Source organism: Crassostrea angulata, chromosome 7 (assembly GCF_025612915.1).
Source record: "Crassostrea angulata isolate pt1a10 chromosome 7, ASM2561291v2, whole genome shotgun sequence".
NCBI lineage: Eukaryota > Metazoa > Mollusca > Bivalvia > Ostreida > Ostreidae > Magallana > Magallana angulata.
In genome coordinates, this window is record NC_069117.1 from 12433117 (window position 1) to 12577295 (window position 144179).

General features: G+C 33.3%; 8 protein-coding genes and 1 non-coding gene across 18 annotated transcripts; 2 read left to right on the forward strand and 7 right to left on the reverse strand.

Annotated features, from left to right (window-relative positions):
* Window positions 1-3660: 3660 nt before the first annotated feature.
* On the reverse strand, window positions 3661-14555 carry LOC128192434 (glycine receptor subunit alpha-2-like). 4 transcript variants are annotated; one of them, XM_052865089.1, is made up of 9 exons: window positions 14159-14555; window positions 12087-12172; window positions 10450-10514; window positions 8845-8912; window positions 7333-7559; window positions 6678-6760; window positions 6092-6235; window positions 5604-5971; window positions 3661-5364 (listed from the first exon to the last, which is right to left on the reverse strand). In XM_052865089.1, exons 1-9 carry the CDS (start codon window positions 14165-14167, stop codon window positions 5197-5199), a joined length of 1218 nt encoding a protein of 405 aa, XP_052721049.1. In that variant the 5' UTR covers window positions 14168-14555; the 3' UTR covers window positions 3661-5196. The 4 variants fall into 4 exon arrangements, with proteins under 4 accessions (XP_052721049.1, XP_052721050.1, XP_052721051.1 ...); XM_052865090.1 differs by having other exon boundaries at window positions 12087-12177; window positions 14159-14553; XM_052865091.1 differs by having other exon boundaries at window positions 6104-6235; window positions 14159-14548.
* A 17487-nt stretch (window positions 14556-32042) lies between these two features.
* Window positions 32043-44173, reverse strand: LOC128192433 (glycine receptor subunit alpha-2-like). Of its 2 annotated transcripts, XM_052865087.1 has the most exons (11): window positions 43618-44173; window positions 42869-42956; window positions 41126-41194; window positions 37512-37593; window positions 37316-37386; window positions 36776-36843; window positions 36474-36697; window positions 36304-36386; window positions 35868-35999; window positions 35260-35633; window positions 32043-32359 (listed from the first exon to the last, which is right to left on the reverse strand). In XM_052865087.1, exons 3-11 carry the CDS (start codon window positions 41169-41171, stop codon window positions 32201-32203), a joined length of 1239 nt encoding a protein of 412 aa, XP_052721047.1. In that variant the 5' UTR covers window positions 41172-41194; window positions 42869-42956; window positions 43618-44173; the 3' UTR covers window positions 32043-32200. The 2 variants fall into 2 exon arrangements, with proteins under 2 accessions (XP_052721047.1, XP_052721048.1); XM_052865088.1 differs by lacking the exon at window positions 43618-44173 and having other exon boundaries at window positions 42869-43561.
* A 2977-nt stretch (window positions 44174-47150) lies between these two features.
* Window positions 47151-57548, reverse strand: LOC128192436 (glycine receptor subunit alpha-2-like). Of its 4 annotated transcripts, none has more exons than XM_052865094.1 (9): window positions 56899-57548; window positions 51726-51798; window positions 51566-51636; window positions 50438-50505; window positions 49955-50178; window positions 49295-49377; window positions 48926-49060; window positions 48205-48578; window positions 47151-47866 (listed from the first exon to the last, which is right to left on the reverse strand). In XM_052865094.1, the coding sequence occupies exons 2-9, from the start codon at window positions 51782-51784 to the stop codon at window positions 47702-47704; spliced, it is 1179 nt and encodes a 392-aa protein (XP_052721054.1). In that variant the 5' UTR covers window positions 51785-51798; window positions 56899-57548; the 3' UTR covers window positions 47151-47701. The 4 variants fall into 4 exon arrangements, with proteins under 4 accessions (XP_052721054.1, XP_052721053.1, XP_052721055.1 ...); XM_052865093.1 differs by lacking the exon at window positions 56899-57548 and adding an exon at window positions 52601-53982; XM_052865095.1 differs by lacking the exons at window positions 48926-49060; window positions 56899-57548 and adding an exon at window positions 52601-54001.
* Window positions 57549-68716: 11168 nt separating this feature from the next.
* LOC128155617 (chromosome-associated kinesin KIF4-like) lies at window positions 68717-84849 on the reverse strand. 2 transcript variants are annotated; one of them, XM_052817419.1, is made up of 26 exons: window positions 84787-84849; window positions 84332-84609; window positions 83994-84187; window positions 83533-83622; window positions 83133-83299; window positions 82794-83008; window positions 82323-82498; window positions 82079-82128; window positions 81906-81981; window positions 81350-81486; window positions 76828-76936; window positions 76616-76657; window positions 76306-76494; window positions 75945-76048; window positions 75535-75679; window positions 74280-74474; window positions 73921-74037; window positions 73505-73811; window positions 73143-73393; window positions 72879-72962; window positions 72526-72603; window positions 72342-72443; window positions 71837-72067; window positions 70993-71145; window positions 69884-70402; window positions 68717-68966 (listed from the first exon to the last, which is right to left on the reverse strand). In XM_052817419.1, the coding sequence occupies exons 2-25, from the start codon at window positions 84561-84563 to the stop codon at window positions 70121-70123; spliced, it is 3726 nt and encodes a 1241-aa protein (XP_052673379.1). In that variant the 5' UTR covers window positions 84564-84609; window positions 84787-84849; the 3' UTR covers window positions 68717-68966; window positions 69884-70120. The 2 variants fall into 2 exon arrangements, with proteins under 2 accessions (XP_052673379.1, XP_052673378.1); XM_052817418.1 differs by having other exon boundaries at window positions 70993-71148.
* Window positions 84850-86459: 1610 nt separating this feature from the next.
* Window positions 86460-91257, reverse strand: LOC128155541 (ubiquitin-associated domain-containing protein 1-like). 2 transcript variants are annotated; one of them, XM_052817305.1, is made up of 10 exons: window positions 90938-91257; window positions 90473-90540; window positions 90071-90181; window positions 89800-89902; window positions 89409-89523; window positions 88552-88642; window positions 87951-88070; window positions 87654-87740; window positions 87225-87363; window positions 86460-86820 (listed from the first exon to the last, which is right to left on the reverse strand). In XM_052817305.1, the coding sequence occupies exons 1-10, from the start codon at window positions 91191-91193 to the stop codon at window positions 86699-86701; spliced, it is 1212 nt and encodes a 403-aa protein (XP_052673265.1). In that variant the 5' UTR covers window positions 91194-91257; the 3' UTR covers window positions 86460-86698. The 2 variants fall into 2 exon arrangements, with proteins under 2 accessions (XP_052673265.1, XP_052673264.1); XM_052817304.1 differs by having other exon boundaries at window positions 90071-90184; window positions 90938-91256.
* Window positions 91254-101811, forward strand: LOC128155540 (uncharacterized). The gene is made up of 8 exons (XM_052817303.1): window positions 91254-91346; window positions 91982-92452; window positions 94585-95152; window positions 99226-99446; window positions 99974-100062; window positions 100201-100318; window positions 100651-100776; window positions 101461-101811. Exons 3-8 carry the CDS (start codon window positions 94587-94589, stop codon window positions 101586-101588), a joined length of 1248 nt encoding a protein of 415 aa, XP_052673263.1. The 5' UTR covers window positions 91254-91346; window positions 91982-92452; window positions 94585-94586; the 3' UTR covers window positions 101589-101811.
* A 703-nt stretch (window positions 101812-102514) lies between these two features.
* LOC128155531 (probable alpha-ketoglutarate-dependent hypophosphite dioxygenase) lies at window positions 102515-106952 on the forward strand. Its single transcript, XM_052817295.1, has 9 exons — window positions 102515-102721; window positions 103110-103227; window positions 103677-103777; window positions 103874-104015; window positions 104136-104230; window positions 104467-104572; window positions 104662-104746; window positions 104848-105043; window positions 106458-106952. Exons 1-9 carry the CDS (start codon window positions 102557-102559, stop codon window positions 106560-106562), a joined length of 1113 nt encoding a protein of 370 aa, XP_052673255.1. The 5' UTR covers window positions 102515-102556; the 3' UTR covers window positions 106563-106952.
* Window positions 106953-107835: 883 nt separating this feature from the next.
* Window positions 107836-107908, reverse strand: Trnar-ucg (transfer RNA arginine (anticodon UCG)). The gene has a single exon. It is a non-coding gene; the product is annotated as a tRNA-Arg (tRNA).
* Window positions 107909-109555: 1647 nt separating this feature from the next.
* Window positions 109556-117147, reverse strand: LOC128156858 (IgGFc-binding protein-like). Its single transcript, XM_052819176.1, has 5 exons — window positions 116929-117147; window positions 114462-114654; window positions 113830-114041; window positions 113480-113645; window positions 109556-110862 (listed from the first exon to the last, which is right to left on the reverse strand). Exons 1-5 carry the CDS (start codon window positions 117016-117018, stop codon window positions 109556-109558), a joined length of 1968 nt encoding a protein of 655 aa, XP_052675136.1. The 5' UTR covers window positions 117019-117147.
* Between the last annotated feature and the right edge of the window lie 27032 nt (window positions 117148-144179).

Here is a 144179-nt window from a genome sequence, read left to right on the forward strand (position 1 = left end):
TACTTGTTAGAATTTTTACAATTTTTAGTTTTTTGTAATTTACACCAGTAAAATTCAATTTTCTTTGTAAAATAAGCGGACATCGACCTAATTCACAATAAATCATATAATTACATACATTACGTCTAACACCAAGAACATTCTTACAAAGTTATAGGCACAAACCGCTCAATTTCTGATGATTGATGTATACCCCTGATTTCACTTCCATATAAAATTACACTTTAAACATATATATCGCAAAGTTGACACCGGTTTTGTGCGTTAAATTGAAATTTCTAAAGATTTCAGTTTAATCCGCACAGTACCTTTCTATATTGGTCTGCTAGTCTCTTGCCTTGTACAGTGTATTAATTTGCCGTTATAGTTTAAACACAATCCTTATGAATTAAAGGTCAACGTTTTCCAAAATTTCATTGTTGTCCAGGAATGGTCAATGAGTCCTCCTTTTCTTAATATTAAAGTTTTGGTTTTATAGGTGTTAACAGTTAAGTTCCATTGAGAAATATATTCGTAAAAGCAATTAGAGTAGTTTGGAGCTCATCTGGTGAATTTGCGAATATAACGACGTCGTCTGCACACTCTTAGTTCGGAGGGCTAGCAATTATTACTAATGAAATGATTTTTTAGATCGTTTATAAACATGTTAAAGAGAATTGAAGACACGACTTCATTCTGCAGTATTCCAGTGTTGACTGTAAATTCCTTGGATATTTTACCGGCACTTCTGACGGAGGCTCCCACGTCAACATAAAGTGATCTGAGGAGTGATGCCGGACTTTACTAATTTGTGCCATGATTTTTCTCTCTTATTCGTAGTAAAAGATTTTCGTAATCAATAAAACATCAATAAAGTCTTTGATACTTATTTAACTTTCTTTAAACTATGTAATTCAAATATTACGTCTGTAGTTGAGCGATTATAACGATTCCCTGACCCCTGTCTTCACTAATTACGCTGTTCTTCTAGCCATCAAATCGTACATGTAGCAGCTTAAAGATAATCAATATGTTTCCCAATAAAAGACGTGTACTTTAAAAGCATTAAATTTTGTATTATTAGAAGACGAGAGTAAATGTCTCAATGCAACTTGAAATAGTTTCTTAGATCCGCAGAAAATTACTTGATTATGATAGACAGACGATGCATAAAAAGAATACATTTCTAAGTAAATAAGGCGTAGAAATTCAGTTTTGGTTAAAAATAATTATGATTTTCAAACCTTTTATCAGTGAATATGAACAAAAGCCCCTGATGGGTTCGAACTCGTGATCTACAGTCTAATAGCGATACTTGTTAAAGGGTGTGCAATGATATTAAACCATGTTTCTAGGTCTAGATTTAACACCAAAGCAGAATTAAAGAAAATTCTTTGTCCTGAGCTTACTTTCTCTTCTCTTGGTCGAATCCGAATCATGCTTCACCAACATGGTGCATTTGATCAAAGAGTATGCCTTGAATGACCTTGAATGATGTTTGAAAGTCAAGGGTGAAGGTCATAGGAACACGCAAAATCCTTATATTCAGTGCACTTAGCCCTATTTCACATTATCAGAGCTTTTGGTAAAAAATGTTCAGTGACAATGAACCAAGTTTTAAGGTCAAATGTGAAGGTCCTAGCAGATCTCTTTTATAAACTAGTTTTAGACAAATTAGGTCAAAGCCAAATTCTCTGAAAGGCATTTCATCCTGTTATCTATTACTTGAGCGAGGCTCTTTGGGGTTGTCACTATCTCATTGATGTCTAGTTCATGCTTATTGCCTTTTGCTTCATAATATTGTGACATTTATAATTGAATTTCAAACACTTGTTTTATTTGTTACATGTATGATGTTAAATTGTTTCTCATTCTGGGACCTATTTTATTCAATGACACTTCTACATGTACATGTATGTAGGCAGAGACCTTGTCTTTGCTGTTTTCTCATATAATTATGAGATATCCCTTGCTACCTGCATAACTGTGCAAATTATGGACAAACATTCAAATACCAGAATGGTAAAATTCAATGTCTGTTTACGTAATTTCTTTTTTCTACAACTGGCAAGATATAAATATCGATGACTTGTAATGATTATATTGTTCAAAGATTGATCAATGTGAAGATGCATTGAGACATAGAAGTACCTACCTTGGGCGAGGAAGTCCTAATTTAATATTCTAATGAGATAAGGGTACAAAAATCTACATGGATGTAGTATCTACAAATTCAAAATTGTGTAGTGATCAGTCTGGTATGGTCTTGGATCTTTAATGTATGAGAGGCTCTAGTGTCAACCATTATATTTGGACATATAATAATTGATATTTCAATTCAATTGTTGTTAGATAAATATACGGAAGATTAAAATAAGATTTTACTTATCAACATTTTTTTATTTTATCAAAATCAAAAGTGATTGCATAACATTATTCCAAAATGAATTTTTTAAATAATATTACATTGGCTTTGTTATTAGTATTTAGACATTGTTTTAAATTGGTCAGCCAGTATACTAGTACATTATTTTAAAATGTTTTGAATAGAAATGAAATAGTCAACAACAGGTTTAAGCTATGCCCAATCCGTTATCGAAAAAAGCGACATTAATTCTGAACACATTTTTTAAGTGGATACTGAAAATTATTACTACATGTACAATTGAAATATTTGTTTTGTTTAACATAGCATTAAATGATTTATTTTTGACGACGTCGTGTCAATAACTGCCGTCAGGTGAGCAGACAAATTGAATACGCGCGTTTTGATAATTTGTCTGCTCAACTGACGGCAGTTATTGACACGACGACGTCAAAAATAAATCATTAAATGCTTATATTTACATTCCCTTAGTGATAAAATCAATTATTTACTTTGATAAATCGATACAAATTGCAGATCACGGAGGGAGTAAAACAGCAAGGACAGCTATTTTATAAAAACCGGTTTAATCTGGTTATCACATAGACTGTTCAGTTGAGATCGAAGAGCATGAAAATATAATCCATGAAAAATAACTCTTGAAATTTTAACAATAAAATCAACTTTTTTATTGAATAATTGTAAACATGGTGCTTTGACAACATGTATAAAATATATTTTTTTAACCGGTAATATAGAAATCACTGTTTGAAAACTACTTAGATAAATTACATGTTAATTCATACGCAGTGATAAGTTGTTGCATTTTGAGGCATTTAAACATCACAAAATTTAATGGAAAAACACATTAGAATGTAAATATTTAAAAGTGTCCACACTAATGACTAAGAAAATAGAAACGTTTTGAAAACAATTATTCAATTACAGTTTTCTTAGAAATTGCAAGACGAATCAACTACTTCTTGGTTAGTGTGCACATCATTTAAACACACAGATGTCTTGCTATCTCAAAGCAAAGCAGACCTTTATTTGTTTTTTACAAAGAAAGGACCATGCAAAATTCAGTGATCAGCTATGATGATCGCCTCATAAGTCGCCTGATACAGCACATGACCTTCGTATCTTTGACAGGCTAAATTGGCCATCCTGGCCTATTCAAGATTCATATAGTGTCTTTAAATATATCATGATCTCATGAATTGTTATCCACATCCAGGCAAGTTATAATTGCATTTAACGCCAATATTGATTACTTTTAAATGTAGTCATGCAATTAACTTTTTCTTAAACATGCACATTACAAATGCATAACACAAGTTAATAGCAAAGATGAAAAATTAAATTACATCATTTTATACCACAATGTAAAGGTAAAGGTTTAGGATAACGAGTTCTCACAATTCGTGTTTTCCTACACATGCTACACACAAAGGAAGTTGGGTGGATAGGCGTGTAAATTACTTACACAAGGACGGATAAGATACTGAAAATTTAAAATGTCAACAAGAATGATATTTTTTAATCATTCAGAACAATGTATATTCAACATAACTATAAATACATGTATGTTTAATACTTGGAATTTGTTGATATAAACTGACGTATGCTTTCATTCATTTGTTTAAAACTTAAATGCATTTTCTTTTTTTAAAGTCGGTCTGTGCTCCATATTTTTGTGCAGTCTAAATAAAGTAAACGTTTTAGAAAAATATTATCTGTCCGTAAAGTAGTGGCAAAAGTCGCATATAGCAATTAAAGAACGCACTTTGTTGTGACTGAATCAGTCATTAAAGAATCAGACATTGGGTAACCCTATAATACTAGTCTTTTTAAGGTTGTGGGTTTGATACCACCAGGGTTTCAGGCATTTGCTTTTCTTTTCGTTTGTTAAAATATTCAAAACTTATTAAAGCTAAAAAATTTTTGCAAAGTTGTTTAAAAACATTATCGAATATATTTAATTGGAAAATTTTAAATTTAAAAGTGTATTTTACGACTAAACCAAATGAGCATTAACGCTTTCTAATTCCTCATCTCCTTTGGTCATGAATACCTTAGTTGTTTAAAGAAGAAGCTGAAAAACTTCAAACGTTAACAGACGACAAAGGTCAGGCAAAAGTAGGTCACTAGAATCAGACCTAAGATAATAAAAAGAGAGCTATGGTAATTTAGAACAACAATGTTTCTTAGTCTTTACTCTGACGTCGGAGACGAGAAATCGGAGTCAGAAATCAAGAATATGTAAGTTGTTTTTTCTTAAATCTTTGAATTGGATGTAACTAAAAAATAGTGTTTGATGCTGCATATAAGGTTACTTGGTATTGTTTGGCAATGTGCAGGGTTACCGTTATGATAGCCCGCCTTCCGTTAATGGGCATGCATACGGAATCTTTAATTATTTTATGTATATTAAATGCATATTTATCATGCAACTTTCCAGTAGATGTTGTATTTATTATTGTTTATCTTCTTATTACTGTCAGTTTGGAAAAATGGAGAAATTTGCATTTTTGTGTTAGTTTTTTAATTAAAAGAAATACCGTACGCGGACCAGTCAAACAAGTACTAAAATATTTTGTGTAAGATATCGTCAAAAATTCTTTGGAAATGAGGAATGACATAATTATAATAATTCCAAGTTTTAACGAAAAACTAATATACAAATGTCTGTATTTATTTTTTAATATTAATCACTTATTAACACTCATTTAACGAATATACAGGATATATCTCAAGCTCGAAAAATCTAAATAAACAAAGAAAGAACAGTGCTAAAAAATATGGAAGGTGATAAAAACTTAACAGAATGTAAATAGAAGTTATGTCTATTATCAATTATGCAACTGGTTCTCTGGAATCCAGAGGACATAAACAGTCCAGTATATGATGTTAAAACCAAAGAAAGCAGTGGGGAAAAGTATTCGAGAAATTTTGTCAACTCTTCTTGCATTGTCTCGACTTTTCTTTGTTATTTCAGGATTTTCTACGTTAGCCTCTTCCTGAAAACAAACGACGTTTACATATTTAATACCACAGAATGAATTCTAACACCTTCTTTTCTTATCAGTGATTCTAATGAGAGAGTGTTGTCAAATTAATAAAATTGTAGAATTTGGTATTCAATCTACCAGAGTAAAAATTTTAAAAAATTAATAAAACTTTTATTCGTTTAGAGGTTAAATATTACAAATCTTTTTCTCTGATCTATGTACAAAATGCTAAAGAGTTAATAACATACCTTATTGTGTATAAGTAGTGGTAGTTTATTCAAAGATAATCTGCGTTGTTGAACCCTCGCTTTGACATTAACAATAGAAAATTCGATCAAAGCAATGAACACAAATAGAAGACATGTTGCCATCCAGACGTCTATAGCTTTTATGTAGGACACACGAGGAAGAGTGGCACGTGCCCCTGAACTCTGGGTAGTCATGGTGAGAACAGTCAACAATCCTAAGGAAATTCGAGCTGGAACAGCGTCTATGTTTAACCAGAATGAAACCCAAGACAGGCAGACAATAAGAAAACTTGGAACATACACTTGGATTATGTAGTATCCATAGCTACGGCTCATTTCAATGTCGATACCCAAACATGTGAATGTGACTGCAAATATAAAAAACGCATGTTGGAGAACCTTGTTTATTAAGTTTAAAATTGTGTGAACCAATATTGTAAATGAAAGAAAGAATTGATAGTAAGTAGAAAGATGTGAGTTATATTTACCAGTGGAATTACCATTTGAGTATGTGATATCACAAGTGTGATTGGTAACGTGCCCTATGCTGAATTGCGGCAAGGTAAGGTTTGGTTTAGTTAACAACGGAACATCGTTCCATTGAAATGTTAGCGTGTCGGTACTATAACCAACTAGAAAGAGACATTAAAAATTATAATACAGTATCTTGTCAAAAGAGCTTAAAGGTAACATTTCGTAATCTGCCAGCCGCAGATCATCAGATCAAACGTTTTGTTTCCCATGATAACTGGAGTCTTGATTGCTTGCAACGTAACGAATTTAGTTCTTCGCATCTAGTTGCTGATTTGCTGACATTAATATACATGTAATTTACCAGTAAGATAAAGACAACTTAAGGAAAAAATTGTACAATGTCTACTTACTGAAGGAAAATACCTTAAAGAACTTTACACGCTCGTAAATTCAAACGTTGTTTACTCCTTTCAGTTTTAGGGAAGATGTTATACATGACAATAAATGAAAATAAGCAAATGATAACACAAATTCAAATAACACTTATTTTATCATATGAAAGAAATCTATATTAGATATTTATGAATTGCATTTACTTACAACTTTCCATCTGCATAGAACATGTCTGTTGATCTAATGGGTACTTTTGTAGATACATTTGACAAGAAAAAGTTCCTGTTACCCTGCAAAAAAGCATATTAAGGCTCACCTAGAAATTTTAAAACGGAAAAAACTAAAATTTATGAGAAATGTAACAATCTCTTTAAAATGAAATATTTCATCATTCAAAACATTGATCACATTTTACTATAGCTACACCAATTTAAACTTTAAGAGAAACTATAAAATTTGGCCGCTGCTTATTATATATTATAATCATTTATACAAATGACGCCAACATTTGTATCGCCGTATTTTACAAATATATTCATTTTATATAAACGATCTAATGAATATGACCGTAAGCAAACTAGTACATTGTAGTTTCCTCTAGCAACAAATCATTCTGTAAATAAAAGCATACGCATTTTAAATTTCCATTCAAACACTGGCATGACTAAGACACGTAAATGTACAATCCCCTTAGAGCACGTTCCGGTGCTTTTTACAAGACATTTGACAAGAAAATCTTTCATCTCGCTTGCAATGCTAAATTCCCGTAAACTTGTGCAAAACAATTATGTGAAAATAACGGGTTCCACTTAAAAACGTACGACAAAAAAATTCGTTTGATGTATTTAAAAAGTACTAGTACCTCATACTATATACGACCAGACCATCAGGGTACAGATGCATAAGTTTATTGGGTACCGTCACTGCATGAACCTCGGACTTTTTCTCGTTCTTGATGTACAGGTCTGGGATCCACACCTTGGACATTACTCTGTTATCTAACTCAACCTTAGAGAAGTTAAACCGTTCTGCATATGCCAGTCTGTCGTCATACCATCTTTGTCGGAGGAAGAAACTCATCTTAAAATCCTGTGTTGAAATGAATTATTGTGTGTCATAATTGAAATTGTCAAAATTTTAGGACAACCAGTCCCTTCCTCAGAACACAAAAAATAAATAACATGGGATAAAAACAAAGGAAACAAAACCTAGCACTAAAACTTACACTACTGAAGAAGCTATAAAATGAACATCTTCATTTTAAACAGTTTTGATTAACAGTGTGAAAGAGAGTGATAGCAATGTGACCGATCGCTCTGGAGTTATCAATCGGCTGCCAACTTTACACTCAATTTGGTTAATAAGCTAATTATATTGACTAAGGACTAAGGAAACTGTAAATGAAACAACAACTACATTTTATCTAGTTTTGAATATCAAACTTGTTTTTTTTTTTCATTTTCACATTTTATCGTTCTATTTCAGGCCACTATTATTGCATGTCCACAAAGTATTCTGTATGACTAAATGAGGCCTACTTCTAGTATCCAATATCTTTGTGGAATGGTATTTCAGTAATAGTTGACTGATTCCCAATCAATAGATTAACAAAGTTTATTTGAGAAAAAAGTCGTGACCATGTAGACAAATTAACCGATATACATGTATGACATTTTCCGTTAGGTGTAAAAATAACAGTCCATTTTATATTTAGATCTTTCTCAAATTATTTTTTTTTCTGGCTAAAAAACTAAAACTAGCGCAAGTTTTGTGCTCCGCGCGTAAATTGCAGTTTAAAAAAATATATTGTTGGCTCTGTAGCTCCAAGTTCGTCCATCTGAATTTTTCAGACCGGGAGGTACAGACCTTCAGCTGGTGCAGACCGAGAGTCGCCATTTGTACATGTAAACAAACTATACTCTTTTACGTTAAGTGGGCTGGTAATGGCGTTTTAAAGAACAGTGTCGATACCAATGGTAAAATGTCCGATGAATTTTTGGAATCGAAAAGAATTTGTACAGCAAGATAAATCTGCTCACAAAAGCGCAAGTTTTTGTGTGCCGTAAAATGGCATTAAACTCTTATTACCTTGGGATATAACTGCTATGCTTTCATTGTTACAGACCAGAGTATTGACTTGTGTCTGCCAATGGTTGGATCTTTTCAATTATTTGATCACACTTAACTTACATGTATTTGTTTTATTATTGACTTACCAACATCAAAAATGTTAAATACATGTACATATGCATTCACACTCTTCAAGCATTCCGCTTAAAATAACTTTTCAAAAATCTATTCTATTGAACAAATTAAGCATGAACTAGTTTTTCGTGTTTTTCGTGTTTTCAAACGCTCTGTAGTTCAGAATTACCATTGTACTGTCGCTGATTGAGTCAATTCCAAGTATGTACAATTGTATGGTGTTCAAAACTGGGTTTCCTACAGATAAAAGAACAAGAAATCACTTCTCTGAAATAAAAACAGAAATATTTTTCTCGTCACTCAAATCAATTCTCTTAAAAATTGCTTTGCATTGAGCATTTATTACTTCATTTAAAATTAGAATAATTATTTTAGAAAAGAGGTTGTGTTTTGTTTTATGAATGTTAAGCGTTTGTAATATTATTTCATCAATCTAATAAATTCAAATTAATGCAACTATCGGCACTATTTATGACTAGGTCCAAGGGGTGGAAGGGGGAGGTTGCAAAATCAAAAGTCCAAAGAAAATACAAAACGGGAGCAGAGCAACCACAGACCTCTTTAATAAAAAATAGAATTAGGATCAGGTGCCTTGGAGGAGTGAGCATCATCTGCCGACCGGTCACACCCACCCTGTGTTCTTTGTAGTAATCGGGGGAGACGGAAAAAATCCGTAGACAATTAGGTTATTAATTACGGTCTAATGATAAATATAAAAAACGTCAGTCAGCAATTGTAGGTTGTATTTGCTGACAAGGTCGTTGTATCGACCATATAACTAACGAAAATATGACTTCAATCGCGACTGTTGATAGTCCTGTTTTATCAACTTGTTTGTCGGTAGCTTGCCTTGTCTGAGAAAACGTTTATACGTAGAGCATGCCCTTGCGTTTCTAATTAACTGAGAAATAAAAACTACATATGCAGGTGGGGAAGGAATATTGCTACTTTAGTTAGGAAAGTTGACTTAAAATTAAAAGTCATCACGTTTATCATAAAGTAATGAAATAAGTTTACTGGATTAAGAATAGTCTTATATAAGTCAGTTGTAGGAAACAATATTTTTCAATGTTTATCTTCATATTTCATAAATTGTTACCGTCTTTTTAAAAAAACATTTAATAATGATTTGCAGTACTGACTTTACTTGAAAAATAAATGCATACGAACATAGTTTTTGTAATAATTATCATTTGGGGTTGTGTACATACATAAAACAAACTTATAGCCATACTTAATTGTACAAAATCTACTGTAAGTAGCAGTAATGCGTTGTGCGCCCATACACTTAAACAGGTTCGGTCTTATTACCTGTATTTGTTATCATCGTTTGTCACCTTCCGTCTATTCAATACCTTTTTTCTACAAGCTCAGGTTTCAAATATTTATAAGCAATTAATAAGGAAATTGCTTTCAGTAAAGCACATTGACTATGTTTTTACCCAAACAGCAATTTGTGCCATTACAAATTGTTCAACGTTTCAGTTTATCTGAAAGAAACCTATTGAATTAAAACTGTCTCCCTTTTAGACATTGAAAGCTATCGGTAATCATAAGGCCTTTGGGACACAAACCAACTACAACATAAAACAAATTCGGATGCTTTTAGCTCTACGAGTTAGTTTGATTAACTCAAATCAAATTTCTCAGTATCTTTTACATCAATTTGCTAAAGCATGTAAAATTACCATTCATATATTGGAAAGAAGGGGTCGGGTACACGCTCTGTTGTATACATGCAGTGTATCTTTTTTTTTCAAGTAACTTATATTACCGTCGTGCATTGGAGGGATTCTAGGATCGTAGTCTTCATTTAGGATGACGTCAAAAAACTCGTGTCTGAAAAATTAGCATTAGATGCATTACAGTTTAACCGTGTCTTTTCCTTAAAAATTGTATATCTAATCGTTTCCGTGCACACGTTTTTCGTTACTCAAGTACTTCGGGGCACTTAGTTATTGTATATTACCCGTCCGCCAATGTTAGGTACAATGTTTAAAGCATCAATTAAGTGAAGTTATATTTAATATAAATTAATTTCGGGTTATAATTCCCATGACCTTGGAATCCCATTCATTTGGTACAAAACAAATTATTTAGAATTTCTGATCAAAGAGAAATCTTTGTTTTTATTAAAACTGAGGAAAAATTTTGATGTTGATATTTGACATTTACATCTAAAAAAAAATTATACGCGAGTTGAAGTCTCATATTTAATAGATTTAATGTTTATAAGCAGTTATTTACTTTACGCACGGTTTATCGTATTCTTATCTGACCAATAAAGATACATGTATTTCTTTGGTATTTTTTGTAAATATTGTCCGAATTATTGGTATCATTAAGATGGTAAAGAAATAGTTTAATCAACAACATTTTTTTGACTGTTGTTCGATCCATATTCATTCACATATTTCTGTGTATCTTTCTAAATAAAATGCTTCTTAAACTAAGAACCTTTTAAAAAACCGTCTGAAAAATACGGCTGTCTTAGTTTTTTCCACTCGCTAAGAAAGAAAAGTTCCAAGATCTTTGGAGCGGATTATAAAACCTTTTGTGCGGAAATGTTGGCGTGGAAAGAGACGTACTAATTTATACACCAAATTGTTTTGCAATAGGTTACTGCTTTGAAGAAAACAATTCGTCTCGTCTTCAGAATAACAATGCAAGTTCTTAGCCAAGGTAAAGAAAACATGATATATTTTGCCATCACGTTGTTGTTCATCAACGAATCGTTTTACACGATTGTGAGTAACAATAAGTTAATGATGGTGAGAGCCTTTGAATGAAAATAATATACGCATAAGTCTTGTGTTTCATATTCATATCTTACAAACCAATATAAAATTGATGATCGATATGAGTTTACAAAGAGTCTTTGGGGTGGCTCATTTCAGTTTCATGAAACACAAAGAAAATCCTTAAACGGTAATTACAGATCGCTATATACTTCACTGTACATAGCTTCCATCTGGGTTCCGTCCAGTTAAACATTTTATTTTCAATCGGTGATAATAAAAGGGTATTGAAAAATGTGTATAAAAAGTTTCTTGATTCTTCAGTTAAGCAGTGCAATAGGATATTATCTCGTTAGATTAAAGATAGTTTAAATCGCTGGTCTCCTAAATTTTATGTACCTATACATGCGACGTTTGAGTAGAATGACATTATTTTTTGGAGGACATGATCAGAATATTAGTAAACACTTTTATATTTTATAATGTCATTTTTTCTGTTTGCTAAACAAACAGAAAAAAGTACATTGAATCCTTGAATCATATCCAAGTTCCTTCCGTTGTAAAATTCTTTTGTAAATTCAAACTTAAATAAATTTAATTTATTTAATTCATTTTAAGATTACATAGAACACAATTTAAGTCGCAGTTTATTTTCTGCACTGTTTATACTCACCGCTTGCTGAAATTTGAAGCTTTTGACTCTAGAAGAATACAAAAGAGCACCAGAATGAAACAAGTCATTTGCATGATGGCAGCCATCTATACTAAAAGAAAATTGATATGATAAGAAAACGGTGTAAATCGGCACTTGAATAAAGATGATGTTTCTTTTACATATGGATCAGTTCAGTCCACGATCACCGCATTGTGGTAGTTGCTGTTTATTGGGACCTTGTTTTAAACATCATTGCTTCCATTCTAAGCTATATCGATCGTTTCACATGGGAGCAATAAATACAATAAATGATTAATTTGTTAAATCTTCCAATAAATATTGGTATATATTCCCCAATTCGGAATTCTGGTATCTGCTCATAATGCAGAATTTGTACGGGATGATTGATAAGGTTATTGGAAAAATAAATGGCTGTCACAAGAATTTCGCTTTAGAATAAATTTGGCTTTAGAATAAATTAGCTACACTCGCGGCAACTAATTGGGTCGTTTTGCGATACAGGAAAATCGACCCTTTTTCATATTTATTTCAAAAGTATGAATCTATTTACAAATATGAATACCCAATCTGTCTTCTGCTTTATGTGAATCAAAGGTAAAACAATAAGTATATTGTTTTGCTAAGAAACTAATTTTACACAGCAAAGTTTTTAATTTAACCCTTTTCATGCTTTTGAGTAATTAAAAAATTCTATTAGGTAATGAATTCGAATTTCCTCTCTGGTTTAGGTTCAAACAAACGTATTTGTCGATAGAAAATCCATTCCAATGTTTACAGGGCAAAGAAAACATTGGCTGTTTTTCCTACTACTATAGTGCATTCAAAAATATTCATTGTTTATTATTTAGGGAAACAGATAACAACTTTGTAAAAGAATATTAATGGATTGGGTTGTAAAGTAAAAGTATACAGTCTGTCTGCTATATTGAGAGCTACATATTTCTCACAACGGTCAGTACTTCTAATACGCTCACTATAAGAAGGTTGGCGCCTGAAATAATAGTAATGTCAATCATCCAAAACCACTAAGATATAAAAACGGGGACCTTGAATGTTAATTCATTTTATTTGCGACCCATGTCACATGCCTTTTTGGAAATATAGAGCCCCAAACAGATATTATAATTTTCCTGAAATGGTTGCTAAAATTTGACATGGAAATTGTTTATTTGAAAAAATACAAAAAATATTTATAGTTTGAACTTTTATTTAGTTATGATTTTAATGCAGTATGAAGTTGAACACCTGTAGTGACTATAAAAGTAAAATCTAAGTCAAACTTAAAAAGTCTTGCTTTACCGGTTGCTTTAAAGGCCAGTACATAATGAACACCACAACAGATGTAACAAAATTTTTGAGTTATCAAATTATAACGCAATTAAAAAAAAAATTATAGTAATGTCATCTTTCCAAAACTTTGCATACAAACAGACATACATTTAATGTCTCATTTAAAAGTAAAACAAGTAGGGGTCATATCTAAAAAAATATAGTCTGAAATAAGCTTTTTTAGAATTAATATGTGATGCAGAATTTTCAGACTAGAAGTGACCAAAAATGACTACCCAAAACCTAAGGAGCGAAACTCTTTAATGCATGCATGTCGGATAACTGTTACACGTCGACGTCTTTTAGAAAATAATCACTTATATTTAGAAGCAACACAGTCCCCTGAACAGTGTAATTTTTTTATATACATATGAGATTGATCATATCAATAACATAACAATATAGTCATTTTCAGCTCTGTTGCATGTCTCTGAATAAGTTTTAATGCTCACAGCTGTTTCAGCAATTTATAGGAAATGAGGAAATATCGTAGCTATATTGATGATTTTTTTTTGTTCACCAAATAAATTCTTTTAGTTTGCACCCGACAGAGTTATAGATAAATGATACGACTGCTCTGATATTTACAAGAAGAATTTACGTAATCTTTTTACCATCTGTCAAACAGCTATGTTTTGATTAAATCGTAAAACGATTTTTTCGAACCAAAAATCAACAGCAGTATTCCTTAACTTAATGTAATTTTCTCTTTTGGATATCGAAAGGTAACAAGTACTTACCTGCGTCATAAAACCCTTGCAGAGTAATCTGTGATGATCGAAAGTACAACTGCAAGCTGAATTAACCTCGTCAAAACCTCTCCACAATGTTATTGATCGAGTGCAAGGTGCGAGGCTGATCTTTAGAACAAACAGTACACAAATTCATGAACCGTGGTGGGATAATTATTTCCTCTTGCGTGCCACCTGAGAACCGGATGAGTATCTGAATATCTTCGATAAAAACATCTCTTCGGACTTCATTTACAAGAATATAGCTCTTCTTTCCCTCCGAAAGGGACAGAATCGTCACCTCTAGCTTTCCAAAGCTTTTTCAGCACATTAATGATACAATACTTTCAGCGCCTTCTCGTGGCTCGTATTCCGCATTTCAACAAAATGTGGCAATAATCAGATTTGGGATTAATTATCGTACGGCCATGGTGTCAGCCATGCAAACCTACAATATGTTTTCTGAACTGAGGCTTGACCTCGGATAAACCTTTCTTGGCGTGTAACTGTTCGGCCATTTTTATAGAGCCTATTTCTCACATTGTCTATGATCCACCGTACCGTTATATTACACAATTGAACAACAGTTTAGTTTTTGGTATGTACAGTTCTTATAAAGAAACATGCACAGCATTTCTTTCTACGATAATCAATGGTCACCAGATTCTCTCTTGGGGAGGGCTTTAAATTAATACATGTACAGTAAAAAGCAACAGGCGATGTAAGTACACATTTTTCTTGATGAAACTGAGGCAAGGAAAGCCGCGCATCCCTAGAGGGCAGAGAGGCAGTTAAGTGATGTATCTTCACTAACCGCCAAAGTTTCGTGAATCATTATTCGTGCAAGTCTACGATAATATACAATGAATGCATGCCACAATGACGTGTAAATACAATCAATTGTACAATTGTATTATATGGTTGGAACTTAAATATGTCAGATGTGCGATATACCATATACATATAGCTATATAAAACATGCAATGTAGGAATGTGAAATTTTAAGTAATAGCAATGCGATTAATATACAGATATCTACATAAGTGCAGACCGATTATGTAGTTCAATCAGACTAAAGCAATAGTTATATCATAGTAAGTAACATTTTAATGATTGGGAGCGCAGCGACAGACCCCTTCTTTATCGTTAAAATTTTACATAATATGATCTAACAAAACCTATATTAACATCGGCTGACCCAATGTTCTGCGCCAAACAAATATGTTTTCTTTTGTTTATGGCTTAGAGAATGACATGTAATCTGTCTATTGAAAGTTTGACGTCGCTGGAAACTTGAGAAATTCTGAACGATTGAGAGCATTACTTTAAATATTTAGCGACTGCTGCTTGAATAAAAAATTGATATGTTCTAATGTTATTTTTACACATTCTTGAAACAAACAAAAATAAAAAACAACAAATGCTGTTCATTACTATGCGATGATCAGATCTCACCATTTGCAAACATTCAACAGTGCGTTTGTAGAAAAAAATGGACGGTGCAAGATTTATAGTACATGTGAAAGCCAGAATTATTTTTATAAGCACGAAATGTAGTTGCCGCTTATATGTAGCTCTTAGAACCATTTTAACAAGACCTTGGACTCTCAGTAGGACGTAGCTATCTAATTCTTGCGTCAAAACAAGTTAAAAATGACGCGGTTTCAAGCGAAATTTGTACCGATTGCGTAGTCTTATCTCAAAAGCCAGACAAATCTTGTCGATTTCATAGAGCCATGGCTGAGTGACTGACAATGAAATAGACAGGCCTACGTCACATTGCTGTTTAACACCACCGCCCAAAGTCCAAGCTCTTGATAAAATGGTTCTAAGAGAAATCGTTGATATGCCGCATGTCATCCTTAATTTTTCTCGTAGAGCTACGTATACATATAGATGGTAGATCTACAATTATTTATGCCTTTTTGGTGCAAAAACACCATCTATTGTTTGATTTTCTATATAATCTCTTATTGCAACCGTAATTTTTAAAGTGGTTAATTCTACAGGAATTCTTTGAAGTTTTAAATATCACTCCATATCATGCCATTTTCGCATTTATTTGAAGTAAAATTAATATCGGTCATCATTTTTTAAAGTCCCGGTAGATTTTTGACATCCAAGTTTTTAATCATTTATATCACCAGAATGGATGTTAACTTTTTCATTGTCTTTGATAAATCATTTGTTTGAACGTAGAGAAAAATTACTTACGACACAACGGAACACAATTTAATCAAGTATGTATTTTGAATAAACTTTTGCTTTTTAAACAACTACATGTAGTGCTCTTTGATTTTTATAGATAGAGGAATTCGCGACAATTTTAAACAGCAAAATCTCTTTGATTTCTATAGATAAAAGAATTCGCGACTTCGCGTTTATTGCAACCCGTAACTCGCCCTTAGAAAAATCTTAAAACTTGATTCTTCAGAAGAATTATTTATTCATATTATGAATTTCAAATCAATTGTACATTTGTAAATATTTTTTTTTGTACCTCATGTACCATTGATATGGTTTGAGAAATATAAACATTTTAATCATTTTATTGGAATGCAGATTTGCATTCAGAAAGACAGTTGATATCAATATAGTTAATTGTCCGTGAAAACAATGAAGATGTGAAATATGTGGCCCGGTCGCTGATCAGCCTTTAATTAAGAACATATGTTGAGGTATGGTAAGAGAGAGAGGATGGGTCCCGTTGTGTTGTTTTACATGATCGGAATGCTTAGCTAATAGAGCAGCCTCTCTCTCTCTCTCTCTGACTCTTGTCAGGGGTATGCATTCTCTCTCTCTTGTCAGGGGTATGCATTTATCGTTCTAGAAGGCATGTTCCTTAGCCGCTATAAGAAAAAAATGATTTTAAATATTTGTTGATTTTCATATTTAAGACAGATAAAGTTTCTGAGAAATTTATCATGTTTTTAAATAATATTGATTTCATTATTTTATCATATTTCTAAGCTGTAGCAAAAAAAAAAGAAGATGAAAAATGGTACATTTTTTAAGAGTTTTGTGAAGTAGAAAATATGTCCGCAGCCGTCGCCCACAGCGAAATTGATGTTTTGATACAAGACACATTGATATTAATACACGATAAAGTTATATGGATTTCGTTGTGGGGGACAGCTTTGGCCATTTCTAATGTTACATTTCTAATAGCTTCATTTTCTAATAAAAAATCTACTACAGATTTATATCCTCTTTTCAATTATCAAAGAAATACGGGAAAATGCACTGATTATGATGTCACAATTACCAGTGTGAAAGTCTAAACAGGTAACTATTTGTTGATCCTTCTTGTTCAAACTAGACAACATTGAAAAGGTGACCATCTTAAAGTGCCCCGCTTAAATAGTGGACAATACGATGAAAAGCTTTACTATGACTTTCAGGGAAAAAAATACATATCTTAGAATTAGAGCTTTCTTCCTCTCTTTTTACAAATCTTTAATAGTGTTTTTCAGAAGAATTATTTACTCTTATATCTATTATGAATTTTAAACTCGTATAACGCTTGTTCCTGACCCCTTAGTTCCTGAACAAATTTAAATTTACACAAAGCATTTTTGTGTAATGTTAATTAAGATTTTAATTTACAATACTTTATGATACAAAACAGTTTGGACAATAATGATATGAATATATATGTAATATTACATATAATAAGAGTAATAGTAATTATAATACTTGTAGTAGTAACAGTTTAAGTATATCTGATATATAAAACAAATATTACAAAAAATATTTCATACTTTTTTGTGAAAAACTTTGGGGGGCAAAATTCACCAGTGTTAAAAATGATTGGAAAATCCTGTTACTGTTATTATTACATAGTGTTCTAAATGCCTACAAAGTTGAAATTTCGTGCGGCGGTAAACGAGGAGCTGCGCTTACAAAAAAACCCAGTTAAACGACTGATCGAAATCTAAAATACGGATACGGTACGGATAACAAACAATTTTAATTATAAGATCTAAACAACTTTTTTTTAAAAACCAGGACCTTCTTAATATAAGTTGAAGCGAAAATGAGGATTTTTCAAATCTTCAAGTCTTACTTTTTACGTAATATCAAAGTTGGGAACAAGATCTTTAAATGCAAATGCAAACAATAAACAATGATAATCCGTGCAAGTGAACCAGTCTATTTCTTTGGACTAGGAATTTACATCATGATGTTGCAAGCAACATATATTTAAAAAATTCCCTAATTTTCAATGTTCAAGAGTGGAGCGGATTTAGATTATCTTTATAGTATACATGTATGTGTAGTGGGCGTGGTCATCAAATAGCCAAAATATTTAATGAACATAGCGTGCGCTCTCCTAGAAGCTCTAAACAGTTTTATGGCGTTCCCCGTGGTATCGTATTGTAGAGGTATCTCCACCTGACTTATTGTGGAAAAAGAATAACTTATGGTGGGACGACATAACATGTTATATTCATATCCTGCATCATCAAAGGTATGACCAAAATGTCTATGCTGGTCTATGCGTCGCCTTCTTTGCGATGCTTCCTCATGTGTCGCCGGCAAGGTCGATATCAAAGAAGCGAGAAGCTTTAAAAGACTTAAATCACTTTTGCAGAATGGAAAAATTACCAAAATTTACTGGTGAGGCTTATGAAATTACCGTATAGGCCTGAAAGATTTAACCAAAGAGTAAAGTTAATTTTTGCGCAACCGGGTCCAGAAGGTTCTCGAATTTGAGTTTGCAGGCCATTGTTTCGCAGTCATTTTAAAGTTTCAATAGGTCCTTAGGACTTAAAGAGAATATACAATTTACAAGTTAATCAATTATTTACCATCTTCGTCGATACAAAATAAACTACCATTTATATATAATCTAATTAGCTAGTTCACCAGCGATTGACTGTACTATCGAAACTATTTCCAGAAATCAAACTAAATAGATGTTTGGTTTTCAGTGCGATGGTTCTTTATCGTGGCATCAACGACAGGAAGCGTGCGCAAGATTTAGGTGTCCAGGTAGCGTAGTGGACAATGCACTCGCTTTTCACCGCTGCGACCCGAGTTCGATCCCCGTGATCGACAGAGGTCGTATGTGATAGGGTATGGCGGTCGCCCGCTTGGACACGTGGGTTCTCTCTGGGTACTCCGGCTTCTTCCCACACCAATGACCCCCTCGCGCTAACATCCGTGCCAACGAGAGATATTAATATAAGTTGTAGAACTTGTTTATCAATCGTTGTAAAATAAATAAAGTTCAGTTCAAGATTTATAAAAAAAAAAAAAAAAGTATCTCCATGAATAAAAAGGGATTTGTTTTTAACTTAAATAATGTGCGATTGAACACGTTTCGTTGATTTTTTTCTTAGTTGAGATTTTAAAGCGTTGTATGTTTTATAATTGTCAAACAATAAATGAGTTATCTCAAAATATCAAACAAATGTGTTGACATTTCTTGATATGGCTTTCCTTTACTTACATAGCCAGTCGCAACTTCTCGGGCCTTTCCGGCAAGCTCGGAAAACACCTCAAATGTATTAACATCACCGGATAATGGAATTTTATACAAAAAGGAGTCGCTTCCCATTAACATAAGTATCGCATTCAGTTGTATGTTGTTTCTGTGTTCTATTTTAGGGTATATCGTTGACTTTAATGAAGTATAGCACACATTTCAACGGATCGTAAAATGTTTTGTATTTCTATCAAGTTTTATAAGAAGGGGGTAGGTAATACACTCGAGGTATGGCACGCCAAATTCACAAAAATGAGCTAAACATAGTTTCACAGTCGATAAACTAGGTTTATCAGCTGTTAACTATAGTTTACGGATCCTAAACTATAGTTAACGATTCGTTTACTATAGTTTTTATCTGTGAAACTATATTTCACTAATGTAAACTATAGTTTACGAATGATAATCATAGTTTATCTCTCTGTAAAAACGTTAACAAAAGATTTTGCTGATAAATATAGATTCACATTTGTTAATTATAATTCACAATCGTAAACTATAGTTATGAGTTGTTAATTATAGTTTCACAAATCGTGAAACTACATTTATCAGACAAATTCACAAAAATGAGCTAAACATAGTTTCACAGTCGATAAACTAGGTTTATCGACTGTTAACTATAGTATACGGATCGAAAACTATAGTTAACGACGTTAATCTATATTTCACGTCTGTAAACTATAGTTAACGCGATAATCTATGTTTCACATGTGTTAACTATAGTTAACACTAGAAACAATCATTTGCGATTGGTAAACATAGTTTATCTGATAAATATAGTTTCACCATTGTGAAACTATGATTAACAACTATAAACTATAGTTCACGAATGCGAATTGTATCTAGTCTCTAACTCTAACTCTAAACTATAGTTTATTAATGTAAACTTTTGTTTACAGATGTGAATCTATATTTATCAGCAAAATCTTTTGTTATCGTCTATTTCCAGACAGAAAAACATAGATTTGCATTCGTAAACTGAAGTTTACAGATGTGAAATATAGATTAACGTCGGTAACTATAGTTTAGGATCCGTAAACTATAGTTAACAGCCGATAAACCTAGTTTATCGACAATGAAACTATGTTTTGCTAATTTATGTGAATTTGGCGTGCTTTAGATTTGTAAACCGTAGTTTACTGAATATAAAACCCTATTTATCAGATAAACTATGTTTAACAGCCGCAAATGATTGTTTCCAGTGTTAACTTTAGTTTACAGATGTGAAACATAGATTATCACGTTAACTATAGTTTACAGACGTGAAATATAGATTAACGTCGGTAACCATAGTGCCGCGATTGCCTTCATAGCATGATAAATGACAAAGAATACAATACATGCAATTAAACTTCAATAAAACAGTGAAGTGAGATATCAATAGTTAATCAACGAAGTTGATCGATGAATTTTGATAAATGTTCAATATGGGTAAATGATATTCAATGTCAGTCAATGAATTTTGCAGAATGGTCTACGTCGACTTTTTCAATAGTATGTGACGGAAGCCCATAATATTGGCCAGAGACATTGGAAAGAAACAGATTCTGCGGCGGACTTGATGCAAAATTCCATATAGTCCAAAGGCATCAGGTCAACTTACTAATGGTCGAGGACATCCGCCAAAGCGGGAAAATTGCATCGCGATTATTAGAAAAACGAAATATATGATTAAGATTCATAAAGTCCTCTACCTAAATTGAGAAATTCATGGGCCCTGGGCCAGGGTTCTGACCATATGGTTAAGCTTTTATGACCATATAGAGAAAAAGTATTAAATCTTCCAAATTTTAGCTAACCCTTATATATTTGATATTATATATTATAGATAAAAGCTGTTCAGATTCAACCGGCTAGCTTCCTCTTCAATTTTGAATTAACCGCTTACAATAATAACCACATAAAAACTTCAAAGCTAGACAGTCCTCTGAAAACGATGTCTTAGTGCATGCCAACAGACAACTTGAGACCATGCATCCTTTTAAGTTCAGATTTTAGCCTAAAGCTTGTAAGAGGTGATCTTAATCACATATACACGGGTTCGTTAGTTTAGGTACCTTTAGAATGTTCATCTTAATTGCTTTGTTTACACTTTCAGCATTTACAGGTTTTAATTTGTGTAAGAAGGTGATGGGAACATAATTCTTGTCAGCCAGATCAGCATTGTGCATACCAGAAAGTGGTCGGAAGATACACAAGAATGATCTGGGAACAAGGTCATACTGATGCGGTGCTAATGGTCAATGTCAATGTTTCGTTCCATGAATAAAAATATTTTATTTTAAAAACGTTTTGCATTAAAACTTTTCCTTAAACCTTATTTCAGCGGGGTCCTTTTAGATAGTCACAATTTCAGTGATGTTAAGTTTTTTTTAATCGGCTTAACTAATTTAATGCAAACTACCAATCTAATGCATAATTTTTACTTTTTGTAATAAAATGGAGTCAATACTAATGTAAAAGGTGAAATTTAGGGGTGGAGTGGGTTTTTCCGAAAAATGTTGACCCGGGTAAGATTTGTACAATTTGCGGTACTAATGCGCACAATAACTTGGTCAATGTTATTGTTAAAAATCATTTCTGTCGAATTATTTAACTCCTTGTGGGGTGTTTCTTAGTTATGATACATTATCGGCGATGTTCTTTGTTTTGGTGCAATATAATATTTTAATGCATGAATAGTTTTTACAATCTCTTAGCCAAGCATCCCTTCTTGAAAAGCATCACATGTGTTTGATGTTAAAACAATGAAATTCTCATAAATTAATTGAAAATTTAATCCCTTTAAATTTCCCCTTGCACCGTGTGTGCGATACAATAACAGCTGCTAGCCATCGTAATGATTAAGAGTCGAATTAATTGAAGAGGCGTTAGCAGTAAAAAAAAACTTTATAGGTGGTTCATGTGAAATTTCCAGCTCGTTACTTTCGATTTATATTTGATTATATTGAAAACAGAATCTTTAACAAGACCAAAAAACTTTATTTCATTGAAATATTCCTACTAGAAGTAAAGATACAAGATTTTCAAGTTGTTGTAACCGTTGGTTTATCATCCAATAAACAAAACACAACTGTTGAGGTTTAAATTTGTTACTAATGCTATAATTTAAGCACCCTGCAAAGTACATACAACAACATCAATATTTAATAACAATATGACACGTTTTATCACATTTGCAAATAATAAATACGGAAATATTGATCATCATGCATAAAATATAAAATGTTACACTAGCAGTCAATTTCAACGAATTTACTCTTCAAAGGGAAGTAACTCTTATTATCCGAGAATTCTTGTTATGACTGATAGAATGTCACTAACCTCTAAACTAGTTCTTATCTAAAACTCTTCCTAATGAATATTATAAATGAATTACATGCATAATGTTTATTTTAATTATTTCTAACTATTTACAAGATATGAAAATATTTTATTTCTTAATTTTATTTACAGTTTGTAACCAGTAAAGGAATACATCATCACAATGATTTATATCATACTATAGACAGATAATTGCATTTTTGATATTCAAATTTCAAAATGAAATATAAAACTTGTTTAAAGTCTTTGCAACCTATTTTGAAATTTGTCATGTTTCAAGCTGTATTTTGGTTGCGTCATAATTTGCATATTTTCAAATGGCCGGTAAAATAGTCCCCATAATGGCGGAAATTTGCATATTTCCAAATATAGTCACAAGTAGGTTATACACAAATTATCAAAATTCATCAAAATACAATTTCCTCAAGTACTTCAAATTTCCAATGAAATATGTGTTAGAACCATTTTAACAAGACCTTGGAGTTTCAGTAGGACGTAGCTATCTAATTCTTGCGTCAAAACAAGTTAAAAATGACGCGGTTTTAAGCGAAATATGCACCGATTGCGTAGTCTTAACTCAAAAGCCAGACAAATCTTGTCGATTTCATAGAGCAATTTCCGTTTCACCTTCATACAAGCATTCATACTTTGTCATCCATCCATTCAATCTTTTTACACACAAAACCTCCCTTTTGTACCAACAAACTTCTTTTGAAGTTTGATCTTTCATTTTTAACAATTTTTTTTTCGAACTACTTTGGAGGGAGTCTCAATAAAACTCGAAAGAAGAAAAGATTGTTATTTTATTGTTTTCGATTCATTCAATTTTTGTTCAATCTGACTTAAAAGATGGTAAGAGAGTTTAGATTTTTCAGACACCTCTTCCAAATATTCATTAATTTGCATAACTTCTACCCGATTATATTCAAGATCGTCAATTAAATACATAACATCTTTACTGCTTTGTTGGAAAATTGGTTTTGTTAAACTTTTGCTAGAAAGTACAGTACATTTTTTTCTAACTAACGCACCTTTTAGCAGCTGGTCTTTTTTTGGATTCTTGAGACACCTTTAATTTGACAGACTGAATGTCATATTTTTTCTGGTATAAATTAATCATATCTGTCAATTTATTTGTTAGCTTTACCTTTGGTTGTACATTTTATTTAAGTGCATGACTCTTTTTTCTTGTTTAGCTCTTAAAGGGGCATGGTCACGGTTTTGGTCAAATTTTATTTTTCTGTTTTTATTATTTACAATGCTTTAGCAATGTATTTCTAATGATCAAATGAAATTTGGGTGCCAATCGATGCGTTTTAAGCAAGATACGGGGCTCACAATTCTTCGTCATGTAAACAAGGCTCGTGCCCAGTTTTTGTTTACATAGGTTCAATTTACCAGTAAAAAAATCTTTTTCAAGCTGATTTGTCTATCTTTTTGTTTATTTTAAGCATAAAAACAGTTCCTAACGATTAACTCCTACATTTTAGGTCTAAAACTGGAATTTTTACTTCAACACTCAAAATGTAAACAAAAGCTTTGTTTACATAGCGAAGAATTGTAAGCTCTTTAACTCGCTTATAACTCAACAAATGACATTAAAATTTTAGTTGCTTATTAAAAATGCCTTACTAAAGCATTGTAAACATTAAAATCGAAAAAAGAATTTTTGACCAAATCGTGACCATGCCCCTTTAAAATTTCAATCAAAGACCTTTGTCTTTCTTTTATTAACTCCATTTTTAGATGCAGATTTTCTTACATCATTAATAATGGAAAGTTTCTTACTATTTGACTATTTGAAAGAGTATCTAACCAAGTAGATGTTTTTATTTAGTCCACATGATAACAAACTTATATGCAGTTGTAGAAGCTGATGGTTCAAGTCTCATTAAAACATCTAGTTGGACAAAATCTCTTTCAGAACATGTGTTTTGTTGTTGTACTGCAAATGCTCTCAATTGATGAGATTCAGATAATTAAAAAAAAATATTCCACCGGGAAATTAATATTTTGCTTGCCTCTCAAGTATCAACAACATAACACCTATAGCCAATTCTGGTGCCTTTTGAGTGTATGTTTTAGATATAGCATCATTTGTGTTCTCAAAAAGAGAATTATAAACCTCATCTTTAAATCCAAATCAGTGTTTTGATTAACTGTCAAGAATTGTTTTAATATCTGCTAGATGTTGATATGTAGCCCCGGCTGCATAAAAAAGTAGTTAAAACTTTGTCCTCTAAAGATAGTAAGTTTAATTTTTACACCTTTTTCTTGAGGTGGCCGGAGAAGTGAGACCCCACTCCTGACTCTTAAGAGTCATGCCTTTCTAACTGTTATAATCAGTCTCGAGGCACCACTTTCCTTCCAATCAAAGCTGAAAGGATTCTTCACTAAACAAACATTGTTTTCTAAAATACTTAAAAACTTGTCAACTCGACTTGCCATGTTTACAAATACATGTAGTTTGCAAAAAAGTTATGTCACCCTCTCCATATCTTTTATGGAATTTCATCTCCCTAAATGTCTATTTTATGCACCCTGGTCTGACATTGTTGAAATTATCGTAGCTACAAGCTGAGAAAAAGATTTTTAAGCAGTTTGATTGTTCAGAAATATTTGTATGAAAAGCATTCAACAGACTATCAGCATCTGCATTGCCAACTTTAGTCATTCCAAGAAAGACCTTTGTTCAAGTGTAGTTATTTGGAATGATTGAAACTGTTTATGAAACATTGAAGTTCCATCCTGATGCAGTCAGATGCCTTTCAAATCACTTTTTCACATGCATTAACCATGCTATCTACAACCTGACACTGGGCAATACGTTTTGCTTTAGTAAGCAACCTAATACCAGCACGCACTTGGGAATGTTGACAATGTTTTGACTGTAATATTTTTAAAGAAAGTTTGAATTACAATCGATTTCAAACAGGTGGTAAAATTTCTCTTCTGGATGAAAAGTTTTAGTCCTGTCATTAAACAATAGCATTGCAAAAGGTAACGCCCACCGATCCCGAAGAAAGCGATTGACTGTGTTTACCCACTGGAACGTATAAGGGACTGATGACGTCTTCTAGTCCACAAAATTGAGAGGAAGCCAGAGTACACAGAGAAAACCCACGTGTCCGAGCGGGCGAACACTATACCCTCTCACGTGCAACCACTACTAATCAAGGGGATCGTACTCGGATCGCAGCGGTGAAATGCGAATGCGCTTACCACAGCGCTACCTGGACAGCGCTATCTTTTCCCATATGTCATTTCTAAATTAATGTGTAATTGCGCTTTCTTAATTTGTTGCTGATAATTGGACATGTCTCATTCAATTTTATGAAATTAAGAAAAAAGTGAATCCCCTTAAAAATAATGAAAAATGTTGGCAAAAGTAAAATTCAAAGTCGTACATTTTATTTTTAGGCATTGCATTTTGGGCAAAGCAAATATTTTACATTTGAGTAAATTAGGTGATTTACGTAAAACTTGCAATTTTAAATGCAATCTTTTGTAGCCATTACGAGAGAGAGAGAGAGAGAGAGAGAGAGAGAGAGAGAATTATGAAATGAAATATAACTCGAATCAACGAATACTTCTTTTAATCCCATTTTACATGTATTAGTTAACATTTTAAAGGAATACTGAATAAAACAAAATTCGTATAGTATATAAGTAACTACCTGTTAGTTTATTGAAATTAAATATCTAGACTAAGTGTCTTACATGATACACACACATCTTTTTTCTTTCTTTTTTTAAATCAACCAGAAAAGTAATAACGAAGAATATCGAAGTCTTAAAGTTGTCTTTTCTTCAGGGGGAGATCATCTCGATCGTTCACGTGGCTGACGGGATTTTGGGTGCAATTACGACATTCAGACGTAAATCGAATTCCAGAATCTAGTGGTACAAGTAGTTTTTCGCTTTTACGGGTATCCTTTGGAAAAGATGGAAAGCTAACACCTTTTTTCTCCATGAAACTTCTTACAGGGTCTTTGAAATTTTTAAGATCAATTTCTCTTTGATTATCTTTGATAATATTTTGAAAACGCACACACTCCACTTCTAGATTTCGGGGTACTTTTCCGCGGAAATATTTTTCTAAAATTGCTATGTCTGGCTGAACAGCCGTCACATTTAAGGCCCGTAGGCCAAAGGATCCCAAAGGATAATATTTGTCGATATTGGTATTGACAAGGTGGGGAATAACTTGACTACAAAAAGACTGACAGGTTTCTCTGTGTATTTCTTTTTTTGATACAAGACTTTGTTTTAACTTTTCTAAGTCTCTGTTAAGTGTTTTGACATTTTGCGACGCGTCTAACAATTGCTTTTTCTCAATATCATGTTTATCTATGTCACCACATATGTGTGGTCCTTCACATACTCCGTAATCACAATTTCTCTTGGTGTGTCCAAGGCGCAAATGGCACTGCCCACATTGACCCTTTGTTTTATCGGGCTTTAAACCAGGATTTGAGTATTTTAGTTCTAATTGAGCAAGATGTTCGTGTGCACTCTCTAATTCTACCTTTTTAATATTGACAGAATCTTCCAGCTCATCAATTAGAATCTGCATGGGGGTCTTATATAGGGGGCATGCACTGCTTCCTGTCGCTGATTTATTTGCAGTGTTTCTAACCAATTCTTTCTGTGTCTCCTCTTTTTTAGTTTCGACAGGTGGCTGGTTTTCTACGTATGTCTGTATTTTTAACCTCCTAAAATTGGTTGCAGCGATTAGTCTGGCACACCTGAATGCCTCCTCCACGCACATGTCACTGTACATTATAATCCACGTGTCCTCGTCGTCAAGGTATTTAACCCCAAAGTCAATGTTTCTTAGAATAGGAATCCGGCACTGTATGTCACAAATGAATTCGTGATATGTGCATGGTACATCGGGTATTTTGAATTTTTGTACCCGTCCAGGACCGTATTCAAATTGTACTTGTACTTCTTTATCCATGTTCTGCGTTTTGTGTTTTGCCAATAAATTCACGGGTTTCTTTTCAAAATTGGGATAGTTCATGAACAAAAGTCAAAATAGGACAAACCATTAACCAAAAATAGGGGGTTGCTACATGTATATTGTTATTTAAATTTAGGTTTCTTTGTAATTCACGATAACTACATGTACCAGAAGAATCTGAGATTTACTCAGAATTTGGACAACATTGGATAATAATTTTACAGTTGGTACCAACTGGTTCCTATATCATTTTTTTTTTATTTCTTTGGTGAACATTTTAAATATCACACTATGTGCACGAAAAGGAACATGTATGGAAGAGAGTACCAGCAAGGCATTGGACTAAGTACTGACTTTAGATCTTTGCTAATTCAGGATTTAATTGACCGTGGATGTGACAGTGCAAGTGGTAAGGTACCCTGGGGAGCACTAAGTGCCACTGCAAAAAATTTAAAGTTTCGGTGAAAACGGTAAATAAAATCTGGCGACGTTTTGTTGAGGACGGAACATGCACCGAAAAAATGCGAAACAAAAGCGGACCACGTAAACTTACGGAACCAGACCAATGATTTATTGAATGTTAAAAGCGAGAAACTCCGTCCATGTCATGCAAAGAAATTCAAGAAAAACTAAGAAGATATTCCCCCGTGTCTGGAGAGGTATCTCTACCAACTATAAACCGTTGTATATTGAAAAACCTAAAATTTACATACAAAAGGCTAAAGTACTCTCGCATTGAAAGGTTTACAAATGATAATATGATTTACAGTCAAGCTTACATCGACATTTGCCAAACAAAAAAAACACACAACAAATTAAATTTATGGACGAAAGTGGTTTCAAATTTACAATCGCAAATCGCACATACGGTCACTCTCGAAGGGGGGAACCGTGTGTTGAAATAGGCAGGTTTGTAAAAGACAGAAACTTAACATTAAATTTATTAATAGGGAAAGACTGCGTGCTTTATTACAATTTTGTCGATGGCTCTTCAAATATGTATACATATTTAAATTTTTGGGAAGAAGCGGCTCAGAATCAAGACGAGTATGGCAGAGCAGTTCTCATTCCAGGAGATTTTGTTGTCGTCGATAATTGCCCGATACACAGAAACAATTCAGAAAGAGTTCTTCGTCATTATTTCGGAATGCAGGGTGTGCAGTACGGATTTCTACCTGTATATTCGCCTGATTTTAACCCAGTTTCATCGAATGATATCCGGCAGTTTTACCGACAACCAGGATATCTCAATGTATGACAATGCAATTTGAATGTGTAATTCGTGTACATGTACAGGTATATCGGTATATCCATATTTTTCATAAAAGCAAATGAAACCTAAGAATTGTTTATTTGTACTTGTTATTATCAATTTATTCATTAACTTCGAAAACGTGCACTTGTTCATGTTTTTGAGAATGGTCTTAAACACACACACACACAAACTTTTCATCCAGAGGAGAAATTTTACCACCTGTTTGAAATCGATTGTACTTGATTTAGTAAACCTTTTTGCAACTAACGCCGCACTCGGTCGTTAGTGTCATCATTGTTTCGCGATTGTCATTTTTGTACTTTCCATCACAGAAGGGAGTTATGATAGGCTCATTTAATAGAAAATTGTTAATTTCTTCAAGCTCTATTATCATGATATTGATTTCCTGTCTAAGATTCGTGATTTGTTCAACATTTTCAGAGATAAAGTTATCAAATTCATTTCAGTTTTGACAACATTGTAAGACCTAGAGGACGAAATAAAGCCATTTTCTCAGACATTTATGGAGAACATCTAAATGATTGTTAGCAAAAAACACTCGAAAAATAAACCATGCCCCTTAAAGGGACTTGGACACGATTTGACTTAAAATTTTCACATTTTATTTTTCCAATTTCAATGTTTGTAATGGTAAATATAGAGGATTATAATGCTATGTCAAAATTTGAAAGTCAAATATCAAGGTATAAGCAAGATACAGAGTTCATAATTTCTGTTGTGTAAACACAGCTCGAATATTGTCATTTTTTACATATGTGTTGTATTGGTGTAAGTTTCAATCAAATGTAACTTTCTTTTGTGGTTATAGTATTTATGAAGATATTGAATTAGTTTATATTGTTTTTTACATGTCATTTTGTCTAAGAAATGATAATTTTCTACATTACATTTTTTGTAAACAACTATAAGACTCGAGCTTTGTTTACATAACAATCAATTCTTACCTCTGTATCTCGCTTGTAGCTTGATTTTAACATTCAATATTTAAAATGCACCAGTAAACCATTTCATACAACAAAAAAAAAAATGTTTGATCTCAAATCGTGTCCAAGTCCCTTTAAAGGGGCATGGTCACGATTTTGGTTAAATTCTATTTTTCTGTTTTTATTATTTACAATGCTATAAGAATACATTTCTGATGATCAAATGAAATTTGGGTGCCCGTCGATGAGTTTTAAGCAAGATACAGGACTCACAATTTTTCGTCATGCAAACAAGGCTCGTGCCCTGTTTTTGTTTACATAGGTTCAATATACCAGTAAAATATCTCTTCAAGCTGATTCGTCTGTATTCATATTCATTTTAAGCATAAATAAACAGTTCCTCAACGATTAACACATTCATTTTAGGACGACTTAAACTAGAAATTCAAAATGTAAACAAAAGCTTTTTTTACATAGCAGGAATTGTAAGCTCTGTAACTCGCTTATAACTCAACAAATGACACTCAAATTTTGGTTGCGTATTAAAAATGCCTTACGGAAGCATTGTATACATTAAAATCGAAAAAATAATTTCTGATCAAAATCGTGACCATGCCCCTTTAAAAATCAATCCAAAGATATGGCCAAAAGAATAACTACGCCAATTAGAAAGAGGACAAATTAAAAATGAAACTTTTAGATGACTTCATCAAAATATAGAAATCAACGGTGGGTCTTGAATCCGAATTCATCGATTATTCGGAGATGGAGTGCAAAGAAGAATCGAATAGTTACCGACAAAGTCAGGAACTCTGAAACCGAATAAAGGTGGTCCACAAAAAACCCTGAAGGCACAGCTTAAACGTAGTCATTCCTGTGAGAAAAAAATGTACGGTTTTGTGTTATCTAACTTGATTTACTTCATTCATTAATTTTTTGAATTCTACTTCTCGTGAGTTAAATAAAAAATAAGCTGACACAAAGTTATCAAGCCGTAGCCCGATGCCATACAATTCCATACACTGACATTTTAAACATACTTTAAGGATGTATGGCACACCTATGATGTACTTTTTATCAGAATGAATAATAAAATCAAGTGTATTTTTATAAAATGTTTCTTTTCCATAACTAGCAATTAACAGCGTAGCGCATTGGGTTAGAGTGTTAGAGTGTTCACTACGAATCCGTAAGTCATGAATTCTAACCCAACTGGGAATTTTAAAATTTTTACCTTTTAATGCAAAACTTTTTTAAACTTTATTTTTTGTAAAACATTGTAAAGTTTTAAAATTCTAAACCGGTGTAAGTACATGTATTTTATATAATGTATTTGTATCCACACTAATTTCGACAAATGCCCCATACCACCTTAAATATTCAACCGTCCCAGACGCTGAACGTGTTCGCTGGATGGGAAACGAACAAGAAACGATACAAATTGAAAAAGAACTATTTATGAAAATTGCAACCTGATCACAATATTGTGTGTATACATCAGAGTCGAGATTGTTTTAATTTTTTAGTTTAAATTTTCGAGGAAACATGAAGCAATAGGAATAGCAATAGTTTTTGTAAAGAAAAACTTAATTATATGTGCTCGGAGTGTGTATTATTCAAAATCATTTGTTTAGAATCATTATTATTCAGTGTATATTAAAGTTGAGTGGTGTGTAAAACTTGAATGTTACAAATCAAAATGCTAACACAAAATATTTATTGAAATACTGAACTTATTTTTTCAAAACGGACTATTGAAAATATTCCAAATTTATAAACATAATTGCTAGCCCTATCGTACAGGTGTTATTTACGACAAAAGCTTTGCTCATTTACTAAAATAACACTAGGAATAGTTCCAAAAAGCCAGAAACAGTTTAAATAAATGCAACGAAAGAGAGCTCAAACATATCTTTTTAAACCATTTTAATGTTCTTTATATCTAGTATTTCATGCATAGAAAATAAAGTTAGATAAAATAGTATTGTTCAAAATTACAGAAATTTATACAAGATAAATAATATGTACAAGTTACAACAGTTTTACATCTTAAAGATAGTCAGCACAGACGTTAAAAGGTATTGTCCTTGTTTATAACAAGATAGAACACCCAAAAACCCATATTAAACAGAAAAAATGTCAAAGGAAACATAACTCGGGCAAATTTGTCAACATGGCGGGCTCGTTTAATGAAGTCAATATGGTTTGACGCCGCAAGTGTCGGATTTATCTACAAAATAAATGAAGAAAATCATGAAATGTTGATTAAATTGGGTTAACAATATACATGCATTCATTTTTTAGTTTTGGTTTGACGTTGTCAAAATCAATACTTGTTGCATTTTAAAAAGTTGTTTTCAACAAGTAATAGCTTTCCAAAAAGCTTGCCTGACTAAACAAAATTATTCAATGGAAGCATGCATGTTACAATTAGGCTATATTATCAGAAATGAATTTTAATTTTCGATGCTGATCATATATTTATAAATGGAACATGCAAATTTAAGACGAAATGTTAGTCTTTTCTTCGATCTAGAACATGCACATATATATCACTTGAAATTCATTTATTTTAAAATTATTAATTCAGTTTTTTAGGAATGCACACATATCATATAAGTACATGTAAGTTTGAAAGCTGGAGAGTAAATAGTCGTTTTTTCAAATTGTATTTATTGCAAATTGAACTGAAAAGCATTTTTTAAAACTTCCAACCTAATGAAATATGAGAGGGTAAACAAACAAGTATTGTTTTTGAATGTGTGTGAGCAGCTTCATTAAAATCAATGACAAGCAATCACGCTTGCAAAAAGGGTGAATTCTCAAATTCATAAAAAAAAATCCCTAACTGTAACTTCAATTCAATTAGAATTCCTTATTTGCAGTTTTATTATTGAATGCTCCTAAAAAAGTGGGGGGGGGGGGGGGGCTAATCCATGATATTTCCATTTATCCTATAAAGTTAAGAAAAGTGCCAGCTGTCAGAAAAAGGGGAGGGGGAAGCAGCCTCCCTCACCCCAACCCCCGATGCTACGTGCCTGTGATGTAAACACATGGTGTGCTCTGGGGTATTTGCATGATCCCAACAGACTCGGTAACTAATCGACGCGCAAAAACTATGAGTGAGACATTTTGGCGCGAAATCCTGCTTTACCGTTCACGCAACGAATGAACTCATCCAGAGATCCGGGGGGGGGGGGGGGGTAGATTTGTTTTGTAACGTTTATTATACTTTGGATCGGTTGTTTTGGAAGAAATCTATCGAATTAAGAAACACGCTTTATTAGTAATTGTTAAATGTAGTAATGTACATTTAGTAAGACACGCGAGTTATGTTCCCTATTCAAGATTAATGAAATCGCCCAACTAAACGAAAATCGGGTCACACTCCGCTTTGGCGATTTAGTTCCTCCAGTAAACATTCCAGCTGTATAAGTATATATTAGTTTTAATCCAAACTGTTGACTCTCTTGTAATAATGATAATCCAACACCAATTATTTCTTACATTGTTCCGTAATAGATAATATGTTACAACTTGTTGCGATCGCGATGACCCCCTCCCCCTTTTTCACCGTTCAAATATGGTGGAATACTGATCTATTTTTAAATCAGGATTACACACGTGCTCTGCATGGCGACCGTCCTTTTTACTTGAAAACTCTTGCTCGCTGTTGTTATTACATGCCATATAACATTTCCATCAATTATAAACGTAAATGCTGACATCTTAAACATGCAAAGGTTAATCTTTTTTGTGAAATATCATGATATTGCTTGTCCCATTGTCTGCACTGTTTCGGAGATTGCAACTTTTAAACCTTATATATGCCTGACGTCATGACGTCAGGCAAATAGGCATTTTCCGGGCTAGACTATACTGAAAATTGAAAGGAAGGTATACAATTCTATATCGAATGTCTGACTAAAAAGGGTGAAACTCAAGATAAAAACAGTGATGGCATAAACTGAATGTCTTCTAATTAAAGTCATTGATGATGGGCACTAATAGAAACAACTTAATAAAGCATTTTCAAATTTAAAATCGGAATGATGATCTCAAATACCGTAATTTCCCATGACTTCAAAAGAAACCAAAACCGTAAAACAAGAATTACAACTAGACACGATCTCATTGCGAGCAACGAATATGTATTCCATCCGATTTCTCTTAGATGCAATGAGATGAGATTTTGACTGAATGTTGACTCTATCTGATGTCATTTTTAACTCGATTTATATGAGGTTAAAATTTCTAGAAATCCTATTATTTGTCCAATAATTTCAAAAAAGATGTCACTTGGCGCAGAAATGCAAACGCATTACAGATATCATATTTTGAAATCGGTCTGAGTTCATTTTAACACGATTGAAATAAGTTTTGAATTTATAAGAAATTTAAAATTTATCCAGTCAATTTAAATAAGATGTCATCAGACGCAGAATTGATAGCACAACTTAGATATCATGTTTTTAAATTAGTCTGAGGTCATTTTAATGCAATTTAAATGGCCATTTTAATGCAATTTAAATGAGTTTTAAATTTTGAAAGTTTTAAATTTCATCCAATCAAATCGAGAAAGTTGTCAGTAGACGCAAAATTGCAAACGCAACTGTGATGTTACGTGATGGTCTGAGGTCATTTAAACACAATTTAAATGATTTTTAAAATTTAGCTTCTGTACTTGGAATTTACGGACAATGATTTTTCGTGAATCTAGACTAGCATATCTTCTATCATTCCTGAAAATTCCAGTATTCTATGTCAGCTCGTTTTTAAGTAGATGCGTGAACAAAAGAAAATTTCTTGCAAATGTATGACCTATATTTTGATCCCAGCTAGCTTCCGTTCTCGGAATAACCTGACAGTGTTTTTCTTGGAGAGGTTAGACTAGCGTGTTTTTTAATTATTCCTGAAAATTTCGGCTTTCTATATTTACTTGTTTCTAAGAAGGTGCGTGGACAAGGAGTCAAGTAAAATTGACTAAATGGCGGGAAAGTCCAAACGGGAAGTGATTTTTACAAAATTGAAAAAGTTGTACATTAAATTTCAGCTGATAATAGATCGATGCTGACAATTTGACGAAAATCAGATGACCCATCTCACAAAATTAAAAAAAAAAATACTTACTCCTTTACGTAATGCGTTATCACATTGTGACGCAGTGCGAATAGGTTTGGAATTTCTCCGTGAAACAACATTGATGTAGGCAAACTCCAAAAGAGCCAAAAAAACAAAGGTGAGACAAACTGCCATCCAAACATCTATGGCTTTAATGTAAGACACCCTCGGTAAAGCGCTTCGTGCACCGGAACTTTGCGTTGTCATGGTGAGAACTGTGAGGACACCTAGCGAGACACGTGCAGGTGTAGCGTCAATATCAACCCAAAACGAAACCCACGATAACATCACTATTAGTATGCTTGGAATGAAAATCTGTGAAATGTAATAACCGGTGTTTCGCTCAAATTTAAGTTCCACTAACAGGCAAGCGAAGTCTCCAACTACAAAAAAATATAGTAAATGAAATTGTTCACAATCTATTCTTCATGATAATTGATGTCAAGGAAGAATCGCATTTGTTTTAAAACTTTTGACCTTTACTTGTTTCTATCAGATGTAGATAAATGTAAATTGTTGGTAATGTATATTTTATCTTGTAGAGAAAATTGTGTTCTGTTTTAAGGAAGAGGTCAGCATAGTATTATATAAGACTTTAGTATGAGAGAGCTCTAAACCTTCATATTGAGTTTGGCAGGTTGTAGTCACTACGGTTTCAGGCATTTTAAATTGGGGGAGTGACAACTTTGGGACTTTTACTGGAGAGTTGTCTGTCCATCGAAAGTCTACGTTTTCCTTTGAATAACTATCTACAAAAATGCAAAAGAAATTAACACATCTCTCAGAGGTCTCCTGAAAATATTGAAACAACATCTTCTATTGCAAACTTGTGCAAATTGCAGGTTTCCAAATGAATGTATTATTTTTATGAAATTCAATGCATCAAATATTTTGCTATGTAAACATTTTCCCTTTTAACACAAGTCTGTTTTAAGGACCTGTAAACAGTTGCTGGTTGTTTTGGGTTTTGTTTTTATTTCTTTTTTTTATTTTTTTGTTATTTCAAAACAATTCAATTGTAAAAGAAAATAAAATGAAAAACACTCTACTCACAACTTTCAATTTTCATAGGACACAACTGTCTGTCTAAGGGATAATTTTGTAATTTCATTTCACAAGAGAGAGTCATCTCCACCCTATAAATAAAAATGTCAAATCTATTCCAATCTAGTTTCTTTGGTCTATGATGACTTAGCAATTTTATAATATGTATCATCATTTACCTCATACTATACACGACAGTTCCATTTTTATAAATATGAAGCAGACGATTTGGAACAGTGACGTCGTGAATTTTGGCTCGTTTTTCCTGAGGGAAAAAAGAATCCGGGACCCAGATTTTTTCAATCATCTTGTGGTCCAGCTCTAAAGAGGTGGCTTTAAAATGTTCGAACTTTAAACGCCTGTCCTCCCATTTTTGTCTGAAGATGATATCCATTGAATAGTCCTAAATTTAAAATATGGAAGTTTGTAGGTGAAGTGCTTGGATGATATGTTGTTATTCAGTTTCAACCAATAAACTCACCATGTTAATTTCATCAAGACTGTGTATGTTTTTTATCACTATTTGAATGGAAACATTCGTAGGAAAATCTGAAAAGTAGAAATAAAAGTGAAAAAATACTTTTTTTCCCTTTGAATCTGTATCACATTATTAGATTGTAAAATTTGAACTTTATGTACGTTTAAACGTAAACTTTACGTGTATAATTTGTTACCTTTACTTCTGAGTGGCGTTATATTTTTGTCTTAAAAACATATTTTTTATTTAAACGTTTTTTATTCACAGTTATGTTATACCATTTTTTGTTCTGCTAGCACTGTACTGTACTCTGTATCATTTGTACCTTCTTGTCTTGTCGTGTAGCATTGGTTCTTTGGTATAACGTACGTAAGAGTATGATTGATTTGTTCTCTGTCCTACAAGACCTTTGTTGTATTTTATGTGTTTTCTGTTCGTGTCTTTTGTTTCATTATCAATAATTGATAAATACACTGTACTTGTATCAGTTGTAATTTCGTATAATATAATTGATGTTTTATATTTTAGAAGTTTTTTTATTACCGTCATCATAGTTTGGGGCGATTAAAGGATCATAGATGGACGAATTCAGTATCCTGTTTAAAATCTCATGCCTACAAAAGTTAATCAGATTATTTGTTATAACTTAATTATTTAACTTAGTTGTGTTATATTCACAATATAATGTCGAAACAAACCATTCAATATCGTATGAAATATATGATTAGTTTTAGATTACCTTGATAACTCGAAACTAAAGCAAGATTTCAGCAGGATGTTTATTATTGAAAGAAGACACATGCATGTGCTAAACACGGTCCCTGAAATATAACACAACCATAAATATCATTTGTCACAACGTTGAAAAAGACATAAATGGTACACAATAAACTACCATGGGAGTAAGAAATGTTGTCAATTCATGAATAATAAATTTTCATATTTCTTTAAAAGAATTCGAACTAGGTATCAGAATAATAATAATAACTAGACACGATCTCGTTGCAAGCAACGAGGAGGTCTTCCGTCCGATTTTTAGAAGAGGAAATGACCTTGCCTTTTATCTTCATCAACGAAACATATCAAGAAATGCATATGTGATCTAAAGGAGCGATGGATGAAGGATTATACACCCCGTTGGATTCCTAATTTGAGGGACCAGCCCCATTTTATATCATATTAAATAAGAGATCTTTTGACCTAATAATAGGTCTAATGACCTGTAATAAAAAGAAACCAAAGAAAAAAAAAGAGGGTCTTCCTTTGTAAACGGAAGACCCTAATAACAATAAGAATAGAAGGGTGTTCCGCTGAAGACGGAAAACCCTAATAATAAAAAAACTGTTTTTGTCTAAATCTTAATTGAAGAGTGTTTTTCAACTTGTACTACAGTCCAACAACCCTTTTATTTATGTTGAATATTTTAGTTAGAAAAAGAAATAAAAAGGAGAGAAAGTAATAGACAGAAAGAGCAAATCTTGGCTCCGGCGAGATTAGAACACACAACCTTTGCAGGTGTCTCAAAACATGGCTGACGCGAAATAATTCCCGAATTTGTCTTTGAATTTGGGGCGTTTTCGCCCGGAAGAGGAGCTGAGTTTTTGTATGAGATGAAAAACAACGTGTAAGATGTCTGACTATTCAGGTTTGGTAACAGTGCGAGGTCATTTGAAATATTGATGCGTGTTTGTGTCTGGAGGGGGTTGAAAAGATCCGAGCTTAATTTTCGTCTTAAATAAATCGAAAATAGAATTTTGAGGTGTGGATCTCGGATTCGGTTAACAACAATTAGGGGATGTCCTAAAACAATGACTGATGCATTTTACCCATGTAATTCAGTGTTGAGATTTTTTTTCGTGTCGTTTACTATTATGTTTGACTGTTCTATTTCAGCAGGATTGATAAAATCTTTATAAATGTAGAAATAACGAAATCAGTAACACGTAAATTTATTCGGTAAAAATTTGATGACAGTAATTTCCACAGTTCTAACATTATATAAATAGTGCCTGTTTGGGAGGGTAACAGTTGAAATTGACACCCCGAGAAAACCATTGTCAACCGACGCGAAGCGGAGGTTGACAATGGTTTTCGAGGGGTGTCAATTTCAACTGTTATCCTCCCAAACAGGCACTATTTATTTTGTTATACTGAATGTCTTTTTTAAGAAAATTTTACTGCTTTTATATAGGAATAACGTGAATTCTACAGCGAACCGTACGCGCATAATTTTCGCGCATGTAACATTTTTTAATGTTACCCGTTGCCAAGTGCGTTGCTAACGCTGAGGGTAATAGTAAATATTATTAACTGCGTCTTAACCAATCAGATTTCAGTATTTAACATGAAAGTATAACAATCATAAGTAGTTCACACGCTATCGTAGAAACAGACAAAATGGAAAACAAGAAATATACATGTAACAGAAATATAACGCGGCTGCTTACATCCCTTGTACTGTGTAAATTTTAAGTCTCCGTACAGGCTATACTCGCCGTTTGATCTCAGGAATTTCTTCTTAATTGTTCAATCCGCTGCATATTTGGCAGACAATAAGAATGGGGTCCAATGTTTTTTTCTACAGTCATGTCAAGCACGCCAATCGAAACTCAAATGCCCAAAAATTTATAACTCTCTTAAAAATGAACGAATATGTCTGGTCATTAGTACAGTAATATAGAATTGAATAAGGTTGAAAATAAAGGTTCAAGATGAAAGACAGACAGGCAACAGATTTGTATCAGTATATAGACATGCACAAAAAAGGAAAAAGTACACCATCTTTAATAAAAATGACTTTTTAGCGTTGACTTCCAATCAGTAAAAAGACAATCATTAAACAATGAATTTCAAATTATTTGAATCCATAGACATTATCCCGTAACTTGAAATAAACACATGTATAATTTTTGGACGCCAATGTACATGTACATTTAGCCTCTATCCAATTTACTGCATGTTACCTGTACTTAGTTCTTATGTATTTGAGAGAGAGAGAGAGAGAGAGAGAGAGAGAGAGATTTTCTAGTTTTTTGTAGTGTTTAGGGAATCAGTATATCAGCAACGTATGTCAATAAACGCATGCATACATGCAAGCGTATATCTATATATGTGAACAAATACTAATCAGTCCTCCTTTTAAAGCCATGTAGAATAACGTTGGTGCATTGCTAAATGTTGTGTGCATACAGTCATTGAGATGGCGGCATTTCTTTGATGCCGGCAAAGCGACCCAGTGAACTCTAATGCGGTCGTACTGCAGGGGTGCTTCGGCGGCATGTCTTTGATGGCGGCGATGCGAACTGCTGACAGAAAAGAGCTCTATATTTGTACTGAAAAAAGCCGCTATTTATTTTTATTTATGATAAAAATAAAACGGAAAACAATAAAAACCATCATTTTAAAGGTAAAATCGTTAAACAAAACAAAATTAGGGAAGAAAAAATAATCGGCACTCGGGGACGGAACCCGGGTCGCCTGGGCACAAGTCCAACACTCTAACGACTGAGCTACCCGGACTCTCGCTTCAGAACTTTTGAACTCAAAATGTCTGGAATGCCTGGATCGATTTTAAAACGAATTTCATATTCTAAAGTGTTTTAAGCGTCTCTATCGAATAAAAACATAAATAAAATTCAAATCTAAAAATTTGAAAAATTAAGGTTTTTCATTTCCTTCCGGTGACGACCGGAAGTAACGGCGGACGTTCGGATATGCGAAGGGCACTGCGGCCGTTCACTCTTTACCTTCTCTGAAAATTTGAAGGTTCTATCGTAAATACTTTATGAGAAAAATCGTGAACAAGCAAAAACGTAAAATCTTTAATATCTCGGTACCGGAAGTGACGACCAAAAAAAGCCCGTGTACTTTTCTTACAAATTTAGTCATGAATAAGATCTGAAAATTTCATGAAAATTGGCTGAAGCATTTTTGAGAAAACGTGACAGAAAAAAAAAACAATAAAAATAGTAGTGAAAAAGAAACAAAGCAATAACAAGAAGGTCTTCCGTTGGAAACGGAAGACCTTAATAAAATGCATATTAGTATCCTCTGGTGTAACTCTCAAGAGATAAATTGTTCATTGATTGATGGAATTGCGCGGCCCTATGAAGTTTTTCATGCAATATATCACCAGCTTCGATAACTGATCACTAAAAGCCATTTTAAATTTCTGTGGATTTTTTATTATAGTTTTATTTCCGTTGGGATAAATTTTCATGCAATGACTTCTAAATTCGTTCTGTATATGTATGTTTATTTCTCAATCCAATGGGTATCCACGAAACTGATCTCAGTTCTTATATCATTAAAAAACATACATAAGATTAAGTAAATCAACTATTGTTTTGTTACCTTGCAGTCTGTATGGATGAACTGTAAAAACATTGCCTAGCTCCATGTCGTTCCTCTCGTCAGTAATTGCTAAGTTTAAAAAAAAAATTGGTAGAAATTTGCATTGTTGTTTTTACAAATTACTGTACATGTAGATACGCAGCGAAAGGAAATAGTGCAGCAAATTCAGTTATAAAAATAACTGACTGAAACTCTTAACAAAAAAGTACTTTTGAAAAGTAAAATGTCAGAGTGCATTCAAAAAGAACGAAAATTGGATAGTTTTTTTTAACCTCTCACAGCTGTTCAAATTGTATCATTTAGTTTGTCCAGAATGTACTGTCTCTAATTTGAGTCTAAGTGTCACATTTGAATTCGAGCACTTGTTGTAGTTAAGATCATATCTAAATTCTTATTTATCATATTCAGAAGCCACTACCTTTAGACATTGTGTAGTTCAAGGCAAATGCACTAAAAGACACCACAGAATTCAATTCGATCAAAAAGTTGAGATAACTCAAAATTTTACTGGATGAAAATACAAGACTAAGTTTGGGGATTGGATACAGAGTTTATGAGGTAAAGAAATGGTACCTCCAGAAAGTTGAAGTTCAATTTTGTGTTTTTACATTTTTAACAACTGTTTTATTAACACACATATCCCTATATCTCAGTGGAAAATACTTTTTAGAATTTCTTTTTAATCTTTAAAAAATTGCACATATAATCGCTTTAAATTAAAACCGATCAAAGTTATTGCTGCTTCTTTACTCTCTATATCAGATTACGTCATCTATTTGATCGGTCGGAGTAATTTGAACTTTGTAAAAAATATTACTTTTTTTCTTTATTATAAGAAAACATTAGGCCATAAAGGAAATGAAACGATCGTCGAGATTTAGTTATTACTTCATAACTGTACCAAGTTATTTTCATCATTTTCACTGTCACATTTATATTTTTTTTTAATTGTCAGTAGGCGACATCATAATGTTAACCATTAACTAAACACTTCCAATAACACAGGAATTTATCTCAGTGACCTGTATATATCAATTGTTAAACGATAATAATAGTGCAATTTAAGTGAAGTTGGGTGAAATTATTATTTTGGTCAAATGTTTAAGAAAAAACAATAATTATGGGGGGGGGGGGGGGGGGGTTACCCTATGGCCTCCATACAATTGCTTTTGTAATTGTTTAAAGACGAAACTATAGAATGTTTCAGAAACCAATGATTATGAATATTCATTATTGTATTGGATTTTTCTCACTGTCAACCTTAACTAAAAATGCGCGTGTTATGCACGAACTATGTGTAACATAGGATAACGACTATAACCAAACAACTTGTAAATAGTCCCGATCAATAGCTCATGAAAATGAAGTCATCTAATGGTCTAAACATTCCTGACATATAAGGAATTGCCGGTATACGAATACTGGTACTTTGTGGTAAATAACACTGGAATAAAATGAGTCGTGCGCGGTCATGAATATTATGAACTGATATAGCCAAATGGTTGGGGTATGGTGTCGGCGTCAAGAGTCAACAGTTATCATGACGACTGAAGAAGAGCACCATCATTCTCTTCAAATGTTTACCCTCTCTGCTTCCGGTAAAATGTTCATTAACACCCCTCACCTTTATCTGAAATAATGATCTGGATCAGCACCTAATACTGTTGTCAATTTGTTCTACAATAGATTGGTTTTTAACGTAACAGATAAAGTTCAGTATCTTGACACTACAAGTAAACTTACTATCAATTTGATGGATGTTTTCAGTCGTCCTTATCGATGCGTGTTCTGTGTAGATGTAGTCTTCAGTTTTCTTTCATATTTTCAAACTCTGCAATTGTCATATTGAATAAATTCATAATGTATTTTTATAATGAAAATTGAATTGTCTCGCGACGAGCACCAAATTTAAAGTCCAATTTGTTTATTTAGTTTTACACGTTTCTCTGCCATTGTCACTGGAATCAATGGACTCTTCTTTAATCGAATCTGTTTTGTATCAGTGGCAGGACTGTTTAGAATCAATGTGGCGCTAAACGAACAAATTGTCCAACATCGATCAAAACATTACATGAAACACTAGCTTTCAAAATTTCTAGCTCTTCCATTGTCTCTTTACATTGTGATTGGATGTTCTCAAATACCGTAATAGCTTATTTATTATGATATCGTATTATAATGAAGTCAATTCAAAAGGGTTTTTGAATGCATGGTTTTGAAAACAATCATTCCAGCACATACTCTAAGTGTATTTGAATTTATTATAAAGCAAACTAAAACATTAAACTCTATGAGTTTCTGCATTTTCTCTACAAATCTGCCTCCTTGTTCATAAGTGGTGTGTTATTTACATATATCTTACAACAGTGCTGCGGTCTATGCAGATCATAGCCTGATAAACCGCAGATACACACGTTGCCTTCGTATGAACTTGCTCATATGCAAACAAATGATTGAATGTATAAGTAATTACTGTATATTGATTTACTTACGTTTAATGTAGTGTCCAAACTTTTTTTTATTTTCACAGTCATGTTCCATTGTCTCTCCTTCAAACATCGCGGAGCATATGGCGAGAAATCGTTTTTTGTATTATTAATCATAACGATCTAGGTCATCAATATTGTGCAGTGCAATTTGTGAACCTCGATGTAAACTATCTGAATTATTCATATGATGTTCACTCGAAACTTGATATTCCATAAATAGATATAAATAATAAATTAACAAATTTTTGTGGCAAACGCGCTAATCTAAGAACTCGCTGTTCACTCATATATCCCTGGGAACATGGGGATCACTAGAACACTTTTGTGTGGTCATCCACTGCTGGGCTCCATCACTGACGCGCCTAACTTGTTTGCTAGCACTTCACCAGAAATACGGACGGGAATTGAGTTTGGCGTCTTTTTCTTCAACATCCGTGATAATATCGACGGCAGGCGAAGGGGAACACATTCTGTCATAATCGGGAACAAAATCGTCAGATGTTTTTGATTTTGTTTTTGATAGTATTAGACATGAAACCGATCACGCAGGGGTTGTCTAATTAATAGATATACATAATTCTAAAACGACTCAAGTACTCGAATTTCACCGGAATTAGGCTTTAAAGTTAAATTTAGGTGTAGGACATATGTTCCATATTTACTAATTAATGTTTTATATTTGTGTATCTAACTTCTTTGTGGAAGTTTTACTTATTTTACCTCTCGGAGTGTTCCCAAATTGTGCTAAATTCAGTTTCTCGTCAATGTTCGATTGTAAAAGCCAAGCTCTCATCCCAGTTGCCAGTATTGGCTATCCCAGATTACCTTTCTGGATAACTTTAAATGAGGAAAGATTTCCAAAAATGATGCGTGCGTGTATTACCCATTTTAATTTGATTGAGGTTCTGTACGATTTAAAGGTAACAACAAACAGTTTCGGATAAAGTTCTCAATACTTTTTTTATAAAACTGAGAATTGCTGTATTTGAAGGTTTTGTAACTGTTGCTTTTATGAAATGATTTCAATGAGTATGTTATTTTGATGGATTTTTTTTCTGTACAAATCGGTATGAAATATATAGGTCTTACATGTAAAGTACTTGAGAATTAAAAGAAAAATGCAAAACTTGCGGCTACTATTTTTGGGTTGGCTTTACAGTGTGAAATTGCAAGTTACAGACGGAAGGTAAAACAACATGAAAAGAAGGTGGATAAGACATGATAGTAAATTATACACCATAATAGGTTTCTGACATTTAATGCTATGACATGCATATACATGTTGTACATATTGTCAAATTTTTGCAGGGAACTAGCTGGGGGAGGTCTAAAAAGCTGAACATTATTTTTTTTAAAAATGGACGAAAATAAAAGGGTACTCGAACTCTAAAATAAAAACAATGAGAAAATTTAACACGTTTTGTTTCGTAAATGTAATAACTCAGAAATTCGTGTTAGTCCTTGAAATAAAGGTGTTAATGCTGAATGGGAGCTGATAAAATTCTAGTTACAGAGTTCAGAAGACACACATCCTTGGTTACAGTGACTTGTATTAATAGAACTGTCCCGTGCCACCATCAGTTAGCAAATCCTTATGGATATGGTGGCATGCCACGATTTATTTTCACGATCATCGACTACATAAACATAAAATGGATTATATATATATATATATATATATATATATATATATATATATATATATATATATATATATATATATATATATATATATATATATATATATATATACACACACACACACACACACACACACACCCATAGTGAATGATATAGATATATATAAAGCACAGGGAATTTCTCTTTTGTTGGAGCTCCACCTCCGCCCCGACCGAGGCTTGAACTCACGACCTCTGGAGCCCATTCTTCTAGCAGCGCGCTAGGTTCCGTTCGTCATCGAAAGCAAGATTTTTGTCTTGCCTAGTTGGCCGAGTGGGTAACGCGGTGGCCGCTCACTGCTAGGAGAATGGGTTCCAGAGCTCGTGAGTTCTAGCCTCGGTCGGGGTGGAGGTGGAGCTCCAACAGAAGTGAAATTCCCTGAGCTTTATATATATATATATATATATATATATATATATAAAGGTCTATTATTTAAAAGGTATTTATTTACCAAAAAGCTAAAGCAAAGTTAGATTATACAAACTATGTTACGAATATATTTAGAATAGGCCGATATCGAGAACACAATATTACAGATTTCCATGTACTTTGGAGTTGTTTCAAGCTACCGATTGTGCAAATTCTAGACTGATTTTGAAAGAGGCAAAAATGTTGTAATATATGTAATTGTTTTCTTCAAAAGAACGAACGGCACAACATACTATAACCACAACATTATAGAGTGTCCCGGAATATCCAATACCATTTAAAGATCGTATTTAAATCAAACGATATATGGCCAAAATTTGTAAATTTTGGTTGAACTAAAGAAAAATTGTTATACCGGTATTATATACTGTAGATATTTAATACATAAAAGCTTGTAGGGAAAAGTACTCTTCTTTTAATGAGGATTCCTCTTAAGCATCATATTTCTTTGGTTGAACTGAATTTTCTTAAAATTAATCTGACAAGAGAACAGACATCTTCCCGTTTAAAAACTGTTTTATCAAAATCAGTCTTCGGTTATGGTATAAAAAGTATGCTTTCCTTGGGATAAACCCCAAACAAACAACAAATTCTCTGAATAGTGAGGTCTGAAAAATAGGAACCCGTACAGTGGCTGTTGTTAGGAATTTTACTCATCAACTTGACGTCGTTATTGGTATTTCTCTCTTTAGATGTATTGTGTTTTTATAAACAACGTTCAGTTTAACAATTACCGATGGGTGTTTGTGAAATTTGCCTAGTTTAAAGAAGAAAGGGCAATAAGTGCTTAAAATGGCCTCAGTTATTGATTTAAAAAAAACTGCACTACACTACTCATGATATCATTAAAAAATCAACTGAATGAGTGCTTTAAGAAAATATGAAAGTTAGTAAATACTGCACGTCCTATGACGTCATATTATCGTCATGAAGACGTCATGTATAGTATAAATGGCAAGAAAATTGATTGTTAATTTTAAATTACAGAATTAGTATGATAAAATTTTAGAATTTTTTTAAAACATAAGAAATTGAAGTTCTAACACCAAGAACAGATATATACTTGTAAATACACAGTTCGTCATAATTATACAGTAATATGGCTTTTTAACAATGTCATATTTAAACCCAAATTATTTAAAAACTAGACATCAAAAATGAAAAATCTGACCAATTTTACTTAGAGGAGATGATAGCGGTACTTTATGTAAAAAATTACCAATTTCTGAGATGAGGCCATTTTAAGCCCTTATTGCCCCTTCTTCTTTACATTATTTAATTTTTAAAAAATGCATTTATGTTTTCGTTGAATAAATCTAATCGAAAGTTACTTATAGAAAAATGATATATATATTATGGAACACCGTGTATATATCGAATTTTACCTTGAAAGCGCTGATATTCCAAATAATAAACAAGTCAAATAGCAATTTTCCCGCAGATTTTTAAATATTCTGCCCAAGAATAGAATTCAATTAAATAGAAAGTTGAAATATTACAAGAATTACAAGAATTAAATATTTACTTAAATCTCAAATTGACTTAAACTCGTTACATGTTTTGTATTTTAAAAATGCGCAGTATGTCTTCGAATGGCATTCTCGGAACTTCTGTCTATTTTTCAGTCATTTCACGAAAACAACATTCATACTGAATAGGTTGGTAATATTAATAAAATCGAAGCAGCAGACAATACATAGAAAAGAGTAATCTCTCAAAAAGACAAAAATTGAAAAAAGTACAAAATGTAATGTTCGACATGTATAAATGGTGTAAAAACCGGGATTTTTAGTCTTGCTTGCATCAGGTCCTCAAGTGGCCGACCTCGTTTTGGGGTATCTCTATGTTCGTTTGAATAAAAAGTGGCCAGACCGGAATCTATATCCCAGTAATTGTGTTTTGAACACAAGGCGTCAAATATTTTCTTGTTGATACCACATGTCGTTGTCTTTGGTAAATGTTTAGAAAGCAATTGCTATCAAAATTTGTTGTCCGTGTTAATGCTTAGATAGAACACCCAAAACCCAATATTGAACAGGAAGAAGATAAGAGGAAATACAACTCGGGCCACTTTATCCACCTGTCGGGCCCTCTTTATAAAATCGATGTGTCTCAGGATGGGCATCATTGGCGATGGTGATGTCTGAAAAAAGTAGGTTTCAGTTTGTTATATACATATTGTTTTGCGTTCGGTATTTTGGTCAGTCCTTGTAGCATACATATTAAAATGAGCGCCGTTTGCTTGACCAAATGTCATTTACAGATTAATTTAACGTGGACCTTTGGTCTAAGGCTATCAGGTCAGAGGTCAAAAGGTTTATTCATAAACACATATGAATGTAAAATCTTGCTCAGCTGTATCTCACGAGTCAGAAAGGAATCAAATGATGATTGGATTACTTTACCCCCAGCTTCCCATGGAAGGAAAATATATCATTCACTATTTCTTTAATATCATTTGCAAATTTTAGTCTTACTTACTCCTTTATTTAATGCTTTATCACATTGTGACGCAGTGCGGATAGGTTTGGAATTTCTCCGCGAAACAACGTTGATGTAGGCAAACTCCAAAAGAGCCATAAAAACAAAGGTAAGACAAACTGCCATCCAAACATCTATGGCTTTGATGTAAGACACCCTCGGTAAAGCGCTTCGTGCACCGGAACTCTGCGTTGTCATGGTGAGAACTGTGAGGACACCTAGCGAGACACGCGCAGGAATGGCGTCTATATCAACCCAAAACGACACCCATGATAGGATTACTATAAGTATGCTTGGAATAAAAATTTGGGCGATGTAGTATCCAGTGTTTCTATCAAACTGTAATTCAACAAGTAAACAAGCGAAGTCTCCAACTGCAATGTAAAAATAAATAAATTGACTGTTTAATTGCAAAATAGAACATGTAGAATTCATTCATTCCCTATTTTAGAATTGTATTCATTTTGTGTTTCGGATTTTTTAAACAACGTTTGAGAGATAATCCGTTCTATTGCTCTCAGCGTTAGCAGCACATCTGGCAACGGGTACTGTACATGTAACACAACGAATTGTTGTATGTGCGTAAATAATGTTTGGGAGGGTAACAGTTGAAATTGACATCCCCGAAAACCATCCGCTTTGCGTTGGTGGACAATGGTTTTCTCAGGGTGTCAATTTTAACTGTTACCCTCCCAAACAGGCACTATTTATATAACAGTACCTTCCCCGTACTCCGTCGAACATGCTGACGTTTTGACTGTGTCTGGCATGGTGAACTGGGGGAGAGATATCGATGGAATAAGGACAGGGTTGTGACGTTCCCAGTAAAAATCGATGTTTTCTCTCGTGTAACTGTCTAATATAAAAATACAAAATCTGTAGGTTAAACATCGTCTACAAAATTTCGACTATATATCAAATGAATAAATACTTAATTTTGAATTTGTCGCCGAAGAAATGCAGCAAACGCATTTTAAGAAACAAAAAATATACTAAAAAGGCAAAAACCCCCAAAATATCATAATGTCAACTACGAACATAAAATTCGTGTTCTTTCTCACAGGTAAAACAATTTATTACATGTACTTACAACTTTCAATCGATACTGGACATACTTGACGATCCAACGGATAGTTTTGTAGAGCCATTGCGCAGGACAGTGTCATTTCTATTCTATCCAAAAAAAATCAATAGAAATCTATTTTTAAAGATATATGGTCCGATATTTTGGCAACAGCAGTATCAAATGATTTTCCATATAAACCAATTATCTTAGAAAGTTATAGACTTTCGCCTATTTATTGGCATAATCGATCTCCTTTCAAAGTTATCTTTTAATTTAAAAGTTTTTTACAAGGTTAAAAATTTTCTTTTAATATCTTTTATCTTTGAACTTTTGTAAGTGAAAAATGAAAATGTCTCAATGAAAATATCTTGGAAATTTTTACAATATGATTTTTATGATTCCAATATTTATCAATAATAAATACACATTCATCAAAAAGAGATAGACGCATTAACTTTGGACAGACTTCAGTTGCCCTTCAGGTCTGGGTTCATGATTTTCACATTTTATTATCCTTCCTCACTCTACCAACAGTTTCTGTATACTTCATAAAGTCAACTTTCTAAGAGGATGAAAATATTCACAGACATGTGACATGCACCCACAGGTCACCCGACTGATTTTTTTAACCAAGGATGTAAATCCCCCCCCCCTTTTTTTTACCAATAAGATGACGTCACCTACCTCATACTATAAAATACCGTTCCATTTCTATAAATATGAAGTAAGCGATTTGGGACGGTGACATCATGAATTTCAGCTCGCTTTTCTTGTGGAAAGAAAGAATCTGGAACCCATATTCTCTCTATCATCTTCTGATCGAGTTCCAAAACTCTGACCGTTGAATGGTTGAATTTGAGACGCTTGTCTGTCCATCGTTGTCTGAATATGATATCTACTGAAAAATCCTGCAATAATGATTAGATCATCTATAGGAATGATGTATTCAGGAAGTTTATGGTTTTGTTTTTGGTTTGGTTTTTGTTTAGTTTTGTTTTTGTAGGTGAGCATGTATGATTCTATTTTCGAATTATTGTAAATAAATTTTAATTCCCTAAATTCAAATATCATGATCAATCATTCGTTGTTTTGATTTTTTTTCTTTTGGTTTTTTTTTTTTGGGGGGGGGGGGGGGGGGGGGCTGTATATTTGATTAAATCTACTCACCATATGAAGTTCATCAAGACTGTGAATGTTCTTTATGAGCATTTGGACAGAAATGTTCGTCGGAAAATCTACAATTGTGAGATTAACACATCCTTGAGAATACGATGAATGAATATTAATCCTCAGTTGTTAAAACAACTGTATCTGGAAGAAAGTCATGTCCAATTAAGATAATAATGTATGTGTGATTTTTTGTTTAAATGAAGTCTAGAATGCATCATTTTTAAAAATCAATAACATGGATTATTGTGAAAGAAGAGTAACAGACAAAGTTCTTGTAATGTTTATAACACAGAGGGTTAGGTAGTGTTCTGTTTTACGTCAAGAGACAACCAACGCTTTCTGTAATTGTCATCTTCTGATTAATGCAAATAGCTCCTTTGCCATTGTTTGCCGATCTCTTCGGGACAATCTCATAGTCAAAATGATGGCTTTTAAAATTATTGTACAGGGAATTGGTTCATACAAATGATTTTATCTCTTGATAGTTTGAGCAAGTTGTATTTGTATGATTAAGATGTTTGTTTAAAATCAACGCTATCGAACATCAATTAGGCAGAATCCATCTGTTGCGGCTTTTTTTCATTTTAGATTGTGCAGATAATATTTTCCCATCATCTAAAATATAATCTGTGAAATAATTTCTCATGCATTTTTCCCTGAAAAGTTGTAACGTTTTACGGTCAAGATCTACGTACATGATGGGAATAGTCAGTAAGCAAAACCTTATTAAAGTTAAACATATCTTATAGAGAAGGTCAACGGAAGATGAAAGACAATCTCGCATTTGATTTAATTTAAGAATGAATTTAAAACATGTACATGTTATCGTATTCACCAAACAATCATGCTCAATTAAATATCTCATCTTATTACACCTATAGCTACTGCACTGTCATGTCGTAAAGTTTGAATTTACCGGGTGTTTACTGCCAACCGGTAAATTCAAAATTTACATTATGACACTACTGTAATAAGCCATTAGTTATAGAATTCATACATCAAAGTTCAGAATCTTGAAGGCTCCGTTCATTTACAATATCTTGATTTTGAATATGCTGTTAAAGTGATGATTTCGTTTAACGTCAAATATATGATATTCCTGTTGTTGGCTGTACTGTACCTTACCATCTTCATAGTTCGGGGCAATCAATGGATCGTAGTGGGACTCATCAATTAATTGGTGGATTAGTTCATGTCTGAATTTTTAAAAAAAACCTTATGATTCAAAATATCTATAGTCAAAACAATTTCAACAGAAATCGGGAAACAATTACTAGTTATCTACCTGGACAATTCGCCGCTGCTGTGATAAAACTGGAAACATAAAACCACCATGAGAATCATTTTCCAAAGCAGCTCTGAAATCATGAAAAAACAGGCCATAAACATGTGCAAGATCATTAGTACCTTAGTCAGCTTTATGGACACTTAACATAATGCATAGAACAATCGAATCACATGATGAACTATGTATCAGTCTCCTGCGTGATAAACTGGAAACACTTAAATCTTTATCTCCGTCTTTCTGTCTTTTTTTCACTCATTCAGTTCTCAGTTTTCCGAAGATTTTTTTTTTTTTGCTCTGCTTTACAGATTTGATTTGAAACTTGCTATGCAGCTTTTACGATGAGAAACTTTTGATCAGGTTTACGGTTTGTTAAAACTGATCGACAGATGATGAAGAAAGTGATGCTTTTCTGATGTGGTTTGGGACGTGGTGTTAATTTCTAATCACTAAGGTAGATCTAATTCATTCCATTCAAAAAATTATGTATTGTGTGCAGAGGATATTCAAGAAAAATATCATTATTCGATCGATCAATGGCGTCCTTCTGAATAAAGAAGGTGGGTGAATAAGGCATGTAACCTGCCTATATGAGGATAGATAAGATGCAATTAAAATATCAACAAACCTCATAATTCTTTTTTCGAAATGATTGAAACCAATAGTTTTTTCCTACCATAACAGCGATATATAACCCTTAAATATGTTAAATACTTATAAAAGGTTGATTTAAACTGGCGTATGCGTGTCCAAACCTCCAAATAGTGTCATTGTTAGGACTTCAGTGCCCTTTTTATAGAGTGAGTCTGAGCTTCATTTTTTTGGTCATAATATATACAAGGTTTAAAGGAAATCAAAGCGATTTCAATACTCACTCTCAGTTGTATGCATCCACCTCATACATACTCAGATGTTTGCATTTGACTCAAAATACTTATTTGACGTCTGGTTCTAACCCATACATCCAGATAATCACTTGTTTATATCCAGCTCATACAATCATATTCAAAGGTCTGCACCAAGCTGATGCATATTCAGTTTTTTGCATCCGGCTCACACAAACTCAGTTGTTTGCTTCTAACTCAAACAAAATTAGTTGTTTAATTCAAGCTAATACATGCATACTCAGTTGTTTAGTACGATCTCATGCATACTCAGTTGTTTGTTCCTATATTATTTGCTTCTAGCTAATACATAGTCAGTTGTTTGGTTCTAGATAATACACACTCAGTTGTTTGCTTCAAGCTTATGCATACTCCGTAATTTGAATCTAGCCCATACATACCCAATTGTTTGCTCCGTGTTCATGCATACTCAGTAGTTTGCCTTTTTTTACTCATACAAAATTCACCTCTTTGCTTCAAGTTCATGCAAACATGTAGCTGTTTGAAATTTTATTGCAAGTTGATGTCGTAAAATACATAAAATAAGTATTCTACATATTATTAAAATCGACCAATGCTCATTTATTTAAGTCTTTTTTTAATTTTAAACCTCGTTCGATGATAGAGTTGACCAGCACCCGCACGATACCTAACACGGAATTCGGTTTTCTGAACTATCCGATCAATCAAATAATCAAATCTACCACACACGGGTGTTAATAAATATCAGAAAATTGATTTCCATGAAGTATAAAAATGTTGATGAATTTTACCTCGTACGGGTAATTTGATAGTCCAAATCAAATCCTAAAGTATAACATTTCATTTCTCAATCTATTGTTATTAATTCTAGAGTAATGATTTTTTAATTGAAAATTGTGAGTGCAGCAATAAAGAATTTGTACATGGAGAAAATTAGTAAAACGGACTAGACATGTTAATGAAACTGTCCACCACATTGATTATTTCGTTCGATCGTACGCCGGCAATTGTTGTCGTACTGCAGTGAAACATGATTGCAACGTGTATGCATGAATATACATGAAATTTTCTCGTCAAAAGTACATTCGCGGGAGCAATCCAACGTTGTAGGTTCCTCATTTACCTCCCTCTGTTAAACTATGAATAGCCAAACGCTAAGCTTTACAAAAGGCATCGACCCTAGCATGAATCACTTTTAATCAGACTGCCCATTAGTAAATACATATGATAATACGTTGTTTTTGTACATTTTACGAAAAAGAAATGATAAAACACAGGGGGACGTATGAAACAGCGTTGCAGGCAATTAATCTTACGGTCGATCTCTACAAAACGTACTTTTCTGAATGAGGCATCAATCTGGCACAGGTGTTCTCGGCATGCATAATGGACTATCTGAGCCGGTGTCTGTCCGTTTTAAAGCCATCAACGTTGGGCAAATGACATCCATTGCAGCGAAAGATCACGCATAATGTTTATAACATCTGTCAGTAACAGTGCAGACTTATTTTTTAAAAAATATTTTGTGAATATTCGATTTTATGTTGTACTCTCATACCAAAGGCTATACATGTACTTTGGAATCATTTAATTTCGTGGGGCCAATTTTCTTGGATTGTGGGAGTTTTTCTTTTTCGTGTGGATATAATTTCGTTGACGCGTCGTTTTTTTAGTTTCAGAAGGAAAACCAGATCGTTAATTATTTGTTTTCGTTGAGAATGTAAATTCGTAGGTGAGAGCTACCCACGAATACCATCAAAATGAGCCACCATGAATTCTAATGATTCCACAGTATTAGCCGTATCACTGTTATGAAACGATCATCAACATACAAAACACGTACATTCGTTTCCAAGCACATATTTCAACCCACATAAGTTTCTCTCAAAGAAAATAAGTTGAAACATGAATAATTTTAGAAGTCTTTCTCCTATGTTTTGATCTTCACATATATACGGCATTGTGAAGTATAAAGACTTTATTAGCTTGCGATCAATTTCTATTAAAACTTACATTGCAGAATGCATTCTTTATTCAATTATAGTCGCTAGAATTCATTCATTTGCCGATTAGAATAATATTTACAGAAGAGAAATATAAAATCCCAGAGATGAAACTAATGACAAAAAAGTGGACTCCGTTTATGTCAACAACGTCTTGACCATTGAAGACACAGAAGAGTGATGTACACAAACAGATAAAATAGAGGAATTGTTTGCTTTGTATTTGATTTGAGCATTGTAATTGAATTGTACATTATATCACTATTCTCCATTACTGTATTGCATAACACGTTCTACATACACGTATTTTATTCTGTCAATTTCAAGTTTGGGATTGAGGACAGAGCCTCCTGCCACGAGCACCACGTATCCCGCTTTCTAAAAGTCTGAACGTCTCTCAAGTTCGTCCTAGAAACAATACACATTGATTGACTACACAAAGGTCAAGAAGACCCGGAGCTGCAAAAAATCTATCAACATAGCACAGGGATTACTAAACTTTGAAAACTGCGCAGACAGGAATTCATCAGAGGATGAAGCCAGATGAACAGCCAAAACTCAATTTTTCTGTTCTACGAGATGAGTTGTTTTTGCATTCTACGCAATAATATATCCTCAGAGATTACGAGAAACGAGAGCTAAAGAAGAGGAGCTGAATTGTTGTAGTTAAGAAACTATGCGTTGAAGGAATTGGGATAAGGTTACATCAAATGCGACTACGTTGTGGATGTTCGACCTTGAAAATTTTTACTTTTTCACGAAATTTTAGAGAATCAATTCATTTTTAAAGACAAGTCAATGATATTAGTAATTTTGGCTATATTCCATATGTTTTATTATTTCAAGTTTTATTAAATTTCCATGTACATGTAGTTAATATCTTTATATTCAATAAACTGTCATCTAAAAGAAATGACCCTTTCAAATAAATACGTATAGTATGTATCTTAGTTGTATAAAATTTATTTAACAGCTAGAGAAACCCGAAGGATTGGACATGTGGAAGAGGATAAGCATAGATGCCTTGTAAGGATATGGAGAATATGATACACTTCAAAATATGTTTGATATTTAAATAAAATTAACTCCTGTAACAAATTCATTATTAAAGCGAAGCACTTTAGAAAATGTAATAATTTTTTAGAGCTTGGTGAACAGGAATAAATAAGACACTACGAAATGGAAAAAAATCAATTTTATCCGCTTGGAAAGCTCAAGTTAATAATTTAGCGTTCTAGTAATAAACAATCAATCAAAATTGAATCTGATAGCAAAATTTTGTGCGGATATCCGTCTAAATGAGATATTTCCAAGGTAATAATCTGAGGGACAGCTTTTCAAAACAGCTGAAACAAAATGTTTTCCAAATCACGAAAATCCACACGGTTTGATAGCAATAATGTTGTTTAAAATCTGTTTGAATGGGCATTGAATCCAGTGATGGATCCAAGATTTGCTAAAAAGGGGGTAGGGGGCAATATGCCAGGGGTCTATGTACCGCCTTGACGCCTCCAGTTGGTCGAGGAAAAGGCCCTAGTGGGGCCCAGGGAGCCAAGTCCCCGAAAGCTCCCAGGTACTGTATTGGGGATTTTTAAAACACTTTTTTGAGCTATTCTAGCTATACATGGCATATTATTAGCCTTAGAACGACTTTTCTTTTTAATTGCTCACAACCTCACCCCCCCCCCCCCCCCCCCCAATCACTACCACCAAATCTATTAGCGGGGATTACTTGTTACAATTTTTCAAGACAATTGAAATTCTCTGTACATTGAATTTATTCCATTTTATTTTTAAAATGTCCATCTTATGAGGAATTATGAAAGAAATATATTAAGTGTTTGAACAGTGGTGTGTACAAACACGGTGTGTACAAACAATGAGACTAGTTAAGTTACAAAAAACTTAATAACTTATATAACATTTCTAATGCAAGCTGTGGAAATAAAAAAATCACCATTGTAATATTTTGTAAAACACGCATTGTCAATTTTATTTATCTTTTATATCTGTCCAAGCACCAACTGTGCCTTATTTATCTAATGTTTTGTATTCTGTTCAGTTGTATAACATAAGGAAATAAATTTAATTGAATTACGTATGATTAAAGTATGTCTTTTATTACAAATGTAAATATTATTCAATCGGATATTTTATTTTTATTGTTAAATGAAATGCGCAGAAATTAAAAATCAAAAGAGTGAACTACGTTTATCATTTTAAACCCATATCTAAAATGAATTTATCTCGTCCCACACACATGCATTCTGTCAACAAGTTTGATTTACATTCAGTTAAACTTACCTTTCAGTGTTTCGAACCAATAAAAAACTCAGCTGTTCAAAATCCTCATACTGCTGCCCTTCTGTTGACAGGCACCATATGTTTTACAAACATAACTGTAGTTTGTCGATATTAACGCGCACTTGCTATAACTTGAGCAGTTATCATCCTGTGGACCAGACACACGGAGGTCTCGTCAAAAGGTAGAAACATTTCCCTGATTACGGCTATCGTTAAGTCGTGTATAAATCCCCAAAAGTCCCGTCAATCCTCCCATTTTTTGCTCCTCTCATGCAGTATTAAGGGAAATGTCTGATGTTGGTTCTCGTATAGAATAATACATACGCCGAAGAATGCAATTAGATGGAATTATTCCTAGAAGTATGATGTTGTCCTACAGAAATCATCATCAGCGATTTCCCGCGATCATTATATATTTCTCTAACGCCTGAAGTATATAATCACAGTGTCCTATACAACAGATACAATGTCACTCTGTCTGTAGTGTTTGATAAATCGTCGTCTTTGCCATTGACCAGTTTGAGAACATTATCGAAAACAGTCCATACACTATATATATTTATTGTAATTTTGCTGATCGGCTATACTGTAATGAAGTAGATGTTTTCTCTGTAAGTTATAGATTGCGCCACAACAAAATCTGAAAAAAGCAGTATTTACTGCATTCTGCGGATACTAAACGTGTAACTGTATCTCTACGTCAATAGTTTAAAAGTATTTGCAATATTTGAGAAGGGGAAAAGTATACATTCAATTTAATTTGATTCTGCCGTCGTTTGGATTTTCATTTGCTCGCTTAATTTCATTCTATAAACCGTTAATCAATACTGAAATCATCTGGGGTTGGCAACTGATATGCAACATTTTTCTCTCTGCAGCATCTGGGTTATTTTAAACAAGTGTTCGTAGAATTTGGCAAAACATTAAGTTATTTAAACATTTAAGCCCATTTAGGCCAGAGAAGGACAAATATTTTCACAGAGGAAAATAGCCACAACAATATCTTTTAAAAGACCTTTTGATTTACAGGTCAGATTCAATCTTCCAACTGAGTTATATGGAAGGGAAAGCCAAAAATAAGTATTGTTTTTGTTTGAAAGCTGAAAGGAAGAAAGCAAGGATTAATAGAGCCGTCTGATATATTAGAGTCGCTTCTTTATATGACCTAGAAATCAAGAACTGAAATAATGGCAAGTTTAACCGCGTAAAAAACTTTGAGCTTGAAATATTATTACTGCATACAAAGACAGACAGGTCTTTACAAACATCCCCCAGTCTTAAAAAACAGAGAGATATTGCAAAAGGTGAATCCCAAAGTTATGTCATCAATAACTGAGGCATTATGTGCGCAATTAAGCACATCTTGAACTTCTCACAGCCTTCTTTTGATTAATGATTAAGGATGGAACACATTGATTCCAATATAGCTGTGATATATGGCACTTAAAGAGTTCAAAGAAACAGTTACCTAATACCCACGTTTAATTAGAACATTCAAGGAAGGAGCTACAGACCTGCAGCTAGGAAGGACCACCCGAAAAAAATTAATGTGTAGCGTTCCTTTATCTAAGGTCTGTAATGTTTTAAAAATCATTGTAATAATTGTTTTTGTTTTTTTTCAAAAACTTGATTTAGTTGTTGTTGTTTTTTTTTTCATTTTTCCTTTATTTACTTTTTATTTAGGGTAATGTTGATGGGTACTTGATGTTTCAATAGAAATTCAAATCTATTGAAAATCTTGTGCGGAATACTGAAGAAAAGTCAGGTATAACAAGAGGCCCATGGGCCACATCGCTCACCTGAGGAACAATATCAGTTAATCAGTTAATATCAATCAAATCAGCTTAATGGAGTCATAATTAATACAAACTATCTGGACAATGTACAATAATACATGTAGATCCTGTATAAATAAAATCCATTTTTCCCCTGGATATTCTTATGTTTATAATCATTAGTCCCTTTTCTAACAGGATGATTTTATAGTCTTATCATATGTTGAGTATTGCAGTTCTCAATAAGATCCTTAACAATAGTTTATATATGGGATATAAACCTACATCAAACTCTGAACCTTCTTGTAAAGCCAAAGAATTGTCCTGGGGCCAAAGTCTTAACAATTATAAAGAATCATCTGGCTGATTAGTTTCTGAGAAGAAGATTTTTAAAGATTTACTCTGTATATTCCTATGTTTAATTTCAACCCCCCATTGTGGCCCCACCCTACCCCCGGGGGTCATGATTTTCACAACTTTGAATCTACACTACCTGAAGATGCTTCTACACAAGTTTCAGCTTTCCTGGCTGATTAGTTTCTGAGAAGAAGATTTTTAAAGATTTACTCTATATATTCATGTGTTAAACTTCGACCCCCTATTGTGGCCCCACCCTACCCCCGGGGGTCATGATTTTCACAACTTTGTATCTACACTACCTGAGGATGCTTCCACACAAGTTTCAGCTTTCCTGGCTGATTAGTGTCTGAGGAGAAGATTTTTAAAGATTAACTCTATATATTCCTATGTTAAACTTCAACCTCCCATTGTAGCCCCATCCTACCCCCGGGGGACATAATTTTCACAACCTTGTATCTACACTACCTGAAGATGCTTCCACAAAAGTTTCAGCTTTCCTGGCTGATTAGTTTCAGAGAAGAAGATTTTTAAAGATTTACTCAATATATTCCTATGTAAAAGTTTGACCCCCCCCCCCCCCATTGTGGCCCCATCCTACCCCTGAGGGTCATGATTTTCACAACCTTGTATCTACACTACCTGAGGATGCTTCCATACAAGTTTCAGCTTTCCTGATCTTATGGTTCATGAGAAGAAGATTTATAAAGATTAACTCTATATATTCCTATGTAAAAGTTCGACCCCCAATTATGGCCCCACCCTACCCCCCGTGGGTCATGATTTTCACAACTTTGAATTTACACTACTAGAGGATGCTTTCACACAATTTTCAGCTTTCCTGGCTGATTAGTTTCAGAGAAGATGATTTTTAAAGATTTACTCTATATATTCCTAAGTTAAACTTCGACCCCTCATTGTGGCCCCATCCTACCCCGAGGGGTCATGATTTTCACACCTTTGAATCTACATTACCTGAGAATGCTTCCACACAATTTTCAGCTTTCCTGGCTGATTAGTTTCAGAGAAAAAGATTTTTAAAGATTTACTCTATATATTCATGTGTTAAACTTCGACCCCCATTATGGCCCCACCCTACCCCCTGGAGTCATGATTTTCACAACTTTGTATCTACACTACCTGAGGATGCTTCCACACAAGTTTCAGCTTTCCTGGCTGATTAGTTTCTGAGAAGATGATTTTTAAAGATTTACTCTATATATTCCTAAGTTAAACTTCGACCCCCCATTGTGGCCCCACCCTTCCCCCGGGGGTCATGATTTTCACAAATTATAATCTACACTACCTGAGTATGCTTTAATATAAGTTTCAGCTTTCCTGGTCTTATGGTTCATGAGAAGAAGATTTTTGAAAATTTCTCGAAAATTTTCATAAATTCATAATTATCTCCCTTTGCAAAAGGGCTTGATCCTTAATTTTCACAACTTTGAATCCCCTTAGGCTAAGAATGCTTTGTGCCAAGTTTGGTTAAAATTGGCTCAGTGGTTCTTGAGAAGATGTTGAAAATGTGAAAAGTTTACAGACAGACGGACAGACAGACAGACGGACAGACAGACAGACGACAGACAAAATGTGATCAGAATAGCTCACATGAGCTTTCAGCTCGGTGAGCTAAAAAGGAAAAGATAGTATAGTAGTATACAAGGAACTATCCTGTTTGTTACATGTCCGGTTTTAATTAGATGCAAAGATTGGAAAGCAACGCGAACGTAACTATGTATGTAAAGCATACGTTACATAGAATTATCATTTAACTGAATTTTAATATAACTACATATAATAAATGAAGAAAATCTATAGAAGGCACAATTATTGCTAATACTTTGCTAGGGCTTTGATTTAAGCAACCAAAATTATAATTCACAATCATTTTTCATATTAAGATAGTTATCCTTAAAAATTAATATAGTAGACGGGTAAACTAAATGTTGTATAAGGAATTAGATTTCTTTCAATCACGTTAAGTGTTTTTTTTTCATTTAATGTCATTGTTACTCTATCAAAAGTTGTCTCTTTGCTTTGTTACAATAAAAAATAAACAAATAAATCAAAACTTCAAAGCCAGTTTCCTGAACTTTACCATTGCTGTCCAAAATATCTTAATGTATTATTATCGGCCTAAGTCGCGAAGACAGAACTTAAAGGATGGCTTCATTCCTAAAGAGGCAGCAGTTTCTAGAAGTTTTCGGAACTCCTCAAAATGAAAACTAGGTCCTTTGAAAATGTGTTCTCATCACTTCAATGGATGGTAAGGAAATGGCAAGTGAACGTTTTCTTATACACCTGTATTTGGTACATACATGTATGCTGAGTGAATTAACTGCGGGGAGATTTGTAGTTTAAAGTTTCGAGGCCACTAAACTTTAATCTTTACGTCATCGAAACGTCACAATTTAGAAGAACCTGAACGTTTGTAGAAAAATGAATGACCAAAGGTAGTACAATGAATTATTATGTACCAAAATCTGTATCCGCTTAATATAGATCTGTGACCTTCATTTTTTTGTTTCGTCTTCCTATTCAAGTTTGCACTTCTTATTCGTTACTGTACAATTGACCCGACTGCGGCCCCCCAAGGTGGTGTATTGTTCGGCATGGCCTTGTCTTTGTTTCCCATTTCGCAATATCAATGAATGGCTTTCTAGTGATGTTTAATAATTTAAAGGCTTTGTAGTGATCACAGCTCTTCTGGGTTGCGACCTGAGACTGCCTTCCCAGCCAAACAACAATAAACGTTGTCAGTTGATGCACCAGGGTGTCCCTTGAGGGTGAATTATACTTTATGGTCTATGGAAGATCATTCCATTTGGAATGACTTTACTTCATAAATTCTGCTCTGTAATATAATCGATAGCATACGTTTAATGTTCTATATAATTTTTTCGATATTAATTTTCAAAATGATTCTAAAAGCATTTTATATAATTATTAGTTTTAATCTCTTCCTTCAACATATCTTTTGAATGACAAAGTTTGGTACTTTAATTTCGCCATATTTTATACATCAGCACATACGTCACAGGTAAACGATGGTGAGTGGAAAATTTCACTGAAATCCCCCGTGACAATGTAATTAATGCAACATGAATAATTCCTATGATTTTATTAGAGTGATATATTTTCCGGAATAACAAATTGTCAGCTCATTTAGACCATCAAATACTTTGATTTTTCATGCGGTTATGAAATTAATTAGCTTTTAAGCCCTATTTACACGATATGATTTTACAGATCTGACTTCATATTTGATTTCACATTTGATTGCAATGTTGCATTTACACAGTATGATTTGTCAGACATGTAGTTCATTAATATTTCCCTCCAAATTTTTTTTGTCTACAATATAACATCAGAAGATGGCTATAACCTATTATCTATTAATATTTCACATATATAAAAATTTTAGTACAATGGTATTATCCATAGATATTTTTCTGTTGCAAATTTTACATAATTTTTTTTTCTGGTGAGTTTGAACTCGGTTATGTAGGATGTATCAGTCTTTATGTATATTTAACACTTCCAACTCAAAAATACACCAAATTAATCCTGAAATTAATCTAAATAAAATAGTTGCAAAAGTTCGGGAAAAGTCCAAGTTTTAATTGTTCTGTATTTAGATCAACCTTTCTGACCTTGTTAATGATTGGTCAAAACCATCTGACTTGCCAGACAGAATAGAGCATGTCTCTATTCCATCTGACTCCATCTGACTTCATATCTGTCTTATGATTTTCCTATTTACACGGTCTGATTTGTAAGATGTGGCGAGTCAGATCTGAAAAATCACATCGTGTAAATAGGGCTTTAGACTTACTTATTTTTTGTGTGTGTTATAGTTGGTACCCTAAAGTATTGGTTCGTATGAAACGCACAGGAAAGCATTTTACAGTTAATAATAAATAGATATTTCTCCGCTACGTTGTTTTTGGTTTTTTTTTTTATATTATGCGTTGACATCCAGATACTACTAGAAAACTGACCAGTCAGGAAGGGCCCCGCTATGACAATTAATATAGAGAAGTGAAAAAAACTTTGAATTCCATCCTCTTTATATTAACAATGATGAAAAATAAATGCCCGGCATAAGATGTAAAGAACTGCAATATACGAGGGTCAATAAAAAAATACGAAGACAATGCGGCTGTCTATCATATATTTTTCATGAAAGTCATACTAAACAGATTAATTTGTGCACCAACACTTATGTTACTGATATGCGAAGTTTTAGTCCATTTGATGAAACGGTATTTTTGTAACCCCTTTTTAAAAACAACATGTTTCGTCACCACGGCGCACGGTAACGTTCAAAACATGACGTCAAAATTAAACACGCACAGTTTATAGATATACCCAATCTATATATCACTCTTAGTCTCTTGTGCCTTTCTTCTTACAATTTAAAATGGCACTGAACCACTTAACATCTTATTTGCACACATTTGCTCGAGAATCATAAGTTAGTTCTTCAAAGTTTTCATTATCTAACCGTGTATCTCTTAGTTTACAGTAAGGATAACCCTGAACGTCGGTTGACGTTACTTCTTTTATGACCAAATATTTACATATAGTCTACTCTCTTTCGGACTGTTTTATATTCAAACAACAATGACCACCATCCCCACAAAATTTATTACAGTTTTACACAAACTTGCAAATAGTTGTTGACTTATTTTTGCACCATTGAACATTTTCACAGCTTGTATCGGCTTTTTCATGAGTTAAATCCATTTTATTTGTACTTCTCGTTGCGCCGTGACGTCAGGCGACGTCAATGTTTTTAGTCAATTCTAAAGAGGACTATCTGACTTAAGTTACTAATATCTGTTCGACAAAACAATATATCCCGTCATTATTTGGTACAGAGAATACCATGATTATACTAAATTTGAAGTTTCAATATAATTTGGTTTTAAGCCAAATTTATTGAGATAATACTTTCAACATTATATGTTTTTTTGTTGACATAACACAAATTTTGACCGTGCGCCGTGACCTCATTTTTGCAGGATTAAATTCTAAATAATTCTTAAAAATAAAGAAATTTATTAACTTTTTTTCTTGCAAATTGTCTGAAACTATTGCTAAATTATGTCTACCAAATTAAGTAATGATATGACGTTAAATAACATAGCTATGACAAAAGTCTTCGTATTTTTTGATTGACCCTCGTATATAAGGTGGTAAAAAATATATGAAAACTATAAGTAACAACTGTATTTTTAAAATTTCAAGATAATTCCTGAATGTCCAAAAACTCTAAATAGTAACCTTGTATCTGCATAAAACAGGGATAACCTCATGTCTTATAAAGACACTAAATTAAATGTGTATTTAAAAAAGATTTAAACAGGTGTTTTAAAAAATGCAATCCTTCAGTGAATGCAAATACATTGTATCACCCAGGGTTGACCTCAACTTCAAAACAAACATCAGTTGCAGACAAAGTTGTTCATTAATCTTCCTATGACAGATAGAGATAAGCCTCTAAATTTTCTGCAGCAGGCAAGATAATTAATCCCAGGGGATTAATTGTTCTGCTCTCTCATCCTTTTCTTCTAAATTTACAATAAGATTTTTTTTTCCAGAAATGACAGAATGGGGTTATTATCTGATTACCTGTTAAAATTAACAGCATTAAGGCAAAAAAAAAAAAATAAATAATTAAAAAATCAAATAGTGAAAAAGGATATCTTAATATATATCTTGATTTTAGAATTCGATAAAATTATCATAAACCATTGTGTAAGGTATTTTAACCAAAATAAAGTATGAATATTATATCTTAAATCCATATTTCAAAGAATGTACACAATAATACACATCATTCAAAATTGACCTTAACTTCAAAACAAAGTTCATTTGCAGACACAGGCAGTGCAGTAATTAATCTCAATGTGACAAATAAAGATAAAGCTTAGGATTTTCTTCCTGTGGAAGGTTAATTAACTCCAATGCAAAGGACAGATATTGCACAGCCTTCCAAGTATACAATGGTAACATTCTCAGCAGTTATCTCTCTTTGCCCATTCATTCTTGAGCATAGTTAAGGAATCTACCCAACCACCCCAGCTCCAAACCAGAAGACATAGAGAACCAAACTTTGCATCAAAATATGTATTTCTGCCTACTGAACTAACATACTAAATTTGAACTTGATTGGGCAACCGTAAAAAAAAGTTATTAGAAAAAACGAGAAAATTTGTTGACGGAAGAGTGACAGACGGGCAGACAGAAGGACGGACAGACAGAGTGATTACTATAGGGCACCCGCAAATCCTTGCGGGGCCCTAATTACTATTCTCCATCAGCATACAAGAAACAACCAATTCTTCCATATAAGTTAAATGTTACTATCACAACGTCCAATCCATGCTCTCGATGTATTTAAAGTTTACATAGACAACGAAATACGATGTTAATATTCATTACAGTGATTGAAATTTAAGTTGATATATTGTTTGTTAAACAATGTATGAGTCATTCTCAAAATCCGCCAAAATTTTGGTCACGGGTCAATAAAAAATTATATCAAGGAAAAATAATATAAATTTGTACATTAATATATACCACACAATATTCTGCGGTTAGCAAAACACTTTAATTCTTTTTGCATGACATGTTTAAAGAAAATTTGCCTTTTTTAATGTCCAAATTAGCATGATTTGCTAAGTCACACACTCTTTTTGTTGCACTTTCATGTGGTTTATAAATATATCCAGTACATTTTGCTCTCATTTTTTTAAATGTATGCTTTACACAATTCTTAAGAAGTACATTTCAAACAATAAAAGTTTTGTAAATGTACTTGTTTTATGAAATATCAAGACTTTAATGTGTGTCACAAGAGTTTTCGTCTCTCCTGTTATGTTAATGTAAAAACAGAAAATAGAAATATTTAGAATGACCCTTTTTGGATTCAATACTTTTCATCAGCCTTAGTTTCATTTTCATGAAGCAAAGTTGTTGACGCCATTTTTTTGAAGTTCGTTGGTTTGAGGAAAATGTCCCAAATGTAAGTATGATTTACTCAGTAGAAAAAAAAACTAGTCCTTACTGTTACATTGAAAATTGACTTAAACATGAATGTAAAATGTTTTAACTTTTCTTACAAAATAACTTAACAATTTTGTTTCAAACTACTGCATCATCAACAGTGTATGGTAGACAGGAAGGGAAACAAACAACCATATATAGAGTAATTGTCTATCCTGTTATTGTCCATCCTGTTACATGTAAATTTGTAACAGGAAAGATATTTTTATATAAAAATGAGGATTTTAAGACATTTTCATTATTTATATAGCAATAACTTTTCATAAAATATTCAATAAAGTAGTATGTACAATAAATTAACCTTAAGTAAGGATTTTTGTTTTAATAGTTTATGTTATTACATAAGAAGTGATTTTGTAACAGGACAGATATATCATTGTTACAGTACGTACAAATGTCCATAATAACAGAAGAACTATGAATATTTGTTCACTTGTCAGATCAAAACATTTTTCATATCATTTTTTGTGAACAATCACTTCATATTCTGTTTTTTATTACTTACAAATAAATTTTGTTAGTTAATGATGTCAATATACATTTTTGTAACAGGAAAGACATGGACTGTTACAGGATAGACAATTAATGATTGTTTTTTTCTTTAAACATCATGCTGATTATTATATATAATCCATAATAAAGATATATGTTTTTTAATTATATCTCAGTTGTTTACAAATCAATTCAGCATCTAGTGATTATGTATAAATATATTAAGGCATTTTAATTCAGTGTAACAGGAAGGACAATAAATTGTTTCTCAAGCAACATAATTTTTCCACCTTTTAATCAAAATATTTGATCTGCAGTTAAGTAAACTATTTTTATTTTTAAAGAATTATATCAATTTCGTTGAAAAATGAAAGTTGTCTTTTGGTATAGGTAAAAATGGGGATGTCCAATGCTGACAGACAGAGAAAATACAGGCAGAAGAAAGATGCCTCATTCTAGAGCCAGAAAAGTTAGATGGGAGTACCCACTACAAAATCATTGACAATATCTGGAAAAAAGTAACAGAAAAGTGAGACAGCCTACAGTCCATAGTCATATATAAAGCTTACAAATGCTTTAAGTACTCTGTTAAATGTAATCTTTTTATTTCACTCTACATTGTCCTTCCTGTTACTTCATTTTCTTTAAAAGTTGATATTTTCTAAGGCAAATATTATTATAGGAAAAGTTTGTTTCTCTTGTATTTTACATAGTAATCAGAAATAAATCTGTTATTTAATTTAAATATCAACATCAATTTCCACTACTGACCAGATTGTGTTATTAGGAGTCTCTCCTGTTACAGTTGTAAACATTTTTCAATTTTTATTCTATATTTTTCAATAAATTTTACTTCTTCACAAATGTCATTATATATTAGGAACACCTTAGTAAATTTTCAAGATTTTTTATATTCAGTGTTTTACCAAATGAAGATTTTGATCTGAATGTACACAAGAAGTCCCTCCTGTTGCTTATTTTGTTCTTTCCTGTTACACTTTTTACTGTAAAGATTATAAAACTTTTATCATAGTATTTAATGGTATTGTTTAAGGTTCATCTATATTTTAACAGCATATTAATTGACTCCAAACTGTGAGATTGATGCTAAGTTTACTATCAATCAACTTTAAATCAGAATTATGATTTTGTAACAGGAGAGACTTGTTTAATACAACGTACTGTCTTTCCTGTTGCGAGACTCAGTCTTTCCTGTTACAGCACCATAAATATAAAAATATGTTGCATGTGTATATTTCTTTTAGGTTTGGGTCTACACAAATGCTTAAAGTTTTATATCTGATCAAATATAAGCACTTTGAGCTTTATACTTATCTTTTTATTCTGTAAAATTGTGAAAATAACAAACAAAATGTTTACCTGTTTGAACATTTTCTATTATATTATTGTAATTTGTATTTTGCTTCTGTTTCATTGAAAAAATGTTAGTGGTTCTTTATTTGTCATGCTTTCACAACATTGTCTGAAGAAATTTTGGAATATTTTTTTGCTTCAATTTATTAAAATTTGTATTTTCTTATGTGTAACAGGAAGGACAACATTTAAGTATGACCAGTTCTTTGATCGTGTTTTACTCAGAAATCAAATAATCTCTAGGTGGGAGTTAAGTGTTTTTGTATTCTTCAGATATGTGTTTATTGTTACAATTGAATAAAATTATTTTTCAACACAAGAGAATTCTTGATTTTTCTTCAATTTTATTTCTGCGTTTTTTGATAATGACTCGTATATAAAAGCAGTTATCAAAATTTAAAAGATAATGTATATAATTATACACGGATCGATAGCTTTCTAACAGATTAGATCCTGATCTTGTCGATTTTAGTTTTGTTTCGATATGAACCACAATTGGTAAATGCATAGTGAATATAAATATATAAATGGACCTGGAAACCTACTCCAGAAGAACACAAATGACAAATCATATCACAACCTAACATTGCGTGAACTGGTCCGAATAGTTCTGTATAGGGACAAGTATTTGTCACTCATCTAAATATGACAGGCCACTTGCAAATTACAACTTAATTAATATGAATCAAGCATAAAAGTACCTAAGTTACAATTAATAAAATATCAACACAAATAAATGTAAGTCAAATATTGATGCTTTATTTACTCCTTCACAATACAATGCACAATCATGTATCACCTATTAGATTTTTAAGTAGAACTTAATCTATACATACAGTATTTACAATTGCCCAGAAAAACCAGACACAATAAAACAATATAAATTTTAAAAATCTGCATTGCGAAATATCAGTAAAAAAAATGCCGAAAAAAAAATTATAAAAAAAATAAATAAAAACAAATAACTATGAAGTATATAACATTTTGACATATCTTAACGTAGCTCGCGGGTTTGCTGACGTCACAATAGGAATCGACGTAAAGAGTTGACCGTCATAGTAAACTCATAATTTTATTTTAAAATGACAAATGAGATATTTAGAAGTATAAAAGAAAATATTTTAAAAAGCTTATATGCGGTTTATGACTGTTTATACAAAGATTTATAATATCAAGTGCTTTTTTTTTTTTTTACAATTATAACTTCCGTAATCTGTACTACCGATTAAATTCTTAAATTTCTTTTGGTTTTATTCGATTACTTACTTATAATGTCAGTAGTTGCCTGGCATTTTATTTTTGCATTGATTGACTCAGAGTTTCATAAAAACAAAAATAGCAATTTTCTGTATCTTTACAGCCTTACATTAATTGCATTTTTAAATAACATTCACAATAATGCCTAATAAGCATTAACATGTTCTAAAATGTGTTAAACAGCTAGTCTTGTCAATAAATGCATTTCAATTTTGGTGTTCTAAGAAGTAAGGAAATGTTGACGTCAGGCTAACGTCGTAATGAAAATATAAGGTTTTGAGAAATCTTTTAAATCTTTAAAGTTTTTTTGCAAAAAATTGGCCGAGAACACATACTGATATTTTTTTATGAATTGATTCATAATTATCTCCTCTGTTTTTGTGTTGAGTATGATTAATTTCGTCTGAATCGTTTAAAAGTTTGGAGCATAGTTTTGTAATGCGTTTCTCGGTTAAAATGTGCATTTTACTATATATTTCATTGAAATAGCGTTGCTTGATTTTATTAATGACACTGTATTTGAAACACGATAACATTATTACCGCGCAGACGAATCTTAAATAAATTTCAGAAATAAAACTATGAAACCTATGGATCACGTGGACAAATTTTCAAGGTAGGTTTTCTCACAAGCAGGTAAACCCGCGAGCTACCTTAAAATCTTGCTAAATTTTAAATAGGATGACAGAGAGAAAGTGAGAAGGAAAGGAGAAGAGAGAAGGAAAAAATATACATGTACATGAAACAAAACCATGTGATTTGGAGTTGATGCTATTTCTGACTATGACTGGGTTGTAGCAGTACAAATGAGATGTCTGGATGATAAACAACCCCTAAATAAATATATACATGTCAATTATCTACAGATTATAAATTCTACCTATAGACATTTACTCTAGAGGTCCAAAAAAGCTAGTACTGGTGTTCCTGGCACTTGTACTGAACAGCTTCCTCCTCTTCTTGACTCCACCTTCCAAGAGAGGTGCACTTTCCTCAGATTCTGTTCGTTTGGATTTTGTAACCGATGGAATCACAAATTCATCTGAGCTGCGATGCCCCTCATTGAAACTTAACAAATCCTTGAGGGGATTTTTGGGAAGAGTTTCCTTTGGGTTGGACTCCTCCAGGTTGTAAGTGCTGTTCAGTGTGGCTTGTGGATCACCATCCTCATTCTAATCGAAAACATAAATACCAATTGATATTACTACTTAATAAAAATCACAATATTTTTTCTAAAGTTGAGCTTTGTAAATGTTAATGAAATTGGGAAACCATATGATGTAGCTGATATTCTATCATAGTTCATTCAATCACTTAAGAAATATTCTCTGATGACATGTATTTAAACTCACATAGGTTGTAAAAATTTTACCAATGCACGAAATGAATTGTTTTCAAACCTTTTGAACTTAAATCAAATTAACATTATTAATTGTCATTTACTTTTGTGGGGAGATGAATCTCTGAGCGTCAATTTAAACCAACATATTTTTTTAGCTGTTCAAAGATTTATGAGATTGTGGCAGATTCTTGTAATTTCAATTTTACTGCCTAGACCAAATTCAACAGAACTGTTTATACATGTATGTTTGTTCAATAGCTTAACTATATTAGTAATATCCATTTCTATGTACTTTCCATTTTAAACTACTATGTACAGTTGTAAATTGTTATACTTGGTAAGAACCTCGTAAGTTGTAAGAACTTGTGTTCGAACCATTTGTATATGTTTATGCAATAAATTTTGTTCAAACCAACTCACATTTTCCTGGTCAGAAGTTGTCTCCCTGTTTTTACACTTGCTGATGTCACATCCACATTCGCTGCCACAAGCGCTGTCCTTCTTCTTGCAGGAACAGAGGCGACTGCTGCAGTTGGTCTTACATTTACAGAACATTGCAGATGTACTCACTTTCTGCTGTAAAAACAGATCCTTTGTTTATTTTGAGACCCTTATTTATATCAAATAGTACAGTGAAATTATAAAATTATATAAATAGTGCCTGTTTGGGAGGGTAACAGTTGAAATTGACATCCCTCGAAAACCATTGTCAACTGACGTTGAAATTGACATCCCTTGAAAATCATTGTCACCCGATGTGAAGCGTTGGTTGACAATAGTTTTCGAGGGATGTCAATTTCAACTTTTGCTCTCCCAAACAATTTGTTTTATAATATTGAATGTCTTAATTTTAAAGGAAACTTAACAGACTTCTTAAGGAATGACATGAATTCTAAGTCGCATTGTACGCTCATAATGTACGAGCATGTTACAATTCATTGTGTTACCAGTTGCGAAGTGTGTTGCTAATGCTGAGGGTAATAGAACGGATTATAAACTGTGTCTAAACCAATTAGGTTTCAGTATTTAACATGAAAGTACATAATAATAAAATACATTATTCTACAGCATGGCCAGCACATTGATATCAATATTTGTAGCCAGTAAGTACAAGGGGTTTCCCATTAAATTCAAGGACTATCAAGTCTATAATAGTGCATGGTTCTGCAATCTTTCAACTGAGAATTATTTGCTATGAAGTTCTTTTAGGGGGAAAAGTACAATAGCTACAATATGAGCTACATTTGACTATGATGATACTTACTCGGGTCAGTTGAGAGGTCTCATTTGCAGACTTGTCCACTGTGGACCTGTCGTTGATGGAGGCATTGTCCACACTGCCCGTCTTTCGTTTGGTGGCTCTCCTTTTGTACATGGGTGTGGCTCTCCAGTCCTCATCACTGGAGTCATCATTATCAGTGAGGAAGCTCTCCTCTTCAGTGTCCTCCCAGTTTTCTACCTCATCATCCTCACTGGTCTTCTTCTTCCTCTTCATCTACCAATAATCATACAGAGTATTTATTGTTATAAAAGTTCTGTGAAGCTTCAAAATTTATCAGATGATAGATTCAATGCCACAGACTACAATTTTACAAGTTGAAAGAGATGAGTTTTCGTCTGTTCTCACTTAAACACAACAAAACCCCACTAAAACATAAGTACATACGGAAAAACTAGACTTGCAGGTAGATTGAAGATAAAACCCCTCCAATTTTCATTGCTTAATATTGATCTTTGATCAGAGTAAACCGAGTAAGTGGTTACTTTACCTTAGGTTTTGGAGTGGGCGACAAGAATGGAGAACCTTTAGGATCATCAATACTTGGCAGTAATGCCATTCTCTTATTCTGGTACATAGCACGTGTCATTTGCTGAAAACAGAAAGGAATTCATGTCAGTTTTTACAAGAAATGAAATTATCTGGTAAACAAAAGACAGATAAAGCTATAGAACCTTTTTCAATTCTTCACACTCCTCAGACTTCTTTTGTAATTCTTCCTCTAGGGAACTCAACCTCTCAATTTCAGACTCCTGTAAAAAAAAAAGTGGAGACATTTATCGATTTGCATATATACACAATGAAGATTTTTTAAAATTGCCTTTTATCAGACAAGTCAACTTGCTTTGTGAGTGAAAAACACTTATTATAACTGTTCAATTCACTCTGAGAAAATGGTGAGACACAAACTATCACTGTGGAGTAAATCAAGTTTCAACTTGTTTATTACATTGGTGATATTAAGTTTGAATTTAGATATGAACTGAATTATTTTTCTTTAAAATTCATGGCATTTTAAAACACGTACCTGGAATTTAAGTCGTTCTTTCAAATCTTCATCTGCAGATTGAACATTAGAACTTCCCTTCATTTTGGACAACAAGAAAAGCACCTACAAATATGCATATGAAGTGAATGTTATTCAGTACATTTAAATAACCTTTAAAACACAGTCTATTTTTTAAAAAAGCACAATATTTATAATTTTTTGCTTTTACAGCAAGTAAATGTACATTGTACAAGTATAGCAAGGAACATATTAGGAGGCAGAATGTTTCCAAGTTCAATGTACCTTTTCCTCATGTTGTTTCTGTAAAGTTGTGATCTTTTTCTCATTTTTGCGTGACTGGACAGACAGTTCTTTCTCTAGCTTCTCAATCTCTTCCTTGTAATCATGGTCGTTATACTCTGTGTCCTTCAGCTTGCCCTGTGTCCTTGTCAAATCCGTCTTAGCACACACTGCCTGCTCCATCAGCCATTTCAAGGCACACTTAGCCTCCACCATGGTATGTAGAGTGTCCCAGGAGATCTTGCCTTTTATATCTGCCATTTTAATTCATTTGTATTAACAAAATTCTAATTAATGATAGCTCTGCATAATGCAAAATTGCATACAAATCAGTTACAATATTTGAATAATGGAACAATATCTACCTTGATCAGCGTCCACGATCTTCTGCTGAAGCTCAGAAATTTGGGCATTTCTCAATACCATCTCTCCTTCCAAGGTGGCTATCTCCTTGTTCATTTTGTCTACCTCAAAACTGACCTCTGTCTTGTCCCCGTTCTCTGCCAGCCAAGCCAGCTTTTTGATTGGTGGGCCATCTGTTTCGTCCTCTATCTTCTCCTTAAGGTCTTTGATTTGTTTTGCAATGTCTTTCCTGTCACTGAGGAGTCGCTCCAAGTGATATTTTGCCTCTCGAATACTGATCCTGACCTCTAATTCATGGCTCAGCCAAGACTGTGAAACCCCAAAATATACATCATGTAAAGCTTTGCTAACATGATGCTCACTGACTACCAATCTATATCAAATATATACATTTATATGCATTATCTGACACACCTACCCTGACTCGGTTTCCAATGGTTGATGAATTGTAGGACTCGAGTTTGTTAGCTCTCTCCTCCTGTATTTGCTTCTGTTTTGCTAATGCATCCTTTAATCTTCTGTTGGCTGCTGCAGCCTAAGATTTTAAGCATTTTTAATGAGATGAATGGTTTAAAGGTTCTTATCAAAGCACAAGTTGTTGAGGCAAGACACAAAAAAAACCCCCAACAACAAACATACAAATCAAGTAGTCTAAATCCTCTTCAAAAATTCAATATAAATATTTAAATTCCATTATTTTTCTATGAATATTTTTCCCCATAAAGATATAAAATCTACTGTTTTTTTTGGTGACACAAATTGTTTATTGAGTCGTACCTCTTCACTTTTCCTTTTCAGCACTGTTTGCTGACGTTCATTCTGCCGCTGAAGTTTGGCGATCTCACATTGTCGCTTCCTATCTTTCTGCATCAGCTGGGCCACCTCCTTATCCTTCTGCTGCTTCCATTTCCTGAATTCATCTGAATCTTCTTTCATCTGCTTCATCAGTTTTACTCTTTGCTGCTTCAATCCCTGCATTCCAACATCATCTCAACATTACCAGTCAATTCACAAATCATACAGTACACAATTAATGACCAAATTTTGTTCAGCAACATTGGAAGGAAATGCACTACTGTGGAATCCTCATGGCTTGTGTGGGACCAATGTTCGTGACCTTCTTGGGTAACCCCTGTCCATGAATTTACATCCCCATGAACCTATACACAATCATTTGTTTTATAGTTATGAAAATCATCCCGATTACACTTGCAATGAAATTACATCCCCACAAACCAGGAAATTTTGGCTACCCACGAACATTGACCCCCATGAATAAAAATGATTCCACAGTACAGGGGTTCAAAATTCCTCAAGCCCGACGTCCCGGACGAACGAATTCCGGATCCGGACTCGGCATTTAGAATCGCCGAAGTCCAGGGACTTGGCATTGTGTCTTTATCTTTTTTTAAATTAAAAAAAAGTTCGTAAAATTAAAAATAAATCAAATTCCATCATGGATTTAATAAAAATGTGTTATTTTTGGCATTAATGAACACATAAGCATTACGAACATTTCAAAAACAATCCGTCTTTTTATTTTCCGTTGCGGTATGACCTGCTTTTACACATTTTCTCATGTTTCTCCCCTATGACAAACAGCAGTAAGTTTGTTGAATTTTGGATTTACGAACAGTAATATACGCAAAGGAACGACAAATGAAAGACCCTGAGAGGAACAAGAAGCCGGGGGTGACTCGAGGTGTGATAAAATTAATAATTCCTCAGACAAAACTTATGAAAAGAAGAGAATTTGCGAATTCCAAAAGCCACTGGCGTGACGATAGGCCCTTGCTTTAATACAATGGTATAAAATAAAACATAATTTCAAACATAAAGTTTTTATTCATTGCAACAAATTAAAATAAATTATAACATTAGTTTTAGTGATGTTTAGGTTGATATAATTTTATCTATCAATCATGACAATGTGGACTTGGGAATTTCTTCCTCGGACTTGCCTAAAATTTACTCTTTAAGTCCTGGACTTGACCATCATAAAAAAATTTTTGAACCCCTGCACAGTACTTACCTGAATATCGCCCTGAAGCTTAGTGACGCTCTTGTCTGTCTGATCTTTCATTTTCAGCATTTTCTCCTGCTCTGTCATCTTCTTCCGTAGCTGAGAAATTTGCTGTTCCAGCTCTTTCAGTCTCTTTCTTCTCTGTTCAGCAACTCTTTTAACATACAATATACAGCTAATAACAAATCTGCTTAATTTTGCTGTTATTGATCAATTATACAAAAAGAAATTTTGATACTGAAAATTTTAAACAGATACTGAGATATACTGTACCACCTAAAGTTGGCCACTGACACACCATTAAACATTATACATGTATGAATATTAAATGAACAATTTGTGTGATGAAGATTAAACATTCTATTTAATTATTGAAATATTGTTTGAAGAATTAAATAATATAAAAAAACAGTGTATACCTGTTAGCATTTGCATTACTCTTGGCATCCTCTAGAGCCTGTTGCATTTCATCTTTCTGTTTTTGCGCTAAGCTTAATTGAGTTTCCAGTTCTTTCATTTGAGCCTACAAGTTAATTCATACTGAATGAAAATTTTACTGTAAATAAAATTAGTGGTGATAAAACTTCAGGTTTAAAACACTTAAGAATGCTGAATTTCTTTTTCAAAGAGAAATAAATTATACTTTTAACATTTAAAATATGCTTGCATTAATTAAATTTAATAATCAAACAATAGTCAATGCAGGTTGATATGAAGGTTTTCTTTTTTAGACTTGTCTGGCTCATTCATGTCATTGCTAAAAAAAATTGTGAAAAGAACCTCATGTTGATCCCGAAGGGACTTCATTTGATCGTCATTCAGCGTCATCTGTGTGGCTAGTGTCTCTTTCTTCTCCAACAGTCTGTTCAGCTCCTGCAGTTCTCTGTTCATCTTGGCCTGGCGGAGCGTGAACTCTTTTGAAAATGCTCGACTGTCTGGGGTTTCTGGCGACAAGTCATTCTCATTTTCCTAAAAGATGATTTTAAACTTTTTCTTAAAACTATGTTGAACTTTTTGCCATGTAGATGTCATGCATTTAAACATTGATATAAAACAGATCATATCTGTTTAAGATAAAGAGAAATTGTACCTCTTCCTCTTCCTCAACAACAGAAAGCGGTCCCTCATCTTGCTGTAAAAATAAATCAGACTTTTATTAGGAATTTTCAATGAAAAATATGAAGGAAATGATTCCAGTATTACATTTACCATATCTACATGTACACCTCAGTATCTTAAAGCAGGAAAATCTGCTAGACATTATAAATACATCTCAATGCTGTAGAATTCTCAGACTTTTACCTCCTCTTGATGTATGCTGACTGTCAGTGTTCGTATTTTTTCAATCTGTTCTTTTGCCTCTGGGTTCTGTTCTGCATTGATACTTGTGCCAAGTACATCAAAGTCTATCCTGTAAAGTAACCAAAACACCCAAATCAAATTTCCATAAAAACTTCTAAAAGTATGGTCAATGCATTTATTTGCATACCATAAAAGCAGCTACTGCAATATTTGTTTGCATTTTGTGGGTTTTGTAAAAGTACAAGAATTTTACCATTTGTTCATTGTGTGGGGATAATCATGAACAAGTTAAAGGTATTCAATTACACATTAAGTCTAAAAATTGCAGACCTCCCTTACTTCTTTTAGTCTTCCAATTATACACTGTGGAATCATTAAATTTCGTGGGGGCCAATTTTCGTTGATTGCTAAAGTTTTACATATTAGTGGGGACATAATTAAGGTCTTCTGTTTTCCAACGGAAGACCTTATTGTTTTCGTTCGGTTTCTTTTTCCCTATTATTAAGGTCTTCCGTTTTCCAACGGAAGACCTTATTGTTTTCGTTCGGTTTCTTTTTCCCTATTATTATTATTTTTTTTTTTCTTACAAAATTTGTGCAGGCGATTTCTCGGAAATGGCTGAACCGATTTTCGTGAAACTTTCAGATCTAATTGATATTAGTCCGAACTTAATATACATTTTTTTATTTTGATGACGTCATTTCCGTTTTTGAGAAAATGACGTTTTAGCGATTTTCAGAGGGTTGGCTTGTCCAGGGATCTCCTCCTAAACGGTAAAAGATATTGAGTTCAAACTTTCAGGGATTGTAGACAAGAGATTGTAGATGTGCAATTGTGCATTCAAATTTGTCATGCTCAAAAGGCGTTAAAGCTCGCCTGGTCCCGAAAACTGAGACTAAAAAAACGTCGTAATTTTTCATGGTTTTCTTGGTTTATCTCTTTTCTGAAAAATATTTTGTTAACACATGTAATGTAAAAAAAGTTTATATTTACAAGACCTTTCATTTGATATCAGGAAAAAGGGGCTGGCCCCTAAAATTAGGGGTCCAAAGGGCTCTAAAGTCTTTCATCTGTAGCCCTTTACTGAGGGATATTTTGTGAACAGTTATAGAAGCAAATATGTTTATTTTACAGTTATGTATCCAAGTAATGTAATGATTTTATTATGTGTTACGTAATTAGGGGTTTTTAAGGGCCAAAAGTCCAGAATTTTGATCACACATATCTCAGAAAGGAAAAATATTTTGAAATGCAGTATAGAAGAAAAGATGCTCATAATGATGTATTAAATCATATGCAATTTTCAAAATTTCGTTAAACGGCCCCTATAAGGAGTTTAGGGATCGGCCCCTAAATGTTCTTTCCCATATATCTCAAGAACGGTAACGAATTTCTTAACAGTTGTTCAACAAAATGTGTTCAGATTTAAATGACCTTTTATTTGATATCAGGAAAAAGGGGCTGGCCCCTAAAATTAGGGGTCCAAAGGGCTCTAAAGTCTTTTATTTGTAGCCCTTTACTGAGGGATATTTTGTGAACGGTTATAGAAACAAATATGTTTATCTCACAGTTATGTATCCAAGCAATGTAATGATTTTATTATGTATTACGTAATTAGGGGTTTTTAGGGGCCGAAAGTCCAGAATTTTGATCACATTTATCTCAGAAAGGAAAAATATTTTGAAATGCAGTATAGAAGAAAAGATGCTCTAAATGATGTATTAAATCATATACAATTTTCAAAATTTCGTGAAACGGTACCTATAAGAAGTTAAGGGATCAGCCCCTAAAATGTTCTTTCCATTTATCTCAAAAAAGGTAACGAATTTCTAAACAGTTGTTGAACAAAATGTGTTCAGATTTAAATGACCTTTTATTTGATATCAAAAAAGGGGGCTGGCCCCTCAAATTAGGGAACTTAAGGGCTCTCAAATCTTTCATCTGTAGCTCTTTACCGAGGGAAATTCAATGAAAGGCTATGAAAGCAAATATGTTTATTTTACAGTTCTGTATCCAAGGAATGTAATGATTTATTCATATGTCATGTAATAATGATATTTTAGGGTCAAGAGTCCATAAACTATAACCAGCTATATCTCAAAAAGTAAAAAAAATTTAAAGCAGTATATAGAAGAAAAGATGCTCAAAATGATGTACTTTACAAAATGCAACCTTCAAAATTTGGTTCAGCGGCTCCAATACGGAGATAAGGGATTGGCCCCTAAAATTTTTTTTTGTCAGATACCTGTTGAACGGTGACGAATTTCAAAACATTTGTTGAACAAAGCTCTTATCCCTGAAACAAAATAGTATCTGGCCCTTAGAATGTAGACCCTGTTTTTCTATTCTAAATCATGTTTAGCTGTTAAATAGCAAAATCAAGATCGAACGTATATATCTCAAATTCTGAAATCGGACGGAAGACCTCTTCATTGCTCGCAACGAGATCGTGTCTAGTTATTATTTTTTTTCTTCTTACAAAATTTGTGCAGGCGATTTTTCGGAAATGGCTGAACTGATTTTCGTAAAACTTTCAGATCAAATAGATATTAGTCCGAACTTAATATACATTTTTTTATTTTGATGACGTCATTTCCGTTCTTAAGAAAATGACGTTTTAGCAATTTTCAGAGGGTCGGCTTGTCCAGGGATCTCCTCCTAAACGGTAAAAGATATTGAGTTCAAACTTTCAGGGATTGTAGACAAGAGATTGAAGATGTGCAATTTGGCATTCATATTTGTCATGCTCAAAAGGCGTTAAAGCTCGCCTGGTCCCGAAAATTGAGACTAAAAAGACATCGTAATTTTTCATGGTTTTCTTAGTTTATCTCTTTTCTGAAAAATATTTTGTTAACACATGTAATGCAAAAAAAGTTTATATTTACAAGACCTGTCATTTCATATCGAGAAAAAGGGGCTGGCCCCTAACATAAGGGGACCAAAGGGCTCTAAAGTCTTTCATCTGTAGCCCTTTACTGAGGGATATTTTGTGAACAGTTATAGAAGCAAATATGTTTATTTTACAGTTATGTATCCAAGCAATGTAATGATTTTATCATGTGTTACGTAATTAGGGGTTTTTAAGGGCCAATAGTCCAGAATTTTGATCACATATACCTCAGAAAGGGAAAATATTTTGAAATGCAGTATAGAAGAAAAGATGCTCAGAATGATGAATCAAATCATATGCAATTTTCAAAATTTCATTAAAATGCCCCTATAAGGAGTTCAGGGATCAGCCCTTAAACGTTCTTTCCCATATATCTCAAGAAAAGTAACGAATTTCTAAACAGTTGTTGAACATAATGTGTTGAGATTTAAATGACCTTTTATTTGATATCGAGAAAAAGATGCTGGCCCCTAAAATTAGGGGACCAAAGGGCTCTAAAGTCTTTTATCTGTAGCCCTTTACTGAGGGATATGTTGTGAACGGTTATAGAAGCAAATATGTTTATCTTACAATTATGTATCCAAGTAATGTAATGATTTTATTATGTGTTACATAATAAGGGGGTTTTAGGGGCCAAAATTATAGAAATTTGATCAACAATATCTCAGAAAGGAAAAATATTTTGAAATGCAGTAAAGAAGAAAAGATACTTAGAATGGTGTACTAAATAATATGCAATTTTCAAAATTTCGTTAAATGGCCCCTATAAGGAGTTAAAGGATCAGCCCCTTAAACGTTCTTTCCCACATCTCTCAAAAACGGTAACGAATTTCTAAACAGTTGTTGAACAAAATGTGTTCAGATTTAAATGACCTTTTATTTGATATAAAAAAAAAATATATATAGAAGCAAATATGTTTATCTTACAGTTCTGTATCCAAGTAATGTAATGATGTATTCATGTGTTATGGAATAAGGATCTTTTAGGGGTCATGAGTCCATAAACCAGCTATATCTCAAAAATGAAAATATTTTGAAATGCAGTGTAGAAGAAAAGATGCTCAAAATGATGTACTTTACAAAATGCAACCTACAAAATTTGGTTCAGCGGCTCCAATAAGGAGGTAAGGGACTGATCCCTAAAACTTTTTTTCTCAGATATCTCAAGAACGGTGACGAATTTCTAAACACTAGTTGAACAAAGCTCTTATACCTGAAACAAAACAGTATCTGGCCCTTAGAATGTAGACCCCGTTTTTCTATTCTAAATCATGTTTAGCTGTTAAATAGCAAAATCAAGATCGAAAATGTATCTCAAATTCTAAAATCAGACGGAAGACCTCCTCGTTGCTCGCAACGAGATCGTGTCTAGTTTTGAGTATTATTGTATTCCTACAAGAGGAAATATGACTTTATAACCCTAATTTATTAATTCGTGGGAATAATAATTTGTGGATGAGAGGTACCCACGAATCCCACGAAAATTGAGCCACCACGAAGTCTAATGATTCCACAGTAACAGTATATAAATGAATTTTATGATAAAGCCTATGCTTTAACTTTATCGATATATAGTGCATTGAAACATTAAGTGTCACTTCTGGGAGCAAGGATGACTGCTGAATAACTTACTTGGTGTCTGTCTTGAGCTTGTCCATTCGAGTCTTAAGTTTCTCACACTTGAGTTCCAGTTTGATGGCTTTCTCACACATATTGGTGCTCTGATCTACTGCTCGCTGAAGCTCACATGAAAGTTTGTTATTCTCTTCCTTTAAAAGTAAATACATGTTCATTATACTGTAAACGTAACATATTTGACGTGTACGATATTTGGCGGAAATTATTTTTTTAACAAGTTGGTGTGGATTTGAATTCGCGTATTCCTGAATGTGACTATTCTTATACATATATACATGGCATTTAGCGATGCACTTGATTTAGCGGAGGCCACATTCCGCCAAAAGCGCTAAAAAGAATACACAGCCAAATGTACTACGTTTACAGTATACAATTTGTATTTCACTGTCGTGGATCTTATAGGTACAAAATATAATGAATTTCTGTTTCTGATATGCATTCTATTTTGATTAAAAAATTAAAATTGCCCTAAATTAAACAGCACAGAATTTTATCATATTTACTTTTTGTGAAATGTGCAAAACAGGTATATGGAAATGATTTAAAATACCTCCAAAACTTTATTTTTCTCTATCAAATTCTTTAGATCCTCTGACGATGTTGACGAGGAAGTTGTGTCAATGCTCCTATGAAATTAACATCAAAATACAGAAACTGAAAATAGCTCCTAGGAACAGTTATTTCAAGACTTCTCATTTGATGACCAACGTCAGGATTACTTACATTGAGGACACTCCTCCGCCATTAACCAGCTGTACCTGCAGTTGTTGTACCTACAATATGGAGTAGTACATCAAACCAAAGAGTGTTTAAAATATTTCTTACATTTTGAATAAAAGTTCATATAATTTACAATCAAATATTTCCAGTAAATCATAACATTTCTACCAGAATGCAGACTACCGGTATTCTTTCACATTTATTTTTTTCTAGAAAGAAGCATTAAAGAAATCAAAATCAGAATTACCAGTTGCTTGAGGCGATAGATTTCAGCAGCCTGTGGATCTCTGTTGATAACAGGTTTGTTCTTAATTTTCCTGGCCCTGTCCGCATATCTCAGAGTATTCAGTGTTTCCTCCATGTTAGAATCTGCTGGACTCACACAGGCAATCATCAAAGTGTAACTATTCCCACCCAAAGAATCTACCAAAATATCCGTAATACAAATTAATTCATATCCGATTCCTTAAATATCATGCAAACTGCAACCACAAGTATCCCAATATCTTTAGTAATTTAAAATATATATGTAAAAAGTCACATAAATACTTGGAATCACTATCAATTATGGGATATCTCTTATCCATGAATGATATCTCCAACAAATTATGACATGCAGTCTTCCTTCATAAAAGCATTTCCATCAAATTATTATTAAAAAATTGACCATCATCGAATCTAAATTAAAGTAATCTCTGTTTGTTCATTATAAACAAACCTTGCAGTAGCCTGGTCAGTTTGCTGTCCCTGTAGGGAATGTGATTCCTGGCCTGACTCTCCTCCCCCAGGGCACTGATTACATTCCCTAGAGACAGCAGGCCTTTGTTAATGTTGACACCCTCCTTAAACCTGTCCCCCACAGCCTGGGTCCTCTTGGCCCTCTCTGAACCAGCCAGATCAACCAGGTGAAACTTACACTTACAGACATCGTCCCTGTTAGGGTTAAACCAAGTATAAAAATATAGCACCGGTGAGTGATTTTAAAGCATCTTAATAACCAGTTTTAAAATTTTTATCAAATTAAAAGTGATAATTCTTATTCCACACTTAAACTTACATATCCTGTTTCTTTTTTTGTTCAATATGTATTGTGAAGATAGCATGGGATCGGCTTGAATATGTGTTCATGGCTGTTGAACCTGTTGTACGACCACTTGAACCACTCTGAAGGCAGTTCATGGTTTCTTCAAAGCTCTGAACTGCAACCTCTGACAGACCAGGTAACTGTCAAGAGAAAATTTTAAAGGAATTTTTATTTCAAAATTTTATGCATTTTACGACTTGAATTCTTTGTCACCATTTCCATGATTTCAGGTGTATTATAAAATAGATGTTTGTTTAAAAAGGCAAGAATAAGGGCTTTCACAGCTTTGCAAAATGACTGAGAGATTAAGTCCAATTTACACAATAGAATTGTTTTTACCATGCACTCATTCATGATCTTAAAATACATGTACCTTAATTTGTCCATTAACATCTTCTCTAATAGCTAATGGCTCGCGCTTTGCAGCTGGACATAACAAATCATTGATGTCCTCATTATGGATCTACAAAAATATTCATTTAGCTTGGATATCACAAAATCAAAACATGCACAAACATCACTTTAATTAATAAGAATTTTTACAGCACAAAATGCTGCTTGTTCCTCACAAAATCAAAATACATCAGTGCAAAGGATCTTTAATCTAATTAGACTGTTTTCCAATATCTTAAGTTTATCTGATAATATCCTTAATTATTTGTATGTATAAGTATGCTACATCACTCTATGCAAGATGTTGGATCACAAAATTCAGCTAAACAAGGTGCAACTACCGCAACTTGTTTTCAAAAAATGTCAACTAATTAGTTTAATAGTCTAAAAATACAATTCATCCAAAAAATTTAGTATTGGTTTTGACTGTGATAGATTTACCTCTAAGTAAGAAACTTTAACAGTGAAGTCAGAGTTTTTCCTTTCATTAATGCCATTAAAGAGCTCTCGAATCACTCGTGGAATAATTCCCATTTCTGTTTCGTCTTCATTGAGTGATGCTTCGTAACATCCTCCCATGGTAAAGGTCTTACCACTTCCTGTTTGTCCATATGCCAAAACTGTGGCATTGTATCCTTCAACATAGAATTTTGAAATTATAGATTTAAGTGAATAATATATACATGATAATGGTGATCAATATGCAATTGGTCCTTATCTATCCTCTCATTTTTGAAAATAAATATCATGGCTATTTAATTATAAATATGTGTGAGTACCTTTAAAAATGTGTTTGATGAGCGGGAAAACAGATTCCTGATACACAAAAGGTTGACTTTCTGCTGGGTTGAAGACATAGTCGTACGTAAAAGCTTTGTCCTTCCCCAAGATGATCTGTGGTTCATCAGGCGTGAAGCTTACACAAACTTGACATCCCTCGTTCGTTTCTTTTTGAATGAGAGGTCTGGCACGCACTGCAACCCTTACAGGGATAACTTTCCCCTCTGACATAATGGATATACCTTACCTCCTTACCTCTGTAAACTTATCCTTGGACCTAAAGATAAACCATTGACACTGCACATGCATTATAAGTAAATGAGCCACTGTTAGTGCGATGCCATCAAAATGCAAAGTAAGGTACTGATCTCTTCTTACGTAAATTAAATACAAATAATTGGATATTTAAAATAAAACATTTATTTCGAACAAAAATAAAATGTTTTTGTTTTACCTCTTCGAAGTTACCGCGACTCTCCATATAAACTATCCAATGAAAATACGAATTGATATCGAGGCTGAAGTTCGGAGTTTTGGATTCCCGATCCCGATCTCAATTAAATAGGGGTGGGGGTGGGGGAGGGGCATCCAGTTAGATGTAATTGTTATTTGGAAAAAAAGGTTGATCTCTTAGAGACAATCATAAATTTTAGAACACCAGATTTATTCATTTTCATATCTTTTATATCGTAAAACACAATGTAATTCAATAGTTTGCTAATGCAATTTTCTAAAATGATTTCTTGTTTTTAATTAATATATTTTTACAAATGTTGAAAACGGTAAGCATCAAATAATGAAATGAATCCCCCCTGAATAGATGATGAGATGCATTATGAAACATATATAAGCCACAATTTTAAATTGACGGTCAATGCATTGATTCAGTTAGTCAACTCATGTAGTATAATTATTATTATATCAAAATGATTTGAATCTAGGTTATATTTTAATATTAGAGTGTCTTGGCTTAAGTTATTGAGATTGGTTATAGTTAAATTTTTTTTAAGATTGACACCCCCCCCCCAAAAAAAAAAATAACCCTAAAAAAACAACGACAAACAATATCGTCAATCTTCAAAACTCTAATCCGCGACTTAATTCTCTTTGATGCGAGAAAAAGTGGAGGAGATGACTTTTTCTAGATGCAAGAAAGATTTGCCCACTTTTTAGGAAACTTCTGCTGGCTCTGCTAGACTGTGATAGATATCGTATTATTCAAGTACAGTTTGTATTTTCTGATGAATCATGCGCGGATCCAGACAATTTTTTCCCGGGGGGATTTCGAGATATATTTTTTGGAATTTTTAGAAATTTGAATTTTCAAGAGGCTTGGACTCCCGACTCCCTTTTAGATCAGGGCATGCTACATGTAATTGACTTTTCATATGCAATATATTGCTATATAAAAAGACACCATAAAGTTCAATCTGAGAGGAAGTGGGTAACAGTTCCGACGAAACAAAATTGTGGATGTTCCGTCGAAACAAAATTGTGGTGTTCAGACAAAATCGTGTTCCAACGAAACAAAATTGGGCAAATAAAAAAATAAAAAATTAAAATAACAGGGGTAAGCTTTTCGAAAATTTTAATTATTGTTAAAACTTTGTGTGAAAGTGTGTTGGGAGGGGGGTAAAATTTTAAACACTGTACACATTATTATACATTTCATACTTTTAATGCTATTTTTTTTCTTTCCTGTTGATTTCACTTAAATATACAAATTCATCACCAACCATTTTGTTTATTTTAAAACTGTTGCTTACATAAAAAAAACCCTCAGTACCACCTTTTTTTCCCTGCTGATATCAAAGGGAACCGTAGATTACAAGATTTCAACAAAATTTACCAGAAAACCTCCTTATTCTTTGGAAAATTGGTCAACCTTTTTTGTCAATAGCACAAAAGATATGCCTTAACTGTGACATTCTTTAAATTTTCATTTCAGGAAATCATCAATCTTTTAAGATGTTATTTTTTATTGTCATTTTACCTGATACTTCCACTGAGAGTATATGTTACAGTATTTGGCTACCATATGTGTCCATATCATGTAAAGCAGATCCCAAACTGAAGTTGAAATTTGCAATGTTGATGTTTTCCTTTAAGATGATTCAAAATATCACAAACAAAAACAAAATGTTTAACTCTTGTTCAATGAGATGATTCAGCAGCAATATTATGTTACATTAAATCCATATATTGTAATTTTGTTTACAACATTTATAGCACAGATAAATACAGGTAATTAAAAAGCAGCACAAGGGAAGAATAAAACAGACCAAAGTAACATAAAATGATATCACAGAAGATGGCGACAATTAAAAATGTCAATGTTCAGCAGCAAATTGAAGGGAGCAATAATGTCACATTTCAGCATGTTTTTCTGCATGATAAATCCTGGACACCTGCACCAAAAGTGGACCAGTATCAGGGTCAGATAACCATTGCTGTGTTGCCAGGGGACTGTCTAGCATTTGTAAGAAAGCTGAAAATAAATAACAAATTGCATTGAACAGAAGGTTAAAAATTGAATATAAAATTTCAATTAACAGTTACCATTATATGTTTTATGTTGCATTATGATTTATTTAAATTGTAACTACTGAAGATTCCTAATTAAATGTGAGGAATTAATATCCGTGAAAAATTGCGAGAAGCCCCCTTTGCAGATTCTCAAATCTCACAATTTTTTTCTGAGAGTCGAAAACTATAAAAAATAAGGAGAAAAATTCTGCATTCGAGATTTTATATTCTTGTAGTTTGGTACAAAGCAGGGGGATCATGTAATAGAAGGAATTTACAATATTCAAAGTGAATTTCAAATATGCTGCTCTGCCTTTAATTAAGGAAGGCTAATATGATAAATTATACAGATTTATTATACTGTACCTAATAGACATCTCGGATTGTTGAGTCCTAATTGCACTTGTGGGTTAGCCATGATGGCTTTGTAGACGGCACCATTTGTGTCCAATCCCTCATCTAAATCTTGTGAACTTGTCTTCTTCTCCCCTAGCAACCACTCGCACTGAAATTGAAACACACTTTCCATATCAAAATGTCAAATTTATTCATTCATCTTGAAAATAAAAGTTGAATCAAAACTCGATGCAGTTTTTCTATGCAACTGTTTTAATAATGTTATCAAGGATGAGGAACTATTATTTGAGTGTCAGTATGGCCCAAAACCTTGAGGTGCCAATGCCAAGGGTTTAGAATAAGCTCTTCTTTACTTTGTTTAAGTGACATTATTTAAAAAAAACACTCTCATATTGCTTGAGGTCAACATCACATCCATGATTGATTAAATGCACTCACAGCATCATTTTGGTTGTTTCTGCTGATACGAAGGGCCTCCAATGCATCTTTTTCATCAAAGCCCATCTCAATCAGGTTTTGCAATACCTGTCCATAGAAAAAGAGATGATAGTACAACATATATCTAAATTTAATAAATGCACATAGATTTAGATACAAAGCTATATAAATGCATATAAGCATGCACAGAGAATGGTAACACATTCAACTCATTCTAATGATCTCAAATTGTTCTGTATCAATATTTCTGTTTTAACCCTAACTTCTTTATTGCCACTTCACTCAATATTGACTCACTGTGTGGTTAGGTTTGAACTCTCGTCTACGATACTCTCTCAGGGACTGTAAAATGTTGGTGGTTTGATGACCATTGGTTGTAAAAGAGTTCTCTTCCCTCCCACCAACTGCACCTTCTTCCTGTAAACCAATACTCCAATGGTGTACACTGAATGAATCATTGTTGATAACCAAGTTGGATGTACATAGACTATAAGCATCTAACAGATACAGTAATAGCAATTTCAATCTCTAGTGAGCATTACTGGATTTACATTTAAATACCGATACCTCTAAAATTTTCAAAAGTCCCAGAGAAGATGATGATTAATCACAAATACTAAACAATGCCCCATGTAATGACTATAAAAGAATCGATTTAATAATCACCAGATATGAGGACAATTTCAATCAATTTCATATCATATATAACTGTTTTGTTTATTTCACAGCCTTTTCAAACTCTGTGACAGAAAAGGATCTCAATTTCATTCCCAAATTGTATGTGCTTCACAAGTTTAATTTTAATTCTAAATCATAAAGAGTAAACTGATCGGTTTTCATTTACAGTAGATGATCATCCCCTCAATAGTTGAGTAAGAGTGATGTATCAATGATGTACCTTAGATGTGGAGGTTCCTGGCAGTGGTTCATCAATGTCAGGGTCAGATTCATGCTGGATCAGCCACTCCATGGCAGATGTTACTGACATGCTGTAAACAATGACCAATATCAAAATTTCTATATTACACTGTAGCTGTAAAATACATGTACTTGATAAGCAAAATTGACAATGATTTCCAATGAACAAAGCAACTTGAATTGCAGTTTTTCTGCTGACTTATACATGTACCATAATTTTGCTAACAAGCATCATGGTATATACATGTACGGTTTGTACCCCAGCAGAGAAAGACAGACATGTCTATCAATCGGAATGTAGAAAATTATTCATTATCGAATTCTAGCTTGTATTACATTTTCTCTGATGTTTTTATTCAAATTCCAAGGTGTCTTGCTGTCATGAATCTCTTGATCTTTCTGTTCACCATTGTTGTTGAAAATCCCAAAATTATATCATGAACCAAATGATTTTAAATTTTTTTCTCTAAAATATAGGTATGCATAAGATAAATTACCTTTTACCTGTTAATTCATTAAACAGATCAAGGTTGTCTTCACCTATTCAATTTTTATACAGCATCTTCCTGTAGATCCATTGTTATTTTTTTTATATAAAGTGTGCCAAAAGTTGTGATATAGGGGTTCATAAATATCCTTTTTTATGCCAGGCATGTATTTGCAATTTAAAAAGGTAGTAAATGTAATAGCAAAGAATAATTTATGCATACTGTATTTTTAGTGATGTGAAATCAATTGTGTATAAAGCACATTAAATCATTGCTAAAATAACAGGTAAAATGGTATAAATCAATATACATGTATAAAGAAATGTACATTTTGCTGAAATACACATACCTATTGAGCAAAAGGGCTTTCTTTGCTCTGTTTTGAGGAAATCCCATGTCACAAAGCTTTTTCAATGCTGCAGCATCAATTTCCTGCTCTGTTTGTGTGGGTTCATTCAGCATCTCTGAAGACAAGAACTAGATCAAAGACCTCATCACAGAAAGGACAAGTTAACTGCAGTGTCTTATGGTTATAGCCCTGTAGTATTGCATAGGAGCATGTTATTGTGAATCATTAATGCTTCATTCAAAAATTTATTTCCTTTTGATAATCTCCACATACTCAAATTTAGAGCCCGTGCCCAAAAAATCCACCTCTACTACATACAAATAACACTGTTGTTGAAATGATAAAAAAAGATGGCTCTTTTTTAATATATTTTTTTAAAAGTCTCCAAAACCTTCAGCTTGCTTGAATATCTTGGAAGCCTCTGAATTTAGTTCCAAGATTTTCTGTGCTGCCTCTATCAAAGAAATCAGTATTTTTCGTAGCTCTGTCTGAAACTGAATAAAAAACACACAATAATAATTATGAATAACATTTATATTCATATAAGTATACTGTCATGGTATGAGGCAACATTAGAAAAAAATATATCAGAGTAAATATTAAACTTTATCAGGACTTCAAGAAGTTCAAATAATTCGAAAAGAAGTAACTTGTTAACTTACATCCACAGTGATGGCTGGTTGTTCTAATGCTTTGGCTGGTTGTGGATTTGGCAGTGTTGATGTCAATTTGTTTATTATGTCTTCAGTTGGAACTTTCTTGGAATCATCTTTCTGCTGAAATACAAAAGAGCTGATCAGTCAAATACTAAACTGAAAACAGAACAAGAGGACCATAAGCCAGAGAGTTCACTTCAGTAACTAACTAACAATGTTCAACCCTGATCTGACTTTGACCCTAGTAAAAAAGAATTAACATATCAAATGACAGGCAATGGTCACTCGAGCATTTACCCAAGGATTAAGGCGTATTCCTCATTCAAAATCATGATTGCTGATTTTGAAATTAATTTACGTTTAAACTGATTAATGATAACAAAGATAAATAATATATAAATTATATACACTGGCTGTGCGGTCTTTGGTGTCAAAGTTCATGGCTGGCATCCTTTTCTTCAAAAGGAGGAGTTCATCTGAAATATATAGAAAGTTTCTGCATTAAACCATGTGCAACTGATAAACAAATCATAATTATTCAATATTTTGGCAACATTCCAATACAAATTTTGTTCAATAAAATGAATTTTATTCATAATTTACAAATGCGTTGATCTTATCAGTTAAGATCTTTCATTAACAATTTTTAGTACCAGCAAACATGATATTTAAAAAATTGCAGACATAGATAGGAGATGACAAACTATACAGTCTGGATATATAACCAATAAAGATTTTTGAAGCTTTATTACAGCTATTATGATTTTCCTTTATTGCTTTACTGCATTTTCATCTATAATTCATTTGTATTGTCAAAATTGTACTGTCCTAAAGTGTTTCCCACACCCAAAGATGGCTTTAGCTTGAACATACCATTATTTTGGATTTCTTCTTCAAATACGGTTCTCTCTTCTGACAAGACTTTTCCGGTACGCACCATAAGAATACGATGATATAGGGATTTTTTCATACTCTCTGCAGGACTTGAAAAATGACTCAATGATATTATCTTTAACTCATCTATCTTCATATCAGATTTAAGCTCTGTAATGAAATCCTGTCCGTTCATATTTGTTATTCGCACTCTTAGTCCTGAATGAGGAAATATGCTTGTATCCGAAACATACATTTTGACTTGACAGCCAAAATACAAACAAAGATGATTCCGAGATAATTCGAACTAAAACGTAGTTTAATTATGTGTTGAACGAGCCCGACATTATTATTAATTTGATAGGCCACAGCTTACGCTTGTGATAAAAAAAAGAAAACAAGTTAAAAGGTATGTATCGGGTGGAAATTTCGTTCTTTCTAGGAACTTGCTTCTTAAATAATTGTTGTTTTTTCCACACAATTCCCTTTGACGATTTTTAATCTAGCTTGCTTAACCATGTTAACCAGAATGCAAATTAGCAATTTCAGTATAATTAATATTTCCACAATTGTCCCTTATCGCATTTTCGGCCCGTTTGAATCCACTCCTGTGAAGCCGAATAGACTGAAAGCAATGGCATGGGCTCGTGAATTTGATTGTCTCTGTATACTGGTAGAGCTGTGGTTTGAACCATGCAGGACCAGTGCGACATTGGTTCAACAATTTGCGCTCTTCTGGCCATCAAGATTGATAGCGCATCTCCGTATAAATGCTGAGGTTGATGATCTGAGAAGAGAAGCGGATCTCCAGACCTCTTACTCACCAAAGAATATATACTTGTCCCAAACTGTAAAGATGGAGCCTACATGCATAAATCACCATCCAGACCACCTCTCTCTCTCTCTCTCTCTCTCTCTCTCTCTCTCTCTCTCTCTCTCTCTCTTTTATATATTATAAGTTGTTAAAATTTATACACATAGATAACTATGAAACTTGCTAGTATAGGTCGAATGCTAATTTAATTACCATTTATTTATTTACAGGAGGCCAGCGATATAAAGGAACGTTTCCATTACACGAATGTCTGGAGGTCTCCCCGAAATCTCGATATTAATGTCTACCACCCCAGCACGAACCCGCGTATATTCATTAAAATCAACACAATTCACAATCCAATCATTTCGTACATTGATAAGCAAATACTGGACGTTTTCCTAAGAGATATACCGTGTACATTTCATGTAATGTGTTTTGTCTCTTTACGGTAGATTTTAAACTTTAAAACGGCTATTTAAAGAATACATAAAGAATACAGTCTTTCTTTTCATTTATATATAAGGATCGCGTTAGACCTTGGAGATATTCTGCTTGACTAGATAATATGGCGAACGGACAAAGATCAGATTAAAAGGTGTTTTAAATGCAAATGTAAATACGTGGAGGAAATTGACATACATTTTGAAATATTCACCTTTAATGTAGGAGCAGGAGTTTTTACGAAAAAAAGACTACTGGTAAGTTTCAGAGCTAGTAATCTTGCTTTTGATGACGTGAAAACCAAGTAACCGTTTACATATTTAATTCCTGTCAAAATGCTAATACAGAGAAATGTGTGCCTTTTTGTTTGACATCACTTTGGAAGTATGTTGTGTAATTCATTTGTCAAAATCGATGATAGATAATCGATGTTCCTATTTAATTCACCCCAACTTCACGTAGGCCATAATATAGTGACAGTGACAATTTAGCTTTCAATTTACTACAAAATTAAAATAATCATGGACTTTGTTTCAAATTTTATTTATCTTAGCAAAGTCAATGGATCATGATGAATGTACTATGTCCTTTTCTTTTTCACTTCAAAAGAAATCCACATTAGAATCGAAATATATGTGAATGCATACCATGTATATCGATCTTGTTGTTGGCGAAGGTACAACTCTACTAATCAAAACACTTGAAATAAATTACAAATATCAATTAAAATCTTATCTTGTACAAAAATCAAATTTAAATTCGACATGGGACTTAACGTACCAAGTTTTACATGTATTGATTTTTTTTCATGAGACTATCACCATCAAACTTTTGACAAGTGCGTTTTGGTCTATTAAGGAATGACTAGCAAAATTCTTTGTATACCATTCTATAGTATGTTTTAAGCCCACATAAAGGTCGACTCAATCGGATAGATAAAATGCAGCTAAAATAGTTAAGTCCGGACTTCAATTGCCATAAAATACAATCTTTTAGCAAATAACAAACGCGTTCTCAATTTCCAACTTTTAATGAAATTCTTTCATTGCTAGCGTCAACTACTTGGGGACACAAACATTCGAAGCCTCGCAAAATTAATGACGAATTGAAAAGATATAAGTCAAGAGAGTTTTCTTTACGTCACCATATTGCTCAGGTCTAGTGTGTTCTTTATCAACGAAGAAAAAATAATTTGTGCAATACAATAAACCCTGACCGAATTGAAATGTTTTTGTTTTCGTTGCAGCAGGTAAATGACATATTTATTTCAAGTTCTTGAGGGGTATTACGAAGCTTAATTCAGTTTGTTCATTTGCTAGAGGATTGAAAAGCAATCACACGTTTTCTTCAGAATCGTTGTTTTCTTTAAACATTACAACTAATTATTTCGGATTTAGCTATCGTTGCCTGATTTCGAATATGGTACTTTTGAGTTGTGCACGAATGTGAAACATGGATTTCACACATATGAACTATTCATACGAGAAGATATCCTGTATAAACAGCGTAGGGAAGGGTGGTTATTGCTACGAATTTTGGATTTATTTGAATTCATAATTTTATAAAATTTTGCATTTATGATTAATGCATGTGCGATTATTTAGCGAGCGATTATTTAGACTAAAGAATCTGCATAGAAATGCCATTCAAATGTAAGTAAATTAAATGTGTTAAAATCCGCCTTTTATTGATCACCTGTAAATGAAAGACGAAGATATAGGACCCAAAATTTATTCTCTTTCATTTATTTAAAAATTAAAGTGCCTATTGGGAGCTCGAAAGGAAAACGATTTCTTTTTTTCCTACGAAAAATCAAAATGTGCATTCCAAACAAGAAGTACTATGCATACATGTATGTACTTTTGTAGCAAAGAAATGGTTAAATTTCACAACATAACACCTTACATGAAAATGATCTAACCATGCAGTGAATCTGTTTGGTTGAATAGTGATTTTCAATTAAGGTTCACTTTTACCGGGTATATTTTAAGGGCGCAACTTTCAAGTTCAATTCAGTCCGCGTAATTCATACCTTCGAGGAGGTATAAAAGTAATTTAAACTGTTATGAATGAAAGTGTATGTCATTTCTACAGAGTTATTATTATGCATACTGTCCCTTAGAGGAGCGAGAAAAATATATATATATAGATATATAAGGGAAAAATACTTTAATTATGCCGACCAAACATTTGAAATTAGGTATAGTATATATAGATTTAAATAGCAAAATATAGAAAATATATTAAAACACAAGATATTAAAAAATAACAAACTTAGACTTAGAATTCATGTTTCTTTTAGCCCATGATATTGATTTTTGAAAAATCTAATCTATAAATGACTTGCTTCTTGATCTTTAAAATAAACTTTATTTTTATCTCCCTGCAGAAATGGCGGCTTTAGTAGAAAATCCGCTAGAAAACAATTTGTCTGGACAGAAATCGGTTATCGACGACTCTATAAAGACAGGAGAAGTTATCCAATTGAAGGAAGCCAAATTTAACGAGGATGGGGTTCTTCAATATAAGGACACAGTTTTAGATAAGGAAAATCTTCATCTTGTTGGATCACTTAAAAAGTCGGAGGACATTGTAAAACACGACATAGCAAAAAGACCAAAAGCCAATGAAGCCAAAAATGACATTGATGGCAAAACGGAAATGACGACATCTTCTCGACCGGTTACGGGTGTTTCTGTAAAGCACATCGGGGATGACAAAACAGAGACTTCGCGAGACACCAATAGTCCTTCAAAAAGGAATGGAGTACGTTCATATTCGGAATATGGAAGATCGAGCTCGAACAGACAATCTGTTTTGGCTCCTGGAAAAGGCAGATTTGACCCCATCCCGCCCCCTAATGGTAGCAATTACCGGGGTATGCCGAGTCCAACTCCTAAACACATCCGGGTACCGACCAAACTTATCCGCCTAACGACAGTCACCGTATCCGCTAAGTGAGTATTATAGCGTTAAAAGAGACTAAAGGTGAAACATATAGAGTTAAATTTGTCAAGAAACCCGAGTTAAGGGTCATCCATAGTATACATTTAGGATTCCAGGCGGATCCATAAAGTTTTCCCGGATATGGAGGGACAGATGGATATTTTCGTTTGTTTGGGGAGGGGGGGGGCGTGGCATTTTTGAAAAGTATTTTCGCTAACACTACATATGAATTTAATAAGTTTGAATCCTCTCTCCAGATCCATGCATAGATTCTATAACAACACATCAAAGTACTATACATATAGTAAATAATCATTATCACCAAAAAAAGTAGTGTTTCTGTATACTTATGTATACTTATTCTTCCCGTCTCTTTATTCGTAGTCTAACAACCAGTAAAATCGTAAACCCCATGAGGAGAGACACTGACGAAATGAGATAAAAGATTAGACTACCTTCGATAAATCTTTGAAAGGAATTTTTAAACCAAGAAAAAAAGAGGATTATATAAGATATATAAAGCAATCGGCCTGCAAAACGATGCCCATTTAAACATTTCTTCATGTATAAAACAGGCTCTTTTCCTGGCAACGTTAAATTTTATACTGTCACTGAGGTTTTTATACTGTTAGCTTATAAAAGCTTATTTGGTACATAATCATGGTTCTTGCATCGCATTTAACACATCACATTAATTCTCTTAAATGTTCTCGCATACTGTATCAATCAACCGAATTCCGTGGCAAATATCGCACAAGTTGTTCAATGCCTTAACAAATGCCTTCCCGTCCCTTAATGCTACCGTTGTCTGCATCAATACCTATATACTGAATGCTAAAGACCAAGTTTCACAATACTGTTAATAAATAAAGTGCTCTATTGATAAATAAATCTCACTAAATATAGATTTTTACCTGTTCAGAGAATTTTCAAACAACAGGAAATTGATCCGATATCAGCTTCATTATTGGATTATAAAAGAAGCAAATTGGTCTTCTATGCTTTCGTTACAAACGCGTTTAGGAACAGCCTGTGGACTGTTTCCGGGGAGGAAAGAAATGCTAAGATTTTCCTCTTGGTTTTCCTGAGCGTTTTAAGCTTCCATGTTCCCGCCACTTCTTGGTCCCGTCAAGATAAGATGCTGGCAATACCACGGCAGGCAAGTACCAAATCGTGAAACTGTTAGATACTAGTATATGTGGCTTTTCCCCCCAATCCTTTAAGTACAGTTCGTTCGCATTTAGATTTGAAGTCGGTCAGTTTACATGAACATCTTGATTTTGATTATTAATTAATATTAGTCTAATGTGCGACACAAATTAATAAATGTATGTGGTTTAATGTAAAAGTCAAATCTTTTATCATAATAGATTGCTAAACTGGAATTATCGAACTGAAAAGGTTTCCTTCCTTCAATTCAATTTGATCACAACAATGTCGTTTCATATTTGTACATCAATAGCTCAAAGGGTGGCTTCGTAAATGCTCTGTTATGAAAAAATATGCACCTTGTATAGTTAGGTCTCTTTAACTTTATTGTAATCTTATTGTATAGATATTTAATATCGTTACCAAATAAGCTGATCGGATGCAAAAGAAAACTTACGTGTTTGTAGTATTGTAGTGAATAACAAAAATCAATTCATTACTACTCGAAAGTGACCCGATTTTGGGGGCAATTTTAACAAGTACATGTATGTTACGGTTGTCTAGAACAAGTATTTTCTGGGTTTTCACACGTATATTACAACCCATTCTGGTAGTGATTAAAACAATTTAAACCAACTTCAGGGTAGTTTTTTATGGTGTCTGTTGTCAAAGTGCATAGCTAACCGGTTTTTTTTTTCAATTATCAATAACCCTCAACTCCTAAAACAATTTAGATAAACACTTTGAATGAAACCCTGCACGGATCAATACCCATTATAATAAGGTAGAAGCTTTTAAATAATTGGTAAATGGAATTTTAAACGCTTAAAGGTAAGGAAAACATACATAGGACAAAATTTTACTCAACATTTTAAAAGTTTTCTATTTTAACTCTTGATATCGTTAATAAAGAAACTGCTATTTGACAAGAATTCTAGGGTAGATATAGATCCCGTATAAAAATTCAGTACATGTACTGAATATACAGTTTGGGGCATGTTTTCATGTAGCTGTACACCATTACATCGTCCATGCTGCAAGCATTTGCATGCGCAATCCTTTATATAATGCTTTTAAACTATTTACTAAACAATGACATTGTTTACATTTTTATTGGTATACGACAGATGATAGAAACCACACTTTGACAAAACCTTGCAACCTTCCAATGAACTTTTTCAATCGGAAGTAAGTCCTTCATAGTAACGTCATGTAACTCTCTACGCATTCATTTTGTGACGTCACAATCACTCAATATTATTACAGAAATTCCAAGAAGGTTAGTACAGGTAAAAAAATTTTTGACAAAAGAAAAATACACTTGTATATAATATTTGGTTAAATTTTATGAATTTAAATATTTTATATTATTTTAGATCCTGTTAAAGCTTGTTACACTAGTATGGTTAATGCTATCATACCAACTTATTGCAGGCACATTTTTAAGGGGCAAAGTCACGTTTTTGGTCAAAAATTATTTTTCCATTTTTAATGTTAACAATGCTCCAGTAAGGCATTTCTAAAAGTCAACCAAATCGTCGTGTCATAAGCGGGGCGGGATACAGAGCTCACAACTATTTGTTATGTAAACAAAGCTCGTGCAGACCATGCTTCTGTTAACATTTTGAATGTTGAAGTATAAATTCAAGTTTTAGACCTAAAATGAATATGATAAACGCTAGGAACTGTTAATTTATGCTTTAAAAAGTCAGCAAATAGAAAATTCAACTTGAAAAAAACCCTTTTACTGGTATATTGAAATCTTGAGCCAATATAAACAAAAGAAAGGACACGAACCTTGTTTACATAACAAAGAATTGTGAGCTCTGTATCTTGCTTATAACTCTACGGCTAACACTCAATTTTGGTTGCTCATTAGAAATGAATTTCTAAAGCATTGTAAACAATATAAACAGAAAAATAAAGTTTGATAAAAATCGTGACCATACCCCTTAAAGATACTAAGCTTCGATTAACAATGAAACATATACTAATAGCCGCTTGTTGCAAAACAGTATTTCCAAGAGTACTTCAATTAATATAACCAAAAATTCTAGATAATGTTAATTATCTCAAATGAAGCAAAAGAAAATTTACTTAAAAGTTTAACCATGTAAAGATATCCGTACGTATAAGTGACGTTGAAATTGATACGAAATATGTTTGATTTATGTTTAAAGAATCAAAAAGATGAGGAGGGGGTCACATTAACACTATGGACAATACACCTATAGATCCCCTGCAGCTTTTTTATGAATCCGGAATTTTAAAGTTTATTCGCCAATCGGTCAACCCCTATAGAGACTTAAAATCCGATTTCATTAGCTTGACGTTGCATTAATCTCTTTTCCCTCTTAACATAGTTAAAACATGTTAAGATCTACCCTTTAACAACAAATCTCTGTGAACCGTTCCAAAAACAAATCTTGAAAACATGGCTGAACACAGACGGAGTTGAAACAAAAAGCAAACAATGCACACAAACGGAACTTTTCAGGTGGTTCTAGCGAACAAATCGTTTACAGTCACTGGACTATCATCTCTATCGAAAAATGGTTCAAACAAATCCACTCCCAAATCAAGGTATTTTGATTCAATGAGTCCACGTTTCTAGATTTTAATTTGGATGACGATTATCTGCCCCTTGTGAAGTTTAGAAATAATATGATCTGCCTATTATTGATTTTTTTGTTTTCAGAAATAGTTTTCTTGAGAACCTCGTCGTAGTCAAGATAACATTGAACACTGCTAAATTGATGAATTTGCGAAACCTCTTAGTGCTGTTCTTCGAAAAAACAGATTTTTATTTGGAGAGAGAGAGAGAGAGAGAGAGAGAGAGAGAGAGTCTACGTAAAAGTTGTACCATTTCGCGTACCACTTGTTGACATATTACATATGTACTCACTTATTTTAATGTCGTAATATCTATTTACAGAACGAAACCGGCTCCCCGACCACCAATGAGCAGTCTGTATTATGAAGAGCCCAAAAAGCCGAAGAAGGTGGTTGGTTGGGACGAGGCGAACAGTGCCCGACCCCCACTGAGGATCGATATGGAGGGACCAGGGCCGTGTACATACTCACCGCAGAATAAACCTTTGTATGAAACGAACGCCCCGTCCTGGTCGTTTGGCAGCAAAACTCAACCAGATAAAGGTAGATGTTCATATTGTAATTACGTTCTCAAAAAGTGCTCCTAGAGGAGAAAAGGGCCTTCAGACCACGGAAGTGTGTTACCGTGTTCCTATGCTATACAACATGCCTTCTTGTGATTTTACTCCACCTTCGAATTCATTACAGAAAAGGCTTATAAGTTTTAAATGTGTTCTTCTGTTTTATAACGCTAATACTATGAAGATAGCTGTTCTTATTTATCAATTCTTGTCAAGAATCAAAATACATACATGTATTATTGGAAGTCATTCTTTGCACCTTGAAATTTGGTTGTTTACTCGTTTGGAATCCTTTATAACTTGTAAACCGAATTATTTTAGACTTTGAATAGGACATGTATCCTTGTTAGAGGATGTATTACATTTTACATATCATATGTACATTAGAAGACACGTTGCCAATCTGAAGAATTGCCGAAAATGTAATAGAGATGACAAACATGTAGCATATCTTTCGTAAAAAAAAAAAACAAACCATAACACATACATTTATTTTGGATTTATTTCCAGATGGTGGAGGCCGAACCTCGTGGGAGAAATCGTGGTTTCAAAGTCCCCACATATACCAACAGAAAACAGATTTCTTCTCCGATAATGCGGTTTGTTTTGATATAAGACAATATCATCAACCATATCATCAATTCATTCTCAAGCATAATACACCACAAAGTCTTCAAGTTTTGAATTTTTGCCATTAGTAAACCGAGTTTAATTATTACAACGTTATGTCTTAACAGTGGCCTACGCCAAGCTCCTACACACAGCGCCCACTTCTGGGGCCCAGACAGAGGACCACGATTGAGGCCCCTTCCTTCAGTATCGGTGTCAGGAGGAAAATCGACTTGTCCAACCCAGGTACGCCGTGCATACATGTTTTGTTTTTCTTCAAATAATCTTATCATTTTCCTTTCTCTTTTGCCATGTCATTTAGCAATATTTGTCAGAAAATTAGAATGGTGGAAGTAAAAATTATACTATATAAAGAGAAATAGCACCGTGCTATGTGCTCAATGTGTATACTTATGCTTGTAAATTAAATATGAAAAATCTATTGTAATGCCTGTTATATTTTGACTATAAAAACATAGCTAAAGATATTTAATGTGACGAATGATAATTAGTTGAATATTATGCAGTTTTCTGTAAACGAATATCCTATCACTGCCCGTTTCTAATGTATTTCACAGGGTCATTTAAACAGCCCTCACCCGGGGAGTACGAGAAGAACCAGGCGGACAAAGTAGTGTACAGATCCAGTCCTGCCTTCTCACACCAGTTCCGCAGAGAAGGGACAGTGCTCTGGTCCCATAATGGTAAGGTCGAACAGAATGAACTGGTATCACATTGGACTATGATTAATTGGTATCAAATAAAATGGCTCTTTATATTGTTAATATCTTAAAAAATATCACATCGCTAGAGGGGACAGTGCTCTGGTCCAATAAAGGCAAAATCTAACAGAATGAACCGACACAACACTTCACTATGGTTGATTGGTGTCAAATAATATTTTATGAGAACAAATGAATATGAAATAACACTTTACTACAAGTACATGTATATGAAAGTCGATTGAAAGAATATTTGATTTGATGCCAATTTAATCATAATCAATCGGGATGATGATTAATTGTTAAGGCAAGAAAGATTTCTTTGAATAATATCACATTACTTGTATTTCTTTGGAATATTAATCTAAAAAACTCACCGCATATTTCGTAATAAACTTTGAAGGTTAATGTTATAGCAAATCATAATAAACATCCGAATTATATTCAGAAAGTATAATTTTAGGGGAAAACAAAATATAAAAAAAATAAAATAAATGAACGAAAAGTGATATGTATAATGAATTTGCGTGCGTTTTTTTTTAAGTTTGTTATTAATCATAGATCTTGTGTAGGAAGTGATAGTCTTGTAGATATTACTTTACCCGAGGTAATATCGCTATTTAATGATGAAAATAAATTCTCCATGTTTTTTTTTTTTTTTTACAGAAAAGACCCCCGGTCCGGCAGCGTACAGTCCTCGTCTAGATAATTCCAAACTGATGAGCCCAGCTTTCACCATCCGAAGTTTACGGCGGGAAAAGTCGCACGTGCTTGGGCCTTTCGCTACCTTCTGATTGTTGTGAACTTTTCCTACCTGTCTGTGATAAAGATACGTTTAAGGATCTACTGTTAATTTTATAATTTTATATGTATAATATCTTTATGTGATATATATGTTATATTTTCTTATATATATTGTTGATATATTTGTGTAATATGTTGAATTTTGCTCAAACGAGTCATTGCAGTATTTTTATTTATTTTTCTTGTGAAAAAAATAAAATAAGCGAAAGCCAGTATTCTTGTTTATGAATAGAAATTTTAAATTATTTAATGTACCCAAGCCATGTCACTGCCTATTCTTGCTTTATTTTTGTTTAAAAAGGCATGCGCGGATCCAGAGGGGGCGAGTGTTAGAAATTTCTCTATATAATTAATACAGGGTGTCCCAGAATATCTGTTACCATTAGAAATTCATTTAAATTCAATAATGTTCGGGCAAAACTTGTAAAAGCAAATCAGTTTAATTTACACCCCCCCCCCGCAAAAATTTTAAAGAGAAAAACATGCCTTTCATGGAATTGGATGTCACAAAATTGCATCATATTTCTTTGGTTTAATTGAATTTTATTTGAGATGAGTCTGGCAAGAGAGCAGACATCTTCCGTTTTAAAACTGTATTTCTAAATAAAGACCCCATATAAAGATGTACGATTTATATAATAAGAATACTCTGGGGAAAACAACTCAACAAGCAACACATTCTTTAAATAGTGAGAGGATTTGAGAAAATGGTATCTTAAATTTACATCGTAAAGTTACCGAAAATAAGCCTCAGACTCTGTAGTAAACACGATCATCTCTCGGACCCCCCATCCCCGTGGAACTATTTGGATCTGTGCATGGAGAGAGACAGACAGACAAAGATAGATAGATGAAGAGACATATCATTTATATTTACAAATTATTTTGTTCGCAATGAAGAACACCGATATAAATAAGAGTTATCGTTCTTTGCAAATTTGAGAAGCGTCTTTAGAAAATGTCGACAAACAAGAAGAGGAAGGTTTCTGGGGAAAAACCGCAACGATTTCCAGGAGAGGTCGACGATGTTCACCCACTGCCATTTATAACGATGCCCCCGCAACCCAAGGAGAAAAAGCCTGGTCAACTCTCCGAAAAACAACTGAAGCAATATTTCGACGAAGTAAGTACACCGAGTTCCAATTTCACATTTATCTACAAGTATATATACAGTAATCTGTACTTTTCATTTCTAATATTGATACTTTAAATTGCATAAACAGTTATTACATTGTATACCTGTTAAGATATTATACCCTTTTTAACATTTTGTCAAAATCTTTTTATAATTGAAAATAAAATAACATTTAAAATCAATCATTTTACCTAATAAGTAGTGTAGAAGTTAGGGGTCAATGCAAAAGTGGTATAATGCAATGACAATTGATATCAAATTACAAATTGTTACTCAACTTTCAAGTTTACAATATATTTTTTATTACTGGCTCCGGCGGCCAACGAAACGTGCGTGGGTTCACATGAATTAACTTTTTATCGCCCGCATTCTGTAGGGGTACACGGTAGTGGAGGACTTCTTTACACCAGAAGAGCTTCAGCCCTGCCGGGACTCTATCTCTCAAATGGTCGATAATCTGGCAGATAAACTCCACCAGGCCGGGAAGATAACAGGTGACAACAGCCCCCGCCAGAAAAGCTCGACTCCCTCTAATCTGTCCCACGTCCTTGGACAGAAGTGGGACATAGTCTACCCCGCCAATAAGTCGTTGATTTTTCATATTGCTCGCCATATGCAGTACTAGTTATCTGTTTCAAAGTATTGATTGCAAGACATGCACAAAATGTAATTTTCGACAAAATATGCAATTTATGTTTTTGACTACACATTTATACAGCAATTAATGAAAGTAGTGTTGATATCATTTCTTTCTTGTATATCTGTTCCTTAATATGTTAGTTTGCATTATATCAACCTTTTCTTAACCCTCCCCTCCTTAATAGTGGAAAACAAAGCTACAAAAGATGGCAAAAACATAACCTGTCTATAATCTTTATCCTCTCAGTGTCCTTCATCTTACTTATTGTTTCAGTATTATCATCAATTTAAATTTTCATTGCAGAAAAATTTGAAGAATATGGGTTGTTCCAAAGACTTACCAAACTGGAAGAAGCATACCCTGGATCAAATATACTTCTGTTTAAATCACAAAAAATGCCAAAAGTATAAAGCTCTCATGCAACATCTTAGATAAGGTAAAACGTTAATTGTATTTAGGGTGATAATTTTGACGATTAATATAATATATCTTCATTTCAGTCGTTCCAAAACTTATGGTGCAATGAAAGATTGCTCAACATCATGGAGCAGATTCTTGGACCGGAAGTGGCGGGGCATCCTGTGTGGAACTTGCGCACCAAAACTCCAAACAGTCGAGCGGTGGACATCCCTTGGCATCAAGGTAAAAAATCAATAAGAATCAAAGCAACCATGTGGTACGTTAATATCATTCTTAAATGAAAATTAAAGTAAATCTTTCATGTTTTAAACCAAATATATTTAAAACATTAACTTGTTTCAGATAGTGCGTATTTCAGCAATGAATCTTACGACCATATGATAGCGACAGCTTGGATACCATTTCTAGACGCCACGGAGGAAAACGGCTGTATGCAGGTACATGTACTATACTTATACAAGCGTTCAGAAGTTTCAAAACAATGTAATTTGTAAAAACAAAAAACAAGTTTCTGTCCATTATTGACGCACGAGTAGATATTCATTTACAATAAGCTGAATGAAAACGGGGAGAAAAGCCAAGGCAAGCAATGGTGATCTTTCAAATTGTTACTCAGAAATTCATTCTCCTTTTATCTAGTTCATGTAATTGAAATAACAAAAATTGCATGTAGGTTGCGAGAAATGGACATAGGAAGGGTAAGGTTGCTACCCACCAATGCTGCGCTGGTCCTACTTGGTATGTTATGCTGGAGGAAGAGGAAATGAAGAAAACATTGGGTATGAAAAAAAACAGCAAGATAGTAAAACATGTAAATTGAATGTATAAGACACGTTGAAGAGGCATCTTCTTTGGTTACTTTCTATAGATGTTGACATTGAAAAGGATATCGTGACACTGCCCATTAAATACGGCGGGTTTCTGCTTTTCAACAATATTACACCTCATAGAAGGTAAACAGTTGAGTTTGTTTTTTAATCATGTTAACAAGAAAGTGTGTTTTCATGAAAAAAAAATACTCCATGGAATTTAATCTTCAACATATTTGCTGCAGCTTAATGAATTACTCCAATGAAATTCGATGGAGTGTAGACTTACGCTGGCAGTCTCCCAAGCATCACTGGGGATTTTACGACATCGGAGAAGGAGTCCTCTTCCGGTCTGCCGAAAAGGAAATTAAGGAACCCGACTGGGAGAAGTTCTTTTCAGTTGACAGGAAAGAAATATGGCAGAAAAAATATTTTGCACAGGTAATGGAATTGTTCGGCCATGATGTGTGTTTGTCCTTGGTACGTTATAATTAATATCAACGTGCATTTTTTGCTCCAAGTCAACGTCATTTACAAAAAAAGGAGAAGCTATTGTAATTATACTCTGTCCCGAGTTTTTGCTTCCACCACTTTTTGCTTGATATTTCAATAATAGTAAATACCTTTGTGCTCAAACTATGTTCATCCACTAATATAAAAAATGTCCAGATTATCTGTTTTGAAACGCCCCCTCTACCGCTTCAGGTTTCAATACACATCCCGAAATTGAAAGTCTACGGAGATTTTGCATTGCAACAGCCATTAATAAGCCCGGATGATAACGTTAAAAAATTGCGCGATGTATTCCGAGTGTATTCCGAATGAAGAAAAGATGTAAACATCCCCCATTATAAATCTCCTTAAGGAATCTGTTTTCGTTCCTGTGAATTTTTCTGAGTGAAAAGGGATAATTGTTCAATGAAGATATCTTGGATATATTCCCTTTTAACGATTTCAACTGTATTTCTTTCACAGGTATGTGTAATTTTATTGAAAATCATCAAAAGCACATATTTGCTTTTTTAATTCAACCTATAAAATCTGGTATAAAATCTCTAGGACCCGTTTAGGGGTTGGGGTTATGATTTATCCTTGTATTTTGTTTTCATTTTGCAAATAATGACATTATTAATGAATATAAATATGCTTCGAGCTTATTTGATATAAACAAAGATGCTCATTGGTATTGTATCTCGACTATGATACTGTGCTATATCTACAACAAAGCTTATCCCTTTTCAGCTTTTTTACAGAAACCTTTATTGAAAGAATGCATATCGACGTCAGTCGAGTTATGTTGATACTTTTGATATTTTTGGGAAGGGTATACAGCTGTATGAGGGATTGGAGTAATTATACATTCGACAAGTACATGTTCAGTTTGAAATATGTAATGAAAATTGATTGTATCTTTGATTTCACTTGTTCATGATACCGGTAAATAAATTTTTTTCTGATTTAATAAAATAAATATAACACTCAATTACACTGTCTGCAAACCTTAAAATTGTCCAGAATTTTTTTTAAATCTTTACCATTTTGAACTGAATTCCCGACCTTGAATATAACTTGCTATAAAATAATTGTAATCAAACATGTAGAAATTTGACACTTGTATAAGTGTTCTGATTTATATACGAGATATATCTTGGTACCAATTTAATTTTTTTCTATATTGGCTATGATATTCTTAAACACGGAACATTTAAAGTAGGGAAATGTATTTATATGTAAATAAATTGGTGATCATTTTATCCTTAGAAAAAACTTATTTTAAAACGAACACAATTAAAGAATTTTTTTTTTTTTTTTTTTTTTTTTTTTTACAAAAGTATCTTTTTTAATTATTGTACAGAAGGACGAGATGGATCCGTTTGACACTACAATCACGGGGCCGTGGATTGGTCGATGGGAAGTCGTCAACCACAACAAACACACAGACGCATTCAAGCCTGGGTAGGCGGCAAGTACAGCCTTCCTGTCGCCAGTCTGCACCGCAGATTATGTGACAATTTACGCGTAACACCATGTACTTTATATTGCATGTAATGTGAAAAAATGTCATTAAGAATAAATCTAATCTATGCATGGATGAAATTATAAGGCTTCAATTATACAAGGTCATAAATGAAATGAAAGCTAGAAATTATGGACTGATATGGAAACAAGATGTATGAGGAACTGAACTTTTTTTATTAATATAATGTTTTTGGCTTATTTAGTAACTATAATATTGACTGACATCTGATGACGCAGTGGTAATCGGGACAGTTAAATATTATACTTCTTGTATATTGTACTCTTTCAATGTATTATGACCGGTAGAAATACGCTAGTCGGTATATCGAATAACAATTTATTAACGATCCAATCTTGTCGTTTCTTCACGATCTATGCAGCCGGCATGGACAATACAAGGTCCAGTATCCAACTGATGATCAATGTGAATAACGACCACTTTATAGGCAAGACATACATGAGTGAATAAAGAGAGTTACTCTTGACATAATAGATAATCAATAAAAAGGATTACTCAGGATTAAGTATTGTCCGGCGGTCAAGGTCTAATTAGCACCGAATTAAAGAAATCATATTTCACTCTAAATAACAATGTAAGCATTTTTTTTACACGGTAACAGTATGCCCCAAAATTGAGAAGAGCAGTGCATTAAATAAAAAGAGAGTTGTTTGAAGCATATTTAACAATATATTGATTACCTTTAAGGTTAGGCCCGTATGCTTATCTTCTTGGTCCGTTTAACAATAAAAACATATGCTTTATACAGTAGCCATATGCATTGTGCATTCTTAGTGGGGTTTTATTAACTTAAAGAAAATGTTTTCAAGACAAAATCTCTTCTTTCTAAGTTTGGAGAAAATCTTAAATTAAAAATACCTCGGATATATAAAGACGATATGCTTTAAGAAATAATTCTAGAGGCAAGCAGAAATGAAGATGTTTAAAATAATAGCACAGTGGAGGGGGGGGGGGGGGGCTCGGGATGAGAGGTTATATGTAGCATGGAAATAAATAAGGTAGAAATATATTCATTAAAAAAACATAACATGAGAATGAAATTTCTATAGAAGCAAGCAAAATATATTAGCTAAGTTTGTTTCATTATTTTAAAGGCATGGCAACGATTTGAGTGTTTATTTTCCATTTTTGAATATAACAATGGTATTTTAGACTTTGAATTTTGCCCAAATTAAATGAAAAAAGAAATATTCTCCGACCACGACGAGACTCGAACTCGCAATCTTCCGATTCGAAGTCGGACGCCTTATCCATTAGGCCACGCGGTCATACCAAACTCTGTGTGTAATAAGAGATAGATCCATAATTTCACATGACCTAAATAGCGGAGATTTTTGTTACTGTTTGTAAATCTTAGAAGGTGAATAAAAATATAATCACGATATATCATATACACAGCTCAATATAGGCTATGCAACTTAACCCGTAAAAAAATGGCATTTACCGATTCAAAAGGAAAGACAACTCATCGTTTTTCTTCTTTTATTTGAAATATTTAATCAAAATCCGCGTCTTCCAACTGCTGGTGGGATGGAATCTGTAAATATTGCAACAAATAAAGTATTTGAAACCTTGAAAATAAAAACATTTACCTACTTTTTAATTGAAATATTTCGTAATTTGGCAGCGTTTGAATCCAATTGTCTATGATCAGGCAATGTTCTAAGCAGCCGCAGGTTCCCGACCTTTTACAGACAATCGCGCACAATTCATTACTATAGTATAGTATTTCTAATCAGAAAAGTCATAATTATTTTAATAATGTCTATTGGTTTGATAATTATTGAGCTTCAGAAATACAAAAGTAGCAAGTTTACTATGAAATATATAAATGAAAATAAAATGATTTAAATTTAAAGTCTAAAAATTTATGTATATATATATACATTAAAATAATCACTTTGAAATTCTCTTGTTTTCGAATTACAATTGTCGCATAATTTTAAATTATGATTATTCATTCACAATGATACCTTTCAATATCTCAATAACTGTAATGAGATTTATGAATTCGTAAATTTTAATTTTAAAAATGATCTAACGCCAATCAATTGTTTACGGCTCTTTATGCTGTAAATCAAAATATGATGTCGCTGTGAATGTAGAAATTTTTTTCAATATTTTAAATATTACATAGTAGAATATTTAGCGTTATGTTCTAAGTAAGGTAGATCGTAAATTGTACTTAATATGATCTAACTATTACTTGACCCACCCACAACAGTAACTAAATATAGCGAGATTAAATCTATATTACATCTGATTACATTCAGAATGCCATCAACTCAGTACTTATTTTGTTTATTGCTTGCACAAACGACCTTCAGAGTCGTAAATTATTTCATGGCTCCACTGTATTCAATGACTCAATTGTGACCTACGTAGTACTCTCTCTCTCTCTCTCTCTCTCTCTCTCTCTCTCTCTCTCTCTCTCTCTCTCTCTCTCGTGGTTCTCTCTCGTGGTTTGTTGAGATATACAAGATACTTACTAGGGCGGAAGGCGTCACAGTCCTCATCTATACGACCATCGCCATCATTGTCTTTTGTATTGATAGAAAAAAAGGAGTTTTTATTATTAAAAGACACTTGTAATGAAGCGTGTAAATGAAAATATTCAATGTGTTCATATTGTAATACACAGCACGGTCTAAATTCTGCAGAAAATTATTAAAAGGTGAATTATTGTAAAACCATAATCTTTAATACCTTTTCCGTCGGCCCTCTCTTCGTCGATTTCTCCGTCACAGTCATTATCTATTTCATCGCCGTACTGCATTGGTTTAGCTCTACAACCCTAGTTAAGAAATATATCAAACAAAACAACAATTATGATATCATATAAAATCATGATATAATGTTATAATAATTTTTCTTCCTACCGTGAATTTAGAATATCATGTGCATGGCCAATGATTTTAGTTTCTCACTGTGTTAACTGGAGTCAGTAGCAGACCAATAGGAAAAGCGTAGGATTCAAGGTTTGCTTTTCCAAAGAGAATTCCCCCAATGACAGTGGTGGGGTTTGTGTGGGTCACAGAATGGGTTCCAACGGAGACCTTCAGAAATCCAGCCACTAGATTACTTCCAGGAATCGTCACGTAATGCTGGTTGTGGGGCAGAGGATGGTTGTCCAGTCTCAGACCGTTCTTCTGGGCAACGTCGACCACGAACATGAAATAGTTGGTGTACTCTCCTTTAGAGTATTCGGGTGTGGTAAATGTATAGTCTGCAGCATATTGTTCAATGGGCGGGACAATCAACATAGCAGGGTCGGCCAAATCCGTCCCTCCTTTCTGAGTCTTGGAAAATTGAAAGACTGAGATCGGTTTATCGGATGTTATATGGGAATACAAAGCTGAGTCATATTCTTTCTTAGCATACGTTCCAGCTTTTGAAATTGTGAAGTGATCATGAAATGCCTTGCCGTTGATTACACCTGAAACATTGACATGGGTGTTGTCCTCACTAGCAAGGAACTGGAATATGTCACCCACAGCTCTCTCTGGTATTGGTACGGTGGCATAGTTCTTGCCCCAAGAAGACACTGGAAGCAACATCTCGACCAAATGATCACGTGACCCGCCTGTATTTCCGACCACAGCCTTCCTATTTCCACTGAGGACCCCGACGGGTTTATCAGAGACAATGTGCGCACCGCTGAGATCGGGAACAGCATGGAGCTCAAATGTACTGAATCTATCCAACGTCACGTTAATCCATTGGTTTTTAGTGTACATATGGCCTTTGTACGTAACATTAACATGAGGAGTATTTGGAAGCTGAATCGCAACATGAGTTTGGTCCTGAACTCCAATAACGGCAAAAACACAATAGTAATAGGAGGGCGAGTATGACATGGTATAATACTCTGTTCCCAAGACGTCCGTTGGCAACGCCAAATAGCCGTCGTCGGAATAAACTTCCCTGTTGACTCCATAGACAACGATTTCGTCATCTGCTTGAATTAGAATACCCTTCTTACTGAATTCAGTTTGGTTTAAACGATAGCTTGTGTCGACAGCAACTCGTTTGACGTGTCCATTTGTAATGGAGAAGCTGTCGTGCAGGTGGGAGTTTTGCACACCTGGAGACGTAACCGTTACGTGAACGAGGTGCGATTTGGCCGTGGTGATAAAAATTTCGGGCTGAATGTCCCTATTTTCTAAAATTTTGTTGTCCATAAACGTAATAATGAACTCAGTTCCTCTGTTATCGAGAGCACCTGAAATACAGAACCTCACTTCTTTTTATGTTCCATAATTTTGAAACGACCTAAATATTTTTTTTGCAAATTGAAAGTGCGTTCTATTATAAGAAAATATTACCTAACGCAACGTGAAAACATAATACCACTAGGTTAAGAATGGTCCAAAACATCTTGAAGGCAGCCAAAATTCGAACTCCAATCAGTAGGCTTATCAGTGACAGGAGTGACCGTTCTAATTTATTAGTAAATATCGGTCATGTAATCTTTGACTTTTCATGTTTAAGGTGGATCCTTATTCACAATTGTTTTGTTAAAGTAACTTTTCTCTTGAAATAATTAGTATAGCGTGTGTACTTCAAACGCCACACACAGTAATGTCTTCTGACCAGAATCGCCACAATATGTATACCCCTTTTTCATAACACAGTTTCAGCCAAATTCCATTTTTAGCAGTTCAAAATATATTGTTCAAGCAAAACTTATTTTAAATATATATTTTCAAATCAAGTATTATGTGAGAAACACATAACAGTTGTCATTTTTAATTATCAACTGATATGAAAGATGTATGGGAAGATTGCCAAAGTTTAGAATGAAAATTACAACAAAGTTTGACTTATCTTGAAATGTTTTTATAATTTTATGGTTTAGTATCTTATTTTTTTCTTTTGACTTTTCGATTTATACATGTTGTAGATGCAGATTTGTATGTCCTGGTCTTGAACTAAATCGTATAGACGACCTTGGAGCTACAGTTCCGTACGTGTTAAAAGTACTAATTAGAATCACGGCGCCCTAAAATTTACGCTAGTTTTGGACTTTTTAAAATTTAAGAATTCAAGTTCTGTACAATTATTTGATTTCTATCTATTCTTCGGATATATATTTTAATAGATATTCTCACTTTACTTGAATCTGAATATGTTTTTAACATCGTCACAGTCCCGTAAAGTGAGGTGGTGTAGTTTGGTTACATGTAAAAAAGGCGATTCTCGATCTCGACGTGAGTTTAACATACTTTTTTTCTGAAGTCGATTAGATTGTTTAATTAAGGTTCCTCGACACATAAAAAAATTATTTGATGGGTCGATAGAGAATCTTTTTTGAAATATGATTCCACAAAGCAGATACCAATCTCGGCTTTCAGTTATTTTATACAATTTGTTTTTTTTAGTTTTTAGTGAAACAGGAAAAACTGTTCAACATCTTCATCGATCTATCAAATAATGGATTACATATACCTTAAGATAAAGCCTAATGCAAGTAAAGTGACGACATCAGTAGAAAAATATCTGGTGAATTTAATGGTGTCTATTTTTTCTACAGATATAATAAAAATATAGAGGTTAGAATGCTTATTATTATTATATTTATTTTATCTCTTCAACTTTTAAAACATGTATACTGCTGTTTAACACAATCTACGTCACAATGGAAAATATGTCACTGATTTAGGGTTAGGGTTAGGGTTATATTTTTTCGGAAATTTTCGTCAATTGGTTTTTGTGTTCTGAAAAAAGTAGAAGTTCATGAGGAGAAGGTAAATTGTTTAAAAATTTGAAAGAAAAAAATGAGAAGCATGAAAGTTTCGAGTTTGACCTTAACTTGTAATTGACAGATCAATGACACCTGACCTTGACATTTCAATATACAACTTAATACTGTTTCTTCTATAAAACAGGGCTGTTTTAGGCCATATCGAGACATCAACAAACATGGTTGGTGTCTTAGCATTTAAATGCAGGCTACACCCTGGGGAGAATATTTTGAACTATACTACTAGTATATTAATTTCAAGATTAATTAATCGTACCGGATATTTGATAATTACATGTACTATGACAACGCCACATATCAAACTTCCTGTTGCTGTCATTGACCTTATCCAAGTGGATTTAGATAATCTGTGCCATGCAACGAAGGAAACCAGCATTCTGAATCAGACCATAGTAATTTCAGTACGAAGTTAAATCGGATAAGAATACGCAAGAACTGTTATTATATTTGTATATGCCTCATTCTTTTGTTTCAAATTAGAAATCAAAAAGCGTATTAATCGACCGAATTTAACGAGATAAAATTCTTTACGTATCTCACGTTTAAAGGGGCATGGTCACGATTTTGGTTGAATTCTAAATGACTCTAAAATTGTGGTTGCCAGTGACAAAATGCCTTACTGAAGCATTGTAGACATTAAAATGGAAAAAAAAAAAATTTTTTTGACCATGCCCCTTTATTATTTTTTTTGACATTGTTTGTACAATGATTGAAACAAAATTACCTGCTGTGTCAATGTAAATGGTATTTAGTATGTGGATTCATTTCTCTTATACATTCAAATCCTTTGAACACCATGTTTAGTTGACAAATGTAAACACTAATTATTTTATTTTCATTTATTTATTTAAGATACAAAAGACACAAAATGAATCTGACAAAGACTCAATTCATTAGGATGAATACATGTACCTTGTCATTATGACACAATGAATACCCGTTAGTATTTTGGATTATGACTGACAGATTATATAAAAGTACAAGCAGTAATACAAAAAAAAATCAAACAAACAAAACAAACAAATCATGAACGAAAACCCGAGATGTTTTTAACCATTAATACGTTGGCAATAACCGTAAAACACCTCCTTGTTCAGACGACTCTCCTGAATGCAGTCGTACCCGGTCGGACATTCACAAAGGTTTGTGTTGACGTACGTCTCAAGCCAAGTCTGAGGGTCTCTTACTTTCCGGATTTTCTCACACATACCTCCATCCGAACGATTGATGTTACACCGGGGCTTTAGAAATAAACCCAATATACATTTTTACATATGACATATACATTTGACATATGAGTAACTTTTCATTCTTGACCAAATGCCTAAAGTATTATTTATCATTCGTTTCTTTTTAATAATATGCTATTTTATGATATAAAAAAACATCCAAACAATCTGAAAGTTGATTAGAAGAACCGCCTACCATATCGCAAACAAGATCATGATTCCATTTCCACCCGACCATGTAGCTCTTTTTGATTTTCATTGGGTCTTGTCCTTGGCATTTACAGTTCACGGAACGAATTCTTTCCGGAATATTTCCACCCTCCATTACCATAGCTGTCTCTCCGTCTTCGCATGATCGGACTGCCCCTAGCGGGTTACAGTAGTGTAAAGCGATGCCGATCCGCCTTCCTAAAACAGAAAACTACAGTTTTAACACATTTAACCATAACTGACATGACCTGTATAAGAACATTTAGATAACTAGCGTTCGACGCAGACATATATAATTTAACTCCAATTAGGCTTAATTGGATAAATATTGATTGCAAAGTCTATAACAATAATCTTTGAATTGGAGATATGGATATTTGTCGACACTTTAGTCAACTGCATCTTATGAGCGATTCGTCGATAATGCAACGTTTTTAAAAAGGGTTTTTTATGTTATAGCTTTATGTTATAGATACAGAAGAGAAAAAAAAAACGAAAAAGAAAAAGGAACGGGTGGGAGAGGTTGGTGCTTTGCGTTCCGCTGTACTGTTTTTACGGTTCTAGCTTGATCGACGACAACTTCCGAGTTGTCGCTAACAGCCTGTCGTACAATGTTACCTCTTGAGAGGATGTCCCTGGTGATGGTTTTGTCGCCTTGAGTAATCCAACCGCTAGGACAAGTGTTTCCATCGGGACAAGTACAGATCTGCCTGTCTGTGTTGTAGATTTCCTGAGAATTGGGAGACGTCGCCGCGTACATTTTTAATGCCATGTCACATGGTACTGGATCGCTGGAGCAAAAAGGAAGGTCCTATAAAAGGAAAAATTGAACATGTAAATACATGTATAACTGTAAATAAACTAAATAAAGATATATATTTATTTAAAATTTATGTCCACGAATCCACATAAATAATGCAAAAATAGCATCGATTCTACTTGTTTCTGTCAAAGTGATAGACAATATCAATGGTAGTTGGTTTATACAACGACCACCCGACCACCCAACTGTTCTATCTATTCTATCTAGTACTTCTATACCACTTGTAGTGTCCGAATATTGACGGAGACGGCTCTATTGTCACCACGTTGTTTTTCACTTATCTACTCCCTTGATTAGGCAAGTAGGTTCAAGGTATTCGAGTGACCACATCCGAAAAATTTTGTCGGATTCTACGGAAAAGTACAAGTTGAAATTTCAATGATCACTTTACTGTGGCTCAAAACCAGGTCAAAGGATTTTATATTCAAAGTTCAGATATTTCCGACTCCCACGCTTGCAACATTTAAGAATTTGAAACGGAAATTTCATGGTAGGAGATATATTTATCTGCGCAAAATCTTTTTGTTTTTGTTTTAGTTTTTGTTATTTTTTAATAAAAAGAAATACGTTTAAGGAGTTTACTTGCCTATTGTTGGACGGATAAAAATTGAAGATCCAATTCAATAAACAAAACGTTACAGAAAAATACATGTTTACGAATAGAGAATAATTTGTAAAAATTAGTTGAATGATTTAAATACCCTTAAATGCAAATGTTGTGAGTTCAATGTCTAAGAACCTTGCTTTTTTCTATCAAGGGTTCGATGCGACCAAAACTTTCGGCAATGTCTCTTTTTCTTTTTCTTTTGTTAACATAATCGAACCAACTAAAGCTGAAAATTCCTTTTGCATGGATTCAAATGAGTTAAAAAATATTCAAAATTTGAAATTTTATAATTTTATTTTCAAACCAAAAGGCATTTTTGACATTTAAGTAGTTTGGGTTCTGTGACACTTTCGTTCTCATCTCCTTTAAACAATAATTTCAATGAGCATCATAATACTACAGGAATGCACTCGAAGAAGTATTGATAGCTGTTATATATATTGACTGATATAAACACATTTACATGTACAAAAGATTATTTTGATTTCAAAAAAAAATTGCGCAATATATTTATTTTCCAGTTAATGAATAACTACATGGAATTAGTAAGCTTATATCAAGCCACACCGGGAAGTTAAAATACTTTCAACCGTGAATGGTCTGCTTTGTGCTTAATCCTAACAAATGCCGGACTAGGTGTTTGGATTCCAAGCGCGGGGTGCAGTTCGTAAGTACCGGTCCCAATTTCCAAAGACCACATCATTAAACACCGTGGAAGTTAAAAGTCTCTGTCCATTCTATATCGACTATAGTCGATTTACTATCATGACATCGTTTAGCGTAACATAAACGGAAATACTTGCATTGTACGAAGCTACTCGACTGGAAAACTACCAGCTGGAGTTATGAAAATTCTTGCTATAATCATTATGATAATGGCTTGACAAAACTCTAGCAATTTGACCAGTTGATTAACTTCATAATTTGCTCAAACAGTTATTTTGGTATTCGATATTATAGGGATAAATGCGCATAGAGACATCAAAACGACCATCTTGGGCTTCCAATGGTTCACGATCGGCTTAAATAAACTAGACTTGGTCATCAGCCATATTGATTCCTCATCTATGATAGCATCTGCTTCGACAAGATTGATAATACCAATCAAATGCGTATGGAATTAACAGACCCATAATCGGATGACGAGCAAGGAAGGCCAAGTTTGGTCACACTTTAGAAACAAATATAGCTGTTTTCACTTAAATGTCAAAAACACAATTTGCCCATTATTTTTTATGGATATACTTTTTATGGAAATAATTATTATTGAAATATGTAGTGTGCTGAAATATATTTTCGCTTTTCGCACAATTCTTTCTTACAAAACTAGATGATATATATATAATTAGCACCAGAATAAAAACAAAACGGTACTAAAAATCCACGTTTATACATGTACCAGAATACTTCATAGTCATACAATGACTCTATAATGTGAAGTAAATAAAGTATGAAATATATATTAGAATAGATAGTATTGATATTGAAAAATTGAATACATTTTGAAATAAAACCATCCATTCAAATAAACGGGCGAAATATTTTATTAGAATCTCAATAATATATTTTTTTTATTAATTGTAATAAACAAACATTAGAATACCTTTTTATCATATAAAACTTCTTTAGCATTGTAAATGCCGCTTTGTACTAACCTGCCATGTGTTTCCCCAACCATAGGACCAGCTAGGGGCACACTCCATAAGACTGGGAACGAGGAGGAGAAGTGCCCACGACAGCGACATCTTAAAACTCTTAGAGATATAAGTAGAAACGACGGTCTTCCTAAAGGCGCCAAAAACTTTCGTTAATTCGGAGCGAAGCTCTCCTAATATATATCCAGTGAGTGGGAGGCCGGTGATGCGTCACGGACCCTTATTCACTCCACGGTCACGTGACTTTCCGTTGGGAGCCCAGATCGTAGTTAGTAAAATAATAAGTTTTAAATGAAAATGCTAATAAGCGCTTACTCTGTTTAATGATTGTTTACCTTCTCTGCACCACATAGGTTCTACAGGTGTCAGTTAAAAGATTTATGAACAAGCATGGATTACCATTTAATTGCCAAAAGCGTAGGTTTGCATAACGGTATATTAATCACAATATGATAAACTGTAAAATGGTCATACATCTAGATCTGCTGTTATAGTTTTTATATTACGATTAAACTTTCATTTTAGCACGTGTGTGCGTGTGTGTGTGTGTGGGGTGGGGGGGGGGGGTGGCTTGAACGTTTATTTTCCTGTTGATAATTTGTTGGCGTAAAGATCTCAAACAGAACCGGATGTAATTTCTATGCAAATTAACAATTCATTTCTCCCTTAACACCCAAAGCCGCAAAGGCTAACGAGGGGCAGGGAAACGGGTCGATAACCGAAATGTGAACCTCGGCCCTGTCCGATACAGCAATTAAAGGTTGAGAGAATCATTGATCCCTGCGTACAAAAGTTAGGAACTAATGTCTCAACGAAGGCCTCGGCATCACACTTTGTTTAAATCAACGAAATATATGCAGCGACCCAAAGGACATCAAAGAAAGTCTACCCAATCCTTATTTCACACGAAAATACCTCTATATGCTTTAGGTCACTTATAAAATGTTTCCATGAAGAAATTTAACAAACCACGTAATTTGGAGGGATTCGCCTCGACTCCACACCCATTAAACCCTCGTCATGTTACATGTAAAGGTGGTGTATCTCTGTACTCTCGACACGGTGTGGCCTACCCATGTATTCCTCCAAAAAGAATGTATTACAGGTAATAAAAAATAAAACACACCTCTTGATATCTAAGTAAACATAAATATGCGTCATTTTAAGGAGGGTACATTCACTCATGACTCGTAGATGGTTGGATGATTGGGAGAAAGTGACACCTTTTTATGTGAAACAGGTGATATTGAGTCAAACATGCGCATGCACTATGTTTGTTAAAGTACTAAATTATGACAGATAAACGTAAATAAAGCAATGGTGAACTTAATACAATAAATAATTGAATCAATTAAGTTCTTACTGTAGGTTTTATCATCTCGTTTGTCAGACTGAAAGGGGCCACAAAACAACATATGATGCTGGGTTTCATAAATATTAATATTCGAGTCTAGCCAGCTTGATATGATGCATACATGTATTTCTGAATGGTTGTATGGAAAAAGCCGACTATGGCCCTTCATTTTGAAAGAAAGATGGTTGGATCTTAATGTGTCAATTTCAACACCACAGCCTGACTTTGTTATCAAATACAAATGTATTTTATGGCCAATTTGAAAAAGATAAATAAAACGAATGCCAGTCAACATATTAAATTGTTATTATATTATTGGATGTTATAAAAAGGTTTTAAAATATAAAATCACACTGAATTACATTTTGAGAACCACCACAACGTTTTAAATGTTTCATCAATGAAATTTTAAGTGTACATGTAAAGTTCTTTTCGCGAAGTTTCCGTGAACTTGTGGTTAGCCCGGTAGGACGCAACTCGACTTTATTCTAAAATACAATCCAACTTTCACGAACCTATCTTGTATTCGATTTGTATTGTAATCTGTAAATTGTAATGTAAAACTTCTTAAAATCCATATGGTTTACTCAGGGGAAAGCTCAGTTCGTTTCACTCGCTTAAGTTTACGCTGAAGAAAAACTCCAAACGAAACAAAAGTTCAACAAGTTGTATTTTATTTGGACAATAAAATGGTAATTATATTCTCATTCACTACGTTCGTCCGAATATAAAACAATAAAGTGCAAAATGAATAAAAATAACAGATATTACATAGGTACGTTACTCAAGAGTGTTTATTTTATTTACACAAAAACACATTTTAAACAACCATCTGTCAGCCAGAAATCAACACTTTCATTATCATCTGCCATTTTACCTTAAATCATAATTGGCGAGCGAGCTAAGAGTGCCACGCCACCGCATGGTCCTACTATTTATATTACCTGATCACGTGACCCGAAACCTATTCGAGTACGTATGAAACCTCATCACGCACATAATTTTAAATGGTATTTCAATAGAAACCGATTCTTGTATGGAGTTCCGAGATGACAACTTAATAATGTGGAGAAGTTCCAGCACAGACAGTCCGGTGTTATATAGTGCCGTTTCCCCCTAGCCATCTTTCCCCCCGGAAATATGGCTATATAGCAGTTCTTCCCCCCGGAAAAATGGCTATATAGCAGTTTTTCCCCCACGGAAAGCTGACTATATAGTGGGCTTTCCCCCTTTTTATAGCCAGATTACCCCCACGGAAAACCTACTATATAGTGGATTTTCCCCCATTTTTACTTTCCGGCCATGTTTATTGCGGACCATTCGTGACAATAATTTGCAATAACTGATATGATATTAATTTCTCACAAAAAAAGATAATTATGGCATTTATTAATACATACAATAAATTACATGGTTTTTCAACCCCAAATATGAACTAAGGCATGCGCCTTCATAACATGCATGCGTCATCATCGTTTATTTCACCTGTTCTCACCCCTTTTTGGAACACCTTTTCACGGATTTCGGAATACCTCGAATGTTTTTCATCTAATCGATGCTTATCTACAGTTTTGACTTCGACGTTATGAACGCGTGAGAACACTTTTTAGTGAAAATACGCCGGTTTGCAATTGGAAATTTAATTTTCCAATGTATTACCATCAATGTATAAGTTTCTCCCAGGGAACTAACTGACCAATCTTGACTTAATGTTGTAGAGGAAGGGAATAAAAAGTGGAAATGGATTACTCTCTTCGTCCAAAAGGCTACCAATTTTAAATTAATACCGTTAGAATTGACGATCTTAAAAACAATTATATATTTCTTCTTCTAAATATCAAACGGGAGACAGGATGCAATGATATGATGAGAAACTGAAATGTTTTAGTTTTACTTTGATTGATGGGGTTCTAAATCATGGTTAAGGGGTATTTTAATTATGTATTAAAAGCATTTGTAAAGTTAGTGTTTACCATTTCGTTTTAAAGATACGTATATTCATATTTTAAGCACATTTCTACGAAACGCGAGATATTATGATGTAAACAATTTAAAAAAACATTGAAATGTCTTCACAACCAGAACAATGTCGGTATCTTTGCTGGTTACTTTGGAAAATGTGAAATGGAGCATGAACTAACTTTATGTTTATATTGTGACTCACTATTTGCAAATTTTTCCACTTTTAAGTTTGCAGCGTGATTTATAAATATACAATTTTGAAAACGATGCTATATAAATCAAGATATATGATTCAATTACCTAAAAAATGTATACTATTTGTTTCATATTTTTGCAATAAAGATTTACTTGTGTACCATATTATTTCTTTGAACAATTAAACAAGGGTAATTAAAAAACAAAAAAACAAAAACAACCAACACATATATTGTGATGAGCTGACTTTTTTTTAAATATAAGCTTTTTCTTCTAATCAACTAACAAGTAAAAAAGTCGTATATATGCGCTTAGGTTGGTTATTTATTTATATTTACATTCTACTGTGTTTTTCCATTAAATTCCGTGATGTTTAAATGCCTCTAAATGCAACAAGTAGTCAAAGGTCAAATTGACGAGTTTTATTATGACGTCACAAACGTTGAACGCTGTAAACTGCAACGTCACAAGCGAAAATCAAAGTTCACGCTTGTGGCTGTTACTGTGGCTCTTCCATTAATGTTAACTTACCCTTAGGATAAGATCGGAATTTTAAGGTATAATTCACATTTGCAGACAAGGCAAGAAGTTAAAAAATGAAAATATAAGCATTAAATCATGATTTTTTGAAGTATACACTCTCATAACTGCCGCGGTGTGTGCATACAAATTTTCATAACGCGCTAACGCGCGTTACTCAATTTGTATGCACACACCGCGGCAGTTATGAGAGTGTATACTTCAAAAAATCATGATTCAATGCTATATTGATTTTCGGTTTCTCCTTTTATGAATAAAAGTTCATTGATTTATTTATCTAATTATTTATTATATCATTAGTCATCTTATGAATTGATTAAATGATTTGAAGAATAATGAATTTTACCTGCGTACCTTTTTAAAAAATTTTGTTCGTAAATTTAAAAAAAGCAGAAGAATTAAACGTAATTTTCAATCATTTTGATAAAGAAATATATGAGTGATTGTGTATTTTTAAATGATATTTTTACTTTTAAATGACCGTAAAAATATGTTCATGTGGTCATCTATAGTTTTTGAGATATGGGACCCTAAAACATACATATTCTTTATAATTGGATTTCATACATCGGGCTCGAAACCAACAAAGGCTCCTACCCTGCATGGGGGCTTAAATTTTCGGTGTCATCTACTAGTGGTATACCACTATCACTTAGAAAATATGGTCAATTGGTCATCTCTAGAATTTGAGATTCGGGTCCACACTTATAGAACACTATTCAATCATATGGGGTTTTAAACATCGGGCCCTGAAACATCAAGGGCCCCTACCCCGAGGGCTGAAATTTTCGTCTTTAAGTAGTAAACCACTGCCACTATAAAAATATGGTGATATGGTCATCTCTAGTTTATGAGACATTGGACCCTAAAGAATATGCACTATAATTATTATAATAGGATTTTAAAATTCGGGCTCTGAAACATCGGAAACAAAAGGACTATGTGCGGTATGGTCAAATATCTGCCCCCGATTTCAACTAATTTTTAAATAGTATCGTATAAAAATGAAATCTTCACAAATTATTGTAAAGAGGATCTCTATAACTTTAATCTTGATTTTAGTCATCATTGCTCACTCGCTGTTTATCTATGACGTCACTTAAATGACCTAATTCCCGCAAATTTGCAAACAAATGAAGATATTCTCATTTTTGCTCTATATTTTGCATTCGGAAGTATAGAGCGCAGGTCTGCTCAAGTGCGATTTTAACATATGTTTTTCTTCAGATAGGTAGACATATTACACTAAAAAATGATACTTGAGCAAGCCTGCGCTCGATGTTTCCCAGTCGAAAATCCATCGGAAAACACCCATATTTTGCTACAAAACATCAATTTATCAAAATAATGCAACATTCATGACGTCATTTCTACATTATGACGTCACTGTGGTGATAACCTTTTACACCTTTATTTCCAATATGATTTTAACTATCTTTCACCTTATTTTAAAGCTTTTTCTAAAACTTTGATTTTGGGGGCAGAAATTGCATAAAACCGCACTTAATCCTTTCTCTAAAACAGAGGTTTAGCCTGGATGAAATTTTCACGAATAGACAAACAGTCTGATAAATTTATCAAGAAATTTTTAAAACATTCTCGTTTAATACAATTTCAGAACACAGAATTATGCATATAAGTGTATAACTTGTAAATCCTTTTTTGATGAATTACCTAAATTAAGTTCTAGTTGTAATTCCGTTACACACATGTTCAACTTTCAGCATTGTCTATAAAAATAATAAATCGGCAAAACGAAACTTAACCTGTACAGATGAATGCCGATATCGAGAATGCAACCTGGGAGTGTAGAAACATTGATTTTAATCCTTACTGGATTTCCATAAATATTTTTTATAAAATCTGAACCAAAAACGTGAGGGAGAAACCCTACTATGGGGGAAAAGCTACTATATAGTAGCTTTTCCCCCCGGGGGGAAAGGCTACTATATAGTAGGTTTTCCGGGGGGAAAAGCTACTATGGGGGAAAAACTGCTATACAACACCGGTATTATTTTGTACACAATTAAAAATCTACACTAACTTGCGTTAATCCAGCACAGCTAGCCCGATATCACACTCAATCTACTAAAGTGAGAGGTTCCAGCACAGTTAGCCCAACATAACACACTCTATGCTAACGTGAGGGGTTCCATCATAGTAAGTCCAACCATACTCCTCCAGATCTTAAACCATATACTCATATAGCTGTCAAGATAATAACATTTCTTTTTGTTTTCATAAGAAATACCTAGTACTAGTATAAGGAGTAGAGATTTTGCGCAATTATTTCTGTGAGCTTCGGTCAAGGGTATTTAAGTTCTATCTCGGGGTTTTTAAAGTCATTCGAGTTAATACTGAGCTATAAATAACAAGCAAGACAAGATTGGATATTAATTGGCGTGTTGTTTGTTTGAAAACGTTTTATACTGCATAATTAATTAAACTGAGAGAAATCTTATACATAAGTAGTCATTCATTCATTCATTCATTCTTTATTTCTTTAAGCTTTGCAGCTCATCAGATTTTACAAATTAAACATATTAAAGTACAGAAGTGGGTATTTTACAGGAGATCCTATTACATTGTACATACATAAATATGAAAAATTGACACAAGTAAAGGCGAAAAAAATAAAAAAAGAACAACATCTACCCTTAATTACATATATCGTTTCTTAATTTCATACTATAATAAATGTATTTGCCGAGGTTACACATATCTTTAAAATTTTCGTTATTAAACAATTGCAACAGCTTGAACATCGATGGTTTCTCATAAAAATACTTTTTAATGTATTTTTGACGGTATTCAATATATACTGGACACACTAAAATAAAATGGAATTCATCTTCAACATAATTTTTACATGAAAAGCAGTTCCTTTGGGCTCTTTGTGTATTATTGTACCTTCCAGTTTCGATAGCTAAACGATGAGAGGACAATCTTAATTTTGATATACACTGTTGAAATTTTATAGGAATTGACTTTCTAAGGTAATATTGAAGATAAAATCCATCCATTAAGTATTTATAAAAATGACATTTCTGCGAATTTTCTATTTTACCAAAAATATCTTGTTTAGCCAGGTCTACGATTCGTTGATTTATGACTTTTAGAGTTAGTGAATCAATTGTTTGTTTATTCCAAACTTCATTGAACCCAATTTCATTTAAAATTTTCTTTACATCAGAAGCCCAATTTTTGTGTCCATGTAATTCGCAGTTAATGTACATTTCTTCGTAACACTTTTGTATAATACAATTATTACTACACAACACATCCTTTCAAAATTTTAAAATTGAACAAAACCTTTTTGTAATAAGAGGTATTCTACCTAACTCTGCATATGCAGCAGCATTAAATGAAGACCTTTTCACACCCAGGGTTTGCTTACAAAAATCAAGGTGCAGTTTTTCAACATTGTTACCTTTATGAGAGCCCCAAATTTCTGAAGCATAATTAATAATGCCACCAACATAACAATCAAAAAGCGATAATAATGTTTCATGATTAAGTATCATGTCTCTAATATTTTTCCTAAACGCAAACATTGCCTTTCTACCCTGGTCAGATAATTGCTTTTCAGCTTTTGTAAATTTAGTATTGTACTGGAATATTATTCCCAAATAAGTAAATTGTTCCACGATTTCTAATACGTCATTACCAATACACCATTTTTCATTACACTTGATTTTGCCCTTATTTCTAAAAACTACAATTTTTGATTTTTCAACATTTATACACAAGTTCCAATGTTTGCAATAGTGTGACAGTTCATTTAAAAGTAGTTGTAGACCTTCAACAGATTCAGAGAAAAGTACCATGTCATCTGCATACATTAGTAGAAACAGATTTAATGATAATAATTCGTGCGGTATGCATCCAGATTTCAAAAAATTCATTTCAAAATCATTTACATATAGATTAAACAAAATTGGAGATAACACTTCACCTTGCATAAGACAAACATTGATACAAAAATAATCGCTTAAGTGCCCATTCACGACAACACAAGATTTAACATCATTATATAAAGTCATAGCAGCATGTACATTCTAAATTGTTATCGTTAAGTTTAGAAATCTTTGACTTTAAGCTTTTAATGTAACAAATGTGTTTTAGTGATCTAGGTTAATAATGAGCTATAATCTTCTTACAAGCCAGCCTCTTTAAATCCTGAAACTAAATATTAAGATTCTCACCCTTTCATTGATATTAAAAATAGAAAATCGTGCATTTGAACGCCACCCGAGCCAGTAATTCTGCCGAAACCACATACATGTACATGTAAGTGCCATCTAGCGTATCTGAATTGTGCATAATTTGATTATACTTGACTAAAGCAAACCGAAATATGTTATATCAAATGTTAATATTCCCAGCTTGTGCTTGAATATAATGCTATTTTTATCACAATGCGGTAAAATTTAATGACATTATGAAGTCGCCTATAACACTTCAACATTTATATGAAATGATTGTCGATACCTAAGAAATCTTCCAGTTTGCTGACCGGAAGCGCTTTAAAGTCATTTATGCACTCCATCTTAACTATTAAGTATCATCTTGTCTTTACATGCCTGCTACACAGACCAAGATGGAGTTCATTTTAAATCGGCGTCTTAGAAATACCCACGAATGTTAATTAAATTGTCCATATAAAGATTGTCAATACTTGATGAGCCATATCAATATGGCTAGCTTAACGTATTTATGGTTGTGCAAACCAAAGAAGATGCGTGGATGAGGCGTGTAAAATGCCCATGCACGGTCGGACAAGATACTGAAAAATTAAAATATCAAATCAATCTGATATTTCTTAAAATATCATTTAAAACAATTTATATTTAACATATCATTGATTTTTAACCTTTAAATCTGTTAAATACCGGGGACATGTTGACTCACACAGGCGTATACGTATCAAAACCTGCAAATAGGGTCATTTTTAGAACTTCAAGGCATTTTCTTAGATAGAGTGGGTCTGTGCTCCATATTTTTCCGATTTCAATCAACAAAAACGTGGAAAGGTGACCCACTATACATTAAAAATGTCATTTGTATCCCAACAATTGAACGTTGTGAAAAAATAATAAAAGTGCGTAAATTCGAGGCCAAAGTGACACATGGTATTTAAACAGCCTACTGTGTTGTGTCTGATATGGCTCAGTGGTTAGAGCACCCGGCATAAGCTAACCATATATATCTAGGGTTTTATGTTATGGGTTCAATGCCACAGAAATTTAAGGCAATATTTTTTTTCTAATCAAATGTTAGATCTATTAATGACTGAATATAGTTAGAAATTGTGCTTTTGCAAACTTGAATTAAAATATATTTGAATAGATTCAATTGGGAAAAAAATAAATTCAAAATTGTACTTTACTATTAAACTGAATGGGCATTTGCGCTATCTTATCCCCCATCTTCTTTCTGAATTAAAGGCCCTTATATTGTTACAATACCCCATTACGACAAAAGATGAACTTCTAAGGTTTAAATATGGAATTATTGTTGTTTTGTAGCTCCTTGTAATGTTTCCATACTCCTGAGGCTAGCTAGACATGCCAGTAGTCTTGTCATTTCTATTCATTCATTTATTTATTCACTCAAGACCAGTTCACTGGTATTTGAGGTTTAAAATCAGTATATACAAATGTATGCAAACACTGTCAAGGATCACATGTACAGTAGGAGTAATAATGATAAAAAAGGTAAAGTTTACAGTACTGTAGGTTGTTAAAGTTGGTTTCTGAAAGAACAGACTGAAAATTTTCTTAATAAATCTTGACAAGTTTTTCTACATTAAAAGTATTTATGAGCTCGTTAATTTGAACTATGTATGATAAGAGTTAAATTTAGCCCCCATAATTCGACATTTTTTAAAGTGTTTCAGGTACAATAAAATGTAATGTTATATTTTAGAAGAGTTAATGTAGAATATATTTTTCACCTATTTATTTGATTTATTTGCACTCACTGGCAGTATATGACATCAGAAGTGACGCTATTTCTAAAATTCAATAAAAATCAGTCAAAAATGGACATTTTTGTTATCTTTTTATGAATAGGAAATATAGAGCGCATGCTTGAACAAGGAATTTTTTTTGTCACTTATTAGTCTTGGCTAGATACATCTCTGATTAAAATATTTTGCTTGTTCAAGCATGCGCTCTTTGTTTTCTGAAAGAAAAACTGCTTGAAAACAAGCTGTTTTATGCTAAAAATGCAAAAATGGCGGGAAAAGGTTATCTATACGATGTCATATTTCTAAATTGTGGGCAGTTGAATCAAAATTAACATTACGTAAAACCATCACATATATATCTGTACAAAGAAAACGAAGAAATACAGTGAAATGATGATGTTCATTTTAGGGGGCCATTTTAGGCCCATATCATATATAGTCCTTTTATAATATTTGGGTTTTCATAATATCTCTGGGACAAAAACATTTTTCTATCGTTTACAAAATGTAAACATTCTAAAATATAATGAAATTCATCCCCAATACTATTAGAGTCACACATTGTACATGTACATTTTCTTAATTTTTTTCAATATTATGTCATCTACCTGTTTCTATGGGGAATCGCTGATTACATGTTTGAGATGTTGTGCGAAGGCCTATAAGAATCAGTCTGTGTGTCAATTTATCGTCTGATATCTTTTTCTCTCCTTGTCCAATCTGGCTTAAATTTAACACAGAGCAATGATATTGGAATAAGTATAGTTAAATTTGAAGCAGACCTTGTCTCATTGATGGACCTTGCTAGTTTTGGTTCCTGAATACTTCTTTTGAGTAAGGGTGGGCAAAGGCCTTAAACAAAGTTTCTACATGAAGGTCAAAGTTAAAGATCATTTCAGACCTGTGAAATGTCCTTTTCTGAACCAAATATCGGTATTTTATCCCGTTGGCCCACAATTCACGGATAAAGTAAATATCGGTAAAGGATGTGCAGTGAAGTTACCCATACCTGGTATAGCAGATCTCGTTGAAATCCTTCATGTTTTTGGGCCGTCTTCTTCGCACTATCTTGCTCAGACGACACCAAGACTTTTCATGTAGTGTCTTATAATCAAGTCTATAGCAAAGTTCTTTTCTGATTAAGTGGGGTCCTTTAAGATGGTTACCATGTCAATAAAAATTCTAAGTACTCTTTAAAAAAAAATTACAAGCGTAAATTAAAAATATTCCAATATAATTCGGTAACTATTGATTTCATGCCTTGTAATATAGTTTTCTGGTATTTATTTTAGAGAAAAATGACATATAACCACTATAAATTATACTTTACAATTGTACAAAAATCAAAAAGTGATGTCAAGCGGATTGATACGTTTTTGACTCCAGTCTTTTTTTAACGTACGGAATATTCTTTACACTATAAAGTATTATTATAATCAAACAGCGTGTTACAACCAGAATTGAATAATTTTCAAAATTAATTTGACGGACGAATTATTCATTTTTTTTATTGATTACATTACGCAAAAATAATCCACCATAATAACATCAAATGGGACGGTGTCATGTTGTAAATTTTGTATTTACTACCACCCGTTTAATACAAAATTTACAACAGTCTAAATCTGAAATGAAAACTATGGATAAAAGTTTCAACATATTGAAGACCTTCTTTTTCTTGCAATGTATTACCAGCTAAATCCAGGACGGTCTTGTCTGATGCAGAAGTATAATTGGGGTTTTATTCTAATGGTAATAAAGCATGTTTAATCGCTCAAAATAGGATTCTTGAATGAATGCCGTATTTTATTTAATCTATTACACAAACAAGCAACTAATCTGCGATATTTATATGTACAATATATATCAATGCAAGAAGAGAGACAACTTTGATTTCAATAAAGCTTTGTGAGAAAGAATTTGTAGTTCGAATGTTCTATAAAAGTATAATTAAACCTCCTAATTTATTTACTTGAGTGACTGTCAAAGTTTTTCTTTATTATTATGCAATAGACGCACGAAATTCCTTATGTTCCACAAGAATATATTCTAGTGTCATGTTGTGAATTTTGAATTCACCGGGTGGTAGTGAATACAGAATATTCACAACATGATCACAACATGACACAATTAATAGTCTGTCCCAAGATATTTATACTGCACATTAAGACGGTTTTTATTTTAACAAATACAGATACATGTGATAGAAGTGCAGCTGAAATAGATGAAAGGGAAAACATTCACACATGGCCATTTTTCACTCGGAAAAACTCACAGGAACGTAAATGATTTCTTATGGAGATAATAATGGGGGATGCTGACATTTTTTTCCACCTGGAAGTCACTCGGAATACCATGCAGAATTTTTCAACGTTATCATCCGGGTCTGTTGCAATACAAAGTACCCGTAGACATCGCATTTTTAGCCGTGTATTGAAACCTGATAAGCTAGAGGGGCGTTTCAAAGGATAAATCTTAGAAATTTTTAATACTTTTGAATAAACATCATTTGAATCCTGAGGTATTTATAAATATTGATGAAATAAGCAAATATCTTCGGACAGTGAATAGTATTCGGCAGAGGTAAAAGGTACATGACAAATATTTCAGAATTTCGGAATATATGTTATATTTTTCCGTAATTGATATTGAAGAATTTATTTGCTTATATATTGCTTATCATTAAAGGTTAATTCATTGTGTTGAAAGTTGTCAAAACTCTATCAACGTTAATATAATCAGCTTTTGAAAAAAAGGAAAGGAAAATATATAACTTATTTGGCTTTCAATGACTTCCAGTAAGTTATTGAAGTTTGCTTTCAGGTTAATTTCTATTCTAGAACAATCTTTGTGCGTCGTTGGGGCCGAATTTTTTGTACTGAAATAACCCGGAAATTGTCTGCATATGCATCTTTCATTTGGCCTACTATATTGGCACTAAAGTAATCGGAAACAAAATCCCATTAAGGTGGCATTTAAGTCAGTACTTTAGGGCAGTCGTGAATCTTGGTTCGTTTGTTTGATCAAAAGTAGACAAACGTTCATACAAAGACAAGCTTGGCATCGACAGGAAATATTCATACCAGGTTGACCTTGAAATATTCTTGTATGGTCTAGTGTACTTGCATTGTTCTAATTTGAAAAAGGAAATCGTCGAAAGTTAGAAAACCCTTACGCAGAGATTTGCAAAAATTGCACATTTCAATTGGCCTCAAAAGTGAAAAAAAAACCGAGGAAAACCACAGATCTTGATAAACTTCATTGGTTTATACAACAAACCGAATCTTAAGATGAATCTTTAATATAAAAAAAATTGACAATTCTTGTCCTAAAGCCAAAGAGGAAGTTCTGTCGATATTTCAGACAGATGATTACTGGCATCGGGCCGAGACAGATGATTACTGTCATCGGCCCAAGAAAAGTATAAAGTAGATGACTGGGCGACAATTCTAACTACAGCTTTCCAAACATTTACCATTTTCAATAATTAGACTCCATGATACTTAAAAGATGCATACCACTATAAGTGTTTGCACGTTTCTCGCTGACTTTAATGCGTTGACATTGTAAATTGCTGAAGAAAAGGCAAAACGATAATCGCCTTTTTTTGTTTGAGTGTAACGTACGTTTTGAGAAGATTTATGATACGCTTGTTCAGTTAAATTTGTAATCATAAAGATTAAAGAATTCGACCATCTCTCATTCAGAAGTGTGCATAATGTTACAGTTTTGTTCAAGAAATCAGGGTCGGCAAAACGTCGGGAAACAACCTGTCTTATCATGAACTGTTAATATTCTTTTTTAGCTCACCTGAGCTGAAAGCTCAAGTGAGCTTTTCTGATCACCTTTTGTCTGTCGTCCGTCTGTCCGTCTGTCTGTCCGTCCGTCCGTCCGTCCGTCTGTAAACTTTTCACATTTTTAACTTCTTCTCTAAAACCACTTCGCCAATTTCAACCAAATTAGGCACAAGGCATCCCTACAAAAAGGTGATTATAAATTGCAGAAATGAAAGACATATCTTTATTTAAAACGGTGAAAACCTCGAAACTGTAGAAAAAGGGGGGTACATTTTAAAAAAATCTTCCTCTCAAGAACTATTGAGTCAAATTCAACGTAATTTTGCAAAAATAATCCTTATGGAAAGGAAAACTGCAATTGCAAAAACTATTGGCGAACTCTGTTTCAATTTTGAGTAATAAACGAATATAAAAATAAAGAGATAATCGCTGTCAATCAGTTTATAACTTCGGGTTCGGTATTCCATATCGAAAACGAAAGTTCATTGTGTAAGGCAGCCAAGTTTGAATGCTGACGCATGGCAAACGGGTCAAACTGACAAAGATGTATTTGCTTGTTGTGCAACAGTTTACATGCGAAGGGATACTTGAAACGTGCTAAATATATTTGTGCCAATTTCGTGAAGTCAATTGAGATTCAATCTTTCGATGCGTTGACCTTTTCACTCATGACCGTGGCTTTACGTTGTTTTGAATTTCGTTTATGCTTTTTAACTTGAGAGGAAATATTGCCTGTATTTTGGGATTTTTATGATCGAATCAAATATAGACTTTGGTAAATCAGAGAGTTAATATTTTGTCTGCGCAAAATTAGCATAATGTGATGCACTAACAGCATATCACATTATAAATACTATAATATAATACATTTTATTGGTAATTCGGTACGAACTCTACGTTATGGTTGATTATAATGCAACGTGTTTTGTTAAGATGCTCAGCATTTTTAGTCTAAACTGAGATTGTTTTTGCTGCTAGAAATATATAGGTATATGTATATTATGAAAAATAAATTGTGCTCTTTCTTTGTTTTAGTGCATGTTTCTTCTGTTTTAATTGTTTATTTACAATTTTCTCTTTACTAATCATTTTCAGCTGAGTCAAGTTTCGAATTATAAGCAATATACAGAGTTTTGCTCACAGAACTGAGGCCATGCTTTTGTTCATTCTGAATAGGAACTACCAAGTATAAAAATCTTAAGTTGAGTGTAATTAACTCTTGTGAACAAAAATTTGACTCATACCAAGCAGAATTGTGAGTTCTGTATCTTGCTTATAATTCTGCGATTGGGGCTGTAATTTCGATTTATCACTAGAAATGTCTCACTAAACGTTAAACAATTGTACAGAAAAATTAAAAGGATGATATGCTATAACAATTCTTTGGGGCCCCCTTCTTATACGATGAATCTACACCAACTTTGATGGTTTTCCAGACACAATTAAATTAAAACGACCTCTTTAAAACAGTTTAAAACATTACTGTTACGGGGATAAATCTATTATCGCTATTCTTAAGAAAAAATTACAGCGGAAAATCATCTTGATTTGTAGCCATTTTTTAACGTTGATCTTGAATAAAGATGAAAATAAAGTGTGGGCCTTCGTAAAATAGAGCGATATGCCTGTCAATACAATGCAGTCTGAGGCTCATGGGGGGGGGGGGGGGGGATAGACCTTATCAGAAATCTTGACAAGCCCCCAAAAAAATTTTGAGTATGGCTATGTCTAACTTTTCAAAAAAAAAGTGTGGGGGGGGGGGGGGAGAACTCCCTACCCCTCCACCCAGTTCTGACGCCTATGCATTGATTATACATGTAATAGCTCTTTAACATATTACATGACAACATTTTTCATTCGAGTGTATTCATCGATCAAGTGAGTAAGGTTATAAAACGTAGCACGAGTTCACGCCTAGTAAACAACAATCGTTTATAATGTGGAGTGCATATTGCTAGGATTTTGATTTCTGATTATTTATGAAAAATACCAGCTTTTGAACTTAGTCATTTTTTGGCAAAATATTGCATAAAGGGTACTCCATATCACTGGATCCGGGTTGACATGGATTATGGATACAGTTCACATAAAAGAAAACCCGGTTCGCTGTCACATTGACAGCTTTTTACTTGTCCTCTTTCACATATAGGAATCTTTTTTTTATAAAATACAATATCTAGCTAGTACAATGTAGTTGAAGATGAATATGTACCTATGTGCATATTCTCATATATAATTTGATCGTTTTATAAAGTGAGGGGGCAGAACTAAAATAAAGAGAATTGGAAGTTAAGAGTGTACCCCTCCCAACATTTTGTTTTCTATCTTGCATAGGATCTTATTTTTGGTAAAAATATAATTTCATAAGGGTATAATGTCATAGATTAAGTTAGGAAAATAAGTGTAAAATTTGGATACAGTTTATTTAATTGTATTCTTTTTTTGTTTTTCTACCGAGGGGCCATATGGCACAATATCCTTTGAACATCCATATAAAGCCATTGTTGCTCAGGTGAGCGATGTGGCCCCATGGGCCTCTTGTTAAAATATATAACTGCTTATTCAAACATATATTCAATCTAAGTTGAGCAATGAATATATCATTCAATTTTCTTGTAAAGACCGGAACAGTTTTGACACAAACTGCCTTATATAGCCTTTATAAATATAACCTACATAATTAGACAGCATCAGATTCATTGACACGTTTGTTTTTATTTCAATTTGAAAGTACTTGTGTTTGCATGTTGAATAAAAGCAACATTTATTAAATAAATTAATGTGAGTTTGATAAATCATACAAATATAATTTCGTTGAATTGTTGGAAAAATTTCAACATCTTGAATATTGTAACCGCTCGGAAATTACCATAGACCGGAGTAATCACTTATTAAATCAGAGCAGGTGCTCAGCATTAAGCCAAAGCACGATGAAGTTATTTTAACCCCCATAAACCTGGGGGGGTGAAAACCGGGGAAAAATCTGAAAATATAATTCTTGGTATAAAGTATGGAATTTGCTTAAGAAACAACAGATTATGAGACGCAGCTTGTATTGATTTTGTCTTCCTACACCAACAGGTTGATAAAATCTTAATTGCGACTGCTAGTCTTTTATCTACTCACCATGAGAATAAAATCCATTGTTTTATACTACCCTAGTGTTCTTGTTGCTACAGGGTTCTTTGACATATTAATGACTCCCCCTTTTCCCGCGTTCATCAAAACAGTTGCTTATGCAAGAGTTTTGAGTACCATTTCCTTTTATGCTGCCATTAAAAGGAACTTTAAAATGCGTGGAACAGGCATTTACTTTTCCATTTGTGATAGTAAAGCCCAAATGAAATTGTTAATCTGAAACAAAGTAAAGAAGGTGTTGCAGTTCCTATGCCTTGCAATTGAAATTGAAAAATCAAAGTCACATATTTTGATGTAAATCTTTCATTTGAAAATGGAAACACAGACAAATATGGCAGATTTCACGCTTAATGAATGGGGTATCCTCAGGGTTGTGAAAATTGCCTTCTTGAAACAGAACTAATTTAATCTTAACATTTAGAGACTGGCAATTTCTTGAAAACTGCCATTTCCTAATTTTGTTTCAAAAAGGCATATTTTTGAAAAAATTAACGTTTAGAAAAAATTATTACCTGTAAAATCTAAGAACGCTGTATTAAATTTCCCCAGTATTTGTCATGTCTAGATTGGTCAAGTGGTTACGCAATTAGAATGGGGAGAGGACTGAAATAGGCATAGCCTGATGTCCAATTCTATTATGTTTTTATTTGCATAATAAAATATTTGTTAAATCAAATTAGAATAAAAAATAATCAACCAGGAAAACTGAAAGTTGTGAAGAAGCATCTTTAGGTGGAGTAGATTAAAGTTTGTTTAAACCATGATCCCTGGAGGTAGATTGTGGCCTCAATAAGGGGTCAAATTTTTTTTTACATAGGATAATATCTATTAAATCTTTAAATATCTTCTTCTCAGAAACCAATCAGCCAGGAAAGCTGACACTTGTGTGGGAGCACCCTCTTGTAGGGAAGATTCAGGCTGTTTAAACCATGATCCCCGGGGGTAAGATGAGGTCACAACGGCGGGTGGGGGTGTGGAATATTTACATAGGAATATATTAAGTAAATTTTTAAAAACCTCCTCAGAAACCAATTAGACAGAAAAGCTGAAACTTTTGTGGAAGCATCCTCAGGTAGCGTAGATACAAGTTTATTCAAATCATGATCCTCGGGGGTTTGGTTGGGCCACAATGCAGGGTCAATTTTGTTAAAGTCAAAATCTTAAGAAGTAGGACGGGGCCACATTGGGAATCCAATTTTACAAAGGAAAATATTGTAATTATTCACAAAAACTGAAATGTTATATAGTTTTAGTTGTATGCAATTATTTTGACACATTACCGATTCTTTAAAAGAGTGTAGACTTTGGTCCCTGGACGATTCTTGGGCCTCACACAGGGTTCAAAGTTTGATGTAGGTTTATATCCCATTTATAAACAATTGTTTAGGTCCTTTTTGAGAGCTGCAATGCTCAACATGTTATATATGTGATATAAAACCATCTTGTTAGAAAAGGGACTTGATGATAAACATAAGAATATCCTAGGGGATAAAAGATTTTTATTTACACTGGATCTACATGTATTATACTACTTCGTCCAGACATTTTGTATTAAGACTCCATGTAGCTGATTTTAACATGTCTATTGTTGCTCAGATTACGATATGGCCCATGAACCCCTTGGTTATGAAATAACCGGGAATGTCATTTTCAAAGATACATGTACAGGTTGCTAAAAGCACAAAATTCATAAAATAGTATGAACTGGTGATGAAGCAATAAGTAGATATTATGAAAATATGTACGGATAAATTTGTTCCACCTTTTTTCATCTTGTCTAGGCGTTAAATGTATCTATATGCTATAAAGAAACATGCGACGTTATAATTACAACTTTGACGGTTCTAAAGTGCCAGAACCATATTTATCCATGATGCCCAGAATAATGATATATCAAATACGCTGGACAGTAGAATACAAACTGATATTTGTTACCATCAAAATACTGAATATATGGTCATCTTCCTAACTATATTGATATGAAATCACATGGTGGTTGCCGTGTTTGATAAAAATTCGCGTAAAAAGTGTATTTTGCCTACATACGGAACATACCCGCTATGTAAGTATAGTCGTCTACTTAATGTGACTATATTTAAGCAAGTATACCTTTAACTTTAATCACACTGTTTATTTCCTTATTTTCAATTCAATTTTTTACATGGTTCCATAAAAGTGGGGGTGGGGCAACTCCTTGTTTACAATTTTTTGTATTTAAAGAAGATGGGGGGGGGGGGGGGGATAAGATAGCACAAATGCCCATTCGATTCAGTCATGAAAAACCAATTTTGAATTTATTTTTTCCCAAATAAATCCATTCAAATATGTAAAAGAAATTAGGTTGTTTAAATACTATGTGTGACTTTTGCCACGAATTTATGGACTTATTTTTTCAAAACGTTAAATTGTTTGGATACAAAATGATATTTTTAATATATAGTGGGTCATCTCTCCACCTTTTTGTTTATTGAAATCTATTTGTTTTCCATTAGACTTTATTTAGACTGAGAAAAGTATGGAGCACAGACCCACTCTATGAAAGAAAATGCCTTAAAGTTCTAAGAAATGACACTATTTGCAGGTTTTGGTTCGTATAAGCCTGTTCGAGTCAACATATTCCAAGTATTGCATCAACGTATCAATATGTTAAATATATATTGTTTTAAATAATTTTTAAAAACAAATATCCGATTTATTGATATTTTAATTTTGTCAGTAGATTGTCCGACTGTGTATGGGCATTTTACACGCCTTATCCACCCATCTTCTTTAAGAAAATTCTTTGCTGTGCCCCCCCTCCCCATGCACATGCCTACTTTAAGAGATCAAAGTGGATGAAAGTACTGAATATTACATTAAAAATATGAAAACCGTTTTAAAAATTCAAAATTTACAATATTGATAAAACGCAGTAAACACTTTGATTTAACCCCCGCTAGGTTTATAGCTTTAACCGGTTACTTTACGCTGATGACGTAATCGGGTTGGGAAGTATAAAGTTTTGATTGATTCTTTTGTTTATTTCTAAAAAAAATAATAAAAACAAAAATAAAAACCCTCACAATATGGTACTATCTCTTCCTTCTTCATTAAATCATAAAGAGGAAGGCAAATTGAAATAAAGTGGTGTTACTATTTTTAGCATAAACTAAAGCCTCGGTCAAAGGTTCTAGACCAATGCTCTCAGACCGTTGTAGCTTCTGGCGTTGTCATCAAATCCTCTAGATCTGATAAACATCCCCCTAAAAACAGCTGAAAATAATTACACAGCAACCCAAACACTCAATACTGTATTAAGGTTAACTGCGGTGAAATGAAACTTCCAGAATCATCTGATTAAACTCACATCAAAAATCTTCTACATCGAAAATCATAAAAATATCTGCCATTTCTAGAAACTAAAGATTCGTGTTTTGTTTTTTTTCTTTTCGTAGTAAATTTTCTAACAGGAATGAATTGAAATTACATATCGTAAAATGGAGAGAAAAAAAAATCAGAGAAGTCTACGTAATTCAAAATGTTGTTTAATATATCAATATTTTATATTGTAGTTCCGCGTCACCTGACGCTCAGAGGAATGCACCTAATAATGGTAAAGAAATTAAGCTTTTGATCCATGTTGATATTTTGCCATATTACACTTTCAAAAATAAAAAATATCTTTTAAAGTCGTAAAAAATTAAGAATTTGGCTTAATTTAATAAAATTAAATTAAAATTTATGATGATCAAAATGTGAATGATTGCGGCTATGCCCCTTCTGAAAGTCTTCACTTAGACAGCATTGACCGCTTAAACCCTTTTATGATTGATAGTTGATGTAGAAATATTAAAAAAAAACTTATCAGAGAGATTAACTATTGTTAATGTACTTGAACTATTTTATGCGAGCATTCTAGGTAAATGACAAAAAGCGTTGCTTTTTTATTTTTAAACATACCATGTTACAGGCGATCAGCACACATATATATTAATTTTATGAAAGGTCTGCGCTGAATGTGCCATAAAGAAATAACGATTTAGACTTCTAAGGTAGTATGATGACTAAAATGTTTGATCTATTGTGTATTGTAACCCAACACAAACAAAACGATCACCAAAGCCCATACACAGGCCAATCACTCAGAATCATCAGTCTCCTTTTGGATTCATAAAATAAATCTGAAGTGAACAGATTGAGTAATTAATTCTAAGAAAACAATCCACAAGGAGAAAACTACATGTAGTAAAATCTTGCATGTAAGACTTAGCTTTGTTGCAAAATCAAAGCATTTATTTTACTTTAAAATGTTCGTGGTTATTATATTATTTTCTCTGATTTTGACTCATTATCAACTCCTAAGGATTTTTTCGCCATAAGGTGGTGTAATCAAAACTTGGAAAACAATTGACAAACACTGTCGCAAAATGTTACGTAACTTCTCTTAAAATCAAAGATAAAACAACCGCTGGAAGGAATGACGGCATTATTAGCAACAGCCTGGCAGTTTAAAAGATATAAAAACTATAACTACAGAACGCATTGGGAGATCTTTTCTTTTGGTAATAGAAATGGTTCTATTGATCATTCTGTAATTATAGAGAAGGTGTACTGTTTCTTTCACTGATGCAGGGTGTGGTAGGTACGATGGGATTTCTAGACTTTGGCACATTTTCCACGAACCTCGATTTTTAGAAAAAACAAGAGGCCCATGTGCCACATCGCTCACCTGAGGAACAATAGGTATGATAAAGTCAGCTTAAGGGTGTTGTTTACTCAGGGTTTGAGTTTTCAAATTCGGATTGTTATAAAATTCAATATAATGAGTAAAATTTGTTCTAAACACAAAAAGTATTTATGAAATGAAATATTATTGACAAAACAATCGATATTTTTACTATATTATGAAATTAGGCTCAAATAAAAATAGAGTTTTAGCCAAACAGAGAAAATTCGGACTAAATTTTGCAGATTTTGTTTTCTGCTAATTTTTTTTCTATAGTACTCTACTATTGAAAGTTAAGATTTTATATTTAAGTATATATAATTTTGCATATTTTCTGTTAGTTTTAACCTTACTTATTCATTAAAATAATCTTATGTCATGACTTTCACGAATATTGAAAAATGCTTAAAAACGACAAAAGACACTATATCTCAAAATTTTGATCATTGACCTCATATAAATTTTATGCCAACAGAATAAGGTCAATATAAGTAGTTCAATACTATAAATGTTTTTGTATTATCATCATTCAATTTTTTGTAAAATCGGATCAATAATGGGTATGAATTTGAAAACTGATTGAGGAAATTCGGACTAGAATATTTTTAAAAATTGCTGCTGAAATCTTCATGTATTGTATCTATTAAGTGCCACTACCATTCATAAACTGTATTTTATTTTTTTAAAGTGTTTTATTATTTGTAATATTTTAACAATTAACAAAATCTCAATCGTAGTGTAAAATTTTACGGGATTTTTCTTAATTTTTCAAAAAATATTCAATGGCCATTAACTCAAAAAGTAGGTCATTGACCTACTTTTCTGAAAGTGAGAAACAACACTACAATCAAAGGTCTATAACATACAATAGATGGTTTTTCATTATCATCAGTGGATTTTTTTTTCATTCTGAGTAAACGTCATCCTTAATGGAGTCATAATACAAACAATCTGGACAATGTACAATAATACATGTAGATCCTGTATAAATAAAATCCATTTTCCCCCCTGGATATTCTTATGTTTTAAAGGTCATATGAAACGATATCCTGACCATATTGAGTTATATACGGGAATGAGTTCATAAGTGCCTATTTAATAAGACTGACATTGTTTTTTGAATATTTTATGCATTATGTGAGCGCCACAGTTGATCAAAATCACTTGATTGGGAAAAGGAATATTGACTTACGCGGCTTACCTCCCTTGCTTATGACGTCAGTAAGACCCAATGGCCTTATAAAGCTATGTTGTGAATACAAATATCCATGTCATTTTGCAGTATTTTAAAAGAAAAAAAAATACTGTTTTATATAAAAACTTGTATAATTATACCATAATCAACCACGGCAGTGTTTTTTCTCTCAAGAAATGAAATCGTGTGCTTTTATATTTGATGGCGTGTACCTATTCAGTTTAGAGACTGCAAGGAGAATGAATGATTTTCTTCATAGATCTATACAGTATTATATTATAATTTTAATATATGCATGTATATATGCTTTATTACAATCTTTTTAATGAAATTGTCAAATTAAAAAATTACTGATCGTTTTCTCCCATTTGCACGTTCATGCAATTCATTAAGATTTTTTTTTCTAAACAACTTATAAATAGGCCTCGTAGTGCCTAATTCGCTTCACGATTAAATTGTTTGTTTCGCTTTCAAATTCACAAACATGTTACCATTTAATTATTTTAAGTCAAAAAGAAATTTCTTCAAATGTTTTGATTTTGAAACGTGTACTTGTATGTGCGGTGTTTTGATTTTACAACGTATACATGTGCGGTATTTACTCACAGATCCGTTCTATCTCACTTTCTTCCGAAAATTTTTCTTTTGTTCTTTTATTATTATTGATGCTTGTTCTTAATAAAATCTGTTGATTATCTTCACATTCGTTCACAACAATTTTTATCAAACAACCGATTTATTTTACCGATACATTTCTTATTCCTTAAATGCCATATTTCCGCGATCTAAGTCAATAAAACGTTTATACATGTGTACACAAAGTATTTTCTAAAGATATTGCTTTTAAATTAACATTTAAGAATAATTTTGCGGCATTTTACAGCAGCTCTTAAATACAAACTATGTACACAATGCCTCAAACATTTTCATTGCCCTGCCTTATACTTTTTTTATGTGACAAAATAAATCAAATGAATTAAATGCTTTAATTCCGTTTAAATGTAGCTCAATCATTATACAAACGAAGAAGAAAATTATGTTTCTATTTCAAAAAGATAAGGATAATTCATTAATCAGCTGTTAATGTTGGAGCATTTCTTTCGTTAAATTTTCACTGCAGTACGGGATCTTCATCATGATATTACTCTGGTGAGAAACTGATATTAGATTTATTCATTAACGACCAATTAAAATGAAGTCATCTGTACTACGAAATCAAATGATCTCATTTGAAAAGAAAGACACGTTTATATATGCAAAAATTACTTAAATCAAATCGATAAACTACTGTAAAATTACACTAGTTTTGATGCATTGTTTACATCGGTGGGTCTGTGACGTCATAAATCCCCAAAATCAAGAACGATAAGCGAGGAAGAATTTTTTCAGGTGCTGAGTTTTCTCGGTTATTTCTCAGTAATGCAAAGGCAAAAAAATCTTACTTCAAGTATTTTAACATTTGTTTATACCAACCTTTAGTGTAAAAAATCGTTTCATATGACCTTTAACAGGATGATTTTGTAACGTGAAAGGGGGTCACTGCCTGTGATCCACGTGGGTCCGTACCGGAGATAGACTTGGATAGCCCTGATTGCTGCCAATATTTCCAAGAGCAGACTTTAATCACCGCTACTGCACATATATAAGGACTCAACGTTACGCAGGCACGGATGACCGCACACCTACGTAATTCAACAGGACCAACGTTAACGCAAGCATGGATTGCCGCACACTGCGCTCGAAAGGCCAGAACACCAGCAGGGATGACCACACACTAGTGCTCCGCCGCAACCACCACCATTACTAGCAGGGATGATCGCACTCTTGAATTAATGCGATACAGGGCAAGGATGACCCCATTCTCTGTAGAGATGTCCCAAACCCAATCTATCCCATCCTGTTCAAGTTTAACCTCAAACAGTCACTCAATGTAACTCAGTAGACACTGTCCCTATATATGTGCCGGCCTAAAATAATTCATAGTATCTAAAAATTGGAAATCAAAAATGAACAAACTAATCCGTCCTAACCCAAAAATACTAATACAGAACAACTTATATACATTGAATATTAATTATTGTATAAATATAATTATCACAATAATTGGATAACAGTGGATGCATTACTTAAAATAATCAAGAATCAATAAATCAAGGGCAATAACTCAATACAGTAATACAAAAAGATTCTAATGAAAAAATAGCTGCCTGCTTCAATTTTATAGTCATATCACATGTTGAGTATTGCAGTTCTCAAAAAGATCCTTTACAATTGTTTATATATGGGATATTTAGCTACATCAAACTCTGAACTTCTTGTGAGACCAAAGAATTGTCCTGGAGCCAAAGTCTTAACAATTACAAAGAATCATCTTGCTGATTAGTTTCTGAGAAGAAGATTCTTAAAGATTAACTCTATATATTCCTATGTAAAACTTTAACACCACCCCCCCCCTCCAATGTGGCCTCACCCTACCCCCAGGGATCATAATTTTTACAACTTTGAATCTACACTACCTGAGGATACTTCCACACAAGTTTCAGCTTTCCTGGCTGATTTGTTTCTGAGGAGAAGATCTTTAAATATTTACTCTATATATTCCTATGTAAAACTTCGACCCCCCCCCCCCCCATTGTGCCCCACCCTACCCCATGGATCATGATTTTCACAACTTTGAATCTACACTGCCTGATGATGCTTCCACACAAGTTTCAGCTTTCCTGGCTGATTAGTTTCTGAGGAGAAGATCTTTAAATATTTACTCTATATATTCCTATGTAAAACTTCGACCCCCCATTGTGGCCCCACCCTACCCCCAGGGATCATGATTTTCACAACTTTGAATCTACACTACCTGAGGATGCTTCCACACAAGTTTCAGCTTTCCTGGCTGATTAGTTTCTGAGAAGAAGATTTTTAAAGATATACTCTATATATTCATATGTAAAACTTCGACCCCCCATTGTGGCCCCACCCTACCCCCTGGGGTCATGATTTTCACAACTTTGAATCTACACTACCTGAGGATGCTTTCACACAAGTTTCAGCTTTCCTGGCCGATTATTTTCTGAGAAGAAGATTTTTCAAGATATACTCTATATATTCATATATTAAAATTCGACCCCCCATTGTGGCCCAACCCTACCCCCGGGGGTCATGATTTTCACAACTTTGAATCTACACTACCTGATGATAATTTCACACTAGTTTCAGCTTTCCTGGCTGATTAGTTTCTGGGAAGAAGATTTTTAAAGATATACTCTATATATTCATGTGTTAAAATTTGACCCCCATTGTGGCCCAACCCTACCCCCGGGGGTCATGATTTTCACAACTTTGAATCCACACTACCTGATAATGCTTCCACACAAGTTTCAGCTTTCCTGGCTGATTAGTTTCTGAGAAGAAGATTTTTAAAGATTTACTCTATATATTCCTTTGTAAAACTTCGACCCCCCATTGTGGCCCCACCCTACCCCCAGGGATCATGATTTTCACAATTTTGAATTTACACTACCTGATGATGCTTTCATACAAGTGTCAGCTTTCCTGGCCGATTAGTTTCTGAGAAGAAGATTTTTAAAGATATACTCTATATATTCATATATTAAAATTCGACCCCCCCCCCCATTGTAGCGCCACCCTACCCCCGGGGGTCATGATTTTCACAATTTAGTATCTACACTACCTGAGGATGCTTCCACACAAGTTTCAGCTTTCCTGGTCTTATGGTTCATGAGAAGAAGATTTTTGAAAATTTCTCGAAAATTTTCATAAATTGCTAATTATCTCCCTTTGCAAAAGGGCGTGGTCCTTAATTTTCACAAATTTGAATCCCCTTAGGCTAAGGATGCTTTGTGCAGGATGCTTTGTGCCAAGTTTGGTTGAAATTGGCCCAGTGGTTCTTGAGAAGATGTTGAAAATGTGAAAAGTTTACAGACAGACGGACAGACAGACAGACAGACGGACGACAGACAAAATGTAATCAGAATAGCTCACTTGAGCTTTCAGCTCAGGTAAGCTAAAAAACCCAGACATTTCGAGAGTATTGCATATAAATATACAATTCAATTCCCTTAACCATGATTGAAAAAGGCTTTAAAAAACCCTACAAAGTATGGAGAGAGTGACCGACAGCTGTATATGTATCAGACAAAGTTACGTCACAAAACTCGTCTTTAGATATTGAATAGTTATGTATAACTCAAATGAAAAATAAAAATAGAAAATAATCACCATTGCTCGTATAATTTAGGTGTAAATTTCGCACCTGTGTAATCAAAGACACAGCGAGAGAGATTCTATCTTGACATTTCTGGCTTGCAGTGGTATGACAAAGATGCGCATGATTGTAGTCTTTAACATCCTTTGGTTTGCAGTAATTGTCGGAATCA

What these genes read in the sequence shown, in the direction of transcription:
- LOC128192434 (XM_052865089.1), bottom strand. An exon ending in GCTTCAAATTTCAGCAAGCG is followed by an intron (nt 10,515 to 12,086) that starts GTGAGTATAAAC and finishes CTAATTTTTCAG; the next exon opens with ACACGAGTTTTTTGACGTCA. An exon ending in CTGGTCGTATATAGTATGAG is followed by an intron (nt 6,761 to 7,332) that starts GTACTAGTACTT and finishes GCTTTTTTGCAG; the next exon opens with GGTAACAGGAACTTTTTCTT.
- LOC128192433 (XM_052865087.1), bottom strand. Translation starts at nt 41,171, where the DNA reads ATGGAGCTAGGCAATGTTTTTACAGTTCATCCATACAGACTGCAAG. An exon ending in TTTAGTTTCGAGTTATCAAG is followed by an intron (nt 37,387 to 37,511) that starts GTAATCTAAAAC and finishes TAACTTTTGTAG; the next exon opens with GCATGAGATTTTAAACAGGA. An exon ending in CGCCCCAAACTATGATGACG is followed by an intron (nt 36,844 to 37,315) that starts GTAATAAAAAAA and finishes TCTACTTTTCAG; the next exon opens with ATTTTCCTACGAATGTTTCC.
- LOC128192436 (XM_052865093.1), bottom strand. Translation starts at nt 52,625, where the DNA reads ATGAGGTGGATGCATACAACTGAGA. An exon ending in GTGGATGCATACAACTGAGA is followed by an intron (nt 51,799 to 52,600) that starts GTGAGTATTGAA and finishes TCATGATTTCAG; the next exon opens with AGCTGCTTTGGAAAATGATT. An exon ending in ACGGTATTTTATAGTATGAG is followed by an intron (nt 49,378 to 49,954) that starts GTAGGTGACGTC and finishes TTTTTTGGATAG; the next exon opens with AATAGAAATGACACTGTCCT.
- LOC128155617 (XM_052817418.1), bottom strand. Translation starts at nt 84,563, where the DNA reads ATGTCAGAGGGGAAAGTTATCCCTGTAAGGGTTGCAGTGCGTGCCAGA. An exon ending in CATCAAACACATTTTTAAAG is followed by an intron (nt 84,188 to 84,331) that starts GTACTCACACAT and finishes TCTATGTTGAAG; the next exon opens with GATACAATGCCACAGTTTTG. An exon ending in AGCTTCAGGGCGATATTCAG is followed by an intron (nt 74,475 to 75,534) that starts GTAAGTACTGTG and finishes GTTGGAATGCAG; the next exon opens with GGATTGAAGCAGCAAAGAGT.
- LOC128155541 (XM_052817304.1), bottom strand. Translation starts at nt 91,193, where the DNA reads ATGTATGTTTCGGATACAAGCATATTTCCTCATTCAGGACTAAGAGTG. An exon ending in AGAAGAAATCCAAAATAATG is followed by an intron (nt 90,541 to 90,937) that starts GTATGTTCAAGC and finishes TATATATTTCAG; the next exon opens with ATGAACTCCTCCTTTTGAAG. An exon ending in GAAACAACCAAAATGATGCT is followed by an intron (nt 87,364 to 87,653) that starts GTGAGTGCATTT and finishes TTTCAATTTCAG; the next exon opens with TGCGAGTGGTTGCTAGGGGA.
- LOC128155540 (XM_052817303.1), top strand. Translation starts at nt 94,587, where the DNA reads ATGGCGGCTTTAGTAGAAAATCCGCTAGAAAACAATTTGTCTGGACAG. An exon ending in AATCGACTTGTCCAACCCAG is followed by an intron (nt 100,319 to 100,650) that starts GTACGCCGTGCA and finishes TGTATTTCACAG; the next exon opens with GGTCATTTAAACAGCCCTCA. An exon ending in AGTGCTCTGGTCCCATAATG is followed by an intron (nt 100,777 to 101,460) that starts GTAAGGTCGAAC and finishes TTTTTTTTACAG; the next exon opens with AAAAGACCCCCGGTCCGGCA.
- LOC128155531 (XM_052817295.1), top strand. Translation starts at nt 102,557, where the DNA reads ATGTCGACAAACAAGAAGAGGAAGGTTTCTGGGGAAAAACCGCAACGA. An exon ending in GGACATCCCTTGGCATCAAG is followed by an intron (nt 104,016 to 104,135) that starts GTAAAAAATCAA and finishes AACTTGTTTCAG; the next exon opens with ATAGTGCGTATTTCAGCAAT. An exon ending in AATATTACACCTCATAGAAG is followed by an intron (nt 104,747 to 104,847) that starts GTAAACAGTTGA and finishes TATTTGCTGCAG; the next exon opens with CTTAATGAATTACTCCAATG.
- LOC128156858 (XM_052819176.1), bottom strand. Translation starts at nt 117,018, where the DNA reads ATGTCGCTGTCGTGGGCACTTCTCCTCCTCGTTCCCAGTCTTATGGAG. An exon ending in ATGATCTTGTTTGCGATATG is followed by an intron (nt 113,646 to 113,829) that starts GTAGGCGGTTCT and finishes TTATTTCTAAAG; the next exon opens with CCCCGGTGTAACATCAATCG. An exon ending in GAACAAGGAGGTGTTTTACG is followed by an intron (nt 110,863 to 113,479) that starts GTTATTGCCAAC and finishes TCTGTATTTCAG; the next exon opens with GTGCTCTCGATAACAGAGGA.